This window comes from Notechis scutatus, chromosome 1 (assembly GCF_049901735.1).
Source record: "Notechis scutatus isolate UNSWTSFEM ecotype Mainland chromosome 1, rNotScu1.2, whole genome shotgun sequence".
Lineage (NCBI taxonomy): Eukaryota > Metazoa > Chordata > Lepidosauria > Squamata > Elapidae > Notechis > Notechis scutatus.
Window position 1 is genome coordinate 181,355,719 of NC_142009.1, and position 144,179 is coordinate 181,499,897.

At 37.3% G+C, this 144,179-nt stretch overlaps 1 protein-coding gene across 2 annotated transcripts; it reads left to right on the forward strand.

Moving 5' to 3' along the window:
* The first annotated feature begins 9,621 nt into the window (after nucleotides 1–9,621).
* CALCRL (calcitonin receptor like receptor) lies at nucleotides 9,622–98,980 on the forward strand. Of its 2 annotated transcripts, none has more exons than XM_026668026.2 (13): nucleotides 9,622–10,179; nucleotides 58,228–58,317; nucleotides 61,258–61,426; nucleotides 63,220–63,330; nucleotides 67,511–67,623; nucleotides 72,094–72,185; nucleotides 74,116–74,242; nucleotides 75,255–75,408; nucleotides 89,702–89,762; nucleotides 89,878–89,944; nucleotides 93,601–93,819; nucleotides 94,432–94,473; nucleotides 96,598–98,980. In XM_026668026.2, exons 2-13 carry the CDS (start codon nucleotides 58,267–58,269, stop codon nucleotides 96,820–96,822), a joined length of 1,431 nt encoding a protein of 476 aa, XP_026523811.2. In that variant the 5' UTR covers nucleotides 9,622–10,179; nucleotides 58,228–58,266; the 3' UTR covers nucleotides 96,823–98,980. The 2 variants fall into 2 exon arrangements, with proteins under 2 accessions (XP_026523811.2, XP_026523810.2); XM_026668025.2 differs by having other exon boundaries at nucleotides 9,863–10,179; nucleotides 58,228–58,350.
* The last annotated feature ends 45,199 nt before the right edge of the window (nucleotides 98,981–144,179 follow it).

The window sequence follows — 144,179 nt, forward strand, 5'->3', positions numbered from 1 at the left end:
AGGGACCTAATTTTATGTTCCTTGGTTTACGCAATGACAATAGCACTGACTCAGGTCTGCTGCTTCATGTAGCTGTTTTCACTGAGCATTTTTTTACTCCTTTTATAGGACTATAGATCTGATGATTGGATCTCCATGGAGTAACTGAGACTGGCTCATGCAGACAATGGCTGCATGTGAAATCCTTCGTACAGGATTATAGCCTCTTTCCCCTTTCATTTCATTGGAGTAGATGTTATCCCATTAAAAAGAAGAAGCATCGAACATTATACTCCTCCTGTGTTGAGTTTATTATTCACAACATTTTCAAAGAAAGGAATTGCAAAATCCACCCACCCACCCATTTCTAAAATGTAGAATGATCATTAGGCCTGGGGAAAACAGGTCTATCTCCACAAGATGTTCTGTGTTGCCTTCCCTGCAGGCATGGGTTCAAAAGGCTTCAATGCAGGCAAGAGTGAAAACATAGTCCAGCCTGTTGTCATAACAGGCTCAAAAGAAAGGTGAACAGAAGCAGCAAAACCCCTTCACTTTGAAAAGCAAGGGGTCACATCACTTTGCAATGAACATTTTAAGGGATGCTTCGTTCAAGTGCTCCTTTGAACATCTTAACAGCCCTAATTATAATTGAATTAGACACTCTTCTCTTGTGATTTTGTTTTAAAAAAACCTGATCACTAGTTATGTAAACATCAGGATTATTTATTCAGTTGAGGCAGGGGTGTCAAATTAAAGGCCTGTGGGCCATATCCAGCCCACAGGGTGCTTAGATCTGGCCCACAGGGCCACTCTGGAAACAGTGAAGGACCGGCCTGTGGTACTTCTGCCAGTGAAAACAGGCTCCCAATCTCTGTTTTTGGCTGGGACGGCCTCCTGCAACCCTCTGCCAATGATAATGGAGTTTGGGAGGGCTGCTCCTCCCATGCTCTGTTTTCGCTGGCAGGAGGTTGCAGGAGGTCGTCCCTGCCAAAAACAGAGATCGGGAGCCCTTTTTCGTTGGCAGAGCGCTCAGGCCATTACAGGTGCCCCTGACACAAGTGATGTCAAGCTGGCCACACCCACCCTGCCATGGCCACCCCAGCCCCCGAGGTCAAACACAACCCTGATGTATCCTTCAATGAAATCGAGTTCGACACCCTTGATTTAAGGAGTCATATGTCCATCCAACTTGCAAAAAAGTTATTCTGAGTTGCAACAATAAAAATGCCCCTAAATCAACAATGAGAACAAAACACGCAGTCAGGCTATATTAACATATACTCTACCCTTTGTGACAAGCTCATCTAATGTACTATGCCCACAATGCTGGTAGAAGGGAGAGGAATGGCCTTCAGGAACAGGAAGAAAAGCTGTACCAAGACCATGATCAGATTAAAAAGGACTGGCCCAAGGATGTAACGTGAGTAAATGTCCCACGCACGACCATCCCTAATTCACACAAATATAAGGGGCAGGGAGAGGGCAAGTGGCTCATGTCCTCACACAGTGTCCAAGATGTGCTCTGATGTCACAGTCATTTCCAAATACAAAGGCCACACTGATCAATTTTATGTTTATTATTTTTAAGGGATGCTAACCCCATATCAAGGGATGCTAACTTACATATCAAGTGGCCAAATATCTTCACCAAGTTATACAACTGCACAAAACTTTTAATTAGATATGTTGTTTTATTGTCCTACTGTTTGGTTCTTCCCGCCTTTCCTGATAACAAATTGTTGTGTCAAACTATCTCTATTTTTACTGTTAAAGCTGGTCAAGGACTGTGATAAAAGGTATTATTTATGTACACCCTGTTATTTGTTGCAAATATTGCTTTTCTTCTGATAAAAAAATTCCATGTAATTATTTATGTCTTAATTTCATTAATCTAGTATCCTGATACTAAACTATATTGCTGTATATGTTCCATTACTTAATCTAAAAAAACTTTTTGATGAATAACATTGGTTCAAAATGTAGCAGCCCCCATGGTTTTGTGGAAGTCTAGATTTCTACATGTGATACCTCTCCTGCAAGAGCTGCATCTACTGCCAATTTGCTTTTAGGTCCAATTCAAGGTGTTGGTTCTCACCTTCAACACCTTATATGGCTTGTGACCAGATTATTTGAAGAACCATCTTTTCCCAACCAGATCTACCCAACCTACCTGAGGGAATCCCCCTCACCTTGGTCCACCTGGAGGGACCAAGAAGGGCCTTCTCTGTGATGGCTCCCTACCTGTGGAACATCATCCCCACAGAGACAATATTGGCCTTAGCATTCACACTCTACTGCAAGGTCTGAAGACATGGTTCTGCCAATGGGCCTGGGGACCCCACAATGATATGGAGCGCCTCAAGAGGCTTGTTTGATCATAGTCACCAAGGGGGTGGGGGTTGTTGCTTTTTGTATTGTTTTTGTCTTGGGATTTTATTCTTCTCAGCTGCTCAGAGTCACTGAGAATGAGTTGGGCAGCCATATACATTTTCTTAAATAAATTAAATAAATACATGTTATCAGCATATAATTTTAATACATGTGCTTGATTTGCCAATTCAATTCTGAAATGCTTTGTTGTATCATGGCAATGATTCTAACTCCAATAAAGTTAAAGGAGAAGAGAGGGGACAATCTTGATTTGTCCTTTTGATTCACATTTGTGATAAAAAAAATTAATTTACCATTACTTTAGCAAATTATGGCTTATCGGGTTATTCTGATACTAAAGACAGAAGATTGTAGAGAGGTCTCATCTCCCGCCCGGTATGAAAAATGCCATCATAATAATACATTAAATAGCTAACAATTTGTTGCTTTTTTATGACACTCAAAATAAGTCTCCTTAGGCAGCCAATTCATTACAGAAGTCGAAAGCCTATAATAAATCTTGTTTATATTGGAGCGTAAAGCAATAGCACTATTAATTATATATCAAGCACGATAGTTTCCATTGATCATAGTCACTCTCTTTGTGTCTATATATGTCGAAGTGCTTGATTATTTGCTTACTTCTAAGAGTCATAGCATAAGAACAGTACTGACGCCTTTGAACATTGGTATTGCGGAGGACTCCAGAGGATACTATTTAATTTATTATTAGATTATTATGAGACATCTCTACAATCTTCTGCCTTTAGTATCAGGATACGGTGGACTGCCAAGAAAACAAACCAATGGATCATCAAACAAATCAACCCAGACTTCTAACTCAAGGCACAAATTCCCATGCTCTAATTCCCATCTTCTGGGGACACATACAGGTAGTTCTCGACTTACCACCACAACTGAGCCCAAAATTTCTGTTGCTAAGTGAAACAGGTGTTAGGTTAATTTTGCCCCATTTTACAACCTTTCTGGCAACAGTTGTTAAATGAATCTCTGCAGTTGTTAAATTAGGAACACAATTAAAAGTCTGTAGAGATTCTCTGTCATCCAGGGCATGGTTGTTCCAAAGGTGCTTTTTAAGGAGGCAACTGGACTTTCTTGTTTTGTCATAAATAATATAACATTATAATATTATGTTGCTTTGTCTTTTTCTTCATCCAAGAAGCTTCTTAGCTCCACTATCCTGTCAGAGATGAAGAAGCTTGTTGGATGACAAGCAAAATGTCTTCAAAACAAAAAAACAAAAACAAGAAAGTCCTGTTGCCTCCTGAAAAAAAAACTCTGGGATAGGAGGACAGTTATTAAGTGAATTGGGCTTCTCCATGGATTTTGCTTGTCAGAAACTCACAAAAGGTAACCACATGACCCAGGGACACTGCAATGGTCATAAATATGAGTCTGTTTTTAAATGTCTGAATTTTGATCACATGACCAGGGGGATGCTGCAATGGTTGTAAGTGTGAAAAATGGTCATAAGTCACTTTTTTCAATTCTGTTGTAGCTTCAAATGGTCACTAAGTCAACTGTTGTAAGTTGAGGACTACCTGTAAAGTTCCCAAAGTAGGAATGTGTCCTATTTTGGACACATTATGTGAAGATCTAATTCTCTGGAAAAGGCTTTAATGCTGGGAAAGGTGGAAGGAAAGAGAAGAAGAGGAAGACCAGCAGCAGGGTGGAATGGACTCAGTTACATTGGCAATGAGTGCATTGTTGGGAGACTTAAAAAAACAGGTTAGGGATATGTCTCACCATGCAGAAAATCTATGTGGTTGTTAGGAAATGACTTGATGGCACATCATCAAATCAGAGTCGATTCCAAGAATCTTAGAAAAGCACTAGGCAGGATAAAACTCTTCAGTAGTGTAGAAGACTAGAAACTTTTAAAGTATATAACATTCCTGTCAACTCATAAAACATTTTGTATACACATGTTATAATTGTCAACAGAAAGAAAGGGGGGGGAGTTTCAAAGAGCAGGCAACAGTGTGAAATTGAAAGTACATTCCATTCATATTTTCTTCAAAGAGTGATTAAATGCCTTTAAAAAAATCTAATTGGAGAGCATGATTGATGACTCTTGGCTATGGACGTTTTTTCATTGGATGATACACCCAGAGGGGTGGGGGGGAAAGCAGGATCAAGGGTGACAGTGAATTACGTATCTCAGAGTTGGCTATGCCCAGGTTAGTGCCGGACGTAGAATGTTACCTTCAAATAAATCCTCTTTAGTTTTTGGAGTGTTAAGGTTAAGGTGTTAAGTTAAGGGGCCTGCATAAATGCAAGGGGTGTGCATAAGTGCACCATCGTGCCTACCGTCCCTGTCCTATTGTCCCCATTTAATTGTACCTATTTTCTGTATTCTTACTCATGTTTATACTTATACCTATTATTTTGTAAGCGATTGACAAATCAAATCAAATCAATCAATAAATAAAGTGTGGCTCGAGGCTCATGATTTAATTGGAGTAACTGCCGGAACCCTGACAATTCCAATGAAGAAACAAATGGGGGGAGGACAGCCTAAAATATCATTGAAAATAGATAGAGAGCTATCCACTAAATGTGGGTTCAAAAGAGCATGAATGGGAAATCACCAAAATTTACTTGAAAAAAACTATAAATACTACAAACACAAATGCACAGGAAGGAATGTTTTTATTATGATCAGAATACCAGAATTGCAAACAGAAACACATTAAAAATAAAAAACAAAACAAGATAAAATATTACACTGGGTGGGCTCATTGGTGAACAATCAATCATCTGCCTAATTTTTCAGGTAATATAACATTTTACTAACTACATTCAAGGAGACTGACTCATACTGATTTATAAATGTACAGATTTAAATGTAAGTTTAAAAGATCAACATTTCCCTAGTATTTTACTATGTAAGGAGTTACAGAAGTAGGCCCTTGAGTCCTTATAGAGGGCATGAACTGTTGTTTCAACAGCTCTTTGTCCACAGGGGCACAGCTAACTTATTGCATTGGCCCTTCAAAATTGCTGTGGGGAGAGTTAATGCTCTTCAGAATTTGGAAACAGTTATGTGGTGTAAGTATCTCACTTGCTTGTAAAAAACAAATCAGGATAATGTTCAGACTGGTCCTTTGATAAGTTGTTAGATGTGCTGAGTACACGCTCATAACTCATCATTGCATAGGAGGTACATAGGCTCACAAAGTAAACTAAAAGCATTTCCCACTTATGTTTAGAAATGTGGGCGGCTGTTGTACTATTGAGTTCCTTTATTTCAATCTTTAATGAAGTGAAACACCTCTTCAAATGTGCTTTTTCAAAAGGCAACTGGACTTTGTTTTTCTTTGAAGACGTTTCACTTCTCATCCAAAAAGCTTCAGAACTTCACAATTGAAGAAGCTTTTTGGATGAGAAACAAAACATCTTCAAGGAAAACTAAGTCCAGTTGCCTTTTGAAAAAGCACTTTTGGGACAACCACGGCCTGGATGACTGAGAATCCCCATACACCTCCTCAAAGCTTTGCACAGCCCTACATTCATACAAACACATTCTCAACCCCATTTTGGATATCCACAGTATGGCAAGAAAGATTTCTAACAGCCAACTCATACCCCTTTCCTATTTTAGCCCTCACATTCTGCAGGGAAAGGGTTGCTTTATGTATTTCTAGTTAAGCTCTACTTCTATATATTGATATCCAACCAATATTGCTCAGAATAAACACCCTGCCATGGCAATAGAAATACTGATAAATTAATGTTGCAGACAGGCCAATGTTTAGACATTAGATGGCAGCATTACATAGCATATCAAGTCTTGTGAACTGTAAACTACAGTGATCATTTTACCGTAATTCAAGCTACTATATTTCCAGTTTTGGGGGCTGTGTGGGTGTGTTGAGCTGATTATGAAATTTCTCTCTGTGCAACATTCACAGCTCTTGGTTCTCTGCACTATAGTAGAGTTTATGTAGGCATATATAAATTGTGGACTCTAGATAGCCATCTGGAAACTAGAAACCAAATATAATATAGTGTATTCCATAAAATAAAAGAAATTGAGGGTTAAGTAATGTTTGCTATATTTTAATATGGAAAAAAGCTAAATTGCCAGTGTTTTTCCTCCTCTTATTTCATCTTGTGATATAGATAGGGTTTCAAATATCTTGAGGTCAAGTAACTACTTAGCTTGGTGTCTGAGCATCAGGATTGCCAAAGATCAAAATCAAATTTCAGATCAACTTTAGGTGCGGCCCTTCTTAGGAAAGAAAATTAGATGAAAGAGAGTTGGAGAACAGGTTTTTTTCATTTATTTTATTTATTTGTCATATTGTAAAACCTCCCATCTCCACCACAGAGGGACAAATATTGACACATATTCGCATTTTTTTTCTTGTCTGTCCAACTCCTTAATTTTGTAAAACACAAAACCACAGATTGTGTAATTAAAAAACACCTGAAAAGTTCAAGTGAGTCACCAATTTCTGTCTTTCAGATGTTCTGGGATTATATCTTCAAGAAATTCTACCCTGCATAGCTTATATTTAAGCCAGTTTATTTCATTTAAAAAAATAATCAAAAACATATAATTCTGAAGTAAGTAACCTGATGTCGTTGATATGTCGATAAAAGATAAGAGTCAGCCAGCAGATAAATGCATATTATAACTCAACAATACATAGAGGGTCAATAACCAACCAACCTTCCTTCCTTCCTTTTCTTTCCTTCCTGTGAGATTTCTTAACAACCACAACTGGAAGTGCCAAGATTGTAGTCATTGAGTGAATCAATCATATGATATCTCACTTAATGACTGCTTTGGTCAACAACTGAGATTCTGGCCCCAATTGTGATTTAAGGACAGGACCACCTTATTGTTACCTAATAAAGCTTATTTCTCTTTCATGGAAGTTCCAGTTTTAAGAATGCTGTCTTTAAAAGAAAAAGTATAGTCCTAATTATATGGTTTTTCTCTGTCCACACACTCCACTTTGTGAAGATACGTGTTATTTTGGTGTTTGGGGAGATGGTGCCTTCAGTCAGTATTGACTCCTGGAAACAGTCTCTGCAGTTTTCTCAAGCAAGAATTTTTCCTGGGGGGAGGGAGGGAGGGAGATTTAATTGTAGATTTTTATTCTGGCAGGTAATGAATGTGTAATGTTTAGTAGGCTTGTTAATGTATATATACTTTGTACATATATACATTAGCTCCACCACCTATGTCATGCAAGAACCTATTAGTACTGAACAATAAAATACCTGAAATTCATTTCCATTTACATTTGGTAATATATGTTCCCACTACACGATCACTTTGAAGGATGAAAGAATGATCCAAAACCCAGATTCTGATTTCAGTTGAAGTTATGAAAAAATGTGAGATTTGAAAGATCAGTTATAAAAGAGGTAATTATAAAAACCTTCTGCACAGAAGAAATAGTCTATTCTAATATATTCATTGCAATGTATGCAAACTCAGTCCTGGGGTCAAAGGTTTAAATATACCCTTCCTTTCTTTCTTTACTTCTTATCGTCAGTTATATGACATTATAAAACAATCCTGTTTTACTGCATGAATTCAACTGACTTAACACTTTTAGCTGTAACTAAGGAAGCTGTTCAGGTGAGTAGGCGGAACTGACGCCTCTCATATCCACTTGTCAAGATGACAAGATGACACCCAAATTCTATTTTTCAACTGCTATAGGGGTGGTGGGGTGAATCCTTGTTATCTCATTTACTCTTCCTCCCAGTTCCTCAGTAGGTAATATCCCAGCGGAGAACTGTTGAAGGTCAAGCCTCATCTGAAGAACCAGAGATATCAGTGGATTAGCTAGCGATAATGAGGAGGGAAGGCAGTCTCACACAATCATAGGCAAGTGTGGTTAAACTGGATGTTGGGCCGGGGGATAGTCCTTGACGTACAACCACAATTGAGGCCAAAATTTATGTTATTTTAAGTGAGACAAGTACGGCCTTTCTTCCCACAGTTGTTAAGAGAATCACTGCAGTTATTAAGTTAGTAACATGGTTGTTAAGTGAATCTGGCTTCCCCATTGACTTTGCTTGTCAGGAGGTTGCAAAAGCTGATCACAATATCCTGGGACATTGCAACCATCATGAATATGAGTCAGTTGCCAAAGCATCCAAATTTTGACCATGGGGATACAGCACCAGTCATAAGTGTGAAAAACGGTCATCACTCTTTTTAATGCCGTTATAACTTTGAATGGTCACTAAACAAACTGTTGTAAGTTGAGGACTACCTATACTGCAGCTGAGTTACAAGAAACCTGCCTATATCTATTTTTCCTCATTTATCAAGTTACATTTGGAGGAATAGGCAAGGAAATCTTTCCAACCTTCCTCTGAGGAGCTACAAATTATTTCTTTTATGTCCCCCATCTCTACCATCTCATATTTACTCACAACAATCCTGTGAAGTAGGATTGTTAAGGCTGAAGAAGCAAAAGGACCTTTACTTAGGTCAACCAGGTGTGTTTTTACTTTTGTATTTATTGATGGGATTTATGAATTGCAAGTTCCATCTTACAGGCATCAAGTCAACATGCAACACAGAACTTAGGCAGTTGAGTTTCAGGGTTCCTGTAGTTTCTCTTTCTTTCTCTACAGGAAAGTTTGGGGCAGAATATAGAATTATCAGGATTCCAGCAATCGCCCTAATTAAATTCTTTATTGGCCAAGTGTGATTGGATGCCCAAGGAATTTGTCTCTGGTGCATAAGCTCTCAGTATATACACACAAGCAAACAAAGTGATAAGTTGTAGTTTTCAAAATTTTACTTCTATAATTGGAATCTCCAACACCGTAGAATAGAGGTGGGGATAGTTTGGACTCAAATTTGGGTCGATCATTGGGGCCATTTTCAAGCTTGGTTAGTTTGGACTAACTAAACTTCGAACAAGCTGTTGTAACTTTAGATAGTCCAAACCAACCAAGCTCTGATGTAATCCTTTACCTTAACAATTCAAGCCATCAAGGGGACAGATAGGCTCAAGATCCAACACCACGCTTTCCACCCCTCCGAGGAAATCTGTAACTTCCCTGAGGCGCTTCTACCCACTTCCCCTTTACCCTGAGGCGCTTCTACCCACTTCCCCTTTACCAAGGGGAAAGCCTCGACCTTCAAGCTTTTGGGGGGTCGTCCCAAGCGCCCTGCAACCAATCAGCTGCTTGCTACTTGGACTCCCATCGACCTCTACTGACAGGGTCACACAGCAAGGGTTAATGGGAGTCGATGCCTAGCTCCAAGGTGAACAAAAAAGGAGGAAAGCAGGCAGGCTCCAAGCGCAGGCAGAAAAAAGCGCGTGGTTGTTTTTTGTTTTTTTTTTGCCTTTGGAAATAAGAGCGAAAGCTCGCCCGGCCCGAGCGCGCGCGTTATGTGAGAAAGAAAGAAATGTAATACTCGACACGGGCGGGGTCTCCTCCTGATGTAACAGGAAGCGGGGATGTTTCCCCTTTGGCTGCCGATAAGTTACAACCTCACAAAGCTTCTGAGCGCTCCTGGCGGCAGAGCCGGCCGTCGTTCGCTTCGGATTCCCTCGAAGCCCTCCGCTGATTGGATTGTAACCTAGACCTGTAGCAGCAACTAGCCGAATCGCGGCTGTTCTTTTTTAACCGTTTCAACTCCTCTCTCGGTGTTTTTTTTTTTAATCCCTTTTTTTTAAAAAACACCTCTTTTATTAAAAAAAAAAAAATCCTCATTTTTGAGGGGAGGGTTGGTTGTGGTGGGAACTTTTTCTTCCCAAACCGGGAAAAGCCAAACTCATTTGATTCCTGATATTAAGCCCGGGAAGGAAAGCACAGCTTTCGGTGAGTAAAATAAAAGAGGGAGTGGGGGAGAGAGGTGGTGTGAAACATTATAAGGGAGGCGGAAAGAGAGAAATGCAACCCTTCTCCGGTTGCTTGCGGGGGAATAAGATTCATAAAAGGCGGGGGGAATCTCTCGGACCATCCAATTCATTGGCTTTGGAAAAAAGAGGTGGAATGGGCGGGGGGGGGAGGCGGGGGAGCGCCCCTTTTCCCAGCGCTGCTCAATAAATGAGTTGCCCTGCCAAATATAAACGGGCGCTCGGGTTAGAAACCCGAGCCAAAACTAAACTAAGCCGTGGGTTGCGTTTCTTTGACCCGCGCGTGCCTGTGTTTCGGCTGTTTGAGAAATCGTGAGAAAGGGACGAATCGAGTTTTACTCCGGGCATCTGGAAACCTAGCGAATTTGGAAGCGTGTGTGTGTGAGAGAAACGGTCTTCTGCATCGAATTTTGGACCAAGTTCTGTAAGCATCTCTTTCTTTAAAAAAAAAAAAACCAAGACCACAAAACAACAACAACAACAACAACAAATCCCGAGATAAGCGGACGGGAGAAGGGAGCGAGAACCAGCAAGCTGTGCGGTCTCTTTGTAGCGACCTCCTTCCCCTCCGGCCTTTCAGTGGGTTCATTTCGGCGTGAGAGTTTCAGCAGCGCGGCTGAACCCCTCCGGTCCCAAAAGGAGAGGGGAAGTTTTGGTTTGTGTGGTTGAGTGTGTGGTGTGTGTGTGTGAGAACCAAAGAGAGAACCAAATGTAAAACTAACGCTAACAGCTTCATCTGAAGTCGGACAAATCAGAAGTCAATGCCTTGGTGTTTGGGGGCCGCTCCTTCCTCAAAACGGCGCGATTGTATACTCGTGTGAGCAACACCTCTTTAACTATAGTTGTTGCAGGGAGGTTTATTTCTGGGAGTTAACCAGCATAGGATGTATAGTGAGAGTCAAATAGGAGCTCATGATGAACCACAAAAATCTAACATTGGGTATAGTCAGTGGCTTTATTTGGTCCACTCAGAATGACACAAAAATTGTTCCCATTTTTTAAAGCTGTTCCTCAAAGAGCAGGACTTAATTAATTCTCTGGCTTCTCAATTAACAAATTAAAGTATCAGACCTAAGTTTTAGCCTTGAGGCATGTTGCTTATCCCTGACTGTTCTTAATATCTTCCCTGAGGATGAACTGTGGGATATGTAAAAGCTTGCAAACTTTTGGGTAGTCACAGTGAAGATAATACCATCCTATGGCTGTTGTATCTTATTCTTGCACAGAATGAGGCAGTACTGGATGTTTTAAACAGGAACCTGCGGATTGGTTTGGTTTTGCCAGATAATGCATTTGTAATGCTTTGAAGTAAAACTGTCCATTGATTTCAGAGGAATATGGTGAAGACGGCAATTCTAGATGTATATCTATGGCGATTTTCAATCATCCAGGTCATGGTCATCCCAAAGATGCTTTTCAAAAGGCAACTGGACTTCTGGTTTTCTTTTCTTCTTGAAAACTTTTTCATTTCTCATTCAAGAAACTTCTTCACTTCTGGTTGAATGGTGTGGAATGGAAGGATTTATATTCCTTAGTGGTCATCTGGTCATTGGTTCTCTGATGGTTGAGGCCACTTGGTGGTTTAGATGTGTATAAAACATTAAGTTTTTAAGCTATGTAGTTTAATCCTAAATTCTTTAAATCTGCTGCAAATTTCACACTGAATCTGCTTTTTATTAAGTATGATTAATATGATGAGGGTTGGTGGAAGGTGATGATATTTTTCCTTCTCTGACCTGGAGGTTGATAAATGGTATTGCTTTTTTTCTTGTATCTTTTGTTTTAAAACTTGGCAGTTATGAAAATATGAATGGATATGACATAATAGATTGACCCAGAACAACCTTTTCTTATCTATCTATCTATCTATCTATCTATCTATCTATCTATCTATCTATCTATCTATCTATCTATCTATCTATTCCTTCCCCACTCCTAGCACCATGACATTCAGCTTTCTGGTGTTTGATTTTCAGTGTACAAAAAAGAAAGTGTAAAAGTGATGAACTGTCCACAGTGAACATGCCAAGATATGAATAGTGGTTGCTGAAAGAAAATGCCAACATTGCAATAAATCTGAATGTAGCTCCTGATTTCTGTGGTTGTAGGATGTGACCCAAGAAAACACTTACCTTCTATTTTTTCCTTTTGAAAGCATTCTTAAGTGATTGGAGCACAGCTCTGCTTTATTTTGGAAATCTGGAAATCAATGGAAGATACAGTATATCAAGGAATCCTAGACACATAAGTGGTGTCTGAAAAACAGAATTTTGTGCTTTAAAGAGACTGGCTTTTGAATATAGGATATAAAGACTCTTAAGACAAAACTGACTATATACAGCAGTGAAATTAAACAAATATGATTTAAGATTTAATCGTGGTCCTTTCCAGGTATGTCAGGTGTAGAATTCTGAATATTGTGGTACTTGTATTTCCAGTTGGAATGGAGGGCATCAGGTTAAAAATGGTTTAAGATTTGCACCTTTTCAGTAAATGTAAGTTTATCTGGAAAAACAAGAATTGTTTGACACAAGATTAATTTTCAAGCAAGCACCTTTTAGGTCCTTTGGGAGTTTGGGGTATATTCTCGCATAACGACAGTACTCTTGAGAGGGAAATCAATGTTATTTTACCTCAAAATGAGGATTAAATGATAAAGGCTGACAAGATGAGGTAATTAACTAGACTTAAATCATGTCACCTTTTACTTACATTTCTTGATGATGTGGATATATAGTTCTAGTAACAATAGAACAATTGTAATAGTTTGTAAGAAGGTATTGCAGAAAAAATAGATGTCTTTCTCTGAAATTCTGCCCAGGCATTTGAAGGGCTAGGGGCCGTATTCTGTTTTTAATTCCATTCCATTCCATCCCATCCTTCCTTAACAGAAGAAGACAAACTTTTTGATGTTGGATCACATCAAAAGCTCATCTTACACAACATCCTGTTTCCCACAATGAACAGCCTTTCATAAGAGCAATTCTTGCATGCCACAGGAAGGTCTCAAAGATGCTTCTTAGCAACTCATGGAAAAGACAGCAAGTAGGAAAGGTAAAGAACAGAAAGTAAAAAAGAGTTCAAAGGAGAGCTGTAGTCACTTGTGCAAAAGCATCCGAGATGAGTGGAGGACATCTTCAGCAGATGATTAAAAAACAAAAAGTTCCATCTACCAGAATAAGAAAACTCAACAAGATTATTTGAAACTGCTCAGTTTAGTCAGTTTCTTTCATTCGGAAGAATTTTCAGTAAGAGCACTTTAGAAGATAGGCTAAAAAAAATAAGTTTCTTTGATAATTCTATAAAAATAAACTAGCAGATCTATTGCTGATCATATTTAATAGAACTGGAACATGTGAATGGACTTTTTGGCCTGAATTGGAAGAGACTTGTTAAATCTAATCTAGAATTTTAAAACTATTCTTTGGAAGGAAATAAAATACTTAATTTGTAGCTGTTTCTTTCAATTCCTCAGCCATTTGGGGAAAATTACTTCTCCTTTCTTTTGAATAGAGAAGGATTGGAGAATTTTTTTGGTTGTTGTTTTTCTGTAGCTCTTAAATTTATGTCATAATTTGCAGTTGATGCATAATTATTGTTATTCACCATTCCATGTGGATTTCAGCAATTGTCAGTTTTGTATGCAATATGCACAATATAATTTACTGACATCTTAAATGCAAATCATCCCTATTCATCTAGACATAGTCATAAATATGGGCATGAAATGGGGGAGAAAGATAAGTACAATTACCTTGTCTGTTATAAACAACGCTTAACCATCCAGATATCCGAACCTATCCGATCATCTCAAAAATATCATTCTATGAAAACTTATAAGCCTTTTGCATTTAACAACATAAATTTATAATGTGCACTTTATAAATGTATGGTCTTAATTTAATTAGTTAAATTTTCAACCTGGACTGTTAGAAGAAAACGTTTAAAGACTTAAAACAAACAACAGTTTGGAGCTGACAGCACTTGACTTATAAATTAAACAATGGTTGACATTTATACCATATTGCAAGTCTCTAGATTTTTTGACATGTATTGTCTAGTTGCAGTCTTTGCAGCTAGCTGGTAAATTTAATCAATATTGTACCATGGATGGATAAGACTTAGAGTTAGTAGTGAAGTTCTGATAGAAGTTGAATTGGTCTCAGGCATGGTAGCATCAGGCTTGTCAGATGCTACATCTTTTCTATCCTGCTCTACGGAGTGGAGAGTTGGACAGAAAGCCACTTGAAGAGACTAGAAGCATTTGAAATGTGGATTTACAGGTGACTGTTACATATAAGTTGGGTTGACAAAATCAGAAATGAGGTGATAATCCACCTGGGAAAGCCCAGGGAAATTATCAAAATCATAAAAAAGCGAAAGTTACAATATTTTGGACATGTGATGCAAAACCCAGAAAAATGCAGCATAGTTCACTTAATCCTCCAAGGAAAGATTGAAGGAAAACGAGGTCCAGGCAGAAGAAGATCATCATGGCTTCAAAATCTAGGGGACTGGTTGGGACAAAACTCAGCAGCATTTTTTTGTGCAGCTGTTGATAAAAATAGGATCACCAATATGATTGCCAATGTCCGATGAAGGATATGGCACAACAACAAAAAGATGGTACCATACCACTTATACTACTCTTATTTTTGATGTTCTCACTTGGTTCTCAACCATTTATTGAAGTTCATTTTAGACGTGGAACCACTGTAATATGCAGTTGTATACATTACATACATTGGAGGGGAAAAATCTGGATTCCTCCATATGTTATCCTAGTTTGTGGGGGAGGGGGGGAAACCCTCCTTTATGGCACAGCAGTATATGTGGGTGGTTTTTTCCCCCCCTATTGATTCTGAACTGCTGAAGGTTCTTCCTTCATATAATTGATTTTACAAATAATATTTTTTTCTTCCTGGTATGAGACATGCACTGGAAACTACAGAAATGATTTGCTTTTTAAATAAAATGATTTACAATTCGAAATGATCTCTACCCATAGAATGCTGCTGCTACTTTGTAATATAAATTTCTGACTACACACTACTCTTTTTTGACTATGGAGGCTGAAGCATACATTTTATGCGATTTTGTCTCTTCGAATAAGGATTCAGATATACATGCCTGTCTTTTATGCATTCAGTAAATCATTTTTCTTGTTTGGATGTGCTGAAATGGAAATCAGAAAAGCTTGGGATGTTGTTTCTGTATGTTTCTCTTTAAAAAAAATGGCAGTTTAATTATATGGTTTTTATGTGGGCATATAGGGTGCAAAAGATTCCACAGGATACTGCATTTACTACATTAACTTATTGCTTTCATTTAAATATACTATGATATATACATACATATCTAAAGATAAATATTTTTCTCTGTAATATAAAACTCACAGATCCAGCTCAAACTATTACATTTTAAGAATAAAAATGAAATTATCATGATTTTGTAAAATTCAGAACCCAACAAATTTCATTTTAAAGATTAAATGCTTGCAAACACTGTGAACACTGCTACTACTAGCATTGCGAGTTTTGAAAATAAAGCAATTTTTGATCTGCAAATTAGTTACTGGAATCGTTTACTTTGGAACCATCAGATTATTATTAATAGTATATTGGATTAAATCATTTGTTTATTAAAGCTTTGGGAGAGGAAGAAGTTAAGCAAATAGTTAACACTATGTTTAATCTGTTGTATAATAAGGAGCTAGACAATAGAGAAGGACAGACTCAGATAAAGTCCTCATTATTTGGTTAAGATGAAGTATACAAATTATGCCTGCTAAATTCCTCTGCTGTCTGTAACAAAATGTTATAGGGATCCTTCCTTGGGGACCTCTTATAGACATACAGTATGTTACACAAGCATGCATGTACACGTGCACACATCAATTCGTTCTCAACAGCAAACTAATTTTCTCTTCATATTTAAGCTTTTATTTCCATCTATTTTTCACAGAATGATAAATGAGTATAAATAAATGAGAAAAATGACATTTTTCTTATATTGTATCCCCTGAAAATTTATTGAAGTTAATATGAGAAAATGTTTGGGATTTCCATCTCTTTGATTTCAATTCAACTATTGGAATCTATATTCAGTTAACTAAAGATAACTAAAGATAAAACTTCTCTAATGAGTAGAGAATATTGCTGAGCTAACAGTTTCTTGCTTACTTTGAGATCCTAGGAATGAAAATTCACATATATTCTTTTTTATCCATAAACTCCAGCAGGTGTCACTCTGGGGACTGCATTTTAGCAACTTAAATGGTTTTGAAGACAAAATTTATTGAAAAAAAATACACCTACTATATAACCTTCTCTTTTAGAAACATTTTCATCGCCAGCTTTTCCCTCTTTCTCTGTTCCCTTTTGGCTTTATCAACTTTGTGGTTTCTGGGGTAGTTTGTGTAGACAGCAGTTATATTGGCTACATCTTACATTAAAATAAATTAGGCACAATTACAGTTTGTATTCATCTACTTAAATTGGTTGGCATCCAAATTGGTTACATGGACTAAAGTTACCTTCAGTGCATGCAGACTGGATTGGGGATAGACTGAGCAATGAAGTAAGGGTGATTTAAATGTTTGTTTACCTTATAAAACAATGCTGCAATAAAATGCCCCTTTATAAAAATGATATTGCTGACATGCATCAGCTACAGAGGAGTGTTCAGATAGTCACAATAATATCAATTGTCAGTAGGAAGCAAAGGCCTTGCCAATAAATAGTTGTGCATTATGAATATTATAAAAAGGTTTGCAGGAAGTCCTATGATGTACGATGTAAGTTTTTTAAAAAAATATATTTTATTTATTTCCAAAGTTAAAATAAAAAAATGGGAGGGGGGGAGAAAAAACAAACAACAAACACTACCAATAAAAACAAAAAAAATGTGTACAAAAATGAACAAATGATAAATCTAATTGTTAATACTGATACTAAATATAAAATGTCCACTCTGGTTGAAAAATATATCGGAAATATCTGGTACATTTTCTTTTTCTTACTTAATAGGTCTACAAGTAATTATAAAAATATTTAATAAAAATACCATTATGTGTAGAAAGGTGTTATTGATGTGGAAATCTATGTATCGTCAAAATTGACCCACTATCACTGTTTAAAAAAAGCAGTCAACAGGTAATCTCAAAAATAAGACGAAAACAGGTAACCCCAAAACTAATCTTCAAAAACCTCTGTTAACCATCCGTTACTGTATTTAACACTCAGAAAGTCCACAATCAGCATCCAAACTCTTATAAACGTATCTAATCCATTGCCTCTAATCAATGAGGTTAATTTTGCCATTACTGCCAGTTCAGTCAATTTTAAAGTCCATTTAAACTCAGTGTTCCTTTTTCTTTTCAATACTTAACATAAATAGTCCTTGCGACAGTCATTATGTAAAGAAATAACATCCCAAACTGGTTTTCTATCCACAATACTTAGAAGCAAGACTTCAGGTTCCATTGGTATTTGCATTTTAAAATTTTTCTGCATTGTTATTATTATATTTATCCAATATGATTTAGCACACTTACTGTACAGGACCATCACATATGGTAAAATGTGTACCTGAAGTAATCAAGTTTTTTAAAAGGGCATATCTATTTGCTTTTCCACTTTGGTGGTGCAGTGGTTAGAGTGCTGTACTGCAGGCAACTTCTGCTGACTGCCGGCTGCCAGCAGTTTGGCAGTTCAAATCTCACCAGGCTCAAGGTTGACTAAACCTCCCATCCTTCTGAAGTGGGTAAAATGAGGACCCAGATTCTTGGGGGCAATATGCTGATGCTGTAAACCGCTTAGAGAGGGCTGTAAAAGCACTGTGAAGCGGTATATAAGTCTAAGTGCTATTGCTATTGCTGTTGCTTTCAATAAATGGGTGTGAGTCTATGTTTCTATATGCATGTGTGTTGAAACTATCTTAGGGGCTCAGTGATGAACTAATCTATAAAGTTAAGCAATAGAAGGAAGTTTTCTATCTAGAATTTTAATTGTTATGAGAAGTGGCAAAGGAAATTCACTGTATAGACACAATAGCTGAATTGTGCCTAAAGTGAAAGGGATGATAAATCCTACTGTTTATTGGGGGAGGAAGGTAAGCATATTCTTATAAACAACATACACACATACAACTTGTATGGATGTAATCATTACAAATTGAAGTTATCATATCTAGTCCAAATAAATTGGAGAGTTTGGTCCATTAAGGCGAATATACATTTATTTGGGAAAATCTTTAATTTGTAGGAAACAAATTCAGGCATAGGCTATATCCCTTACTATGCATGAATTCTGAAAATATAATTCACATTTCTTCATTTCCTAGGAATAAAATCTGCCAAGCAATCAGACAAAACCCATGCATTATATCTTTTGATTTGTGGCTTTGGTGATTAGGAAAAAAACTGGATAATAGAAAGACAGATAATAGAAAGACAAGCATCTTCTGTAATCATAGAATAACTGAATTCTACTTATATTTGCTGCAAAGGAAATTGGATACTTCTCCTTGCTATTTCTTTTTTTATGCAAGTTTGTCTTTTTTCTTTGTTTTTCTTTTCTCTCTTTTCTGCTTTTTATTAGTTTGTATTAGTTTGTATGTTTTTGTAAAACTTTCAAGACATTTTTTAAAAAAAAGAATATATATAGTATGTGACTAAATTTTGAATACAACCAAGTGCTGCTGTAGCCTAGAAGTTGTGAAATGGCTTGGCAATTTATGGTATGCTGATATTATATTATTATTAGAATTTCTAACCAACCAGTCCCTGAACTGGAAGGATGCAATGAATATAATTAATCAGTGGAACATCCAGAAGTTGTAACCTCGGGCTACATAAAACATTCCTGTTTCCTTTCTTTCCTCTGTACGTCCATCCTGTTCCTCTTTTATTTTGTTCCATTTCCTCTGCACCAAAGGTACAGAATTAGTCATTCTGGCAGGCATTTAAAAACATTTTAAACTATTTTCTGTTAGTGTTCAGGTATATTTCAAAATCACTAACAACTGTATGGTTATTAATATTGCTGATATACTGTTGCTTAAATGCTGCTAAAGAAAAATATTAAGTAATTATGCAATCCAAAAATAGCCTTATCCACACATACACATTTCTGTTTGGTAAGACAAGAAATGTGCAAAGATGAGCATCTTTCTTCAGCTCAGGATGTCATAGATTAGATCCAAAGATTGCCCTTAATTATACCATGGTAGAATTGGTTTAGGCTTCAACCTGTAGTATAAACTCAGCTACTGTGATTAATAAATATGATTAACTAATAAATAAATTAATAAATTAATAAATATGATTAATAAATATGACTGGCTCCCATGTTCACCTGTATCTTCAATAGATCACTAGAGATGTGCTATGTTCCTTCTTGCTTCAAATGCTCTACTATCATCCCAGTGTCAAAGAAGCCCTCCGTCAGGGAACTGAATGACTACAGATCAGTTGCTCTAACATCTGTAGTTATGAAAACCTTTGAAAGGCTAGTGCTGTCCCACCTGAAAACCATCACGGATCTGCTGTTAGATCCCATGCAGTTTGCATATCGAGCAAATAGATCGACAGATGCTGCTGCTAATATGGCTCTGCATTACATCCTACAATACCTTGAATCTCCAAATACCTACGCAAAGGTCCTCTTTGTAGACTTCAATTCAGCATTCAATACCATCATTCCAGACATTCTTCTAACTAAACCAAACCAATTAGCAGTACCTGAACACACTTGTAAGTGGATCATAAGCTTCCTAACAGACAGGAAGCAGCAGGTGAAGGTAGGCAGAATCACATCTGATACCTGTACAATTAGCACAGGGCCTCCCAAGGCTGTGTGCTTTCTCCACTTCTCTTCTCCCTATATACCAATGACTGCATCTCAAACGATCCATCTGTTAAAATACTGAAGCTTGCAGATGACACAACCGTGATTGGTCTCATTCAAGACAACAACGAATCCGCATACAGACAGGAGATTGCACAACTTGCCTAGTGGTGTCCTGGAACTGAACACACTCAAAACCGTAGAAATGGTGGTAGACTTTAGAAGAAACCCTCCTGTGCTACCACCTCTTACATACTAGACAACACAGTATCAACACTAGAGACCTTCAAATTTCTAGGTTCTATTATATCACATGACCTAAAATGGACACCTAACATCAAAAACATCATCAAAAAAGCACAACAAAGAATGTTCTTTCTGCGCCAACTCAGAAAGCTCAAACTGCCCAAGGAGCTGATAACAGTTCTATAGAGGAATTATTGAGTATATCAGCTGCACCTCTACAACTGTCTGGTTTGGTTCTGCAACCCAACAGGACAGACACAGACTTTGGAGGATAATTAGGACTGCAGAAAAAAAAATACTACCAACCTCCCTTCCATCGAGGACCTGTATACTGCACAAGTCAAAAAGAGGGCTGTGAAAATATTTACAGACCCCTCACATCCCGGACATAAACTGTTTCAACTCCGTCCCTCAAAATGATGCTATAGAGCACTGCACACCAGAACTAGACACAATAACAATTTTTCCCCTAAAGCCATCACTCTGCTAAACAAATAATTCCCTCAACACTGTTCAACTATTTACAAAGTCTGCACTACTATTACTGTTAATCTTCTCATCACTCCTTATCACCCCTCCCCTCTCACTTGTGACTGTATGACGGTAACTTTGTCACTTGTATCCTTATGATTTATATTGACTGTTTCCTAGTATGATTTGATTGCTTATTGTACCCTATGACTATCATTAAGTGTTGTAACTTATGATTTTTGACTCTTGATGTGTGTATCTTTTCTTTTATGTATACTGAGAGCATTTGTCCCAAGACAAATTCCTTGTGTGTCCAATCACACTTGGCTAATAAATAATTCTATCTATCTATGATTAGTAGGATATATGAAGGGGCTTCCTAGGCTCACTTTATTAACACAATTATGGTTTACACTGTGTGAATACAATTTGCTAATTTTATGAAAGGTTAGAAATAATCGTTGTTGGATTTGGAACATGCCATGCTCTTAAGATAAGACTTCAACCACAATGTACTGTTGCTTTAAATATTCTTTTTCTTTCTTGCCCAATACTGTGGTACCATGGTGGCGCAGTGGTTAGAATGCAGTACTATAGGGCTAACTCACTGCTCACTCCAGGAGTTCGATCCTGACCCTCTCCAGTTGATTCAGCCCTCCATCCTTCCAAGGTTGGTAAAATGAGGATCCAGATTGTTGGAGGCAATATGCTGACTTTGTAAACTTCTTGGAGAGGGCTATAAAGCAGTGTAGAGTAATATACAAGTCTAAGTGCTATTGCTACATAAAAAAAATAAAGACAAAAAATATGAGACAGGTATGGTTTATTAAATCATGTCTCCTTCATAGCCCCAAAACTAGGAAGACTCCATAATCCTATTACAGGCTAAGCTATTTCTTTGGTTGGGTCTCATTGTTCTGTCTCCGGAGTTCATTGTCGCATACCATTATACAAACGCTTCTGTAAAGATTATACCATTTTTTTCTAACTTCTCCAATTATGTGAATTTTACAGTCTTCACAAATCCTTTGATGTATTCTGGTATAATACTGTCAATTTGACTTAACTGTTGCAGAAATCTGCAAGTTTATATGAGTCATATGCCTTTTAAAAGTCATACTTACTTCCCTCGGCCCAAAGCCAAAGGGAAGAATGATGGGTCCTTGTCTTTTGATGTACCATTGGCAGCTATCAATTTTAGAACAAGCTTGGTAAAGTAGAGATGGGGAAAGAATTTATTAAAATTCTTAATGTTTTTTTTCCTTTCTGAAGTCTGTGTTTTTTTAAATTTGATATCCTACTCTTTTTCTGTGAGATAACATATACTGCCATATCTTATAAAACAAAGCTCTTCCAACACTGTTATTCTATTAAGTGCTTTAGAAAATTCAGTTTCCTTTCATTTACTTATCAAATATATTGCATATGCCACTCACTTTGCAGTGCCTTTTCATTCTCCAATGAATATTATTATAAATGTGTGTACAGATTCATAAACACAGGGAAGGTGAAATAAAATACACCATAAGGAGATACACCACTTTGCTTTTATTGCAATATTTTCCTTTGGTTATATGCAAATAAACATCTGTACACAATACAAAACAAAAATGAAAAAATATACTTGACCTGTTTTCATGTTTTCTGGAAAGATAGAACTTGATCCATACCTGCAGAACAGTTTTCTTCAATGACATAGATATGGACATGAATTTGCTGACAAATTCACTTCTTGGAGTCCTGTTACTACACATGGAAAACTACATCTCAAAACAACTATATGGGTAGCAGCATAGCGGCATTCTCAATGTTTGGCAAGCTTCTGCTATGGGTGGATGGAGAGGTCAGAAGGGAGGGGGGAAGATACCTGACCCTTGTGAAAGCATAGCTGATGTTTTAAACTGATTTTGGCATTTCATCAGTTTGAAGCTCTCCATTTGAGCCTTCTTTTTCAATTAAAGTCCTTGATGTGAAACTTCTCCCAACTCAAAAACATATTTTAACCAACCATGAAATGGGTTCTTCTTTGGGCATGGGAAAATAACCCAAGGAACTAGTGAAGTTTCTCAGATAATGTGTTGAAGATAAGAGCAGCTGATTAAGCTGTGCAGACATGATATTCTTCCGATTAAAATCGGAATTCTGATTTTTTTGGGAATCGCCGCGAGCGGAGCCCGGGCGGGCGGGCGGGCGGTGTGAGCGGCGGGCGGTGCGAGCGGAGGCCGCTGAGCGGCAGGAAAAGGGAGCTGGGCAGCGATTTCTTGGCGCGTGGTGGGGGGTCTCTTTTGGCCGGCCCCGATTTTTTTTCAGAGGGGAATATCATGCCTGGCTGTGTCAACAAAAAAATAGACAATGTGGAAAGAAACAACCTGATTTTCAAACGGAATATGCCTCAGAACCACATGCAACATTGGGTCTTTGCTGAAGTTGAGAAGGCTAGTATTGGCACTGCCATTCAGGGCTGTGAAAGCCTGCGTGGAGTAGACTGTGAAGGAAAGAGTGTTGAAGAAGACAACTATCAGCTACAAAAGAACAGTGTGGAGGGGACAGCTCATGGGATGTTGAAAATTTATGAAATCCTCTTTAGTCAATCGAATCCCTCATCTGAAATTCTATTTGAGCTTCAGAAATCCCATAAGGAACAGGGGAAGCAAGGAAAGTGATTCTCTTCAAAATGTCAAGCAGAGAAAGAAAAAAGGCAAAGAAAGCGTTAAAGGATCAATATATAGTTAAGCTATTTTAATTTTTTATACATATATTATTTTAGTCTCTGCTTCTTAGAAAAGGCTAGTCATTGTTGCTAGGTTCCTAACTGAGGCTGCTTCACAAAGCTGTAGCCAAGTGTGTTTGCTATTCACTCTAATATTTAAAGTTACACACTGTGCCGCTAAATTTTAAATGGCTTCAGTGCTGGTCAATGATTGTATAGCACATACTGCTTCTTTTGGATTTGGGGAACTATTACAGACCTTCCAGTTAAGAAGGTATCACATCCTGTAATTCAAGATACTGGTATGAGTCATTGCCCCTCGGAGATCTTTCCTTGATAACTTAAAGACAGTGATTGGGATGAAAAAGAGGAGAAAGCTGTAGCCCTAAAAATCTTAGATTCAGAGACTACTCAAAAAAGTGTTGTTGGGTGCACATTTCCCAATATTCCATTCTATTCCATTCCATTTTTATGCTTTTATTTATTTACTTTTATACTTATTTATTCATTAATTACCTTTTTATGCCACCGATCTCACTATCACATGACTCTGTGTTACATTATGCTCAGATTAATAATCAGGATTAATTAAGGTATCAATGGATATGTAGGATGCGTGTGTACATTTGTGTCTGTATGTCAACCAAAATGCTGGCAGTGGCTGAGAAATTGAAGCCCTGTCCCTTTCGACATGTAGAGAATGTGTGTGATGCACGTTAAAAGGGTTATGTTTTCAATTGCCAAGGTGCACCTGCCCTTTTGATATAGTTGACATTTTCCAGCACATCTCTGAAATACATATTGTATCATGTATTTTTTTCATGCGAGGAACTGAGAGATAAAATATATTTTAAAACATTTATATGATTACACTGAATATTTAATGTTGCTTGACATGTTTCTGACATGATGCATACCTTGTCTGGCAATGATACACATTGATCAATTCCCAAACTGTGACTTTTGAACCACCGCTGGTCTGCTAGGGTGTATTAAGTCATCATTATACACTTATGTATTTGTTATAAATAGCTCAAATGCTACAAGATTATGGTAGACATTTGGGCATTCTTATCTTTATACATAATATTTTTTTTAAAAAAAATCAATCACAATGAAGAAAATACAAACTAAAAAAATAATAGAATGAAAAAATAGAAGGTGCATGAAAGAAAAATAGAATAAAATAGAAAAGAAAAATGGAATAAAATAGAAAAGAGAGAAAAATAATACAGTAAAGAAAAAAGAAAAATATATATATAAATAAATTATTTTCCCTTCTTCATAAGCATCTTTAGTAATTTATCACCTCCTGAAATACAACAATATTCTTCCCATATTGCATCTCTTATCTATAAACAGATCTTTAACACCTCATCATTTCAGTCCTGATATTAGCAAATGTCAATTTAGATGACAACATATTTATGTTAACCTTGAAGAAATATATGAACTTTATATTCCTTTTTTTCCTTTTAACAATCTTAATTTTTAGTCCCTTCAAATAATGTCCTACAACTTAATTTCTTGTCATTGTTTTTCTACGTCACAAAATTCTACCAATCTTGACAAGCCTTTTTTGTAAATCCAATATTGGAAAATTATCCAGGTCACTCTCTTGGCATTTGCATACGTCTTTAAATTATCAAGACATCAGCTGCTTTCTTTTTTTAAATGTCCTGAGCAGCACACTTTTCTCTATCATTCATATAACCTGTCATTTTTAAATCCACTTTCAAATCTGTCTCAGTCTCGTCTGGAAAAAAATTGCCCATGATATATTTTAAACACAGTCTGTCTATAGAGACAGACACTCTTAAAATTACCTTTTGGGTTCATTGTTCAAAAACATCCTTCAATATGTCCAATGTTAAAGTATTTTTCTCCATTCTGCATTCGTAAGTCAAATTTAAGTATTCTTCTTTAATTGTAATCTTTAGTTCCTGCTAGTTCCTTCTAGTATCCAGCCTTCAATGTCCCAACCTATCATTAAAAAAAAAAAAAGAATTAGAAGAAAAACATTGTCCCACAGGGAAAACTCTTATAATTAATTCCAAAATCTTACTTCATATCCATCTAGACTCTTTATCTATTTGTAACTTTCCAAAATCATATTTTGCTGCTTAATCGAAAAAGTTCTTACACTTATGTTTAAAACATCTTTCACTAAGGATTGAAGGAAATTCACCAGATGCTGTAAAACTTGTTAATCCAATAGTTCCTAATAGCTAAAAAGTAATGGATAAGCAAGTTCAAAAATGATTGCAGGTAGTTCTCGACTTACAACAGTTTGCTTAGTGACCATTCAAAGTTACAATGGCACTGAAAAAAGTGACTCATAACCATTGCAGCAGCCCCATATATTTACATTCAGATGGTTGACAACTGACTCACATTTATGATGGTTGTAGCCAGAGGTGGGCTGCTACTGTTTCTCACCGGTTCTAGCGAACCAGTAGTTAAGATTAGGCACAGTTTGGCGAACCGGCAAATCCTACCACTGGCTGGCCCCATCCCCGCCCATTTTCCAGCCTGTTTTTGGGGCCTTTTTCAGGGTGTTTTTGGGGCATTTTCTGGCTGTTATTTGGGCTGTTTTCAGGGCCATTTTCTGGGCTAAAACGGCTTGAAAACGGCCTGAAAAATGGCCTGCAAACAGCCCCAAAACAGCTTATTTTGGGGGCATTTTCAGGCTGGTGTTTGGGCTATTTTGAGGCCATTTTAGGCTGGTTTTTTAGTCCAAAACCAACCTGAAAATGGCCCAAAAATGGCCTGAAAATGGCCGAATGCCAGCTTATTTTGGGGCCATTTTCAGGCTGGTTTTCTGGTCCAAAAAACAGCCTGAAAATGCCTCAAAAAGGCCTGAAAATGGCCCAAAACAGGCCAAAAAATGGGTGGGAGCAGAGCCAGCCTGTGGTGGGATTCGCCCCAACCAGCTGAATCCATCTCTACCTTTGAGGCGAGTGGCTGGGAGACAGAGCTGTGTGTAATGAGTGACATCACCCACTCAGTCACATGACCAACTGGCCACGCCTACCCAACCAGAGAACTGGTTGTTAAAAAAAATTACAGACCACCATTGGTTGTAGCATCCCAGGGTCATGTGATCCCCTTTTGTGACCTTGTGACAAGCAAAGTCAATGGGAAAACCAGATTCACTTTAACAACCGTGTTACGAATTTAACAACTGCAGTGATTCACTTACCAAATGTGGCAAGACAAGTCATAAAATGGGGCAAAACTCAGTGAACAAATTTTTCACTTAGCAACATAAATTTTGGGCTCAGTTGTGGTTGTAAGTTGAGGACTACCTATATTCAGGTTTTTTTGGCTAAATGAAATCTTGTTATCTTAAAATCAAACTGGTGTTTGAGTGTGGCACTCAATGTTTTGAACATAGAATATTTTATTTAAAGGCTTTTTTTTTTCCTGGAAGTAATTGAGTCAGTAGATGGGGTTCTTTTTCAAATCATTTTGGCTGCATCATGCTTTGTTTTCAATTGTTTGATGGTTGTTACAAGAGTAACAGTGGCATAAAAACCTTTGTATTCTTATTTTAACAAAAAAAATCATGGTATTGGGAGTGGGTTTCAACACAGTGAAACATCCCCTTATGATATGTAGAATAATCATAGACAACTAGCAAGTTGGGAAAAACCACTAAAATAGATCTATGGAGATTATCAGTCATCCGGGTCATGGTTATCCCAAAGGTGCTTTTTCAAGAGGCAACTGCACTTTTGGTTTTGTTTTTTTTGAAGACATTTTGCTTCTCATCTAAGAAGCTTGTAAGCTTCTAAGATGAGAAGCAAAACGTATTCAAAGAAAAAAATCCAGAAAGTCCAGTTGCCTCTTGAAAAAGCATCTTTGGAACAACTAGAATAGATCCTACATTCTAATGTATGTCTACGGGCAACTGAAATGAGACGTTGATTTTGATCCACTCCTGCCTTCCAATTGATGCAAATTGATGTAATCAGGAAGGAGCATAGTGGTTATATTCTATTCCCAACATATCCAGTTTGGAGCAGAAAAGTTCACTATCTGAAACCTTGAAGAGCTACTTTAACAGCTTATCTACTTTATTGAACTAGCTAGATCACTGATCTGTTTCAAAACATCACACAGCATAATGTATTCTTAATCCAGATCATAGTTTATTATCTTAGTAAAAAATATGCTTCAGTACTTCAGAAATTTCATATGTTCTGGTATTATTCATAAACCCTCACAAGTGGCTGCATATATGAGGTCATAAATTATAGTTTGGGAATTGTAAATGCCGAGGACATACAATATTACAACTTTTCCCAATCCTGGTGCCATCCAGATGTGTAAACTTCTGTTCCCAGAATTCTTAACAATAAATTATGCTGGCTGAGAACCTGTGGGAGGGGAAATCCCAGGCTGCAGTATTGTATAATTGCTGCTTGTTTCTGTAGTCTATGGCATTTTGGCAAACCATGTTGTCAGCTGCAAAACTCTCTCCCTTCTCTCTCTGTGTGCGCACGCATGTGTATGTGTGTATGTGATATGGGAGAAAGTACAAGAGTGGACATAGTCTAAAAAAGATCTTAAAATAATCAATCTTGTCTATTTTTGTTGCTTGAAAAGGCAAGAAATAATCCGGGGAATGCCTATCATAACATGTGCTCATGCTTTTGTTAGAAGTGGGCAAGATTTTGCATTCCAAATGTTGTTGGACAGCAGCTCCCATCATTCCTAGACTACTAAAAAAATTTGTGTTAGGACTCCACTGAATTATGATTAACACATGGTAAGTAAACAGCAATCTAGGCTACATTTAGGAGGAAACATGAGTAGCTAAAACCTATATTTTTATCTTAGATGCTACTGCTCGTTGTTCTTGCCCATCACAATTGAACATTTTCCCAATCAATCAGTAGCCCATGTAATAGTCTCACAGATTTCCTTGACAAGTCAAATTGTTTGTTAACCATTTGTAGAAAACTTTTAGAATTTTCTAGTTTCTTATATGTTCGGTATTGATAAAAGACATTAATAAAATGTCATTTATATGGCGAATACTGTTGGGCTTTGTACCAGGGTTTAGCAGTTTACAGAACTCTATACATTTAACTCTGAAGACAGATTTAACTCCCTCAGCTAGTTTTGGCAGCATAAAATGGCTTGATTAGAAACCTCACCGCAGACAAAAGATGCAGCTGCAATGCCTCACATCACATCCACATTGAGTGCCCAGTCCATTGCAAAGAAATGAGGCATGTTATGTACCTATAAATTAAATAAATAAAAATATTACAGAATAATAAAATATTATTAGATGTACCTATAAATTTAATAAAATAAAAAAATAATATAGATATATATTATATATCCAGGTTATTTCCTTCAGCCTTTCTGAATTAATAGATACTGGGCATCTCCCTTGATGGCCTTGAGAACTACCAAAACTTAAAAAACATTTTCTGTGGTCTGGAAAACAGCCTCAGCTCTTACAAAAACCTAGCTGCTCCTTACCTTCTGTGTCCCTAAGCAGAGAAGTGGAAATAGGTTGTGTGTTACTCTTAATTTTATTATATTTTTCCATATTTCCTTTCTTTAGACCAGATATGGAAACCACTACAAAAATGTCCTGGAAAAAGGCAGAAGCTGTACTCTTACTCTTTGTCTTGGATTATTTATAGCTTGCTGATTTTTATTGTGCAAAAAAAAAAAAAATCTTACAGAAAGGCCATTCTAATGAGATTCCCATCCCAATCACCAATAGGAAGTTGGAACAGCTTCTTAACATAGCAGCTAATTTACCTGAAGGGAGCACGTTCACTGTATCATTTTGAATGCCTGTCCTTTGCTTCTTTCCAGCCTGCATCACCCTGACCTCCAGTTTTATTTTCCACATAATCTGCACATTTGCAAGGAAACATCTTTGCATTTTCTTCACTCCTGGGCTTTCCCCCCATCAACAGAGCAGCCAGTTTCCCTTTCCTTTCTCAGACCAATTTGATAAGATGACTAATCTTTTCCATACAGTGAAGTCCACATCAACAAACACAGAGAAGGACAATTAAGTGTATAGTTGTCATTTGTTTAGAGAGAACCAATACTTTAGGATAAATTTGTTTAAGGAAGAACCAATATTTTATAATAAAGACTGCACAAATAAACCTGTTAAGAGTTTTCTGGTCTCCAAAATGTACATCTTCTTATAGACATAATGTTGCTAGAGAACTGACAGTAGTGTGTATATTTTACAATCATTGCAGCTTCAGCAACCTGGTAGAATAATCAGGCTAGACATTCAGAAAGATACTGTTTCACTCTTCTCCTTTGGCACACCAAAAATTGCATTTGATTTAACCACATATATTTTTGTTTTCCAAACTCAGCATGCTGTGATTAATCGAAACTGTGGTTGTTTTAAACATATTTACTTTGAAGGGTTTATCCCATAGCTACTCTGTTTAAAGTAGCAATTGTTAATATATAATTCTGGAGGAAAAAAGAGTGCATAACTGAGGGAAAGACTTAACTAATTCACATGTAGTTGGGCAGATGTTTGAAATCTATAATTAGCTAATCTATGATTAGCTAGTTCACCAAGTTTGGAATAACATTCTCTGATATAACCTGCATCTAACTAAACATTTTATTCTATTGTTTTTTATTTTCTATCTCTCTTTTTCAGGCAAGTGATCAAATGCAAATGTGTACAATATGCAGGACATGTTCAATATCCATATCTACAGTTAGCTATGCTGTTGAGCTTTTGGGTTGATTGATGCAGAAATTATGTTGCTTTGTTTACTGGTTAGTCTTTTTAGATAGAGAAGTCTGTTTTTGCTATTATGTCAAGCACTGAAGTGAATCCATCACTGTTGTGGTCTCTGCTTCTATGAGAGGTTGATAGGCCAATACCTCAGCCTGTCAAAAGTGTGCTTAACTGTTTGCTTTCATTATTTGCTCTAGGAAATTTGATTTCAAAAGAAAACTATCCTTTGTTCCCCCACCACCCCACCCAATCTATTGATGAAGTATTCAACATGGATTGCCATCCCATCTCTTTTTGTAGCGTTAGGAGGAAAGATAATGGAAGAGAGAGCTTACAACAACATCCCATTTGTTCCTATGTCTCTTGGACTGTTTTGAATTTGTTCCATGGTTTTTAATTAAGGTCTTCCCCAAAAAATGTCTCCTTACTTTTGGTTACTTCCTTCCTTCCCAACCCCAAATCTTATGTTTGGTTATTTCACTTTTCCAAGTATACTACAATCTTATCTCCTAACAAGGCAAGTTTTAGAGTTGAACCCAATACTGTATTGTTGTATTAAAACAGCAACTGATTTCATATTAGTTTTCTTCCAGGTTGATCTTAGAGGGAGGTGAGGAGAGCAGTGTTTAAGCCAGAGCAAAAACTGAACTGGAGAATCAGTATTCTTTTGTGGGGTCCTTGGCTCTATTGTCTTCTATTGGTACCAGTATTCTCCTTCTCCGACATTCTTATTTTCTCTTTTAAACATGGTCTTCTCTTTTTTCCTAGGGAGAGATAACTTGTCACAAAAATTCACAATAAGTACATTGCTCAGGGCTTTTAAAATTATGCTAAGGGTTAGAAAGGTCATAAGTTACCCACCTCTGTTCTAAAAGATCAGGCATGAGGCTTCCTTATTTACCTTTCATTTTTCTTCCTTGGTCTGATAAGCTTTTTTTTATGGCTTCTAATTGTGTTAACCAGGTTGTTGAGCAGACCATAGATAGTATTCATTCCTAAGAAAAACAAATTCCTATATCATAATTTTGGATTCATAGCAACCCAATTTGAGAAACATAACAAGCTGTTTTCAAATCCATGTGAAAATCAAGAAAGAACTAGCCTTTATGCTTATTTTTTTTTAAAAAAAAAATTCATGATTTTTTATCATAAGCTCCATTAAACAGTCTTGGAAGGGAAAGGCAAAATGTAGTTTGCATATAATATGAATAAATAAACATAAACTAAAATTAAATTTACAAATTCTACTTTTGTGTAAAAAAGAAGTTGGAAGTAAGGATAAAAAGCCTGAGGCAAGTTTTTCATTATTTGATTTAAACTATTTATTATTAATTCAATCTTGGCATATTTGTTGTTGAGAAGTTGAACTAGTGTAGCTTTCTCAAAGATAAATATGAACTTTACATTACCAAATACAATTTCTATGTTTCTACTTTTTCAAAAGTTTAAAGTAGATGGAAGATATAAATTGATATTTTTTTTATGTGAGAAACTTTGAAAACTTGTTCTTCCATTAAAGATAGTCCTCAACTTACAACCACAATTGAGCTCAACATTTCCGTTTCTAAGTGAGACATTTGTTAAGTGAGTTTTACCCCATTTTATGACCTTTCTTGCCACATGTGTTAAGTGAATCACTGCAATTATTAAGTTAGTAACATGGTTAAGTGAATCTGACCTCCCCATTGACTTTTCTTGTCAGAAGGTCACAAATGGTGATCACAATACCCCGGGACACTGCAACCGTCATAAATATGAACCAGTTGCCAAGTGTCCGAAATTTGATCATGTGACCATGGGGATGTTGCAATGGTCGTAACTGTGAAAAACAGTCATAAGTCACTTTTTTTTAGTGCTGTTATAACTTTGAATGATCACTAAACAAACTGTTGTAAGTCAAGGACTACCTGCTGTTGATATTTCTGCTTTTTAGATTTTCCTTTAGATGGTCTTTAGGTTTTTAATTTAGCCTAGTTCCCTGGAGGTGATTAGCTCTTTTTAATATCTACTGTCCGGACATTGCTGTCTCTTTACAATATTCCTTACACAACAAAAATTTAGGGGATAAATTTAATGCAAATAATTATGTCAGGACCAATGCCTTCAGTTTTTTCCCAATTATCCCACCTCTTTAGCAGTAATTCAAATTAGAACAGAAAATAGGCGACTGTCAACACCCAAATCAACACCCCAAAATAAAAGGCCACGCACAGTCAGGCACCATATAAATACTACACATAGAATAGCCCAAAGCACATACTCACATAGAGAAAAGTTCCCAGAGGATGGGCTCCAACATGTATCCAAAAGTTCGGAAGACTAAATGTCTGGTCCTGATGACCGATCCAGTTTGGATCCTAGAACAGAAAAGAAAAATGGCCATGACTTGCTCTTGATCTGCAGAAAAAAACAACAAATAAATAATAAATAATAAATAAACTTGGTTACGGTTGTTATTATATTGAGTCTTTCTCTTTTAAAACTTTTATAATGTTTATAACATAAACACATTGCATATATTTCCTGTCTTTCCTCATGGAATTAAATAGAAGAGAAGAGAAGAGAAGAGAAGAGAAGAGAAGAGAAGAGAAGAGAAGAGAAGAGAAGAGAAGACTTTATTCTAAGCCAAGTGTGTTTGGACACATAAGCAATTTTTCTTGTTTAATTTGTTCATCGTGAAATCCACATTCAAAAGAGACCAGAATACTGTGCTTAAAACAGTTGGTCAAGGCAAAGGATTTTCTGTATCTGTTCCATCTCTTTCCCATAATCTGTTGATTATGCATCATCAAGTTTATATCAGTCTTAGCAACCATATACATATATTTTCTCCAAGAGGATCTGTCCCTAACCTGATCTCTCAGATCTTCTTATGATGCACTAATTACCATTTCATCTTCCTTGATGCTAGTCGTCCTCTTGCCTTTTCTCCTACTTTTCCAAGCTTTAGAATATTCTCCAGAAAGCTAAATATTCTCATAATGTGCCCAAAGCAAGATAATTTGAGTCTGGTCACTCAGGCCTTGAGTGAGAACTCTGGGTTGATTTTTATTAATTGTACAGAAGGCCTCTTCCTACTTGGATCTAGTCATCCTGTTTAATTCTTGTCTGAAAATTATACAAGCCTGATCTGAGCGAGAATATCAGAAGATAGGATTGATATACAAGTAATCCTTGACTTACAACTACAATAACGACTGGAAAATTCATCCTTCAGCAGTGCGATCAATAAGAAAGACATCAAAAAGTTGACTTGCAACTTTCCCTGCCAGTTTCCTTGACTTTGCTTGCCAAAAATCAGCTGGGAAGTCACAAAAGGCAATCACATGAGCACAGGATGTTGCAACCATCATAAATGCATAACAGTTGGCAAGCACCCAAAGTCATGATCACGTGACTATGAGGATGCAGCAATGACCATCAGTGCTAGTCATAAGTCATTTTTTAAAGTGTCATTACAACTTCAAATGTTTGGTAAACAAATGGTTTAATTGAGGACTGCCTGAAACTGAATGGTTCAGCTTTAAGCCTGACAACTCTGATTTTAGAAACCAGTTTAATATGTGGACCATACTGATGATTTATTATCAAATGTCAGTTTTAAAAATCCATATGAAACTACTCATTTAAATAACTAGGCATATTAGTTTCTTCCTATCTTGTTAATATGAGAAGTGCTGAATGTCAACTCATAAAACATTCCTATGCATGAATACATGTTCTAGATTATTTATTTTAGAAGAGCTGAACAGAGGGTTGGAAGTGAGATTTGGACAAGAAAATCAAGTGAAACAGGAGGGAAAACTAAGATTCAGTTAAATCAAATCTACTAAACTTAGCTGGACAATTTTCTTCTAAATATTACTTTTGGAAGATCTATCTTTGTCTAGGAACAGAAAAATCCAGCATAAATTTATTTTATACCAACATGCTATGATCCATCAAAGCATATAACCACCATACTTCAAGCTGTAGCAGTGAACAGAATTCACCTTGTAGGAATTAGCATCCATTCAGGAAAGACTTGTAAAAAAAATGGCCAGAAATGGCATAAACAGCTTTTGCTTATGCAGTGATTTCCATTCATTGGTCCTGGAAAGTTCTGTGCTAATTTCCTGTATCTTCGTCCATATTATTTCTTTAATGAGAATCCAAACAGAGAGAACAGTCCATTTCCGGACTTTGTTTTGTAGGTATTCATTCATAAATCCATTTTGTTCCAGTTTCACATTCTGATGGAATAAGAAATATCAAATTCCATTTTATAATTCAAAACTATTTTATCACAAATTGTGAATTTACGTGTGGTTTTTTTAAAAGTTACTGCAAAATTTGGTAAAAGCTTTCTAATATTCAAGCCTACTTTTTGTGTCAGAATATGATAGAGAGGAATTTGCCAAACATTACTATTTTTAAATTTATGCTGGATTTTTCTGTTCCTAGACAAAGATAGATCTTCCAAAAGTAATATTTAGAAGAAAACTACACAAAGAGGGAAAGTTATAATACTCTTTCCAAGTTCATGTGGAGCTGCTTATTTAATTCAGTTGCATTGCAATGTGCCACTGGAGTACAACATTTGATGAGAAAGTCCACTAAGATAGAAGACTACAAGCCCAATACTATCTTTCAGCCTAACCTACTACACTGTCATGCCCCTGTCGGAGTCTGAATCCAAGGAAGAAGGTGAACAGATGACAGGGAGTAGGAGTGTGGCACCATTGGCTGTGGAGGAAACTGGGGAAGGGCAAAGTCCAGCTGGACAGAGGAGAGGTAGAAAAAGGGAGAGGGAATTCAGAGGAAGACCCAGGCCCACCCACTCTTCAACCTAGGGCATGCAGGAAAGAATGGAGAAGAGAGCAATGTGGGTTGCATGGCTTATGGGGGAGGAAAAGGCCCTGATTCTTTTCATGAGCTGCAGCCGGAAACACAGTTTATAAAAAAGGCAAGCTGTGTGTGGCAGGCTGTTGGGAGCAAATGTGACTTTATCTTGTGTTGTCGTGGCTTATCTGTGTTCCTGGTATCTTCCCAACTGTGTGAGTTTTGCCATGCTTTCAAGTCTGAAATTTTTGCTCCTGCCCTGCTACACTAATTACTTCAGTTTGGCTTGTTTGGACTTTAAGTTACAGTTTGTGTTTACCCTGTTTTGGACTTAATTTTCTCTAGTCAAAGGCTGTTCCTGGGAGAGTTTTTCTCCAGCAAGAATGTAACCTGGACATTGGGGGCAAAGTTGGAGATAATAAAAGGACTCTTATTGATTATCTGACTGTGTTGCCTTTGTGCCATGCCCCAGGTCATCACATACACTGAGTTATTGTGAAACTAAAATGAGAATTCTATTTATTCTGCATCCTTAAATTCCTAGAGTAAATATAGGACTATGGTTCTCAACATTTTCTTCACCACATACCCCCTTTAAATACCTTTGGGGCCAGGGCCAGGGCCATGGACCCCCAAGACTTTAACTCCAGATTTAAATCATAACATTTCTTCAAGCCTTCGTGGACCCTCTGTGATGACATTGTGGTGCTCCAGGATCCGCGAACCACAAGTTGAGAATCTTTGATATAGGATATAAATGAATGAGTGAACAATGATAAAATGGGGAAATTCATAGAACATTTCAATGTTTGTAGTCCTTGAAATAGGGACTAGTTGAGGCTTTCCTTATGTAATGAGATGTAGAATGTTGGGTTTACAATTCCCCAAATTCTCAGCCAGCACAAGGAAGAATGTTTGAACTTACTTACTCCAATACCACAATCCCAGATTTTTTTACACAATAGTGTCTTCTGTTTGACAGATGGAAGGGAACGTGTACCTGGTATCATCTCTTTCCTTTAAACAGGTGATGGTGAATCTCCAGATAAAATTATACTAATAATTCAGATTATCTAGTCAGGACTTCACCCAAACTTGTTGCCATCCTCCTGAGGATTGTTCTAGGACATTTGCTGCTTAAGGTAGAGAAGATATGACCCCTTTCTGTTGATAGATGAGCTAATAGCAGTGTTGACTCACTTTTGTCAACACTGTGGATCCTTGGTGCTCTCTGAGCTTGGTTGTTTGTTTGAATATGTTTCATCATCCAACTAGGTAACATCATCAAATCTAGAGGGAGTAGGAGTTGCTTTCTGTTTATATACAACAGCTTGCCCTATCAGTGTTAGTGGGAGGGTTGTTTTCTTCTTGGTAGATCCTTGACTAAGCTGTTATTTACTGTTTAATTGTTTTCCTAATTTGTAGTTCCTTGATTGGGGTATTGTTTACTGCTTGATTGTTGATCTGGTATTAATGCGATTTTTTTCAACACTGTAAATCTGATGATTTTCTCCAAAACACCTGTGGCTAGTTTAGCAAGTGTCAAGATTATGTATAATGAACATAGTTGTTTGCCCTTGAGAGAATTGGGGTGGGAAGAAGGCTAAGAAAGATTCATCATTTAAGGTTATGACTTCATTTCCCAAATGGCAGAACCTAATCTTGATCTTGCTCAATTTTCATTTGAGAAGATTGATTTGTTACTTTATTTATCTATTTACAAGATTTATGGCTATTACAATCTACCAACTCCGAACAACAGTAACTGCAAAAATGTTCCATTGACATCATTGTTACAGGACCCAAAATTGTTGGGGGTAATATGCTGACTCTGTAAACTGCTTAGAGTGGGCTGTAAAGCACTATGAAGCGGTATATAAGCCTAAGTGCTATTGCTATATAGCATAATGTTCTTGCCAACACTCAACTTTAATTAAATTCAAGAGGTTTGTGATTCTCAAGTACTTAATAAAGCCTAACTTGGTTCTAAATATTTCTAATGTTTTCATACTAGAAATTAACTCACCCGTCTTCATTTTAGCCATCCCATTCATGAATTATCTTTTCAGATTTTAATTGGTTCATATCACAAGAGGCTTATACATAGTAGAGAAGATGTGAAAGAGAGCAGGAGACTATGAGTTCTAGTCCCACCTTTGACTACTTACCTCAAAGGGTTGTTGTAGGGAAAATTGGAAGAAGAAATATTATATATGTCCACTGACTTGAGTTACTTAAAAAATAATAAAGACAGGATAAAAATCAAGTCAAATAAATAAATAATGAAGTCACTCAAAGATGCATATTTTTAACTCAAATTTAACCACTTAGATTTGCAATTCAGCAAATTGATTATAAATAGGGTGAAAAGCTCACTCACGTTTTTCACCCAGTAGCAAACCATTTTCCTCCTGTCCCCATTGGAGAGGCTCTGAATCTAACAATAGTCTTACTGATGTAAGTAGCATTAGCAGAAAAAGAAACTGCTATGATTGTAGCAGTTGCTGAATAAAAATAATAGGCAGAAGGGAGACTTGAACTCTTCCTTCAGAATTCAATACTGTATCACAGTTAATCCTTATATATTGTTGTCATGGAGGGAGGCAGTAATAGCTTTTAGTGTGACTACATAGCCTCGCTTTCTGCAGTAAAATGTATTGTTGAAGAATGTCAGTGCTTTTACCATCATTTTTAATCCAAAAGTAAATACTATTCAACAAAATCTTGTGCAATTGTCTTTCTTCTTCAATCATCTCTCCCTTTTACTGCCTCACCTTTTAACAAGGAAACTCGTTAGCTTTTCTCAGTTGTCTTTCTTAGGCAACAGAAATATCAACTCAAGTCAAGTAAGACTATTACAAAAACCAGAGACCAGAACAAGTTAAGAATACTCAAGAAATATCCAGTTAAAAACTCTAGAATAAAGTAAAAGATAACAGATAAAATATTATTTATTATTTTATTCTAGAATTTTAACTGGATATTCCTCGAGTGTTCTTGACTTGTTCTGGTTTCTGCTCTTTGACTGTAATAAATGTATTTGACTTGAAACAGAAATGTCATTTCCTGTACTTCTCCCATTTAAAAATTTACAGAACAGTTCTATTTCTCAATTAGAGGAGTAAAAGGAGGGTAGGCTGTAAAGACCTGTTCTGGAACGGGTTTTTTTTTCTTCAACTCCAGCAAAATAATTATTCCTATGGTCTTTGTCAATTCCATGCCCTCATATAGCATCAGCCAGAAGAAAGTGTTGTTTCTTTTTCTTTTTTTAACAAATTTTGTTCAGTTTTTCACATAAAAACAAAATTCTCTTTTTAGTGGACAACATATTTTCGGGTCATCACCTTTACATACAAATATGACAGCAGTTATACATTCAAAATGCATACTTAATTCTATTATTACCTTTTCCATTCCAAATTTTCAGTAAGGAGAGAAACAAACACATTAATTCTGGCCTCTTTCATTAATCTCAATCGAAACATCTTTTTGTTTCATTTCAATTATTTCAAATATAATCCTTTAATATTTATTTTAAAAATAAAGATAAACAATATGTGTTTGCCTAATAATACCGTGTTTCTCATATAATAAGGCCGGGTCTTATTTTTTTTTGAGCCCCGAAAAAATGGCTAGGCCGTCTTTTCGGGGGTGACTTAATTCCCCCCCCTTGCATCTTCGGGCAGGCGGGCGGCGACGGCTTGGATGTTGATCTCGGCGTTGGTGGGGCATTTTGTATCAGGGTCAACGCAGGCAGCACCATATCCGGGTGTGCAACAAAAGTACTTCCTGACGGCAAGCCCCCCTGCCATTTCCCCCCCACTTCGCATGTTTTAATATAGGCCTTAATTTGGGGAGAGGGGCTTAATTTCATTTCATGCCTATAAAACATGCTGGGACTTCCTATTGGGGGAGGCCGTATTGTTGGAAAAACAGGGTAATAATAATAATAATAATAATAATAATAATAATAATAATAATAATAATAATAATAATAATAATAATAATAATAATAGGTTGCCAATGTCTCTCCTTGCTTTTAATAGTCTGTATGATTTATTAATTTAGTTGGTTCTTTAGTCTGTCATATTCCCTTTCCATTATACATTCTTTTTATAGATTCTAAATTAATACAAATTTTAACACTAAAGAAAAAAAACAAGTATAGGTTTCCCCCCTTTTACTGCTTTGAGTGTGACATGTCAATGGTTAAAATATACCTTTATTCCCTCATCTTGATTCCCAATAAACCATTATTTTTAAGAAGTTACAATAATAATCATTACATCGTTTCATTTGGATTCCGCAGCATATTTCCCCCCCTTAATTTTTAATAAAAGTTATCAATATCTATATTACCCTATTTTCTAAATATTTTTAATTGCAGAAATATTCTTATTACCCTTTATCACCCTGCAGAACCCCCTTTTTAATTCATCAACCATTATCTCTGAAAAAACAATTTCTTTTCAACATTTTACTATTTCTGTATTTCTTTATTTCATGCACCTGTTTCTTACTGCTTCTCCTCCCCCTCTTTTCCTCATATCTTTTCTCATTCCAGTTTATATCCCTCTCTTTCTTAATATCTTCCTTTCCCCTTTTCTGCTGGGTCTTTCTGTCTTTCCCAACTTCACAGGTATTCCCCCTTTTGATTGCCTTCTTAAGTCTCAACTTTTTAGCCTTCTTTCCCCACTTCTTTGTAGCGTTCTTTGTGTTAATTGTCTATTTAAGATGTCTTCTCCTTGAGTCGACTCCTCCTCCTCTGAAGCTCTTTCTTCTTGTTCTTCAATCGCCATTTCCATTTTTTCTAACACAGAACAAAGTGATTCACCTCTTTCCTGTAGTAATTCTCTCATATTTTTAAGTTCCATTTTTAATTCCCGAAGAGATATCATTACACACTCTTGTATTTTATGATCGTTAAAGTCCACAAAAAAGCCACTTTTACTTTCCTTCTTTCTTCTTTCAATTTTCTAAAGTTCTCAATTGTTTCAGCCCAGGGTCTATACCAAAAACATCAATCAATCCCACAGTCAGTCTTTCTTTGCTTTTTTCTTTATTCCAGTTCTGCTTTCACTTTCTAAGTTTCTTACTTTGTTTCAATATTTCTTTAATATTATATCCACACAAGTTCATTCAGAAACAGGATGCTTTCCCTTGTTTGAGCTCAAGTTTTTGTCAAAAGGTGGCACTCTCCATTATACAAAGTCTTCACCTTTTTCCCCTATTTTTTAATTAGGGTTTTTCGAACCTCATTATTCCAACACAGTCCAGTCTCCAATTTGTAAACTTTATTATTATTATTTTTTGACAATCTTAAATCCAGCTTTATTTTATGCCTGTTTATTGCCAAAATATCTTAGTCCAATTTAGTTAAATCTTTAGTTCCGGCTTCTTCCTTTCCCGGTTCGAAGCCCCGCTTAGCTGTCAGAAATATTTTCTTATTTTTTTTCCTGTCCCTTTGTAATTTCGCTGCTCACTTTTCTTTTCTTAAAAATTCCATGTTACCTTAATCCCAGGGTACTTTTGTTTAGTTGCATCGCCCAATTGTCCCAGTTCAGATGTTATCCACCTCTTCCTTCCCTCCTGCACAAATCTTAATCCAGCTGAGTCCTCCTCTTTGGGGTGGCCATTTTAAACCACTGCTGCAGTCATCTTCGGGGGGGGGGAAGACCAAGCCCAGGAGGGGAGATGCGGCTCCCCTCACTCTGGCTTGCGGCTTCCCCTTACTCCGCCGCCCCTCCAAGGCAGCTTCAGCCCCTAATCATAATGATTGGGGCTCTCCAACGAAAGAGCACAGACCATAGCCACAGAGAGATGCGATCTACGGTCTGTCAGCGAGGAGGCTTCGCCTTCTTCCCAAGAAAGTATTGTTTCTGATTGTCATAAACTGATGGAATATTAGATAGGATTATCTCCTCCTGATAACAGTCCTGTGAATTAAATCTAGAGAAATGGCTTGCATAAACCAAATCTAGACTGAGCAAGAACCTAATTCTATTTTTTCTAATTAAAACCCAGCCCTATAATTACATTTTAGAAGGGATGTAATTTAAATCACAAGGGGGGAGGAGGTGTAAAATGAAATAATTAATCTAACTTGCTTCCCAATGTTAGAAAACTAACATTCTCTCTCACACACACCCATATATATAGCATAGGCACTCACAGGTCAATCTAATTCCTCAAGCCATGTCAGTTTATTGCTAAATGAAACATTTTTTGCTGTCTGTGAGGATATTAATTTGCATATGTGTTTATTTAATTGGTTTATTTATATGCTAGCCAACTTTAAAATTGTGACATCAAATCAAAAACATAAGCCAACAAGGTAAAAACAAACGAAAGGAAAATGTGACATAGCCAAGGCCAACCAACAGTAATTCATTTTCTAACCAATACAGATGTGCTCGTCCAGCAACTTGACCTGATGCCTAGGCCTTTTGGAAAACCAACAGGGTTAGGGCAATCCAAAAATTGGGAGTATGTTGCTCCACACAGCAAGCACTGCAACCAAGAAGGCAGAACTCCTAGGTTCTACTAGATGTCAGCGTTTCGTAGAAGGGGCCTGGAGTAGGCCGCTTTGGTTGGATCTCATGACATGGGTAGAGTTAAATGAAAATAGGTTTAATAAATGAGTGTATCTATGTAGCAGGGAATATTTACAATATGGCTTTGTGGCAGTGTTAAAAAATGTCATTTCAGACACTTCTTGTTGATATCTTAGGTGTATAAACCTACAGTCCTATAATGTTTCAATGAGTTTCTGGGTCACTTTTTGGTCCGTTGTCACATTTCATTAACTGAACATTTCATTCTCATGACAGGCAGCTCCAGTATTACATTGTAGTATGTTTGGGCATCTACTAAAATCAATACATTAGTAGGAAAGGCTTACCACCAATTACCTCCATCTATGTTGGTGTTCCTCCCAAACATAGTTGTTTGACTGAAATGTGCTTTTTCAAAAGACAATTGGACTGTTTTTTTTCCTTAAGGAAAAAGAATATGTTTCACTTCTCATCCAAGAAGCTTCAGCAATTGTGACTGAATGGTGAGGGTAGGGTGTGGAAGAACAGGTTCTGACAGGATGATGGGGAAGGGAATGGAAGGATTGTATCTCTTTGCAGTCATCTGGTTTTTAGTGCTCTCTCTGAGAGCCGTTGAGGCCACTTGGGGATTTATCTGTGCCCTCAGAGTCACCTGAATCAGAGTGGAAATTAGTGGGAATTAAGGGCCACATGGATTCTGGAAAAGGCACTGCAGACTGAGAAATAGCTTCTGTTTTGACACATCCATAACTGTACATGATCTTTATAGCATAATGTTACAGGATGATACTATGTAAATTCAACAATGCTCAGTGCATTTGATTGTGTTCCTCTGCCCTAACAATTGTTTTAATACTTTACAGCTGCTGGAAACCACAGGTTTAGTGTGCCAATTCTATGCCAGATATCTTTTTAAGATTACATTACTTCAGCACTATTGTTGGTCTTCAGTTAAAAATTTTATAATAACATTTTTGGGTGTTTTCAGTTTTTTTGTTTTGCTGTATGTATGGCAATGCCTTGAGAGGACAACACCCTGTTCTTCCTTCATACACATTTCTGTTGGGTGGGGGTATGTGGCCTATGCACAGATAATATTTTTATGTTTTTAAACTTAAGGGTTACTTTTAATGAGTATTGCAAGTATTTCCATTGTAAGACTTCTCATTTAAGAAGTTACTTAAGAAGTATATAAATAATGTATTGGACCTGGGTTGCAACAATCAGTACAATAATCCTATAGCAGCAGAGATGTACAAAAAACACCTCTTTGCTACCATCAGTGTTATGGATTTTTGTTGCCCAAATGTGGTAGCCTTTGTAAAAAATCAAAGATATTGTCACAAAAAGGAACGTGTTATCTTTTGCTGGAAACCTAATAAAGTTTTTGTACAGAAATGCCTCCTTTGATCTGGTGTATTATGTGAATGAACATGATGATTTGCATTAAAGATTTTGTAATTCTTGCTTTCCTGACCACTGTGGTCTTGGTGAAGCTATAGGTAAAGGTAAAGGTTCCCCTCGCACACACATGCTAGTCGTTTCTGGCTCTAGGGGGCGGTGCTCATCTCCGTTACAAAGCCAAAGAGCCAGCACTGTCCGAAGATATCTCCGTGGTCATGCGGCAGCATGTCTAAACTCCAAAGGCGCATGGAACACTGTTACCTTCCCACCAAAGTGGTCCCTATTTTTCTACTTGCATTTTTACATGCTTTCAAACTGCTAGATTGGTAGAAGCTGGGACAAGTAACGGGAGCTCACTCCATTATACCGTGCTAGGGATTTGAACAGCTGAACTGCTGACCTTTCTGATTGACAATCTCAGCGTCTCAGCCACTGAGCTACCACATCCCCTGGTGAAGCTATATTTGTACACAATTAGAACCAATGTTTTTGGATAAAAATGTTCCAGTATTGAAATGTTACTGCCACTTTGTGCCCTTTGAGATGTATATGAGTATTGTATTGTAGCATGTCTATACAGTATTGGTTCCTTAGCAGCTATGAAACCAGTGAGGCATGGAGTAGAGGCCACAGAGACTTATTATCTGCTGTCCCCCAAGGCCAACAAAAGAGCAGCCAAATATTAGTTACAGTCAAAGTGGAAACCCTAGCATTTAAATTCTGGAACACAGATCAGTATAAAAGCTTTGACTTCTTTGTACTGTAATAGGCTAATCAGCTCTTCTGTTTAAGATTTCATTCTTGTCTGCTGTCAAATATTTTTATCTAGCCAAGTCAGGTCTGAGAGTCTCCAGCCAGATGAAATCTAGTGCTGAATCTGGGAAGCTGTGATCTACTTTGAAACTAAGTGCAAACTGGCTAACTGCAATGCCCACATCTGCCTCTCTTTTGCTGGATGAGTACAGGTAGTCCTTGACTTACAGCAGTTCATTTAGTGACCGTCCTGTTACGTCACCAAAAAAACGCGACGTATGACCATTTTTCACACCATTGCAACATCCCCATGATCATGTGATCAAAATTAAGGCGCTTGGCAACTGGCTCATTTTTATGACGGTTGCAGTGTCCCGGGGTCATGTGATCCCCTTTTGCGACCTTCCGACAAGCAAAGTCAATGGGGAAGTCACTTAACAACCATGTTACCAACTGAATAACTGCAGTGATTCACTTAACTATTGTGGCATGAAAGGTCGTAAAATTCACTTAACAAATGTTTCAGTTAGCAACAGAAATTTTGGGCGCAGTTGTGGTCATAAGTCAAGAACTACCTTTATGAGCATTTGCCAGTTGTTGTTGTTTTTAAAAAACAACAACATTGATTTAGCAAATGTGATCTTCACAATTGCAGATCTATATTCTCTATTGTCATTTTTCTCTCTCTTAGTGAGTCCATGCAAGGGAATTGTTACTACTTTTTTATTCACAATTTAGCCCACATTTTTAGTATAGTGTCATCCAAACTAACTAGGACTAACTGCTTAGTTTCAAATATCCAACAAGGTCACTTATGTTATAATATGGAGCTTGTGTGGTATATGCCTGTTTGCAGTACACACACACACACACACACACACAAACATTCATCTGCAATGCCTCAAAACGTTTTGGGAAGATTTCCTTAAGAAAATTGCCTCTCTACATGGTGAACTGTTAAAATTCCCTAGTGTGAATCGTTTAGAAACAACATTCCACCTTGTGCTCACATAACTTAATAAAACAATATAGAACTTTAATCACTTCACAACTGCCGTATTTTGAACCAGGAAGAGAATTGTAATAGAAATTATCTAGCCCAATCTTTTTTTATGTAGGATCTACAGTCTATAATTACAATTGTGTAACAGAGTGTACAATAAACTTCCCTTAACTGTTTCATTTCTGTAAATCTCCAGAGCAAGTCTACCAAAAACATTTGCTTAAATGCTTCCAGACACAGGTTTCCAGATCTGAAACTGGATCTGATCCAGATCCAGATCCCAGATATAATTGCCTGCCTTCAATCATCTTAAGTCTGATCAGAATAACAGTGTTGACAGGAACCTTAGAGATCTTCTAGTCCAACCCCTACTCAAGCAGGAGACCTTATACCATTTCAGACAACTGGTTGTTCAATCTCTTCTAAAAAAACTCCAGTGCTGGGACGCCCACAACTTCTGGAGGCAACTCATTCAGTTTAGTTTAGTTAGTTTAGTTTTACTTTTATTGTCATTGCACCTCGTACAACGAAATCAAACACCATCTTCAGTGCACGTCATGATCATGACCATGAAAATAAACACAAAGACACATCCTTCACCCTTCACACATTGAACCGGAAACCCCCGACACCACACCAACATTGCACTATACAGCAGTCATTGTCTTTATCTGTCAGGAATTTTCTCCTTAGTTCTAGGTTGTTTTTTTCCTTGGTTAGTTTCGATCCATTGCTTCTTGTCCTGCCTCCAGGTGTTTTGAAGAATAGGTTGACCTCCTCTTCTTTGTGGCAGCCCCTTAGATACTGAAACACTGTTATCATGTCACCTCTAATCCTTTTCATTAAACTAGATGTACCCAATTCCTGCAACTGTTCTTCATACGTTTTAGCCTCTAGTCCCCTAATAATCTTTGTTGTTCTTCTCTTCACTCTTTCTAGAATCTCAACACCTTTTGTATATTTTGGTGACCAAAACTGGATGAAGTATTCCAAATGTGGTCTTACCAAAGAATTATAAAATGATATTAACACTTCATGTGACCTTGATTCCATCTCTCTGATAATGAATCCTGGACTGTGTTGGCTTTTTTGGAAGCTGCAGCACACTACTCGCTCATTTTTAAATGATTGTCTATTAGGATTCCAAGATTGCAATTACTGCTGTTGAGCCAGGTACCACATATACTATACCTATACATTTGGTTTTTCTTGCCTAAATGTAGAGCCTTACTTTTTTCACCATTAAATTTTGTTGGGCCCAGTGTTCAAGTATGTCAAGATCCATCTGTATCTTCAGCCTATCTTCTGGAAAGTTGGCTATACCTGCCTACTTGGTGTTGTCTGCAGATTAGATGAGTTCCTTATCTATCCCCTCATCTAAATCTTTGATGAAGATATTGAAGACTACTGGGCCTAAGAGAAGTGCCTTGGAGTGCCCCACTGCATACTTCCATCCATGTAAATGCACTTCATTAAGGACTAAACAGTGTGGTTGGTTGGGTTGGTGGTCCCATTCTTGAACTCTTGATCTTAGTGATCTCTTCCTAATGAGTAGCCAAATTTGTTTCCCTCATTTTCCATGCATTTGTTTTAGTTCTGCTCTCTGGATCAACAGAGAACTCTCCCATGTTCTGAAGGATAGTTATCAGATATGTAAGCACAACAATTGTTTTTTCCCTTAATTTCTTTTCCTCTCAAGATTTAGCTGTCTTAACATTTTTCTGGATGTTTACATGTTGCTGGCCAGATTTGGAATTAGTATAGCTATACAATAGTCTGACTTGTACAGAATGGAATAAAAATATTAATTCTTGTAATTTGGTTGCTATCAAATTCTTTGCAGCCAATTATTTGGCACAGTTCATCTGTGAATTTCATTGCATGCACACCTTTATTCCAACTGTACTTTGCTGGAGTCAGTTTATTCAACATTTTTTAAAAGCAGCACTGCTGATAGGTATTTCATGCACACTTCTGAAGAGAGGTAGATCTGCCTAAAGTGGAAAATTAAGTTTGATTTTTAATGGTGGTGAAGCTAAACTTTTGCCCAGTAGGCTTGACACCCATAACAGTCCTTGACAAATATGAGTCAGACTGGAAGAAAGTATTATCAGATAGAATGTGGTCTTTCATCAGTTTTTACCATTAGTTAAATATAAGGAAACTAGAGAGATTCTTAAACAATGAGTTATGAGTGTAGATTTGGAAACAGGTATAAATCTTATGTCCAGAGACCTTAGGTCTTGGAGACTAAAATATTAATAAGGAGCTGTCTAACTCATAACCTCATAGTTCCTTAGATACTGCAGAGCTTTATTCTGAATTCACTTTAATGTACTACTATCTCTCTTGTTAATGGGACAGCTTAATAAGATTCTCTTTGAGGAATTCATTCACCACATAAGTTAGGTACAAGTCAAAACAGCTAGCTGCAACTTAAATTACCATGAATAGCTTTGGAAAGATTACACTTTCTGTAATTCAAACTTTGTCATCTAAATTATTATTATGTCTCTTATTATCAGATTGTACCCAGTCATTGCACATGATCCAGCCCCACATGTGCAGCAACTTTTAAAGCCCAGCATGGAATAGCTGTAAGCTCTTAGCAATATTTCTAAAACATTACAGTAGTGAGCTTGGTTGCTTATCACCTTTTGCATAAATATGTACATATCGGTTTTGCATTCAGTATTTTGACCATGATGGTTCATAACTGATTGATCAAATATTTCTTGCAATATAGGTAGTCCCCACTTACTGACTGAAATTGGGACTGGCAACTTCATCATTAAGCAACAGAGTTGCTAAGTGAAATATCTTAATGTGATCATGCCCAAATTGCAATGTCAGTTCATCAGTTCTGGTTATAGTTGTTAAGGGCAACTATATACAATCTCCTGCCAGCTTCTCCATGTTTGTTTGTTAGAAGTTGGCGGGGAGGGTAGCATATGCTGATCATGGGATGCTACGACGTTTGTAAATGCATCTGATATGCTGAAGGAACAAATAGTGATCATGTGACTTTTGGGATACTGCAATGGCTGCAACTTTGTGGACTGGTTGTAGATCTTGTTCAGTGCCATCATAACTTTGAACACTTGCTGAACAAGTGGTCAGTATTGACAGTACATTCCTGTTAATGCAGCTTAGAAATATATTACATATTTTTTTCTTATTAAATATTTCAAATTTTAAAATAGTGAAACACGTTCACTGCACTGCTATTCAATGAGACTTAAGATCTTAATTGTTCATCTGTTTTACATTTTGTCTCCTCTATAACTCAAGAGACTTGAGTCAAACTCAAAGGTAAGAACTCTGTTACATTTCGATTTTGTGTAGAAGGCACTTGGTATTTTCCAATGTAATCTTCTTTTCATTCATTTTGTTCACTTTCAGCAAATGATTTTGTCCAGTCAGATCATCCTTACTGGGATGTTTTTGCGAATTCTGAAATTTAACCAACCAGCAGCTCTTAGAATTACATCATTTAAGGATGAATTCATTGCAACTTGGTAGAATTATTGCATCTTGTGGTAATAAATAATGTAATCTTTATAAATATTATTGGCTGCTACACATACGTAAGGTTTATTGTTGTAAAAGTACAATACATCTTCTCTAAGAAAAAAGATTCTAAGTGCTATGTCCACAGTTCTTTTCATCTTATTGTACTGTTTAGTCTAAGTTCGTCTCCTTTGTGTCAAAAATAAAATTTCTAGTGTGTGTAGTGGGAATGGGTGGGAGGAAACAGGTGACAAATGGACTCCCTCATAATTCTTGGATTATAGCATAGCTACACACTGTTTTGAACTGCTTGCTCATAACCCTATGTTTTTTAATGCACAATGCTTTTTATTTTTAGTTTAATTTCCTCTCACAAATGCCTTTGCTAAATTTCAAAGATTTCCCATTCTGTTCTAATGGTTCATTTTTAGCTTACTTCAATATTATTACTTTGCACAGTCAGGTAGAATGACAGGGTGGAGTAACTTTGAAAGGATATGGGAGGAGGTAGTCTGTTTATACATTTGGGGAATGCTAATTGGACTTTAGGTGCCAAGTTTTAGATGCTTCAATCTTTCCCACAACCACACCTTAAGTATGTGAGCTTGACCCAAATTCATTACAATCTTTTGTCCACTTTTCAAAGAACAAATGAAACTGGCAGTCTTACTTGTGAAGAAAACTCATCTGTGCATGCACGCAAGTTTTTGCTACAAGTTCCTACATCTGTTCATTGCCCCGTTGTTTTTTTCATTGTTGGCTAAAGGAGATATTGCCCCTCAAATGAAAGAGGGTTGTGTGAAGCGATTATATATTGATAACTTTTGACTCTAGTCTTCTCTATTTATCCTGCTATTAAATAGGCAACTTACGGTTAAAAGTTAACCTTGCAGGTTGAAGAAGTTGGGGGGGGGGTAATTTTAATTCATAAATAAATACAGATAATTAAAATAGAGATCTGTGTTTTCAATAACTTTATAGCAGTCTGTTAAGTTATCAGAGTATTAGAATTAAGGCTATTGATGGTACCATTTTGAAGGGTAATGGAAATAGGAAAATTTATAAGTCTGCATAAGCACTTTGCAATAATTATTTATTTTTTGCTGGAATTCATTTTTCACCTCTAAGTTCTGACTCTGGTAGAAAGATAAGACACCTACAGGTAGTCATTGTTTAATTGTCACAATTTGGATCAGCAACCTGGTCATTAAGCAAAGCAATCACAATCACAAAGTATGCTGACAATGTTACTTCAATTTTCCTTTGCTTACACACCTGCAGAGGTTGTAAATGTCCTCAAAGTTACTTATGCATCACTGTTGTAACTACAAATGTTTGTTAAACTAGGCAGTAGTTAAAGAAAGACTCTCCATATGTTTAAACAGTTGTAACTGCAATAACAAATGAGTTAAAAAAAAACCTTTCTTTTCATATTATGGCTGTGTGCACAGGTTTCCATTCAATATGGATTAGAATAGCATAATTTATGCTAACATCTCTGACAACATGCATTTTAAATCATAAACAACTTAAAAACTGCACAATGTTAGATCTTATCACCAAACAGCAACAGCAGGTGGAAGAGTGCCAGTCCATCAAAAGCCTAGGTACCCTGGTCATTTTCAAATTAGCCACAAAGGTTTATGCAATTCAGCATCAATCACACCAGATTAGGGAACTTGTTCTGCAGATGCAGCCTTGGGCTTGCCAGTTAGTAAATCATTGATGAATGCAACAATCTCAAGAAGACATTGCCAGTAGACTTCAAATGATTGGCAAATAGCCATGGGAAATCAACTCACCTCAGCTATATAGACAAGCCCTTGAAGCTACCATGCCATTTGTAAACAAAAGATGAAGATATTCTTACCAACAATGACCTTTTGCAGAAAGCTGATTAAAGGTTGCATTATCCAATGCGCCTTCTCCCAGATATGGAGAGAGAGTCTGATGTGGAGCAGGGTTGTTATTTTATATTAATGACTCCAACCCATGTGGGTAATTTATGAGGACACAGCATTAATTTCATTATTACAAGCCAGTAATTGTGTTTTGAGTACAATTAAGATAAATACAACATAATAATATTTAATCATTTCTCCCCACTTAGGCTTGTATGACAAACCAAGTTGTTAATCTTGCTAGCCAAAGATAAAAGCATCAATGCTTTAGCTCAGTTTCTTCTGGATTCCTAATCACATTTGTCATTTTGCTCTCACACTTGATTTTTACAGTTGTGTTACAATATTATTTTGGTTGTACCAGATTCTTTGATTTTGCGGATCCTAGCATGTGTTTGTGTTTGTGCAAACATGCCCAACTGTGTGTTTATGTATGTTTCAGTTGATTTAGAATTGGTTGAGATTTTACTGGGTTGTTTTTTTTTTTGCATTAAAATTATTTTATTAAACAAGAAATCTAACTTAATGGGAAAGGTAATTGTAAAATTTCATTAAAATTCTGAGGTCAGTGATTGATTTCCATCTTGAATGCATGACCCTCTGCTTTGAAATCTGTACTACAGTGACTCAGCTTCTGATGGATAGACACATTAACCTCTTATAATTTGATAAAGGGTCATGTCTATCTTGTTGTTTGCAAAAATGTTTGTTGACTTCTCCAGAAATTGAATTGAATCAGATTTAAAATTGGTACATTAAATTACAAGTTTCTATAGGAACATAGATCACTTTTCTCCTTTTGTATTTTTGTGACCTCCTGAGTTCTATTCTCCATGATTGTCTGTGTAATGGTTTTGTTTTCGATTAAGTTAATCTGTCATATTATTAAAAAGATATGTGACCTGAATTAGTTGTACCCAAGTCAATGGCATCCACAATGAAAGCCACTGTCTTCAAAATGGTGGACACATTGCAGCAATTAAAGCTTCACTCCTTGGGGTGCATGCAGTATATGCTAAAAAGGGGCAAATTGTTTGCCCAATTGCACCTACCATTCTGAAGCCAGTGAATATCACAATTAATCCCTTTCAAAGGAAAGCACTTTTATTTTGTGTTGGATTTTCTGTCTCTCGAAGTTTAATAGATTCATGCAAACAAAGTCCAAGCAGAGTTTAGTTTGCAATTTTAGACCAAGATTTATTGCATGGCTCAAAACTTATAACTATATTTTTTTTAAAAGAAGTGGAACTGTAAGACCACTGCCATAAAACATGCCAAAGTATAAAATTCCCCATGATGTTTACATATAAATTTTAATTGTGTTTCTGAAAAAGAAGCTATGTTTAAACTATCTACTTTCTTTATCAGCAAAACTGGAGAGTATTTTATTCAGCAGAATTAATGTGTTAGTTATACTGGTAGGCAGTTTTAACTACTATCCTTTAAACTTCTGAACTCTTTTAATGAGATGATCCAATGACAGTAACTTTGTTTGCAAATTGACTTTTTTTTCATTCCCACAGTAATTTTGTCTAGTAATGCACATGTGTTGCTATTAGGAAAAGTGAATATTTGGGAAATGTGTTTTTGTACTGTTTGAAATCACTCAGACATGACATTGCATTTCTTTTTTAACCAGTCTTTGTTTTAAATAGGTTGGGGGGGGGGGAAATTTGGCACCAGGTTATGCAGGAAAGAAAGTTATTTTAACTGTCTATTGAGGACATGTTTTTAAAACAGGAAAAAACATAGCCATGAGTTGATAATAGTTCACTGAAAAGGTTAGCACAACTAAAATGGGTTTGCCTTCTTTTTTAAATGGAACACAACATCCTACACGAATTTACGGTTTAAGAGCTGTAATGTGTAACAGGATAGTTTTCTTTCTGTGAAGTTCTGGTTCTAATTTGAAATACATGTTAACTAATTTCTTATGTGTGAACTAAGACAAAGAAAAAAGAAAAAAGAAAACCCATGTTTAAGCTAAGATGGCCCTATTTATTTATTAAAAAAAATAAAATCTACTCAGTGACTACAAGTAGAAAAAACCAAGAACTCTTTAGAAAAGAAGACAGTGTGCAGTGATTTTTACTATGTACCATTGTATGCTTGGATATGTACACCAGAACAATATTTTTTTAATCAAATATTGTGCAAACCTTTTTTTACTTAAGGGCATGTCCTACAGTATTTCAGAAACTAAGAGTATTTATTGGATGTCTTACATTTCAGCACAAAGTTGCAGAATCTGAGAACCCAAGAATTAAATAGAATCCTTCAAAATTGCAACCAAATTGTACTTTTCAATGCAGCAGAAAAACAAAAATGACAGTAGACAAATGTTTTAAATAAACTTTCATTATATTGAAACGAAAATGGTTAGAAATAATTATTTCAATATAGTTAAGTAAATATAACGAGGGAGCCAGTTTGATGTAATGTTTGAGAAACATGGCTAGAAACTGGGAGACTCAGAATTCTGGTTCTGCCTTAGGCTTGAAGCCAAATGGGTGCCCTTAGTCTAGTCACTATCTTTCAGATCTAGGAAGCAGATAATAGCAAACCAATTCCAAAATCTTGCCAGAAAACTCAGAGACTGGTCCAGGCAGTCACCAGAAGTCAAAAATGACTCAAAGATACACACACACACACACACACACACACACACACACACACACACACACGATTTTGGTCTGGCCCTTTCTACTTTTTTGGAATTTAGTTCTTGGCCTACTATCCAAAGACCAAGCATTGCTATCTGCTCTCCAAAAGTTGGAAATTCTTGGTTGACTACTACAGAATATTACCATACTACCGTTATGGAGACCGGATATTGACCTAATCCAAAGGTGATTCTACATCACAAGGAGTCATTAAATAACTTCAAATAGATGCAAAGATAGATCTTCTTTTGAATATGCATGCATATACTGTTAGTGGGCAGAATCTTTGGTTTTATTGTACAAACTGCAGGTTTAAACACTTTGAATCACAAATTTGAATTCTATTGACTCGTCAAATTGCAAATTGAAATTGTATGATTCACTCACATTATAAGTTTTAATAAGAGGCTGCTATTACTAATTTCAAGCTAACCACAGTCTACTGTTATGCCTTATTCAGATAAATCTTAGTTAAAAAAAATTCCTCTTTGGACATAGCAATATACTCAGAATCAAAAGCATATGTTTTTGATCCTTTGATAGCCAACCAGAGAATAGAGAATTGCTGTACTGTGCTGTCCATCATCTCAGCCTGAGCCAACTGTTTCGCCATTGCCCTTCTTGTAATACTATTTCTACAGTGCTTTCCTACTTTTATTGCATTTCCTCATTTCCTAGTATTTTGGAAGTATTCTCATCAACTGGAGGCAGCTTTAACTTCAATGCATTATCACATTGAACTAAGTCCCACTGTAGGAATCAATGGCACAGAATCCAGCATACTAGTAAATGATGTCAGTATAGTATTACTTTGTGAAAGATTGGATGTATGTGTAAAATGCACACACACACACACACACACACACACACTCTACACTCAGAACTTTATACTATGCAAATAAATAGCAGATTTATTTACTGGCTACAAAGTCTAGGCAGTTGTTGGCTGAGCACTGAAGATCCCTTTTTTAAAAAAGAAAACTTCTCTTTTCCTTGTAGTTGAAGCATTTGAGATATTTATTTAGTAGACTTTTATGGCTACCAACTCACAAATTTCAATTCTGGGTGGCTAACATAGGGTTAAAACAAACAAAAAACAAACAAAAGGTAGGGCCATCACCATCTCAGGCAGTATGCTGTTCCAAAGGACAGATGCCATGACAAAGCAGGCATAGAGTGAATCCTGCCAGAGAACATATTTAACAAAAGGAACTCCATGCTCATGCTCATCCCATTGGATCTGAGACAGGCTGAAACAATCAGAAATATGCAGTCATGCAAGCAATTCAGGTTTGTGCCATGAAGGTAGTAACCAAAAGCTTGAATTGCACCCAGAAACCTACTGAGACTTGGTGCACCTTGCAAAATAAGGATTTTATTGTGGTGCTTACTGAAGTACAACTAAAATTATTATTCCTGGATGTTCTTCCCACCCACCTAACCTCTCCTAAATACTTCCTCCTCCCCAGTCAGAAGTGACATGGAACCTATAGAGCAGTTGTCAAGAGGGCCTTTGCATACCTCCACCTAAATTATATTACAGATGTAAGATATTTCCATAGGATAGGTGATACCTTACATTATCATCAGTTGGTAGCAGGGCATCATACTATTATATTCCACATTGTTTCAGAGTCACAACTGAAGAGAAAGTGGGTTTTTTTCCTGCCATTTGCATGAGTTCTGCTATTTGCATTTTAACCACAGTGAGCAAATTTAAGAATGTATTTTCAGATAGTCAGCCAACAAAGCACAGCAGGTTCTTCAGCTAAGTGGAGAAATCTCAACAGGATTGGGAATAATGCTGGGATAGGACTGTGTAGGCAGATATTTTAAAAGGAGAGCAGCTGAGCCTGTGGTGGGCATCTCAAAGAGGATAATTAAAGTGCAGGGTTTTTTGTTTTGTTGTTTCTCTGTTTTTACTATGATTGTTTTATTTATTGGTTTTATTGTTGTGAGCTGCCAAGATTTCTGAGAAGTCAACAAAGATCAGCAAAGTAAAAGAAAACCTTAGTGAACATTTATAAGTTTTCAAAGTACGTTTAAATGGAATGAAATGGAGATTATGGAGTGTTTTCTAAAGCTTTCAATAGCCATAGCAATTTGCTAACTTTGAACAAAAAACAAACCCAATTTGTATCAAATAAATACCAAATTATTTAACAATTAACATTTGCCCCTAAGCATCAGTCAAGCTTCTTGTCATGATTATATTATAGGTGTGTAATTAGTTTTAGAGTAATATAAATTCATTTATTAAAAGGTCAGAATTTTGTGATAGTTGGTTAAGGATATTAGACAGACAATAAAATTATTATTATTTCACATTTATTGGGTAGTAAATTCTATTAAGATTAAGTAATCATGCATAGGATGTTTACCAAACCATACCAAAATTACTCCATCTCTATTCTGTTATGAATTATCTTGTCTGTTTGAGGGGGAAAAAATGCCAGAAAGAGTATCCAGGGAGTCAACTGTTTGTTTATTGACATACATCTTATGAAGGTCATGACTGTTGGTGAAAAGAAAACTGAAGATTAATGGAATACATGAGAAAATGCTACATGAGTCTAAATATATGTAGGTATTTAGCTTTCCACAGTGCAGGGATATTTTTATATTACTAGTTACCAATGTGGCATATAAAAATATGAGTATTGTGCTAATACAAGCACCATATTGTTATTGGTAATATTTCTTCCTATTTTACGTGATCAAAGGAAGGAAGGAAGTGCCTTGATGAATCTTACTAAGCATTCTATCCTGACTGGTATCCTTTCAAGGATTAGTCAAATAGTTCTGGGATACAAATAAATGGAACACAGGAGAACAGCTCTATCATCACCGTTCTAATTTGTTTTATTTTTATCTTTTATCTTTGCCACCCCAAGTTTGGTACACAGGCATCTATGTAAATCTGTTTAATCTAAAAATAAATACATTGGTTTTTCCAGTACCTGAAATAAACAAGGCAAAGGTACTCTCATGCAATTTCATATTCATTTAAAATTTTAACCATACAATATAGAATGTATAATGTGTTGAATCAGGTCAAGCCATTTCAGGTCAGACGTTAGAAAACATCAAAGCCACGGGTAGTAGAGGAGAGAATTCTGTTCAAATGAATGGGGAAAATCAACATTGCTGGAGATCATATTTGTTATGAATGGTTGAATTTGGGAAATGGTAGTACTGTAGAATACTGGGGAAGAATCAGTGGTGGGATTCAAATTTTTTTACTACCAGTTCTGTGGGCATGGCTTGGTGGGCATGGCAGGGGAAGGATACTGTAAAATCTCCAGTCAGAGGTGGTTTTTGCTGGTTCTCTGAACTACTCAAAATTGCCGTTACCGGTTCTCCAAAACTGGTCAGAACCTGCTGAATACCACCTCTGGGAAGAATAAACAGGAAAGGAAGAGGGGTTTAAATGATTTTTTGAAGATGTATTGTATAGACTGTAAAGACAAACATGGGAGACTTGAATGAGAAGAAATACTGTAGGCAATATATTAAAAGTAGAAGAATGAATGAGGACATCAATATTTTTGTGGGGGAGAATAACCATTTGTTATCCAGTTAAATGGAGACTATTGTCACTATCACTTAATTGATAGAGATTGAGTCACTGTTTTTCCATTATTCATTGTTAATTATATGTAATTATTGTGTTAAATGTTTTTGAACTATAAGATTAATGAATGTTAACAGTGTTTATTTCTCTAAAGAACAATTCCTAAGTGCAAATTTCTTCATCTATAAAAGACCTGTGTGTATTATAGTTGCCTCTATGATAGATAGTTGAAAGCAGAACAAAATATTAGCTAACAAAATATGAATCAAGTTGTTATATTAGGTTGGGTTATCCTTGTTTCCTAGGCTTTAAGAGAAATTTAAAGGGAACTAGGCATCTATTGATAGAATTTCCTGAACTGCTTTCTTCTTACATATTTTTTATCATAAATAAAGGAAAAAATAAGAAATGCTTCCAGTTTCAAAAATTGTTATCTTCTGACTTTTCTTTTCACCCTTTCTATGTGTGCCTTCATCTTTTTTACTGGCTATGGAACTGACATTCAGCCACTGTATATAGAGGGAGTTCGTGTGGAACAGGTGGTTGAATGTAAGTTTCTCGGGACTATCATTACAAATAACCTGACCTGGAGTGCAAATACCGCTGCTTTAATTAAGAAGGCACAACAACGGTTGTATTTACTAAGGATTCTTAGGAAACAACAACTGGCTGAGAGTCTACTGACTACCTTCTATCGGAGTTCAATTGAGAGTATATTATCCTACTGTCTCTGTGTATGGTTCTCGAGCTGCACAGTGGCAGAGAAAAAGGCAATTCAGAGGGTGATCAAGACGGCCCAAAACATCATTGGCTGCTCACTCCCCTCTTTGGAAGAACTGTATAGGAATAGACGTAAGAGGAAGATACTTAATATACTGAATGACTCCTCATCCGGGACATCAGCTCTTTGAACTATTACCATCGAGAAGGAGATTTAGGGTATTAAGAACAAGGACGACCAGATTTAAGAACAGTTTTTATCCAAGTGCAGTTTTGAGTTTGAATGCAGGGTCATAAGATTTTTGTGGAATTAAATGGCTGAGAGTAATGGGGTATTTACATTTTTAAATTGCATAGAGATGATTGTATGGTTGGTTGTGTTTAGTTTAATTTTTTTTCTTTTTAGTGGTGTTTGTCCAGTTTTTACTTTGTGGAAGAGCACCTCATTTCGTTGCACCCGCTTGCGAGTGTAATGACAAATAAATTCTTATGTCTTATGTCTTATGAAGTAAATTTAATGTGGATACAAACTCCTGCAAATTCCCATAGTCAACAGTGCAGGAGTGTGAGAAATGAAGATCAAAACCAGATATGTTAAATATAGCTGAGTTACCATATTGGAATATTCTGACATTATATTTTTAGAGGCCATATTAGAGGAGCATTGAGACCTCCCCTTTACTGACCTATCATTCTTATTTCAATTTTTTTCCCAAGCTTCCCAAACAAAAGGAAACAACACAGACAAATTGGCCAGTCTTTTTCAGTTGATTTGTTTTCCCTCAGGGTTAAGACAAAAAAAAGTATCTTCTGCAGTTTGCTACTATTATTTTAATTCTGTTTAATAAATACTCAGAATACAACTCGGCCAGCATTGGATGCTTTAAGTTTCACTGGCTGAAGTGGGAAAGTTAAGTGCAAACTTCAGCCCTCCCACTGAAAGTTGAGTCATACCATAAGTTATATATGACTACTGAGGGGTAAACCAGATTACGTTCAGTGGGATATTTCCCTGGTGAATGAGTTTAGAATCGTAACCATAACATTTTAAGATGTTTATATTTTGTTTTGTTTTTTTCAGCTACAATTTTTTTGCTGAATTTTAAAGCTACATTTAGTGATGGAAACCAGTTGGACTGTACAGCTGCTGCCTCTCTTAGTTCTGACATTGGTGAGTCTGTTCCCTCTACATGCACATCTGCAGGTATTTATATAATAGTATGTATATATGAAAGGGAATTGCTCTTAAATTTTGCTTGCTGTTAGCTAGTTAGCTGGATGGATAGTTTATTGATTGATTAGTGGTGGCGCAGTGGTTAGAATGCAGGAGTTTGATTCTATTCGATCCTCACCGGCTAAAGGTTGACTCGGCCTTCCATTTTTCTGAGGTTGGTAAAACAAAGATTCAGATTGTTGGGGGCAATATGCTGATTCTGTAAACCACTTAGAGAAAACTGTAAAGCACTGTGAAGCGATATATAAGTCTAAGTGCTATTGCTAGTATGATGATATCAAATATAAAACAAAAATAAAATATGGGATAATTCCAGGATAAAATAGATGCAAGAAAAATACAGTAATAAAATACATATGTGTAAAATACAAAGTAGCAACACTCCGGTATATACATTATTTTTGCAGGGTACTCCAGGTTGTTCAATATAATGGATCCTTTGATCAACCTCCTTAGCTACAAACCTAGCAGGAGTAACTGGAAAGATCCAAGGTAGCAATAGCACTTAAACTTATATACAGCTTCACAGTTCTCACAGCCCTCTCTAAATGGTTTACAGAGTCAGCATATTAGCCCCAACAATCTGGGTCCTTATTTTAATGACCTCAGAAGGATGGAAGGCTGAGTCAACCTTGAGCCTGGTGGAATCAATCTCCTAGCAGTGAGCTAGCCTGTAATACTGCATTCTAACCACTGTGCCTCCATGGCATCCAGCCTTATGATCAGAATATCAAACACAGCACAAATTATGTTGTATATAGCACATATCCTTTGTGTGGATAGTCTCAGTTTGGGCTTCTTGAGGAAGGCTTCTGCTTGAAAGAAGTCAATTTTGGAGATCTACTTGTTATCAGCCTTTCTCAACCTAGTGCCTTCCAGGTGGGATATCACTCGAAGAGTTCTGGATGAGAATTTTGAGGGTTGTAGTTTAGCATATCTGTAGAATTCTAATTTAATGAGATATATTATACTGTCGATCAACAACATCTGTAACACTAACAAGCATTGCTCTTAGAGTTGTTCCTGAGAGCAAATATGAAATAATGTTATCATTCCAAGATCCCAATTATATTACATGACATTTGACACACATTATGATGATGACATGTATGTTTCCACTTGCTTGTCTTGCATTCCAACAGCCCCATTCCATAGGCATCATGCTATTTTATGTTTTAACCATGTTTTATTAAATAATACCCAGTTGATTGGGTTTCCATGACATACTGTGCCATTAATTATGGGTTACAAACCACAATGGCTGCTTTGACATTTCATGCTAAACTAAAAACAAATAAATTATACTATGGCTTTTGATTTCTGATTTTTTTTCAGTACAGTTAGTTCTCACTTAATAATGGCAATTGAGACTAGAATTTCCATCTTTAAGCAATGTGGTTATAAAGCAATGTGGTTATAAAGTTTGGTCATGTGACCAAACCATTTAGCAATAGCATTTCCAGAAATCCCCAGTTACCATTGTTAAGCAAGAATCCTGTGGATCATTAAGTGAGGACCTCACATAATCATACATTTTGACTTTCGCCAGTTTCCCCGTTGACTTGGCTTTTCAGAAGCCAGCAGAGACGATTGTAAATCACAATTATATGACCACGTGTACTGGACAATCTGTGGCATTTGAACTCCCTGGGTCTTTTCTTACAACCAATAGCAGTTTGTTTGGCAGAAGAAAAGATGGAAACAAATGCAACAGAAAACCTTTGCAGGAAATAACAGCAGTTTTTCCTTTCAATTGTCTCAACTGAAAAGAATTTAGGATTCTTAGTTGGAAACTGCAACTCCAGGTTTCAAAGCTAAGATAAGCAGACACATATAAATAATACAAATCACAATATTTTTTACTAAAGCTTTATTGATAAATAATATGATTTATGTTAAATTTGCAAAATACAAAGTGATGTCAACATTCCTTGCTAGAAGATAGTCAAACTCAAGATATTCATTGTTCATTGGAACACTTTTCTAGTCAGGATGTTAGCCAAGACAAGAACTGGAGTTTTATAGTTTATGAAAAGGTATCATAACCTCCTTTCTGAAACTTGTAAGGCTTTTGCAGGGGTAACAGAAAATCACTCTAAATGGCAAAATAACAATATCAGAATATTGGTGCAGAGGGGACCTTAAAGCAGCAGTGGTTTCTGCAGGATGATTTACAGGTCAAGTAGAACTCAGAAGTGAAAAAAACAAATTATTACTTTATTACAAAAGGTTGCAATTATTAAATATGCTACAATAAGTGGACAGAGTTCTGAGTAAAGAGTATTAGGGATCTACCGGTAGACTATGTGAGGTGTGGCCTTCTTACTGAGACCACTTCATGACAATCTCCAAGCAGCCTCCCTTTTCATGATCCTTCAGAAGGATCGTGGAATTTTGCCTTCTCAAAATTGCAGTTTGGAGAAAGAGGCTTTTGAAGCCCTGTGAAAACAGGCTCCATTCTCACAATCCTTTGGAAGCCTCCTTTAATGCTAACATAGCTGATTTGAATAATTTACAAAATTAGGCTGAGGTGTCCGAAACTCAACACATTTTAGACAGTTATACATGAGGGAAGGAGGGAGGGAGAGAGAGACAGAGACAGAGAGAGAGACAGAGACAGAGAGACTATACCTTTCAAGACATTCTTCAAAGGAATTTTTTATCAGGTAGCATCACATTAATAGATTCACAAAATAATGTGTATTAAAAATTGTGAACCTCTTTAATGCTCTTCTGCCCAATTACTTGGTGTGCACCTTTACATACTTCAAAATGGTTTCATCCAATTCAATCCATCCAATTCAATTAACACTCTGTATAATGTTTGCAATTATTTTGGTAACTGTGACAATCTAGTTTTTCTCATTATCTGTCCAGGCTTCTGTCACAGCAGTTCCAGATGAAAAAGAAGGAAATTGGTCCAGTGAAATGGGAATTAAGAACCATACAAACCATCAAGCAATACTAGGTGTAACGAATAATAAAATCATGACAGCACAGTTTGAATGTTATCAGAAAATTATGCAAACTACTGAAGAACATGAAGGTAAAACAATGTATATCAACATATTTTGATCTTGTTATTTTCCCTAAAATAAAGCATTCTGTCTGTTAATTCATGCAAATATAATTTAAAAATGGTTTTTACCTACTAAATACAACCTACTAAATACAACCTACTGTTGTATTTCTCTTGGAAATAACTTAATACTTGAAAGTATAAGAGCTTTCGATTCTGGTTTTCTTCCTGTCTAAAGGAGCAGATTTGATCTTTTAAAGTTCTTTACAAGAAAGCACTGGGAAGTCTTATATGTTCCAATAAATTTTTCAGTAAGGCATTCCAGGGTATTCTTATTTAGCGCTGTTTAATTTAACTGAATCGTGAGTTTATTTATTTTGAATGTGATAGTGCAACAACTATTGGGTTTGTTGGTTTATCTTTTGCATGTAACTGGCTTTGGGTTGTGAAAAGGAGTCAATACAATGCAGATAAATTAATGAATAGAGATGTTTGTTGAAAAATATTTTGCTGCTGAGACACTGTAGTTAAAGGCATACATTAATTTGACGGGCAGTGATGGGCAGTGGTACATAATTGTAACTTATCTGTTATGAATGAAAATCTTATTCAGCGTTGTAATAAACAGCAGCTTTATTTACACTGCAGAAGTAAAATTATTAATGTGCAAACAAACCTTGAAAACCATTCTCATTGGTTTAGCAAAAGAAAGGGCTTTTTAAAATGGGGAAGAGGACTTTTTAGTAAATCAAAATATTTACATTAAGGGTTTATTTTTTGCAAAATGGGCAAGACATGGAGGCAAGCGTAACAGAATAATGGCTCCAACGGTTTGTAACTTTCCTTCTTATACTTCCTAAATTCCAAGAGAAGCATCCTAAACAAACTCGTTTCAAGCAAGCAGAGAAGGAGGCCTTAAGCAGATGGAGAAGTGTGCAAGCGATCACAGCAACAATGGACAGCAACAACTCTTTCTATCACTTCCCCAGAATAAAGTTCATCAGTATAAATCCCAAGACACTGGAGAAACAAAAGAAAAACACTGTAAAGAATTTCTTCTGCAAAGAATTTTTTAAAAATGGAAAAATTCTGATAACACATTTATTTCAGACAAATGTTTGTTTCAGACAAAAATATTTAGAAGCTTCCCTTCCCCCTCTCAGGATTAGCCTTGAATGTGAGTTTCCAATAAAAGTGATAGGTGTCCTAGTGATACCTGCAACTAAGAAACCTGCACAAGTTCAGAAGGTGAAACACTGATTTCAGCATGCAAAGAAAGTGTTCAGAGGTTGGGAGGGTGAGATGGATTTGCTTCCCTTCCCCTGCTTCAGTTGGTTTATTTTGTTTGGGGAAATTTATTGGAAAACAGTTGTGTTTCCAGGCAAGGTTCTTGCAAAATTGTAGAGTAACAGTTACAGGGTAAGAAAGCATGATCGTGAACAACATTGTTAAAACTTTTTTTGTTTTTTTCTGCTCAAGTGCAGCATTTTTAATAGTCAAGATTTAGATGATGGCTTTAGAAGTCAAAATGGCAAACTTAGAAAGATGTAAACATCCAACAAGTTGTAAGTAAGAGCACAAAGCAAGAGCAATGGGCGGTATTTTTTCTCTTGGTAGGAAGGGGTTATACAACCAAGGCTGATATGGAAGCCTCTTTGGAAGTAAATACTGCATGTGTCAATCATAAGGAGTTTGGATTGGATCCATATGTTTGCTTCTTTACAAGGAGAGGATTTTGTGTTTGTGTGTACAGAAAAAAATGTAGCCAACCCTGGTAAATTAGGACGAAATGCTTCAAATGATGCCTCTTCACTTTGTAGGTCCACATTGCAACAGAACATGGGATGGTTGGTTATGCTGGGATACCACTGCAGCAGGACAAACTGTAGAACAAAACTGTCCAGACTACTTTCAGGACTTTGACCCTTCAGGTAAGGATTAAGACTTACTTAAGACAGTATTGTATGTCTATTAGAGAAAGCCAGTAAAAATATTTTCGGAGCGCTGAGAATTTGGGTAGAATTATGCAAATTCAACATTATGACTAATCTTTAAATAATTTGAAAGCAAGTTCTTTCTAGTATAGGTTTCTTATTACTTCAAATGCATTTGGTATCATATGTCACATGTCAGGCCCGCACAAATTATAATGTGGCCCATTAAATGTCTGTCAAGCTCTGGAGAAAATAGTTCCAGGCAGGAAGCACAGATAGGAATTGAATCAGACTCCAGGATTGTTTTCATGCTTGGCTACTAGACTGTGCCCAGTGTGATACCGTGTTTCTCATAAAATAAGGCCGGCTCTTATTTTTTTTTGAGCCCCGAAAAAACGGCTAGGAGGTCTTTTCGGGGGTGATTTAATTTCTTTCCCCATGCGCACCTCCACCTAGAGCACCCCATGCACACTCACCTCTCCATGAGGCCGGCACTGGAAGGTTCCCAAAGGTAGAGTCACCAGCTGCTTCTATCGGCCGGTAGAAGCGGCCTCGGGGCGAGCACCCACACGCACTCCCCTCGCCACGAAGCTATTTCTATCAGCCAATGGAAGCTCCCCAAAGGCAGAGTCACCAGCCGCTTCCATTGGCCAATAGAAACGGCTTTGTGGCAAGGGGAGTGCATGTGGGAGAGCAGCTGCAAACTTTTCTTAGCAGAAGGGAAGCAAGCTGAGTTTCTCTCTCTCTCTCTCTCTCTCTCTCACACACACACACACAGACACACACACACACACACACACACACACACACACAGAGAGAGACCACCCCAGCTAAGCCCTTCTGATGAGAAAAGGTCTCAGCATCTGCGGGGTTCCCACCGCCGCCCTCCCCTTCCCAGGCCAGACCTTTTCTGGGCACCCTGCCAAAGTCCCAGGGCAGTCGACCTTCCTTTACCTGCTGCCACCGCTGGTTTGGGGAGTGGGGGGGCCACCGTGGAGGGAAGAGGAAGCAGCAGAGCTCAGCTACTCTGAGAAGGGAGATCGGGCGGGCTCCCGAAAGGAGTCGTGGGAGCAGTCCTTGTGGGAATGCGGCGGGGAAGTAGGGTGAGTGTGAAAGGGTCACCGCCGTGGCACAGGAGGGCGGGAGGGAGCTGGAGCAAAGAAGGGCCGGGGAGAAGCTAAACCGTCCTTTCTATTGCTCTGGTGAGGGCCGAATATTTGCAGGGGCTGGTTGGAAAGGCCTAATTTTGGTATGAACCTTGAGTCGTGGGGGGAGTTGAACGACGAAGGCACTCTGCACGTGATCCGAGGCAATCCTGCCACAGCTCACGGGTGGCGCTGCTAACAGTTTGGGGGAGTCTGAGAACTTCAGCAATGCCTCCTTCTCTCTCTCTCTCTCTCTCTCTCTCTCTCTCTCCTCCCTCCCTCCCTCCCTCCCTCCCTCCCTCCCTCCCTCTCTCTCTCTCTCTCTCTCTCTCTTTGAATGCCTGAAAGAGCACCCGTCATTAACCAATTAACCAACACCAGCCTTGGAATCCCCTATTTCGGCATAATTCGGGATGACAGAGGAGCTGTAAAATCAGGAACTTGGTGACGAGGTGCAGGTTCTTTTTTTTTTTTTTTTTTTTGATTGAGTTCAATCACGAGACATTTCTGGATTTCATCAGACGTCCGAGGCATTCAGAAGAACTTTTGAAAAACTTGCAGGTCTAACTTTGAGAAGCAATGAGTTCAGTCCTCTCAAATGGCAGAGGTTAGGGACGGTCTTTGGAGACCTCCCTTCTCCTTTAGCTGAGGGAGACCTGGGCGATTTTAGGCCAAAAGCTGCCCCGGAGAGACTGATCAGAGAATAGGCAGGAAAGCAAAACAAGAACACATTTGGGCTAAATCTCACAATTTTTATCCAGACACAGATACACATGTGCTTTCTCTCCTGCCCTGCTGGTAGATTCAAAGACAACTAATGCGCACTCCCCTCACCACAAGGCCGTTTTTATCAGCTGATGGAAGCTCCCCAAAGGCAGAGTCACCAGCCACTTCTACCGGCCAATAGAAGCGGCTGGTGACTCTGACTTTGGGGAGCATCCATCGGCCGATAGAAATGGCCTCGTGGCGAGGGGAGTGCGCACAAGCGCTTGCCCCGAGGCCGCTTCTACCAGCCGATAGAAGCAGCTGGTGACTCTGCCTTTGGGGAGCTTCCATTGGCCAATAGAAATGGCCTTGTGGTGAAGGGAATGCGCATGGGCACTCAGCCCAAGGTCGCTTCTACCAGCCGATAGAAGCAGCTGGTGATTCTGCCTTCAAGGAGCTTCTATCAGCCAATGTTCTATCGGTAGTAGATCAGGGTATTCTAGCCTAGGCTACCTGCATGGTGCTCCTAAAAGCAGGTTTTCTCCCCCCCTTCCCTTCCCCCCCATTTCTCTTCACCTCGTGTAGTTCTAATGAACAATGTGAGAAATGGTGGGGAAACGTATTGTTTAAATAGGCCTAATTTTGGGGGGTGGGGCTTAATTTCACCTCACGCCTAGAAATCATGCTGGGCCTTCCTATTGGTGGAGGCCGTATTGTTGGAGAAACACGGTAGGTCATATGTTGTATATGCAAGAACAACATTATGGGTCTTCTTTATATTTTGAAGTATCATATTTATGTTCCAGATGGACATTTGATCAAAGACGTTTCAAATAATTAGAAAAATCAAACTGTTCCAAATCTCTTGAAATAGTTTGGAATTTGTATGTGCAGAACAAGTATCCATAGATAGATTTGCAACTAGTTGCTTGTTGTCTCTCTTCATCTAAGTTCAGAGCTAGAGCACGAAGTCAGGCATTTAAGCAGGGTATTTCAAGCAATTGAGGAAGCTTATTAAGGAGAGCTTCTATTTCAGTTCAGAAGTTGCATTGATTGTAATCCATCATTTACAGTAATTATGTACATTTAAACCTGTTTAAATGCATATTTTATTGCTACAAAGTTAAAAATAGTAATTTATGGATTTAATGGAAGGAAGAGGAATGCAGATCAAAATAGGCAAGGAAGTGTTGAGAAAACATCTGGTTACATTGAATGAATTCAAGTGCTGGGGCTCACCCCAGGGTTGGTGTGATCTCTGAACTGCTGACTCAGTGGAGTGTAGAGTGAATGTCTGAAAACTGAAGAGCTATCATTCTTACAAGTGTGGTTTTTTTTAAGTGGGGGGGACGGGACGACCCAGGAAGTGATGTCTAATCAATTTGACATCACTACCTGGAAAATCCTAGTCATCAAGTTATGGTTTAGCCAGCAAGTGTAAGATAAATTAGTGAAGAAGGGTTAATTTGTTAAGCATTCCTGAGAATGTGCTTGATAGAATTTTGATTGAAAGGGGGTACAGAAAGTGATAACAAGAAAAAACAGAAGAATTTAGTAAGGCTTTCTGCCAATTGGTGGGCTAGATTAGATTTTTGCTGTTTAGTGGATTGTTGAAACAGCTGAAAATTGACAAAATATGTAATATATATTTCTTGCAAGACATAAATTGGCAGTATATAAAGGAATTGCTATATGGAAATAATATTTATGTAATTATTATGGAAGTAATAATTCAGTGAAGAGAAATATAAAAGTAAATTGAATGCAATGGGAATGGGAATGAGGCTCTTAAGAAATATGTATGGTAAATAAACATGGATTGAATACAAAAGTGAGTGACCAATCAGTAAAAAAAAAAATACATTGAAGGTCATATATAGAAAAAAAAATGCAGATCCAATTATCATATGCTATATTTTAGAAAACGTGGAAGAATGGAAATGGTTGTGGTTTGTTGGAATTTATGGGATTAAACTCTAAAGAACAAATGGTAATGTAATGTCTGAAGCATTGTCTCAGCAAGATGGAAGCAAGGATGGTTTGCAAGCATAGAAAAGTATGGAGTAAATACAGTCGTTTAAATTAGTTTAAGCAATCTTTTCTTTTTCTTACTTTGTTCTTCAGATGTAATTGCCTTACTATTTATTACTCATTTTTTATGCTCTGCATAATGTTGCTTACACCAAAAGGGAATAATGGTGATGTGAGCGTATGTACTGTATATGTACATTTCAATGCTTTTTGCTGTTGCATTTATTGAAATGTTAACTCTTTTGGCACAAAGAAATTATAATTCCACTTTTTTCTCCTTAATTTTTCTCCAAAAGAAAAAGTTCATAAGATCTGTGAAGAAAGTGGACACTGGTTTGTGCACCCTGAGAGTAACAGAATTTGGACAAACTATAGCCTTTGCACTCATCAAATATATTATAAATTGCAGGTAATTGCATTCTCGGAAGAATAAAGGATTTTAAAAGCCTAACAATTGTGAAATGTCCACTATGTTAATTTCTTCTTGCTTGCCACTGCATTATATTTCAGTAAGGTTAATTAATTCACATTGCCATCCTAGAATAAGTTACCCTGGAAGAGGGCGCATTGAATTAAGCAGGGCCTATTTCTCTTAATGTTTATTAAGGTGTTATTTTATTAAATAAAATACAAAGAAGAGAAGGAAAAAATAGGAAATTAAGGGAAGGAAGAGGAGGCTATTGAATTACTATGCAGTTGGTTTACAAATTTTATAAGACCGATTGATACAGTCCTTGACTGACCCTAGAAACTTCATTCCAGGGGGGGGGGAAATAGCTTCGTTTGTGAAGGGCTAATAATGTGCAAGAAACCTGAGAACCTGTTCTATAAGAGCAAAAAATGGAGCAACAGTAGCAGCAGCAACAGTGGAAAAATACTGTTTCCATTTAGGACAAGCAATACACATCCTGTGTGACACCCTCCCACCCCCCAGGCACTTTGCTACCCATCCTATGGCTCTATTTTTATTCTGGCCAATTAATCCTGTAGTGTTTTCAAGTGCAGCAGAATCAAAGGCAGACAGCAGTCCGATGCAGAGGTTCACCAGTCATGCAGCCTGGTTTGAAATCTGATCCTCTATTCAAGTTCTGCTCTGCTTTTTTGATGCATGAGAATCTGGGCAGCTAATTCTATGGACTTCCAGAAGTGACACCCAACCTGGAATCATTTCAAGAGCAAGCAAGGCTAATCTATCTGTCTCTTCTCTCTATGTGTGGATTATTCAGAGCTGCAATGACCAGATTTGACTGCTAGCTCGGTGGCTTTGGATCTGTCATGGGTGCTTTTTAAATTATACTCAACTTGATTGACTCAAGGTCAAAAGATCTGAAAAGCACTGGAACTTATACAGTTAGTCCCAGTAAGAGCTGAGGAGAAGTTTTATTTTGAAAAAAATATCCAAGATACAAAAGTGAAACCTGCAAACATGTATTAGTGATTTCTTTTTATGTCTATTGTCTTGAACTACACCCTATTTCCATTACAATTTATACTATGCACTATTCTACATACTATAGCAGGGGTGGGCAAACTACGCCCGCTGGGACACATCCGGCCCGTTGGTCATTTTAATACGGCCCGCCTCTGAAAAAAAAAATATTCCTCTCTGAAAAAAAAATTGGGGCCGGCCAAAGAGACCCAGCGCGCGCCAAAAAATTGCACACACAACACGGAGCTGGGCAGCCGCTTCCTGGTAGCGGGGCCAAGGCCACCGCCGGGGAACGCCCACTGCTTTCCCTTGCCAGGGCTGAGCGGTGGCGTGTTGCCCTGCGCTGCATGGCCCCGCCTGTGGCAGCGCTTCTCAGCTGGTCTCCTCCTCCTCGGCCATACAGAACAAACAGGCAGAGAAGGAGGAGACCAGCCGGCTGGTTGGGGGAAGCTTTCTGCGCCGAAAGAGGCAGCTACTAATCTCCGGCTTTGCTCTGCTTCTCCAATGGTCCGGCACCACCCTGTTCTTCTTGTGCTGCGAAAGAGGCGGCTAATGATCTCCGGCTCCGCTCTGCTTCTCCAACATCCGGCGCCACCCTGTTCTGTGTCAGGCCCAGTAAGTCCGAGCAGCCGGCGCACAGAACAGGGCAGCACCGGATGTTGGAGAAGCAGAGTGGAGCCGAGAAGAAGCCTCCCCAACTGGCCAGGTGCTCTCCTCCTTCTCTGCCTCCTTCTCTGCCTCTCCCCTCTTGCTCCTCACAGTTGCCCTGAGCTGGTACGGTTCTTTACTTGGGCAGCCAGACGCCCGCAGCAGCAACAGGCAGTTCTGCCCGGGCTCTGCTCAGGTGTCCAGCTGGGGCTGTCAGGAGTTGCTACCACCGGCGCAGCTCCGCGTGGCTCCAGTCCCACGTTGCCTTGGGAAGGAAGGCAAAACCAGGAGCCGCTGAGCCTGAACCTCCGGTGCCCTTGCTGCCGTTGCAAAGCACCGCCGCGGCTCTTCCTTTTGCCTTTCCCTTCCCGAGGCAACGTGGGACTGGAGCCGCGTGGACCCGTGCCGGCAGTAGCAACTCCTGACTCAGGGGCCTCCGAGGGGAGGGGAAGGAGGAGAAGAAGGGGGGAAGGGGGCGATTCCCAAAAATCTTGTGCTGACCCAGCCCGTCTGTCAAATTTTAAAAGTGAATGCGGCCCCCCGAGCCAAAAAGTTTGCCCACCCCTGTACTATAGTCTACTGCTACAATTATAATATATACTTACCTGTTTTTAATATGTTATATTTTACTATTTCTACTATAACTATACTATTACTATTGCTTCAATACTATTATTACTATGAAACAAGGTTTTAACTCCTAGAGACACTGGTCTATCTTTAAATCCTCTCTTCCCCCCCACTCCATTCCTCTCTCTCACTCTCTCTTTCTCTCTCTCACCGCCCCCCCACCGCCTTTCTCTCACACACACATACCCCTCTTCTATTGTGTGGTATACACTAGCTTGTGTGGTATAGTGGTGAAGGTGACAGACCAGGTGTGGCGAAATCCTTGCTTTCATCAAAATCAACCACAGAGATTCCTTGGAGAATCTTCAGGTCAGTCCTTCTCAGCATAGCTTACCCCAGAGGAGGAGTTGTGAGAGTAAAATATGTGGAGCAATAACAGTAATGGTGTGTTAGCACATTTCTTTAGAGTTAGAATCTCCCATATCCCAAAAAACCATGTTTGCCTAAATTTAATTGTGCCCTTCCTATGAACTCCCTATAATTCCTGGCACAAAAAGATTACCAGTCCTTTTGGCTGTGGAACATTAGACTCCTAACCTTGATGGGACAGCTACAATGAAACAGAAATATTTGATAGAGATAAGAGAAGTCAAGTTTGCTGTGAATCTCTTTGTTTCAGAAATATGTTCTGTTTTCCCTGCATATCTGATTGCCTTAATTGCATTTGTGTTAGCATTTGTTTATTTCCCCTCCTCCTGAAAACACGGTGGAAAATTCGTATTTGCCATGTCATCTGTAGTGTATAGATTTCCCTTCTTATGCTGTTTACAACCATACTACAATACACATGGCTTTCATAAAAACAGTTTGGAAGTATGCTCACTTGTAGAAAATGAACTCAATATGTATGTATATACTTAGTATATACTCAGAACGTATGCTCACTTGTAAAAAGAAATAGGGATTGACATAGAACAAATTAGTGCAGTCAATAAAATGTATAGAAAAATAAGTAAAATATTGTTAAGCTACAGCATGGGAGATCATGTTAGTATCACTGTTGTGTTTAACAAAATAATGCTTGAAGTTTACGAGCATAGAAGTGCTCTTTGTTTTCAGAGAGACTGCACTACAAATAAGCAAGGCAGGATAATTATTAAAAAAATCAGTTCTCATTAATATTTTAAAGAGTTAAGATCTGATATAATTTATCCTTTGATAACATTCTTTCTGATAATTCATGGTACCTATCAGGACAAAATCTCTCAAAATATTATACAATAAAATAAAGAGAAGTTCTAAGCTTGACATAAAACACATGCTTTGTTTTTAGGATAGAACAAAATGCTTGGCGTATTCGGATTTTTTTCTGTCAGTTCACAGCCAACTTGTCAGTTCTGTCAGTTCACAGCCAAATGTTCACAGAACATTTTGAGTAGGATGGCTCCAAGCTCAGATTTTGTTTTCAGATTCTCAGTTCCTACAATAAAATACTTAAAATAAAGAACAGAATCACATTTTCTTTAAAAGAGTGGCAAAAGGAAGTAGTTTTTTAAACAGTTTTTAAAAATCCCCAGCGATCAGAAAATCAGAAGAAACAAAAGTTCCTATTTAAAACTCCACAGAAATTCTTAGCAGAGGGACTTCAGAATGAGAGACCTCCAGTGGAAATGGTCACCCTTGTCCTGCCAACTTGATCATCCTTAAAGAAAAAGGAGATAGATTTTGGAAGATAATCAAACTAGCCTCTAACTAGAATAGCAGCACAATTTCAGAAATTGTTGTCACCAACCCTAGCCTACCTTGCCATTAATGAGATATGCTGAAATGTTGCTCAGATATTAGATTTGATATTCTTGTTCTCGAAAGCAATTATCAGGCATGATATTTTTTCCAATTAAAATCGAATTCCGATTTTTTTGAATCGCCTGGCGAGCGGCGGTCGGTGCGAGCGGGCGGTCGGTGCGAGCGGGCGGTCGGTGCGAGCGCGGTCGGGTGCGAGGGGCGGGCGCGAGCGGCGGGCTACGCGGCGGTCGGGTGCGAGGGGCGGGCGGGAGGCACGTGGCGCGCGCGGGCGCTGCGACGGGGCGGGCGGGCGATTTCTTTGGCCGGCTCCCGATTTTTTTTTTTCTGAGGGGAATATCATGCCTGAATTATTTTGAAATAATGTTTGGGCTAATACTTAGTAAACTATACTTAAGTGCTCATTCTTCTTTCTGCATTTTATTATAGACAGCTCTGAATCTGTACTATATCTCTATAATTGGCCATAGCCTTTCAATTGTTTCACTTCTCATTTCCCTTGGCATATTCTTCTATTTTAAGTAAGTATAATTTTCATTTCTAAATTGCATTTACCCCTATAGCATATCCAGTAGTCATTACCTGTATGTAATTAATATGTTATCTCTGGCATACTGAGTACTAATTTACAGCAAGAGTTGTTAAATTGTGTTCATATTGTCCTAATATTAAATTTTTGAAGTTACCTCACAGAAAACTGTTGGGATCATATGACTTCAAAGTCTGTGCCTGATTTTATAGCAATTTTGATACAGGAGAAACATATGAAGCCACTGTTAACTGGGATGGGTATATAGAGACCAAACCTGCAAGTACAATATAGTTTATATAATACAATTTTTCTGGCAAGTTGTATGCCCAAATATGAATTTGTATACAGCCCATATGGATGACTGACTGTTAGTGGCAATTGATTTAAACTGCTGTGGTAAATGTCCTTCAAGATTTCAGAAATCAGGAGAAGGAATAATTAACCAACAAGAAATATACACCGTGTCACAAGTCACTCTGACCTCTGTTTTGTTCTCTATATCAGGGGTCGCCAACCTTTTGGACCTCAGGGACCACCAAACTCATAATTTTAAATCCCAGAGACCAGAGACCCTGGGAAAATAAAAAATAAAAAAACTCTGCAGGAAAATTCCCCACCCCAATTTCCTACCAATCGATCATTCTTTATTTGGGATTGCAGAATACCATCTCCAGTTCCATTCTTAGGGGGAGAGGCTTCATGCAAGGAAAGCAGCAGAAGCAGCAGAAATCTTTCTTTCTCTCCCCCAAACTCTGTCAGAAATGAGTCTTTGTGAGACTTGTCACGCCGGCACAACCTCTTGGAGCAGGATGCCTTGCAGGGTCCAAAAGACTCATTTCTGGCAGAGTTTGGGGGAGAGAAAGAACGACTTTTGCTGCTTTCCTTGAATGCAGCCAAAAGCAGAAGAAGAAAAAGCAGAAAGAAGCAACCCGGTGGCAGGCCTGGTGCGTGGGGCAAGTGGAGCAAGTTCCCTCTCTGCCTTTTCCCCTCCCTCACTACATCGTGTTGTTTGCAATGCAAGTGCTGCAAGCCTTGTGTTCCCACAGACCATGTGGGCAGCGCAGCCTTGGGTTCCCACGCAGCCTGGATTAATTGCTTTGGGAGGTGCTTTGGGGTGACATTTCTCTGTGGACCACCAAAATTTTCTCACGGACTACCAGTGGTCCCCGGCCCGCTGGTTGGCGACCACTGCTCTATATTATATAAACAATTTATTGCTATTCCAAATCTTGAAAAACTTCAGTGTAAAGCTCTTCTATCTCATCCAAGTAAATTTTTAGGAACTTTGGCTTACATCTAGAATACATCTTCTGCCTTAATTTTGTTTTTAAATGAATGCTGTTTATATACTTGCAATTGTTTCTTTAATGTACATTGATCATATTCAGAAAAATATGTAGTTATCTGTTAACATGCATCTCGTTAAATCATTCCTTCTTTGTGGGTAAAGAATCTCTGCTTTTGTTGTGTTCAAACCAGAAATCAATGGTGATCAGGTTCAAAATAAACCAGGATACTAAACCAATTTCAGAAGATAGCTTAATATTTTCTTTTGTCTTGATACTGATCACTGTAGTTTTCTAATGTGGACAACTTTCCCAAATTAATGGCTTCCTGGAATAATTAAGGTACTACGGCCAATCTTTAACTCACAATGTAGAGTGAACATTTGTAGAATATTTTATCACACAAGACTTGGAGCGATGAAAGTAAGTTAATGAAATCAGTTCAGAGAGTCATTTGGGTGACCGTGGGCTCTTTCTGGCTGGTTCAGAGGGTCAAATGCTCTTGAACTACAAAACAACTTTCCAGTTAGCAATTAAACTGCTAACAAGAAACTGTTGTGTGCAAAGGAAAAAAAAATAGCCACACATTTTCTGCCTCTCTAACCTAACTTTCTCTTGCTCATTTTCTTTCAGGAGCCTCAGTTGCCAAAGGATCACATTGCATAAGAATCTCTTTTTCTCTTTTGTTTGCAACTCTATTGTAACAATTATTATTCTGTCAGGAGCTGCCAACAGCCAAGCAGTGGCTGCAGATTACCCAGTAAGTGACTGCCACATTAATGTTTTTGCTGCTTCATAAAATACCTGGCAACATAATCTACTAAACTCAGGGGAATGTCATTCTATGTAAATATGCATAGCTTGTTAATTAAGCAATTATAATAATCAGTGAAATAATATGAAAGAGGAGCAGTGTTTATAGGAAATCTCATATGCTCCCCGAATATAATCCTGATTATTCTGTATTATATATTCATGGGTAATATATTTATGGGTACAGCGTCTCTTGATAAAAAGAGCCAAAGTAGGGTAGTGGTTAAGGCATCAAGCTAGAAACCAGAAGGTCATGAGTTCTGGTCCCACATTAGAAACAGACCAACTGGGCAACCTTGGGCAGTCACTTTCTCATAGTCCTAGGAAGGAGGCATTGGCAAACCTCCTCTGAAAAAGCTTGCCAAGGAAACTGCAGGGACCCATCCAGGCAATCTCCAAGAATCAGGCACAATTGAACAGAAGAAAAAGATATCTTGATATTAATCTATACAGTAGCCTTCTGTCTCTCTTTCTCTCTCTTTTGGGTCCTTTCAACTGGATATGTCCATGCTATTTTTTTCGGCAATATTTTTCAGAAATGGTTTGCCCTTGTTTTTGTTTTTTTTCTGGCTGAGAGACAGAAAGACCGAGACTGGCTAAAAGTTACCCAGCTACCCTAGGCAGGACTAGAACTCACACTCTTCTGTTTTGTAGCCAGGTGCCTTTAACCACCAAAATATCCTTAATCCCATTGATGAGAGTGGTAGAAATTGCTGCTAACTGTATCCATGAACACCCATACCTTATTAATTTCTGGATGGAAGTGGCTGCCTAGTGGCACCTGTAGACTCTCAACATAAGGAAGTAAGCATCTTGTTATAGTGGTTTGAATGGAGCAGTCTTAGAAATTTGTTTTCTCTTTGTGCTTCCATTGTTGCTGGTCCAATACAAATTGAGTTGGTTTTATCCTCTGCATATCACAAAAATATCTATAATTATATTGGTCTTTTCTCCCATAGGTTGGATGCAAAGTGGCACAATTCCTTCACTTTTACTTAACGGTTTGCAATTACTTCTGGATGCTCTGTGAAGGCATTTACTTGCACACTCTGATTGTGGTGGCTGTATTTGCAGAAAAGCAGCATTTATTTTGGTATTACCTCCTTGGATGGGGTAAGCTATTTTTCTTCTTCCCCTCCCCCTTCCTAAGTATGTTAATATCACTTTCTGGGCCCACTCATACTGTAATTTTAATTCAAGGGGAATTTTAATTTATCCAAAGAAAACCCAGCAGCAATTTGTAACCTCTGTTACTTTCTTTATGCAACCAAGAGATTCTAAATATCATTTTACGTTAGATACCACTCCCCACACTAGAAATATATCATTTGTGGCTTTTAAGTGTGTATTACCGACTCACAAATCTTATCTTAGCTAAATGGGGAATGTGTTGGGCAGGAAATGACTTCTTTGATTTAGAAAAAGTAGTCTTCTATTAGGAAAGGGCATGAGGTCATGATTATTCATTGTTTCCCATCTTAGGAGTGTTTATACAGGCAACATTATTTGTTGAAAAAAATATATTACCCATTCCAACACTGGGGGATAACCCCACCATTTATTTTTCCAGGAGTTCCTTTGACCTCTTTTGTTCCCAGAGTAAAAAGAAGCCACACCTCTTGAATAACCTAAGCTTTTCCCCTCTTTAATGGGTCAATAGGTGTTGATTTGCTTTATTCTCTAATTAAATTCCAAAGGGGAGGAACCCTTTCTCGCCCTAAATGTCTTGCATCATCTAAGTGCAGCTCCTGCCCCAAGGCCCACAATTGTGTTTGCGATTGTTTATTTGTTGCTAATGCATCTGTGGTCCATCACTTTGGCTGACTAAAGATGCTATTTCAAGTTCAGTTTTGCATCTTAGGCTCTGAACTTGTGTAGGACCATTTGTTCTGTAGAATTCTAGCCTATGCCGTCTCTCACAATCATGTAAAGCCTCTTTCCAACTGAAAATGCATCTTTAGAAAAGCAGATGTGAGGATTAATCAGCAAATATTATAGGCATTTAGGAATGGTTTCTAGGTTTAGCCAAAATAATATGCAAATAATAGGAAAGGAATTATTTAGGTTCATGTAAGAGGTGATCTCTGCACTTGTGGCATCGTGAGGGAATAGAATAAGCTTCAATACTTCATAGTCTATTCTCTCCTGGTCTCCTGTCAGGGAGAGAAAGACTAGAAATAATTTCTGGGGTTTGGAGAAGACTCTGGTTTTTTTTTTTTCCTGATATTGGAACCTCCTAATAGCCATCTTTGTTATGGGCAAAATTATGGTAATAAATACAGGCCTACCTTGTGCAGGATTATTATGACCATAAGCTTTTATTCTTTTATAATGAGTAATTTAGATTTGAGCCTACTGTTTAAATCAAGGGTGTTGGATGTTATGTAGCCTCTGGGATCAATTTTTATTCTTTCATAACACATGCTTATTTTAAGATTAACAATCCATTAAATGTGGATCTAGCTGAGAGCTTTAATTTATGGAGACCCATGTACAGAGACATTTTAATGTCACTTTAATTAGATGAATCAAGGCTTAAATCAAGGTGGATTTATAGCTTTAAATGCCAGTGTTATAAAAATAAATTGTTCTATATTAAAACATATTTATTGCTAAGGTTGATTCTAATTCTCTATGGGTATCAACTCATTTCATTAATTAGTGGTAACTGTGGTTCAATAAATTATAAACAAATCAACCATGAATATGTGTGTTCGATTGTTTGTGTGTTAAACTTATAGTTATTTCTTTTTTTTTTTTTAATAAATAAATTTTATTAAATTTACAATTAAAAACATATCAACATTACATACACAAAACAGAAAAAAACAAAAAAAGAACACTCGGTCTTACAAACTGGAAAGAAAAGAGAAGAAGAGATGTAAAAGAAAGAAAGAAACAAAGGAAGAGAAAGAGAAAAAGAAAAAGATGCGTTTAAAAACAGACAATATCCTTTTTGACAGTCTACAAGATCCAATTCTCCTACCTTAATTTGAATACACACATCTTATCGATATCTATGCTTAAATTACCCATTGTCCATTAAGCAATTTATCTCTGACTAACCAATTATACCAAGAGTTCCAATTATCGTAAAATGTTGAAGACTCTTTGTTTTTAAGTGCTATAGTTAATTTATCCATTTCTGCACAATCACATATTTTCTGGATGACCATTTGTTCTGTAGGTGCATGGGGTGATTTCCAAAACTGGGCAAACGCTAATCTGGCTGCAGTTAGGATATGAATTGTTACATATTTCATCTTTTTGGGTAAATGTTTATCAGAGATCCCTAGTAGGAAGAACTCTGGTTTGTATTCGATTTGTTCTTTGGTTATCTCCTCCAACCATTTTCTGATTTTTGCCAATATTTCTGGGTTTCTTTGCAAGACCACCACATATGAAAGTAGGTTCCTTCTATGCTTTTACATTTCCAGCATTTTGGACTCGTGTTTGGGTTCATTTTCGCCAACCTCGAAGGGGCAAGTGCCATCTATAAAACATTTTGTATGTATTTTCTTTATATGCTGCCGATTTTGTAATCTTAATATTTCTGTTCCAAATCTTTTCCCATTCTGATAATGTAATACTTCTTCCGACATTCCTGCTCCAGGCTATCATGTTCCCTTTGACTATCTCTTGTTCTAATTCTACTTCCAGTAAGTATTTATAGAATTTGGATATGTTCTTTTTGTTTGATCCTAGTAAAATTTTATCTAAATACTGCAGTTTGTTATAAATTCCAAAGTCTTTTATATCTTGTTTGTATCTGCTATGGATTTGTATATATAACCACTGATCGATTTTAAATCCCTGTTCCTGTAGTTCTTGTCGAGTTTTTAATTTTCCTTGGATCTAATAAATCTTTATATTTAATCATTTTTGTTATGTCCAAATTATTGGGGTGTACCATTGCCTCCATTGTTGATAGCCAGATCGAATTTTTAGATAGTGTTTTTTGCATATTTTTTTCCAATTAATTAATAATGAGTCCCTAATGAGGTGTCTATGAAAGTAAGACTGTTTGGGTTTCCCCACTTCCCATAAGAAGGCATGCCACCCTCTCTGGAGGTCATGCCCTTCTAATGCTAAAATTCTTTTGTTAAGTAAGTTCACCCAATCTTTTATCCATAATAAGATAGCTGCCGAATAATATAATTCCCAATTTGGAAGGGCTAGACCCCTCTACTTTTTGCATCTTGTAAGGCCTTTACATTGATCCTGGGTTTTTCCCCTGCCAAATAAATTTAAGTGTGATCTTATTTAATTCTTCAAAAAAAATTTTTGGCAACTTAATTGGGATTGTCTGGAATAAATAAAGAAATTTTGGTAATATATTCATTTTAATCGAGGCAATCCTGCCCAATAAGGAAAGCTGCAACTTATTCCAGGATTCTAAATCTTTCTTTGTTTGTTGAAGTAGTTTATCATAATTGTTCTCTTTGAGTGATTTACCTTGTGGTGTTAACCATATTCCTAAATATTTGACCCTTTTTGTTACCTGTATCCCCATCATTGTTTCTAATTCTTCCTTCTGGTTTTCTGTTAAATTTTTGGTCATTAATTTCATCTTTTTTCTATTAATTTTTAATCCTGCCACTGTGCCAAATTGTTCTAATTCTTTTATTAGATTATAACCTTTTCCATGGGTTCCTCCAAAAGAAAAACCATATCGTCAGCAAACGCTTGTAGTTTATATTCTTCTGATTTGACCCTCACTCCTCTAATTTCAGAATTTTGTCTAACTCGTGTTAAGAGTGATTCTAGGGCAAAAATGAAAAGAAGAGGTGAGAGAGGGCAGCCCTGTCTGACACCTTTTTCTATATTTATTGGATCTGTTTGTTCGCCATTGATTAGTATATTAGCCTGTTGTGTGTTGTAAATAGTTGTTATAATGTTTTCAAATTTGGTGCCAAGACTCATATTGTAAATTTTTTGAATTAAAAAGTGCCAATTTAAGTTATCAAATGCTTTCTCAGCATCTAAAAACATGAGTGCGGATTGTTTCTCCGGTGGGCTTCATAATATTCTAGGACATCGATAACGGTTCTTAAATTGTTCTTTATTTGTCGGGACGGAAGAAATCCATTTTGATCTTCGTGTATATGTGGATTTAAAGCTTGTTTTACTCTATTAGCTATGATAGAAGTAAACAATTTATAATCGGCATTTAAAAGTGAAATCGGTCTATAGTTGTTGATGTATCTATGATCTGCATCCTCCTTCGGGATTAGCGAAATCAGCGCCCTCCACGAGTCCGGCATCTTGGCTGCCAGAAGTACCTCATTAAACACTTCCAGCATCAGTGGTCCTACTAGTTCCAATATTGCTTTATATAGTTCTGCCGGGATCCCATCTGGTCCTGGAGATTTGTTATTACTTTGATTCTCCATTGCTGACTTCAATTCAGACCATGTAATATCTTTATTCAATAACTCTATCCATTCCTCTCCAATTACCTTGTCATTCGTCTCCTCTAAATAAGTTCTTATTTTATCTTCATTAACTTCCTCCTTTTTATATAATCTTTGAAAATAGTTGTAAATGATATCTTTTTTCTTCTCTATCTCATGTTGTAAGACATCTTTCTCATCCATTAGTTGGTGTATCAATCTCTTTTCTTTCACTTTTTAAGTTTATGGGATAGCCATCTTCCTGGTTTATTTGCATGCTCAAAATAATTTTGTTTGGACCTTTTCAAGTTAATTTCTATTTTATCTTGTTCAAGTAAGTTCAATTTATGTTTAATTGTTATTAACTGATTTTGTGTTCTCTGGTTTTTAGGGATTTTTGAAGTTGTATTTCTAATTCTTTAATTTGTTGTTGGAATTTATTTTGTTGGGCATGTATTCTTTTATTTCTCATGGCATTATAGGAGATTGTTGTTCCTCTTATAATTGCCTTCATTGTATCCCAAATATTTTGTTTCGTGGTTGCTTCATTATTATTTTCTTTTTGAAAATAATTTAATTCCTCTTTCAGCTTCTTAATGTACTCTTCTTCGCTTATTAACTGAGTATTTAGTGTCCATCTTTTCTTTGTTTTTCTCCTATCTCTCCAAATTAGTTGTATTGGGTTGTGGTCGCCCATTCATTTGGTAGGATTTTAATTTCTTTTATTTCATTGGCCAATTCCCCATCCATCCAGGCCATATCTATTCTGGTCCAGATTTTGTGTGGATTTGAATAATATGTGAACTGTTTCTCTTCTGGGTTTAGTTTCCTCCATAAGTCTATTAAGTTTAATTCTTTCATCATGTCCTTACAGGGCATAGAAAATTCTCTTTTCCCTTTCTTGTTCTTATTCACATTACTATGGTCTTTTTGATGATCAGCAATGGAGTTGAAGTCACCTATCATGCAGATATTCCTTTTTCGAAACCTATTATTCTCTGATGAAGATCTTTAAAAATTTCCCTTGTTCTTCATTTGGCGCGTAGATTGCTACCAATAAAAATGTAATATGATTAATCCAAATTTGTATAACCAGAGTTCTTCCTTCCGGATCCGACCAGGTTAGTTCTGCTTTTACATCATCTTTCACAAATATTGCAATTACTTTCTTTTTATGTTTGTCTGCTGGTGCTGTAAAAAGTTTTCCAAGTTTCGGGCAAATTAAATATCTTTCATCCTTTTTCCTAATGTGTGTTTCTTGTAGGCATATTATGTCGGCGTTTTGTCTAATTAATTTAGTTAATATCCTTTTCCTTTTAGATGTTGAATTTAAACCATTTATATTAATGGAGAGGAGTTTCTTTCCCATCTCCATTTATCTAGGTCTGTTTAGTTTTTTGTCTAGTGGTGATTCGGTTTTCTTCTTGCTGTTGTTGTGAGATTGGTTCTTCTCTCCCTGGTTGTGGTTTGTCGTTCCCTAAATTTTGAGGAAGTCCTTCTTTTTGTTTCTATGGTGATTACAATCATCCTGTGGTTTCCTTTTAGTTTCCTCCTTGGTGTATTGGTTATCCGTGCCTATTAGCTGATCATGAAAGTCTTGGGCCTGTTCTATAGAATCTATTTTGATTTTTCTCTCTTTCCAAGTTATTAACATCCCTTCCGGATTAACCATTTAAAAGGAATTCCTTTTTTATTTAAATAATTGGCCAAGAATTTATAATCCTGTCTTATGACCCTCACTTTCCTTGGGATTTGTTTTAGGATCATAATCTCTTTACCTCTATATGTTATTGTTTCTTCTCTGACCTTTAAGAATTAGGTCTCTCACACACCTCCTTGGAAACGAATATGAATTTCTCTTGGGCAGTTATGGCGTCTAGCATAACTTGTGCTGACCCTATACACCTCGTCAAATTCTTTGATTAGATCGTCTTTTTCTTTCCCTAACCATTCAGCCAATAGTTCTGCCATTAATTGTTCTAATTCTTCATTTTTCGCTTCTACCACATTTTGAAACCTTAAATATGCCGCTGCTTTATCCATTTCGAGGTGGACGAGGAGTCTTCGGTTTCTCTAGTTACATTTCTAAATTCCTCCTCTATCCTTTCAAAGCTTGTCTCCATCCGTTCTGTCCTACTCTCTATTTCTCTTATCTTAAATTCGTTTTTCTCCATAGCCTGTTGCAAGGACCCTATCTTATCCTCCACCTTAAGTAAATCTGCTTTCATTTCCACTTTAAGCTTTCCCATCTCATCTTTTAATTCGCTAATATCCGCTCTGGTTTCTTTGTGATTCTTAATCATTATTTCTTGCATCTTGGATATTGCTTCTTGCAAGGATAGTAGGGTAGCTTGTATATTAACGTTAGAGACATTGGACTGTTTTTCCCTATTAGAGATTCTTCAATGGTTTTTGGATTGTTGGTGAAGCAGAAGTTAAAGTAGTTGTTAGGGTCGGGTGGTCTTCCTTCCCGATTTCAAAGCCATAGTTGTCGTGGAGGTAATCTCTCTTAATATTTGTTTTTGTTGTTGCACTATATTGGATATATTGTCCCAGATCACCATTCAGTGTTTAACTCCTAAAATAAAAATTCTATTCTAATACTTCAATAGTTATTTCTATTGCTATTGCAAAAATATCCAAATGCAGATTTATATAATTCCAAACCAGTTCTTAAAATTTCTTGATCATTTATAGAAAACATATCTGTAAGATCAGCCATGAGGTGAAATTTCTTTAGAAAATCAGCCTTCTCTTGTTTGTTTTGCTGTTTGTATTTTACCTTTTATGATAAAATAAAATAAATATACCTAAGCAGAAAATTAGCCTTCCCCCAAATTAGGTATCCTAATTTGTGTGGACATCGTCTCCCAGAATATTCTTCAGTAACTATTTGCAGTGGAGAATTCCATACAACACATTTCTGTCGGTTGCTGCTCTAATTCAAATGAGACTTTGACAGCATTTGGAGAGCAATGGTGGCTGCCTCCAAGAAACCACACCTGCTGTTTTCACCACTTTGCAATCCTAGTCTCATGATGCTGTTGTATCACAAGGTTAGCCAAGAGACTTTTTTTTCCCAAATTTTTTTTATTTTTTTATTTTTTACACATCTCTTCATGTGAGCAACGTGATTCCAGATTACAATATTTATACATAGTCATAGTTACACTTTCAACTTTCTTAATTAATTTCACTTCAAATTATTATCCATTTGACTAATCTTTAGATAAATTTCCCTTTCATATTTCAATTCATTAATTCAGTATCAAAATCATTTCATCCTCACATATGTTTTCAATTCTTTATCCTCTATTATTTCCATTTTCAGCTTATCACCTATTTTATGTTACCTTATGTATTGTTAACATCTATAACTTTCTCAAGACCAATATATAATTAGACAGTCAATGAAAGAAAAAACGAGTAAAAGTAAAGTAAGATTAATACATTTAGGATCCACATGGTATATCCCCCCATCTACAATATGTCTTATATCTATTCCAGAGATATTCATATAATCATATCATATTTTTTCTTTGTTTCCAAAATTTACCTATATAATTTTAATAAATTTTCATTCCCCTGCTTTTGATTATAATATAATTCATTCATTATAAATATTTTACATTCCCATATAATCCCTTCTAATTCATCATATTTTCTATTTTCTCATATCCTTTGTATAATCAATTGTATTTTCTATTTCATGTATACCACAAAGAAAAATAAACTAAAATCAGAGTTAATTTCCCCTTTTACTTCCCTTTGACCAATTTCAACCTATAGCATTTATATAACCCTAATTCACAATTTTTAAACATAATTAATACCAGATTTTCACCCAAGTCATCATATTCTGTTTTCCTAATATCATTTAAATAGTCATTAGCATATTTTAGAATATATATATATTAGAATATATATAGAATATATATAGAATATATATAGAAAGGATTAATAACAATAGAACCCTCTTAATATCACTCATTCCACCTCCTTCGAGGATAGCGAAGATGCACCCCAACGTGAGTCAGCATTGCTGGAAGTGTAGGAAAAAAGAAGGAACCTTTTTTCCATATGTGGTGGTCTTGTGCAGAAACCCAAAAGTATTGGAAGAAAATCAAAACTTGGTTGGAAGAAATCACAAAAGAGCAGATCAAATACAAACCAGAGTCCTTCCTACTAGGGATTTTTGACAAGCAAATTTCCAAAAATCCTAAATACATAACAATACACATTTTAACAGCAGCCAGATTAGCCTTCGCTCAACACTGGAAACAACATCAAACTCCATCAGAAGAAATGATTATTGAAAAAATCTCCAAATGCGAAGAAATGGATAAATTGACTTTGGCGCTAAAAAACAAAGACACTTCACTATACTACGATAGCTGGAATTGTTGGTATAATTGGATTGACCAAAGATAAATTATATATCATAAAGCATAAAAGAAAAGTATCAACCCATAATAACGAGGTAGCGATATAAGTAAAAAACAGGTGTGGTTATATGACACAAGTTAAGGTTATGAAAACAACAGAAGATCTTGCAAACTGTTAAAATAAGAATACTTTTAACCTTGTAAACTCCTTCTTTCTTTCTTCCCTCTTTCTTTTTCTTTCCTTTCTCAAAATTCTTTCCCTCTTCCTCTCTTCCTCTCCTCTTTTCTTTCTTTTTCTTTCTTTTGCTTATTTGTGTATGTATTGTGACTGGTTTTAATTGTAAAAATTAATAAAATATATTTTTTAAAAAAATCACTCATTCCATATTCATTTTTCTCATCTATAATTATCTAATAATCTTAAGGTAATTCCCAGTAAGTTATAAACTTCAAATCTCCCCAGTCTACATTTCTAATAAAAAATACAAAGATACATTCCCATGTGGTGTCCCCCTTTTATGCTATATCTAACCCTTATCTCTAAATCTCTCGGCCTTGTCATTTCTCTTAGTTTTAGCCAGTTTTCCATTTACTAAGTTTTCCTGGCATTTCCGGTGGCACTTCCATCAAGGATGGACGGAAACCGTGATCGTGCGCGGCTTCGATCCGTGCTTACCCTGTTGGAGGGATCCCTTCAGGACTGAACCATCAGACACACCTCGGATCAGTGGGAGAAGAGGGGGAGACTGCCAGCTGGGTTGAGGGGAGCCGCATCTCCCTTCCCTGGCTTGGTATACTCCCCTGGAAGACAGGGAGAAGCGGCAGTTTTAATGGCTGCCCTGAAGACAGGAAGCTACTGGGACCTAAGTGTGTGCTGGAGAGGTGAAGTGGTGAGCGGCAAGAGAAGCTGAACCTTTTGTTTTAATAACCCTGAAAAGCAGAAAGAAAGATTCCTCACTTGAGAGTACAACAGTGGCAAATAGAAAACAAGAGGACAATATAAGGTAAATAAAAATCTGGACTACCAAAGAGCTATAACGAAATTAAGGACAGAATTGGGAATAATATACAGAACCTGGCATTAATTAGGCATTGGATAAAATGCTTAACTTGCTTGGAATTGATTATATGTTTAAAAAAAGCCAATGGTTGAAATGCTTGAAAATTAGCATTAATATAATTAGAAAAAAGGGGGAAAAAAGAACTTTGAAAAGTGGAAGTGATATGGAGAGCCACCTAATGGTACAAGCCATTTTTTTCTGGATAACTTTTTGGAAAATTACTGGTCTGTTAAATGTGTGAATGAGAAAAGACATGAAATAAAAGACTTTAACATAACAAGAACCCTGGAAGCTTAAAAGAAAAAATTAGAGATTGCAGCAAGACGACAAAGGAAAGCAATATCTTGGGGCTGTTGGGGGTTGACTGTGCAAAGGAAAGAGAAGGACCAATAAAGAAAAGAGATATAAATGGAGTCTCTTGGCAAGGATTACAATTAACTTTAATAAAATAAAGAATAACACAATTGATTAAAAAATGGAAGAAGCAAACAAAGAATTTAAGTTGGAACTGCAAACTATGAAAGAAATGATAAAAGAAAGAAGGGGTCTATTGGACACACTGGCAGAAAAAGTAATGCAATTTATAGCAGAACAAAGGAATTCTACAGAGGAGGAGCTAAAGAAAGAGGAAAACAGCCAAGATGGACATGAAGATTCAGAGACATTGCCAAAAGACACAAAAGGAACCAAAACTAAGACATTGATGACAGAGATTGTAAATAAAAGAGAAAAAGCTCCCAAGAGTAAGCAGAAGAAGAAGCTGTACAAGAAGAAATTTCAAAAAAGAGAAAAGGAAAGGGGGGGAGGAAAGATGGGGGACTGGCAGATGGAAATAAATGTAATATTAGAGGAAAAAATAGGGATAAAAAGGTTAGCCAAGAGACTTGAACAGTCAGGTAATAAGCTCCTGTACACACATCCTGGAATCTACTTTCACCATGAGACTAGATTGATGAAGCCAGACAGAGTTGGAAAATATCAGAAATCTGAATTTAAAACTGTGTACTCCAAAATATTCTTGTGGACATTTTAATTATTTACAGGTTGAGTTGATTGCATCCAAAAGGGCAACTAACAGATATGGAGCATAATTAAAATATGAAGGGTTAAAATATACATAATTAAAATATGAATATAAATAATGCTAAAATGAGGAGGAGCAGGCACCAAGAATGGTTTTGAATCTGCCTGACTGTAATTTTGGCTGACCTGAGTCAGAGCAAACTGGCTGACATCCAGCCTGAAGTGTGTGTGTGTGTGTGTGTGTATACATATACATATACATATACATATATACATATATATCAGCCAAAATTACAGTCATATATACATATATACATATATACATATATACATATATACATATACATACATACATACATACATACATATATATACATATACATATATATCAGCCAAAATTACAGTCATATATACATATATACATATATACATATATACATATATACATATATACATATACATACATACATACATACATACATACATACATATATATATATATATATATATATATATATATATATATATATATATATATATAAAACTACTTCTTCTATGGGAATTTCTCCACTGGCAGTATTGCATCAAAAGTTGAGATGTTTTACTGATGCAATACTCAAAATTCCCTTGCCACATCAGTTGAGTAGCAAAACTTGGTCGCAAGCCACTTGTGCTTTCTCTTCTAACGAAATTGGCTTGAAAACAAGGGAAAAGATGTTTGTGGTCAACTTTCATGGGCTGGGTTCCAACAAAGCACTTAGAATGTTTGCCTGGCTGCATGAATTTAATGGCCTCCCTCTGAAAACTTGGAGAGTTCGTGTGCTTATGAATGGATTAAAGGTGAAATGGGCTTTAACATCTGGCCAAAATTATATCTTAATGGCAAAGTAACTAAAACAAGCTTATTTAGTCAACAGAGATTTGTTAAATGTTAGAATTAGTTGCAGGAGCATTAGTTTCAGGAGCATTAACAAACAACAGCCTTTCATTCCCTAAACAGAAATAGCTTTTCTTAACAAAAGCCAAGCAAATGATTTCTAATCAGGCTCATGGAACAAAGTCAAATTATTACAATGCTGACCTGATGTTAAATTGTTGTTTTTTTAAACAAAAATGGAAATTGTCCATATATAAAGAGCTCTGGATAACCATGCTTGGATAATAGCAAAAAAAGAAGATGATGATATTGTGATAGATCTGTGTATACCCATGATACAGTTGGTTAAGGCACTTGGGGGACGAGTTGTGATAGGAGTTGAGGGGGTGTTAATTGCTCCTTGAGTGAGGGGATAGTCCCATCAGCTTTTAAAAAGATCGTGCCTCCTCAAGTGGCCATCACTTGACCCAACTATATCATTTTCATCCATTCTCCAATCTTCCCCTTTTAGAGAAGCTTCTAGAAAATATAATCGCACTGCAGCTTCAGAGGACTCTCAGAAAAAATGGATTATCTGGATCTCTTTTGGTTGGGATTTAGACCTGGGGGAGGTACTGAGATGGTTTGTATTGTGCAACATCTCCTTCCTCCAGAACTGGTCCCAATAGTTATTGAAAGGGGAGGGAGATCTAGTACACACTCTCTACAATGTGGAGTATTGCGGGGCTCAGTTCTCTCTTCTTTCCTTTTTAGCATCTAATGATAAACTTTCAATAGGTCATGCAAAGGTTGGGGATTATATCACCAGTATGCTGATGATATTCAGCATATATCTCTTCCAGGCCTTTTGAGTGTTGTCATGGACATCCTGTCCAATTACTCAGAGGCTGTGGAGGCCTGGATGGGATAGAATAGACTTTGGCTCAACTCAAGCAAAACTGAGCAGCTTTGGGTGTTTGGACCTCATAGTGCTGGGAATTTTTCATATTTGGTTCTGAATGAGGTGGCATTGCCTCAGACCTGGTGCACAATCTGGAGATCCTACTGAACTCACAGTTCCTGCTTGAAGAGGAGGCCTACTCATGGGTTTGTCATGTCACCATGGCTTCCCATCAGGACTACTGCAATGAACTCTACATGGGGCTGCCCTTGAAGAACATTCAGAAGTTTCAGTTGGTGTGTAATGCAGTTAATAACACAGATTGTTTCATGCATTTTACACATTACTTTGTGAGCTGCCAGTGTGCTGCTAAGTGTTATTACCTTTAAAACCTTGGGCCAGGTTACTGAAAGGACCATACTTTTCTATATGTCCCATCTCTCCCAGCAGGATGGCATGCAATGGGTCCTGTCAGCTAAGAAACACAGGCTTACAGGATTCAGAAAATGAGCATTTTCTGCCATTGCATTTAGCTTTTGGCATGTTCTTCCCCTGGAGATTAGGATGGCCCTGATCTTTCTGGGCTTTCCTAAAAACCAGGCTCTGTGCTCAGGCCTGAGACCCTAAGTATGTGACAGGACCTGTCTCCTGGCTACTTGGATGATTATTGGCTTTCCTGACTGCTATGTATTTTAATTTTTGCACATGTATTTGTTTTATTTTTATCATTGTCCACCACCCAGATGGCCAATTCACAGTTTAAAATAAAACTGTATACTATACAATGTTGATCTTACTTTGAAAGTGTAGAAAAGTAGTCTTATCTTCCCTTCATTTCTATTATATTTGTACAGTACAGTAGCCAGAAGATGCTACTGTAGAAATAACTGATAAGGAAATGCCCAAAATTCAGAAAAACAAAACCCACAAAAACTACTGTGTATAACTCCTTAAAGATTAGCAGATTTATTGTAATATATGTTTTGATAAAATACAGCCTGTATTGTCCCAAAGGTGCTTTTTCAAGAGGCAACTGGACTTCCTGGTTTTTCTTTATAGATGTTTTGCTTCTCATCCAAGCATCTCATCTCTTTGGCTCTGGATGAGAAGCAAAACGTCTTCAAAGAAAAATTGGAAAGTCCAGTTGGGTATGCCAAATAGCTAGATATCCAGAATGAAGGAAGCTGCATGATAGGATGCCTGAAGCAAAGCCAGCCTTGTCAATGCTGAAGATACATAATGGTTAATATATTTGCAAAGGGTGGTTGAGTGACAACAGATGGAGTACTAGATTATATATTTATTTAATTATATTTTTACATGAGTGTTTTTAGTCAAAAGCAATTAGTCCCATAAGGGAAGGAGAACTGGGGCCTAGGCAATAGGAGATAGACCAAGGCTGTGAAACTCACAGCCTGCAGGCTGGATGCATCACACGCTGGAAATGGCCACACCAAGTTTAGCGAAGGGGGGGAAGTTGTGATATGTCACATGGCAACACTGTGATGATGCAAATTTGACATCCCTGAGATAGAGGAAGAAGGTGCAACAGACTGAGGATCTGAGGGTTCTTCCGTTGCAGATTGGAAGATTCTTCCATCACACTGCCTTCTGCTGCCAGTCAGTTGAAGCCCCCCTCTCTCTTAAGTGCCTGGTCTTCCATCTACTGGGAGGGAAGGGTGATATTTCCTAGTGTCCTTGTGAGAATGGCAGACTACACCACTCTTGCTTCTGCACTCCCTAAGTTGAGATGTCTCAGTAAGAAACCCATCATTTGCTCTTCACAGGCTTCCCGTTGATACCTTCCTGCGTACATGCTGTAGCCAGAAGCTTATATTTCGATGACTAGTAAGTCATTCCTGTCCTTGAAAAAGTTTTTAATTAAAAAAAGTCTCTTAGGAGAAAGAGGACAAAATTATTCTTCTTTAACTTTTGTTTTTGCTATTGTTTTAATATTCTGCAGCTGCTGGATCAGTTCAGAGACTCATCTGCTGTACATCGTCCATGGTCCTATTTGCGTTGCTCTTTTGGTATGAACTTTTAAAGACAATCTCTCTTTAAAAAAAAAAAAAAAAAAGAACTTCCTTGGTTTTATGTTTCCTCAATCTGTAAGGACTGTTAATCTTTTATTTAAATAGAAGTAAGCTAAACAAAAAATACATTGAACATGGTCACCTACATTTGAGGGTAGAGATTTCTTGTGAAGTTGTGTGTGTCAGTGTTTGATGTCAGTCCTGTGAAGTCTGTTTCACTGGTTGGAATCGAAAGAGTTGAGTGTCTGTACTATTGGGCCCCTGGGACAGATTGACGTTAGCATGGAGCAGGATCAGTTGCTCCAGCAAGGGCTGTTTCCACCAGTCTCTCTTGCCTCCTGGCAGGTTGATTTGGTTATGCAATAGCAGCACTGTGGTGCTTAGCAGTTCTATGGTTACCATTTATATTCATGTTCAACAGACGTTCAGTTTCCCCCCCCCCAGCCTTGCTTACAAAAACAAAGTGATGGGGGGGAACGACAAAAGTCTTGTTTTTAAGATGCCTTCAACTTCAGTTACAACTTCCATTGTAAGACTATCTCTCCAGTAGCCTGCAGCCTCCCTAGCTTTTCCAATTTTCATCCCCATGAAGGGAGCCTGAGAGAAGAGTCTTTTCAAAACAGGAAGCAGGAGGGGGGAACTGCAGAATGATTGCGAACATGATAATGGAAAACAGTAGGAGCAGCACTACCTGCCTTAGCCATTGTAACACCATAACCTTCTAAATACTCACCCAAGTCATAGAAAAATGAAATATTTAAACAAAAACAAAAACCAGATCTCTGATGAAAAAGAAAACTTTGGAGAAATGGAAAAAGCGATCTTGGCACTGGACACTGCAGATACTAATAGCAAAGGTCTTGGCTGGAACTTGTTGAGGAGTGGCATTCACAAGAAATGTGCCAAAGTCCCATCAACAATTTTCTCACAAGCTTGAACAAGGAGTTCTCATCCTCCGTTCTAGCAACTACTTGTCCTCTGAAAAAGTTTGCCTGAAATCAGGACAATCATCCAAGTGCTTTTTGTGACTTCTACCCTTCACATGTTTGGGAAACAAGCACTTTCCTAATCAGATCCCAGCCTCAGCTGTTGCTTGTGTTCATTAGGAAAGAGGCTGAAACTAAAACCACTTGTTGCATAATCACTGGTTTTAATACTGAATATTGGATGTCATTTTGATTTCCCATAGTATAAAAGCATCCAACAAATTATCATAAATGAGTAGCCATAGGTTGCATATATAAATTGATACAGCTGTATTCTTGAATACTTCCTCTGATTCTGGTCACCCACTGAACAGTTATATTACAGTATTGCAAAAAGGTATGGAAAAGGGCAATGAACATCATTAAAGGATGTCAAGCATTGACAGATCTGCTTTCAAATGACTGGTAACACATGCACTGTAAGTTCCATTATATTTAATGGAATTTGTTCCAGGATTGAAGGCTAAGAATCAATGTAAACAGGTATACTAATAGACCAAGGTTTCTGTTTTGCTTGCATCATTGGGATTTTCATGTAATGAAGATTCTTACGAAATGGCTGGTTTAGGGGAAATGTACCTATTCCACTACTGACTAGTCATAAAGTCCTCATTCATCAGGAACCAAATTAGCCAACTTGTACCTTGCCATTTCCTCCCCAGGATGCTTTCTACAATCGCAGTTTTCCTCTATTTCTTTCCCCGACAGACAACTTTATTTCCAAAGAAAACATTGGATTACAGTAATGTCCCTCTTAACTGATGTTGGTGTAGAACCTGGCAAATATCAGAGGAATTGGAGTTTGAATGATTAATTGGCCACAGCTTGGTGACCAATACTCACAGAAATGAATGATAATCACATATGAGGACATTGGCTGTTGCTGTTATAGTCTTTTGATGGTCTACTTCCTGGCTCCAGGAGAGAGCTCAAATTAATAGAAAATACAAAAGGCAAAGAGACTGGGACCATGCAGTTAATCCTATCCCAGCTTCTCTTCAGCCTCCACTGAATTTGAAAGTGGGAGTGACTGTATTTGCATTGGCTTGATGCAGTTAGTTATCAGAACAAACCAGCCTCCTTATTTTATTCTTGCACAGAAAGCTGCAGTCAGATTGTCAACACAAATAAAGCTGTCCTCCTCCACTGAATGTGTGGAGGCTGGAAAAAAGAGAAGCCGGGACTGTGTGTACAGTCATATTCCCAAATGTGATTAAGCTTTTCATGGCATTTATGCAAACACCAGAATTGTCTTCTATTGTCTCCTAAGAGACAATAAGAGACAATTCTATTGTCCTATTGTCTCCTAAGACAAAAGAATTGAGATTCCATTACATCGTAGGAGCCTCCTTCAGTCTAACTTTGAGAATTGGAATCGCTTTGGAAGATATAGGTTTCTTATTCTATTTTCCTGGAGCTTGTTGTTAAAATAGTTTCATGCTCCATCAGTAAGTCAAAAGGCTCAAATTCTGATGAAATTCATGTCTTCCATATTTGGAGGGAACAGAGGGGAATTCAGTTATAAAACGTCAAGAAAGAGCATGCTTCTCAAAATAGGTCCTTGCATCACTTATATAGAAGATAAAACTTATACTGTACAGATTTTGATGTGGGACCAAAAGGAGATGAAGAACCAGCCATCTTCTCTGGGGGAAGCAACAGCATCACTGTGCTCAATAGCTGCCCTTATATAAATTTCTGATGACCGATACTTCATAGCGACCATCTTGATAGGCAAAGTCAATGGGGAGCCATCATAACTACGATACATTGCTAAGTGTCTGAATTTTGATCACATGACCATGGGGGTGCAGTAACTGAGAAAAACGATCATAAGTCACTTTTTTTCAGTGCTGTTATAACTTTGAATGGTCACTAAATGAACCATTGTAAGCTGAGGACTACTTGCATGTGTGTGGATATTTTCCTTTGATTTTCTTCTTTAAATACAAAAAAAGGAAAGAATCGGGACAATTACTAACATCATATTAATACAGAATTTAAAAGCAGGAGGGACAGGAAAAATAGAGGAAATAGACCACATATGACAAGATCCAAAACAATTCCAAAATGTTTGACCAGTTTCCTTGAAAATATTGAGTGTGAAGATTTCCATTGTGCTATAGTTATTCTATGTAAGATGTAGAAAACTTTTAATTTGTTATGTCTTACTTCAAGGTAACGTTCTTTCATGATAAACCATATAAAATGTATTAGGGCTAAGAATAATCTAATAAAGTAGCCTGTCAATCTTATCAGAAAAATTGGTTTTGACAGGTCTGGACTGGTCTGGTCTATCTAGATATGTTTCAGAGCTCTTTTCTGAATTTTCATTATTTACTGATACAAAGTGACCAAAACATTCACTAATTGCTATCTTGGAAAAATATAATAAAACAATGCAAAGAATCTGTTATCCTCTTGTGAAATAAAAGAGTCTTTAAATAATATAGTATGGTTAATGCCAAATACATTGTAACGTGCTTTTTTAAACACTTGCATTTTTTACGTTTTTTCACAATGATTTGGACCTCCTATCCCTGTCATTTCAACTACTGTCTTCCCACCACAACTCAGATATTTTCGCGGTTTCAATTTGAATGTGCAACATATAATCTGTAAAAGAAAATCATAATCATTCACAGAAGACTCCTCTTTCCCTTGCAGGTGAATCTCTTTTTCCTTTTGAACATTGTCCGTGTTCTAATCACAAAGTTAAAAGTCACCCATCAGGCGGAATCCAATCTCTACATGAAGGCAGTCAGAGCCACCCTCATACTGGTGCCCCTACTCGGCATTGAATTTATACTGGTCCCATGGGTGCCCCAAGGTCGTGTGGCTTTAGAGATTTTCAACTATGTGACGCATATCCTGATGCACTATCAGGTATCAAGGGTCTGGAAGTGTTTGGGAGTTTATAGTGCTTGGAACCTGTACAAAATGATCCCTTCAGGATCGGTTTTTCTAAAGATATGAAAGGGAATAAAAGTTGTTTTTTGTAGCCTGGTCTTTTACAATCATGCATGAGTTCCTTCTAAACTTTGTAGTTAACTGCTCTGACAGATCTCCTTCTAAGATCTGTTTTCTTAGCCAGATGAGAAAGAGAAGAACAATTTTCAGATTAAAATAAATGACATCAAAGCTGCAGCCACTAGAGAACTAGTGCATGAAAGGTATTATTTTGGGGGGAGATGTTTTAGAATCCCCTTGTTTTAGTCCTATTTAAGTTGGTATAACTAGGTTGGATCAATGAAGATTAAATCAAATGATATTTATAACCTGTAAACTGCACTGGCTTCCAGCTGCCTGTCACTCTTTCAAGAAATATTCTTGATAATTAACGTTCCTCTGGAGTGGCATGAGTTGCAGTTCAGGAAATCTGCTAAAAGCATAACCATGGAATGACTTCAGAGAGTATACCTGGTTTCAGTTATAATATTCATTTATCAAATACAAACATATGTAAGACGAGTAATAATTTCTTGTTTTACCCTGCAGGGTTTGCTGGTGGCAACAATCTTCTGTTTTTTTAATGGAGAGGTATAGTAATTCATTTATATATCTCTTTTTTGTGAATGAGTTGGATTGCTGGTTTGACACCTAGCTGTGTTTGAGGTTTTAAAAGTAACTAGAGCTAATAATACTAAAGAAAAAGCTTTTAAGATGGTTCCAGGTCAAGTTTAAATCATCCTGCATCTTTCATGGAGTTTTCAAAAGATTGTCTTCCATAATCTATTAACTATCTTTTCCTCCCACTGCTGCTTTAGTCATTTTCACACATAAAGTACTCAAAGAGAATGCACTATACCAGAGGTTTCAAACTCACCATGTCACGTTGCCGTCACATGACGTTTTGTGACATTTTTCCCATTTGCGAAGCTGGGGGTGGGTGTGGTGTATCTGGCCCGCGGCCCACGGGTTTGGCACTCCTGCACTGTACCTTTCAACAAGTCACACTGAATTTTCTGTCTGGAATAATTTCTTATCTGTAGCTGAAAAGGGAAACAACATCTTTCTAAAATATAAGCACCAAATATAATAAATAAATTTCTTGAAGTAAAAACAAAATAAATAAATAAGTTTAAGCCAGAATTATCCATGAAGCCTAAACATGGCTGATTTTGCAGTTATATTTTGATAGTTTCAAACTACAAGACCCTTACAACATTTTGATTAGTTTTCAAAGAATAAAACTATGATTCATGACAGAAAATTGTTGTTCCCCAAATAATTATCATGAATGGGAAACACTGATCAGGAGCTGATGATTTTGAGCTACAAGTTTGTTCCCTTCAACATCGCTTAATCTTTAACAGAGCAGACCTGCAGTCTTTCTCTTCTGCTATAAACTGTTCTTAGAAGCGATGAATTCCATTCACATTTCATCAAGGCCTCTAGTAAATCAAACTTCCTGTTGCACAGGTGGCTTACCACATTGTTTGAACGGAAACTATTGTAAAACAGAACATCCTTCCAAAGAAATGGGTAAACAAATCCAGACCTTATGTGGCTTCATTTGTATTAGCCAACATATTTTTAACCAAGGTGAATTCTATTCAGGAAACAGTTTTTCCACCAGCTTGATGGAAATATAAATCAGATTTATCAACTGAAAAATCCTGCAGGATTAAGCCAAAAAAAAATACACTGTCTCACATGCTGCTGAGCATCTAAAATTGATCAGTAGTGTTACAGAAAATGTATTACATACATATGTAATCTCTATCCTTACAGTTGCTTAGAGAGAGAGATGTGGATTCTCAAACAACCAGAGATTTTTCCTCGCAGGCCAACAATTTCAGGGCTAATAAATAATCTATGTTTTAAATAAATATAATAATTATATTAGATCAAGTGGTCCATATTCCATAAAAGCTTCTATAATGCATGTGTTAATCTTTTTGTGCTATCTGAAGATTCTTTGCTGTTCTTGTAACAGGTTAAAACAGCTACTATTTTGGAAAATATTTTGTAACATTTTGCTTTTATTCAAAAAGACAGTCATTGCATGCACATTTCTGTGTCTTTAAGCACCTAAATCAAAGGTGTATATTTGGGGGGCATAAAGTTCTTAAGGAAAGTAACCCGCATCACAGAATTCAGGTCTCAGTGCAGTAGAAATGGAAAGTGGAAATATAAATATAAATCAGTATTTAATAGTTATTAATGCTATTTTTAAAAACCACAATTTGTATAGCATTAAATTACTCAAATGAACCATCTAAAAAGTGTGGTTATTGTATATGTTTTTCCCCTTATACTTTGACTTTTTGAAATATCTTTTCTTGTCTTTATATACCTTAGTTGCTCAGTGCTCAGTGTTTTTCCTTCTATAGGTGAAACTCGAAAAATTAGAATATCATGCAAAAGAGATAGATTCATTGCATGCAAAGCAAGATAGTTCAAGCCGTGATGTGTCATAATTGAGATGATTATGGCTTACAGCTCACGAAAAACCCATTAGAATACCCTAATTAGAATTAGATATTCTAATTTTTCGAGTTTCACCTGTATGTCACTGGAAAGGAGCAAAAATTTCAATAGACTTGCATTTTGACCAATGATATGCAATTGTTGATTCAGAGTAGAAGAGAAAGAAAATAAGTCCCAGTTTTTTCCCTCTTTAACTTCTATTAGTTATTTTTTTCTTTTTTTCTAAAATAGGTCCAGTCTGTACTACGAAGGCACTGGAATCAGTATATGATCCAGTTTGAACATAGTTTTGCCCACTCCGATGGTCTCCGGTCAACTTCTTATACGGTGTCTTCCTCCTTCACTGATGGCCAAAGCTTCAGTGTTAACCATGACTGCCCCAGTGAACATTTAAATGGAAAAAGCTTTAACGAGATGGAAAATGTTGCTTTTAAACCTGAAAAGCTGTATGAGTGATTACAGAAGACTGTCAGTTCTCACCAATATGTTATTTCAAATAGATGGCTCCCTGAGCAGCAGTGACTTTTGGGAGGAATGGTTATTCTTGAAGAATATAATGAGTTTCAATTTGTTTATTGTGTCCACATGCATTAGCATATCTTCGCATGTGAATGCTTGTATGTTGGAGCTGGTGACACCCGAACACTGGAATGTTAAGCTTCAATCTCTTGATTTAAAACATTCAGAAAGATGCTGGTTGAGATTTTAATGGGATCAATCATGCCCTAGTTAGATCTGTACTTGTATATATGTTTTCTGCATATGAATATATCTGGAGATAGATAAACTTTGCCTCTTCAACTTCTACTGTGTAGACAAATTGGGCAATTTATTTTGTATGAAAGGAATCAAAGAAAGTTCTGTATTTTTTCAGCAGTTTGTATCATGACTGGGCTGTCATTTTGCAGCCATTATGTTGCTTCAAAACTTGTACATACGGTATTTATCACATTCTGTTGTCTTAAGTGCAACCAACAAACAGCCTAAATCTTGAAGGGAAAAAAATCACTAAATGCAAAGCATTTTTTCGATTGACTGTGCAACTTCTATGTCTGACAAAGATGGATACAAACCAATCTGCAATATTCTAAATAAAGTGGATTCAAATTTACTAGAAATATGAGGGCCAACATTTTCAAATATGCCTCTTCCCTTCAGTTCCTGTAAGCAATTGAAAAGAATATAGTCATCCCATCAATATCTGGTAGGCATACGAACTGTGATGAAAAGGTGGATTTTCTCTGCATCTCTGGGCTTCATTGTGGCAGTGTTGGTGGTTGGTTTGTATTCAGTAAAGAAATTAAGTGCCAAGTTTTTGTTGTTTGTTTTTTTTAAAGTATGCCAATTTGCAAATAGGCTTCTCTCATTAGGCAGATGCTTTAATAAGAACAAGACAAGACAGTGCAACAGCTTTTAGGGAGCAGAGAGGAATGATGAGGCTCATACCCTAATTTATTTATTTTTCCTGAATGGGAAACTTTCCTGAATGGGAAATCATTATTAGAAGACGGTGTCTAGTAACAGACGTAGGCTTTCGCAAAGGGGCTCTATGATCCCCACAGCGAGAATGTTGAACACTTATAGACAACATTGGTCCCTCTATAACCTTCACAGATGCAGAGACATTCTCACTCAACATCCTAGCTAGAAATGAGTTTTTCCTACTGGGGTGAGCAACGACCAAATGTTGATGGTCTAATCATACCAGGCACCCCAATTCAGACACTTAAGATAGGTAATCTTTTGGCTTCAAACATACAGATGTTGGCCAAGCACAAGTAGGATTGTGTAGACCTCGACCTTTTTTTTTTAAGCGCTAATGAGAAAAGTGCAGTTCTTTCTTTCCATTGATGACTGGAGGGAAGGGAAAGAAGGGCAAACTGTTTGCCCTTTTACAGTGCTCTGTATAGTCTCCAAATCTACTCTGGGTAGTTGGGGAGCCAGTTCAGGAGGAGTTGACAAAGTGAAATTAGCAAAAAAAATGTTGTGCGGGCAGATTTCCAGTGGGAGTCCTTTGATGTGTGTGTGTGTGTGTGTGTGTGTGTGTGTGTGTGTGTGCTTGCCTCACTTTGTTCATTTGTAGAAAATGGATGAAATGGCCCATGAGGCCATCCTATTGGATCTTGCAGACAATCCTTAAGAGGCTACAGTTAGCACTTTACATTAGCAAAGTGTCCTCTATTCTTATCCGCAAACATGAAAGCCACATGGAAGTCATTGGGATTTGAGGCCATCTTAGCTGTTTGCAAGATTGTAGCTGTAGCCTTCTGAAGTGAAGCCTCTTCTGGTTTGCATAGGAGAACTGGTTTAACTTTGTGTTGCTTGGGGTTACTGGGTTTTATTCTTCTGCCTTTACATACACTCAGAAGTGATTTGCCAAATGAATAAAACTGATAAACTGATAAAACTGTATTTTTAACTGATCCAGAACTGTGCAAGGTATGAATAAGATAAATGTCTTTCAAGGAAGTTTGATAAAAAACTTTATGCTGTGCCTTTGTGAAACATTCTTAAAAAAAAAAAAGAACCATAAATCTTGTATACTGAATAGCAAAATAAAGATGCAGGATCACAACAAAGTTAGGTGAAATAAACCTTTCAAAACTCATAAAAATATCTTGACTGTAATTTAATTTGAAAGCACAAGAATTGTCAAGTTGCTGCTGTTGATCAAGCATGCCCATAGTGAAATTCTTCTGTTGCCTGAAATTAATGAGTAAAATGTCCAATGCAGCTTCATCTTCAGCAGAATCTCCCTCCAAGTATTGTGAAGCATGTGGATCTCCTCTTTTCTCAGAGTTACTGTATTTTTTGCATTATAAGATGCAGCTAGCTTTAGAGGAGGAAACAAGAAAAAAAATCATGCAGAGCCTGAGGGGACCACAGATACGTGTCCTCTGATGTGCCAGCTCTGCCTATTGACTCCTGCACTGTGGAAAAGAGACAGAAGAGACAAACAATGACAAAGATAGGAAGAGGCAGGGTTCAGCACTGCAAAAGGATCCCACCGCCATGGCCCGGCTGCTATTCATCAAAGGACCAGCACTGATGCACAGACATTTCCATCCACTTTTTTGGGGGGGGGGGAGTGCATCTTGTGGAGCAAAAAATACGGTACACACTAATTGTCATTTTGCAACCAGTCAGCAGCTATTTGGTTGATATTTGAGATTTAGAACTAACTGCTTTATCTGGGTTTACCTCCAACTAAGGCTATACTCGAGGCATGTGGTGGCTCAATGGCTAAGATGCTGAGCTTGTCAATAAGAAGGTTGGCAATTCAGCGGTTTGAATCCCCAGTAACAGAGTGAGCTCCTGTTACTTGTCCCAGCTTCTGCCAACCTAGCAGTTTGAAAGCACATAAAAATACAAGTAGAAAAATAGGGACCACTTTGGTGGGAATGTAACAGCACTCTATGTTCCTTCGGCATTTAGTCATGCTGGCCACATGACCACGGTGACGTCTACGGACAGCACTGTCTTCGGCATTATGGACAGTCTTCAGCTTAGAAATGGAGATGAATACCACCTCCTAGAGCTGAACACAACTCACACGCATTTGCAAGAGAACCTTTACCTTAAGGCTATAATGTCGCTGATTTCATTTCAAGCTAGCTTCCTCTGTCAACCTAGACATCAAAGAGTTCTTCTTTAACCATACGGGTGAATCAGGCTATTGGGGCATGTTCTCAAATGGACATATAAAGCCAACCACATGGGGGGAGGGGGAACAATGACTTTATTATCAATAATCCTATGGGCAAATTTAGGTGACAGTTGGTAAACACTTATATTTTACTTTTTCATTGCATAGGCAGTGGACTATTTATTTGGGTATTATAATTGCTGATGATAGCATATATTTAAGATCCTTAAAATTTCAGGCACATCTCTTTGTTTTGAAAAACATGATTGCAATCAAGATTGGGTCCAGACTATGATTATTTTTAAAAAAAATCTACAAAAATTATTTTCTTAAGAAAGTATCTTTATGAAAAAAAAAATTGTTAAGCTTTTATCCTTGAAACCAAAGCTAAGTGGATTTCAGAAACAAAACAAAACAGAATAGAATCCAACAACAACTGCAATCAGCTTCCCCTGAAAGATTGTTAAACATCCACTTAGCCTTCAGCCCAAGGCCAAGAAGAACGTAACAGGTAATGTAAATGAGACAAATGAAGAAAACTTCCAAAACAGAATGCAGGTCAGAGAAATCATATTTTCAAAAAATGGATTTGGTCTTCTCATGTTATTTTCACAATGCAAGTTCAATGTGCTGACATCTGGAATCACATCTGGATCCAACCTGCACAACAAAATGTGTTATTTTGATTCTCATACATGTTTCTTCCATCTGCTTTAACTGTTGCATCATGGAAAGCCAAGTGCTGATGTTCCAGCTTTTCCTCTTTTTCTTTTTTCTTTTTGATTTGGTCATGGGTACGCTAACTTCATCTCTATGAAGTAGGAGAAGATGACTTCTGAGAAGTTGTAATCTTCTAGGATATCATCTTTCCTACAGATTACAATGTGTAGCATCATTTTGGTTGGCACAAATCTGAAGACAATTCAGAACAGATTTACCACAGCTTAAAATCACTTACTAAGACTCTTTATTTATTTATTTTAAATTAATGAGCAAGGCACTGCTTTGAGAGAATAATTTGGAACACCCTTAATACTTTATTGCTGTACTATCATAAGTCTGAAAACATTACATTTGAATGGAAACAAGATGGTGAAAATGTTCTCTCAGATAGCTTATTCAAGTATATGTGCCAGCAGAAGATGCTGGACAAAGAAGAAATTTGAATAAACCAACCCTTTAATTATTTGAACCCAGCATAAGTAGTTGTTGTGCACTTGATGCAAATAATAAATACTATGAATGGTGTATTATTTTATACATATTACTACAAAAGACAACTCTTGAAACAATGGCATTTCAGACTACAGTTGAAAGTTCTTTTAAGAATTTGTCATTGAAAACATGCAAGAGAATGAGGCAGAAAGGCACTCATTTTAATTTTAGTATCTAATTAAAAATAATTCTTAATATTGCATGATTTTACTTCAAATTGATGAACTTTTTTTAAAAAAAATGAGACCTGTTTATGAAATGTCAAAAAGCACTATTTCCTCAGGATTCCTAGAATAAGAATAACAGAGTTGGAAGGGAACTTGGAGATCTTCTAGGCAGCCCCCTGCTAAGGCAGGAACCCTTACACCACTTCAGACAAATGGTTGTCCAGTCTCTTCTTAAAAACTTCCAGTGTTGGAGAATTCACAATTTCTGAAGGCAAGTCATTCCATTAATCAATTATTCTGTCAGGAAATTTCTTCTTAGTTCTAGTTCTAGGTTTCCATCTATTGCTTCTTGTCCTGCCTTCAAGGGCTTTGGAGAATAGCTTGACTCCCTCTTCTTTGTGGCAGGTCCTCAGATAGTGGAACACTGCTATCATGTCACCCCTAGTCCTTCTTTTCATTAAACTAGACATACCCAATTCCAGCAACTGTACTTTTTATCATCCAGTCCCCTAATCATCTTTGTTGCTCTTCTCTGTACTCTTTCTAGAGTCTCAATATCTGGGTGATTGTTGGTCTCTCAGTTTTACTATCATCATCAGCAGTTATCATTCTGATTCATTTTCATCTTAAGAATGTTGCAATTCAAACAATATTCCATGTTGAAAAAAGTTGAAGAGCCAGGATAATATGTATGGGTTGGATCCAAAGAAATGCAGTTGAAAGGAATTGGGTGATGATTTAATGTGTCTTCTTCCTTGCATTGCAGCTGCATTGCCAAACTATTCTTAAACATTGAAGGCTGTTTATGAATACAGTAGGCTGTGGTAGAAATGACTGACAGAAATAGAGGGGATTGTTGAAATGTAGGGAGATGACATTTCTCATGAATGGGATTTCCTCTCCCCAATTTTAGGCAATATCCCTCATTTGTCTACCAATTATTTATGCTTCAAGACAGTACCATGGAGGAAAGATTTTCCAGTACACTTGTACAAAATGAGGCAAAATGTGCCCGTTGATATTAGACGATCACATTTGGATTTGAGATTTTTCAGTATTAACTCTATAAATTCATTTTTAAAACCCCTAAGATGTATATGTAGAGATGCAGGCAATCTTATTTTCATGTGTTGAACCAGATTTTCAATTGTAATATTAGGCTGGCTGCCATATTCTAAATAGGAAATGAGATTTTTTAAGGTGAGATCAAAAACCAAAATAAATTAATAAATTAAATATTAAAAGTCCCTATTATTTTACACACACAAACATACACACACGCACACACCATATTTCAAAGTAGCAGTTTTGAAAAGTACTCCAGCAACTACATTCAAAAAGTTGGTGGACAAAGGAAGCCAATAAAGATTGTGGAACCATAACATACAATAATAGTGAGGTTCACATGACATTAACTGCAGCAACACTTTGTTGGAATGAAATGAATTCTAATTAAAACCAGAGCCCAGTGGGAGCAATGATGGAGGTCTTACTTTGTTGTAATAAAAATCTATTACCTAAGATAAGAGTTTTATAGAATTGCAATCTGGATAAAAAGAGAGTGTGAGCCTCAAAGAAACATCACTCCCAAGTCAAAAATTTAACAATCTCACTATTTCAACTTTTTCATTTTTGGTGCTGATATAGTTTGAACCACACCAACACACACACATGCACACACACAATCTATTGAATTTCTATGAAAACAGAGTGAATAAAGGTAGCTAGTTTATGTAATTGAATTAGATAACTGAGCCTAAAGAATTTTGAGTAAAAGTTTAATGTGTTTCAAGCTTCTCAAAGTAAAAATAGGACAAATCTGATAAAAATGATTCAGTTTCTTTGTAGAAATCAATTTTTGACCATTGACTTTTTAAAATATAAAATACAACTGAGGGCTTGATAAGTGATCCTTTTTGGGAGTTCACAGTGATGTGCCGTTTTTGGCATGAGAATGTAATTTGTTGTTTCTTTTGCCACAGTATGATAATGCAAGATGAAAAGGAGAAAAGTACAATTCTACTGTTCTAAATTATGGAAATGAGAAAACATTAATGAATAGAAAGTATCCCTTGGTTACATTGGCTATTCAATTGGCTGTTGCAAAGCAAACATTAAACTAACTAGTAAGTGGATTCTCACAAGAGCTTGATATTTGCAGTGGATTTTCTTCTTTAATTTTCTTTCTGAGAACTGATAACATCAAATATCTACATTTAAATGTTTGTTTTAAAAATTATTTTTTTTAAAAGTGAGCTGCATCCGGATCTGTGCAGAACTTTAAATGTGATGGTCTCATAAATTAAGACCCACCCATCTATCCTTAATAATTCAGATGTGTTTGCAAGAAGTATCTTCCATTGGGTTTTTTCCCTGAATCCTAATTTCTTCCACAAACAGAAGAAATAGAGTGAAGCCAATGAACTTAATATTTAAAAAGAGAAACAAACTAGAAAATGAAAATCTTACCAGCACATGAGTATGAATAAGAAAACTGACATTTAAGAATGGATAGACATAGTTTTGATACAGGAAAGAGAACTTTTATCTGTGTGAGCAAGTAGCATTGAAAAAAATACAGTATTACTTTCCAGCCTTCAATGAGAAAATATGAGAGAGAGTTTGGTCTAGAGAGCTAGTTTGGTCTAGTGGTTAAGGCAATGAGCTAGAAACTGGGAAACTGTAAGCTCAATTCTGGCCTTAGCCATGAAAGCCAGCTGGCTGATCTTGGGCCAGTTGCTCTTTCTCAGCCCAACTCGTTTTATTTATTTATTTATTTATTTGGTTGGTTGGTTGGTTGGTTGGTTGGTTGGTTGGTTGGTTGGTTTGTCAGTTGCTGACAAGATAATAGGTATAAGTAAAAACATAGTTATGAATAAATGGATACATATAAGAAAAATAAAAAATAAATAAAAGAAATAATAGGACAGGGATGGTAGGCATGTTGGTGCGCTTATGCATGCCCCCTACAGACCTCTTAGGAAAGGGGTGAGGTCAATAGTAGACAGTCTAAGGTTAAAGTTTTTGGGGTTTGGGAAAGAAACCATAGAGTCAGGTAGAGTATTCCAGACATTGACCACTCTGTTGCTGAAGTCGTATTTCCTGCAATCAAGTTTGGTGCGATTAACCTTGAGTTTGTATCTATTGTTTGCTCTTGTATTGTTTTTTTTTTAAATAAAGTTTTATTTGGGTTTTCACACATACAAAATACAAGTAAAACATCTTTTTTGAAAATAGCATGATCCCGGGTTGAACTTCTTTATACAGACAGAAAACTCAATTTCATGCTCCTTTTTGTATTCTATTCCATATCTTATACTATTTTACATTTTCTATACAGTTTTTCCCCTCTTTTAATTTTCTCAATTTTATTTTGATTATCTCATCTCAATTCAAATCATTATATTTATACTTTTGTCTGTTCTGTTTCAATTTCATATTATCTTTTATCATTAAACAAAATTTTCTCCTGTAGTTACTAATTGGAGTATGACACCTTTATATCTTTTAATTACATCCATTCAACTCTTATTTAAACTTCAATATATACCTTAAGGTTATGACCTTCAATATAATATATAATACATAACTTCCAATCGAATTCTGCTTGGTACATTCTTATAATACACACTATATCCTTTTTTTAAAAAAGATTGTAAATATATGTAATTATAAACCCTCATTCCATTCCAGTTCACTTCTATCATTAATAATCATTAAAATCTTAATGTCTTTAACACTATTTTTCAATTAAATATCATATTTCCTTAAAAACACATATAATCTCCATAATTATTTTTTCCCTTATTTCTCTTCACATATGTTTTATAAATCACTAAATATACCTTTTGTTACATTTATTTATTGACAAGCATTCCACTGAATTACGATAGCTATTTTATCAGACATTTTAATCATACATTGTTGCATATTTTCTAAAATTATTTCTGCTTCTAATATAACCATACTATCTTATGTACCTTTGCAGAATCCCTTTTTCCATTAAGTTTTCACCCATTATCTCTAAATAGGCCCTGTTTCTCTATATTTTGTTTCTGTCCTTTATAACTTTTTTTCCTTTCTTTCTTCCCTCTCATCTTCTCCCTCCCCTTTTTACCCCCTTGTCTCTCTACTTCTAATTCTCTCTTCTGCATTTCCCTCTTCTGTTGCTTTCTGATTTTATACTTATTTTTCACTCTATTTTTTTTTTTTTTTGGAGTTGTTTTTCCCAATCTTAAACTTTCCATTCTCTTTACCCCCTTTCCTTTTTCCCCCCATCTAAGATTACTTGTTCATTAAAGATGGCTTCTTCTTTGTCGCAGTCTTCTTGTTCTGCAGGCATTTCTTGTTGTTTCTCATAATTCCAAATGTCCATTTCTAAAAACTGAGATATGAAGCCAAAATAACCTCTCCCTTCTTGTGCATCTTCTTTGTACTTTTTAAGTTCCATTTTCAGTTCTTCTAAAAGTGGAGCCATTTTAAACAGTTTTAAACAACCACCCGATTGATTTTAGTCATTCAAAACAATAACCAAGAATCCAGAAATCATCAAGTAATCCAAATAGTCCCTAGTTATATCTTCTTATTTCTTTTTTGACTTTCTCTTCCTGGGGTTTTTGTTGTGATATTTCAGTTAGAATGTATCTTTTGGAACTCTTGTTGAGATTTTACTGTAAGTTCTTTTTTAATACCAGGCAGTCTCCTCCCTTCCAGATCCTGCCCTTTTATTCTTTTTCTCTCCTTTCCTGTTTTCAAAAGCTTTTAATTATCCAGAAATCTTTATTATCCCTTTGATTTTTTATTTTCAGCATTTAATGCCTATTGATGTCAAAATGGATTTTTTTCCAATTTCTTGCTTAAGTCTCTTAGCTGTCAGTATAGGAAAAGGAGAAAAAAAACCAAATCTTTTCCCTTTTCTCTCCTTCGCAGCTTAAAAATCTTCTTAGGGAGCAATGTTATTGTTTTTTGATAGTTTCAATTCCAGGGTACCTTATTTATTGCTTTTGCTGTTTAACCCAGTCAACCAAAACTTTCTCTTCTTATCTTCCTCCTGCACATTCTTTTCCAGTCGAGTTCTTCTTTGTGGTGGCCATTTCTGACCACCACTGCAACCACCTTCAGGAAAGGGAGTAATGGCCAGCTGGGGAGGAGAGATGCGGCTCTCCTCAACCCTGCAGGCAGCCTCCCCCCTCTTCACCACCTCTATGGGTTGGCTTAGCCCTGAAACCAGCCAGCTCGGGGCGCTCCAGCGGCGAGCACAGATTGAAGCCTTGGAGAGATGAGGTTTCGGTCTGTCGCTGAAGAAGCTCAAACCGGAAGTCCGCTCTTGTATTGTTATGGTTGAAGCTGAAGTATTCATTGACAGGTAGGACATTGCAATGTATGCTTTTATATACTATACTTAGATCGGACCAAAAGCAGCGTAGTTCTAGGTTTTCTAGGTCTAGAATTTCAAGTCTGGTGACATAAGGTATTCTGCAATGAGTAGAAGAATGGAGAACTCTTTTTGTGAAATATTTCTGGACTTTCTCAACTGTGTTAATATCAGATACGTAATGTGGGTTCCAGACTGATGAGCTGTATTCAAGTATTGGTCTAGCAAATGTTTTGTATGCTCTAGTTATTAGTGTAATATTACCAGAGAAAAAGCTACATAAAATTAGGTTAACAACTCTTAACGCCTTTTTGGCTATGTAGTTACAGTGGGCTCTAGCACTTAGATCATTAAAGATGAGTACTCCAAGATCCTTGACAGAGTTTGGATCATCAACTATTGATGATAGTTGATCTTGATAGTTGAACTTGACTATTCAGCCTGTATTTTATTTTCTGATTTTTTTTGCAAATATATAAGACAGAGCATTTATTTGTTTGAAGTTGCCATTTGTTTGACCATTCTGATACATAGTCAAGGTCTTTTTGAAGGATAGCAGTATTGTCTGTGGTGTTGAATAGCTTTACATCATCAGTGAAGAGAATGCAGTTGCTCTTAATATGATCACAGAGGTCATTTATGTAGAGTATGAAAAGAGTTGGTCCTAGAACACTGCCTTGGGGGACACCACTGTTGACAGGTACAGAATTTGATAAGACGCTCCCAATTTTGACCATTTGTTGTCTGTTTGACAGGAATGCTTCTATCCAGTTATGCAGGTGTCCAGAGATACCGTAAGGTTTTAGTTTTGAGTAGCTTGTCATGCACCACTGAATCAAAGGCTTTACAGAAGTCTATGTAGATTGCATCTATTGCTTTGCCCTGATTGAGTTGTGTAGTCCATATGTTTTTGCAGTGTAAGAATTATAGATTACAGGGATAGTTTTTTTCTAAAACCAAATTGTTTATTAGAGTTGTGGGGAAAATAGAGGAAGAAGGAGTATTGGATATGTTTGCCACTTTGAATTCTTTATAAAAATAACAAAGGTGGGATATAAATAAAACAAATAAACAAATACAAATATATTGAATAGCAAAAATACAGATTTAAGATTTTCTTGATAAAGAAATATTGATATAATTGAAATTTTACTTGGTCATACTTCAGAAGTTAGTTGTTGGGACATGAAACATGCATACAAACCAGATCTGAAAATACATCAAGTCAGATAGTCCAACTGCTGTTCTAGGTGGAATTGTAACAATGAAGAAAAAATTAAGATTTCCTATGTTTTTGCCTATTGTTTTTCCAATCAGAATTTATATTGAGAAGATATGGCTGACCAAGTGGCCAATTTCTCTGAATTACATCAGAGAAAACCAAGATGCAAGTAGAATACAAAGTAGCCAAAGGAATGAAACAGTAATAACTAGCTTATGATTGATTCTCAAATGCATGATTTTTCTGTACTAAAAACTAGGTTCAGAACTGGAATTATGATTTTGGCTGCAAAGAATTTAACCCTCCATGCCCATCCAGAAACTCAGAAAGTCTCAATTTCCAAAGAGAGAAAAACATATGATTGATTCAAGGCAAGCAGTGATATTAATAGCAGCATCTCTTCTGGAAGCAAATGTACACTTGTGGAAATTTGAAGTGAAGAAAGACTTGTCCTTAATCCATCTGCATGCTTTGCCTTTAATTTTTATACTTGAATGTTTAACTTCATGCTTGGAAACAAGTGTGTGTAGCCAAGCAAAAGCAGATGGTATATTTTTATAAGATTTATACTAGAATGCTGCTATGTCAATTGGATTGTGAATCATCTACTCTCAAAACATGAAAGAAATGTTCTGGAAACATTAAACAAATACTTTGCTTTTTCTTAAATAGTGTTGCTTCCAAGTAGAGCTTCTTAAATAGCATGTATATGTGTGTATAAATGTGTGTGTTGAAGATGACAGGGTATATATTTTAGCACAATCTTCCATGATATAAAACAGCTACATGTATGATGTTGAATGGAAGTTATTTTATTACTTATCAGTTCTTCTCAAGAATGAAACTCTGCTGGTATAGAAGTTCTTGGTCCTACCAGTTTGTTTGTTTCTTTTTTTTAAGAATAGTTACAGAAACTAAACTGATGGTATGTTATCTGAGAAAAAAGAATTACAGATATGTTTGTGGTCTGGTGGACTTTGGAGTACCATTTTAGAAGTGGAGTGATGTCCAAACCTTTGAATTAAAACTAAATTTATTTATTTATTTGATTTATTTGATTTGTCAATCACTTACAAAATAATAGGTATATAAAACATGAGTAAGAATACAGAAAATAGGTACGATTAAATGGGGACAATAGGACAGAGACGGGAGGCATGATGGTGCACTTATGCACTCCCCTTACAGACCTCTTAGGAATGGGGTGGATAGTTTGAGGTTAAAGGAGTGGGGGTTTGAAGATGTAACTACAGAGTCAGGTAGTGCATTCCAGGCATTGATCACTCTGTTGCTGAAGTTGTACTTTCTGCAATCAAGTTTGGAGCAGTTAACATTGAGTTTGTATCTGTTGTGTGCTCCTGTATTGTTGAGTTGAAGCTGAAGTAGTCATTGACTGGTAGGACATTGTAGCAGATAATTTTGTGCGCTATGCTTAAGTCTAATGGCGTAGTTCAAGATTGTCCAAGCCCAAAATTTCAAGTTTGGTGATATAAGGTATTCTGTTGCAAGCAGAGGAGTGTAATACTCTTCTCGTGAAATACTTCTTGACTCGCCCAATTGTATTAATGTCTGATATACAGTGTGGATACCAGACAGATGAGCTGTATTTGAGTATTGGTGCAGCAAAGGTTTTGTATGTCCTAGATAGCAATTCAATATTTCCAGAGGAGAAGCTTCGTAAGATTAGATTTACAACTCTTAATGCCTTTTTGGCAATGCTGTTACAGTGAGCTTAGGTCATTAGCTTAGGTCATTAGATATGAGTACTCCTAGGTCCTTGACAGAGTGAGGGTCATCAATGTGGTCATATCCACCTAGTTTGTATTTGGTGTACTGATTTTTTTTTTTACCATTGTGTAGGACAGAGTATTTGTTGGTCGAGATTTGGAGTTGCCAATTGTTTGACCATTCAGACACATAATCAAGGTCACTTTGAAGAGCAGTAGCATTGTCGGTGGTGTTGAATAGTTTTATATCATCCGCGAAGAGGACACTGTTGCTTATAAGGTGATCACAAAGGTCATTTATATAGAGTATAAAGAGTGTGGGTCCGAGAATGCTGCCTTGGGGGACACTGCTGTTAACTGCTGTTAACAGGGTTTGATATAGTGCTCCCTATTTTTACTATTTGTTGCCTGTTTGACAGGAATGCAGTAATCCACTTATGAAGAGATCCGGAAATGCCATAAGAGTTTAGTTTTAACAGTAGTTTGTCATGTACCACTGAATCAAAGGCTTTGCAGAAGTCTATGTAAATTGCATCTATTGCTTTACCCTGATCAAGTAGAGTAGTCCATATGTTTTTGCAATGTAGGAGTCATAGGTTGCAGGATAATTTTTTCCTGAAACCAAATTGTTTTTTGGAGAGTAGGTTGTTTGACTCTAAGCGGAGGGTGATGAATTGGTTAATGATTGATTCCATGACTTTGCACATGACACAACACAGTGAGATTGGTTTGTAGTTTTCAGCCAGGCTGGGGTCACCTTTTTTGAAGATAGGGATGACCGTAGCTAAGGACCATAGGTTCGGTAAGGAGCTGGTTCTGAACGATATATCATATATAATGCTTAGGGGTTCTGCTATGGCAGAGGAAAGCTTTTTTAAGAAGTATGCACATAATCCATTGGGGCCAATAGATAGGGATGGTTTTAGATTACATAATGCCTTTTCTACATTATCTTCTGTAAAGTCAATATGTAGTAGATCATTGCAGTTAGTTGTGGTACGACTAGGAAATGTGGGGCATGAGCTGTTGCTGTTAACAAAGACTGAGCTGAAGAATGTGTTGAAGAGGTTGGACTTAACAGCTTCATCACTGCAGTCTTTCCCATTTGGTCCCTTTAGAGGTGGGATGGTTCTTTAGTCTTTAAGTTTGGTGTTTACAAAATTGTAAAAGGTGTGGGTAGATTTTGTACGTAGGAGGTTTTCCTCCTGTTTGCAGTAATAATTTGTGCATTCTGCCTTTATCTGTCAGCATAAGGTGTTGTATGGGTTTTTAAAGTTTGCTACATAGCTAATTTTGCTTTTATGCCATAGTGATTTTTTTATTGGAGTTTTCTTATTGTTTTGGGTATTTTTTTTTTTTTAGGGGTTACTAATGGTACATATAGTTTAATGACTCTTTCAAGTTCAAGTAAGAATGCATTATAATGGTTTTCTGTAGTATTACAGTTAGAGAACAGAATGTGCCAATCAAGAGATGATAGGTTGGCATCTACCGTGTTTCTCATATAATAAGGCCAGGTCTTATTTTTTTTTGAGCCCTGAAAAAATGGCTAGGCCGTCTTTTTTTGGGGGGGTGACTTAATTTCCCCCCCTTGCATCTTTGGGCGGGCGGCGATGGCTTGGATGTTGACCTCGGCGTTGGTGGGGCACTTCGTATCGGGGTCAACGCAGGCAGCACCATATCTGGGTGTGTAACAAAAGTACTTCCTAATGGCAAGCCCCCCCCACCATTCCCCCCATTTTGCATGTTGTAATATAGGCCTTAATTTGGGGGGAGGGGCTTAATTTCATTTCATGCCTATAAAACATGCTGGGACTTCCTATTGGGGGAGGCCATATTGTTGGAGAAACAGGGTATGAGATCATAGTTGGCTTTTTTGAAATTGTATATTGGAGATCCATCATTATGATCTTCTTTGTGAGGGTGTAAATTACAGTTACATATCTATACCTAATATCTATAATGCTCAGATTTTCTGAACCAGTGAAAAGTGTTGTTTTAATATTTAAAATTCCAAAAAAAAGGGTAGGTTCCTGAAGATCACCATCTCTAATACCCATCTAGCTAACTTTTAAGATCTTTTACAAGGTTCTGTGCTAAGAAATCCCTTGAGATGTGGGAAGGACAATGATCCACAGGGTGTCTTGTTGGTGGTGGCATCACAGTTATAGAACATTCTTTAAGAGGTTCCCCTTGAATTCCTTGTAGTGTCTTGATGATTGCTTTGTTCATCAAGGCATCTTTTTTTAATTTTTTAATTTTTAGACAAACATACACAAACAAAACATAAAACATAAAACCATCTTCCAATTATGTACATACAGTGTGTCAGTTGGTTACAAATTTTTTGTGCATCCTCTCCATAGTCCTCACTTACAATTGTTTGTATAGATTCTCATATTATCAATCTAATATATATATGTATACATTATTATCATTGTTAATCATTTATTTGACTAAACTATTATTCCTTCATTTTGTACGAGATATTCAAAATTTTAAATTATTTTATAACATGACAATTCATATTATCATCCTAAATCCATCCAATGGTAATACATATTTATATTGTATTCTGTATAATTCTATTCTCCTTATATTGTAAAATTCTACATATTTCATTACCATATTTTATTTTCTAACCATTGATAAAATAAATCCCATATCTTATAAAATTGTTTATCTTCTTGATCTCTAATTTCAAATGTCAATTTACTCATTTCAGCACATTCCATTATTTTCTTGATAACTTCCTCCTGTGTAAGTATTTTCTCATTTTTCCAATTTTTAGCAAATACAAACCTAGACACTGTTAATACATTTACAATCAAATATTTCAATTCCCTACTGTATATTTCCGGTAAAATCCCCAATAAAAATATATCTGGTTTAAAGTCTATGTGTTTCTTTGTCATTTTTTCCAACCATGTGTGGATTTTAGTCCAATATCTTTTAGCTTCTGCACATGTCCACCACATATAGTAATATGAACCTGTTATCTGATGACATTTCCAACATTTTTTGGATTTATTCTTAAACATTCTTGCTATTCTCGTCTGGGGTAAGTACCACCTGTAAAACATCTTATACAAATTTTCTTTATATGCTGTTTACATTGTCATTTTATAATTTTGAGACCACTGTTTTTGCCATTTCTCTAAATCAATCCTATGTCCAAAATTTTCCCAAGCAATCATTGTTTCTTTAACTTGTTCTTCTTCTAGCTTAACTTCTAATAAATGTCCATATAGTCTTTTAATCACCTTTTCATCAGTACCTATCAAAATTTTATCTAAATCACTCAGTTTATCATAAAAACCTTCTGTTTTAAGATCTTTGTTATATCTAGAGTGTATTTGCACATATGAAAACTAATTAATCCTTATACCTTGTTCTTCTAGTTCTTGGATAGATTTAAGTTCACCCTTTCCATTCAATATTTCACCATATCTAAGTGTTTGTTCCTTTTTATATATTATTGGGTATGAAAATGTTTCCATAGTTGATAACCAGACTGGAATTTTTAAATAATATTGCTTTTTAGTCTTCTCCCAGTTTAATAACAAAGCCTCTCGTATATAATGTCTTCTGAAATACCCTTGTGTTTTAGTTTCCTTGTACCATAAGAAGGTGTGCCATCCCAACAATAAATCATGTCCTTCTAATGTCAATAATTTCTTAAAGTTATCCATTCCTTAACCCACATCAAATTTGTTGCCTGATAATATAACTCCCAATTAGGCAGGCCAAATCCTCCTCTTGTTCTAGCATCTTGCAACAATTTTAATTTTATTTTCGCTTTCTTTCCCTGCCAAATATACTTCAACACTATTTTATTTAAAGCTTCAAAATAATCTTTCCCTAATCTAATTGGAATTGTCTGGAACAAATATAGATAATATGTTCATCTTAATTGTTGACATTCTCCCTATTAGTGATAATTGTAAATTTTCCCATTTTGCCAAATCTGTTACAATCTGTTGTTTGAGTTTAAGATAGTTATTCTCTTTAAGTGTACTGCATCTTGCTGTCAAGTGTATCCCCAAGTACTTAACCTTACTTGTGACCTGGATCTTCAAAACATCCGCCAATTCTTCCTTTTGTTTTACTAACATATACTTTGTCAAAATCTTTGTTTTATCTTTATTTATTTTCAAACCAGCTACTTTTCCATATTCCTCTATCTTTTCTATCAATTTAAGTGCAGTTTCTAATGGATCCTCTAAAATAAAAACCAGATCATCTGCAAATGCTTGCAATTTAAATTCTTCCTTTTTAATTTTCATTCCTTTTATATCTTTTTCTTCTCTGATATTTCTGTTTAACACTTCTAAAGTTAACACAAACAACAGAGGTGACAGTGGGCAACCTTGTCTTGTCCCTTTCCTTATGTCATTGAATCTGTCAATTCTCCATCTATCATAACCTTTTATGATATATAGCTTCTATGGCTTGAATGAATTTCTTACCAAAACCCACCTGCTCCAGCTGTAATAACATAAATCACCAATTCACATTGTCAAAGGCTTTCTATCTAAAAATATCAAAGCCATTTGTTTTTTAGGATGTGCCTCATAGTATCCCAAAGTGTCCAGAATTATTCTCATGTTATCTTTAATTTGTCTCTTTGGCAGAAACCCATTTTGATCAGGATGAATAAAGTTATTCAAATATATTTTAAGTCTTTCTGCCAATACTGAAGCGAAGATTTTATAGTCTGAGTTTAGCAGGGAAATAGATCTATAGTTCTTAATTTGCTGTGGGTCGGCGTCCTCCTATGGGACAAGTGTAATATATGCTTCTGATCATGATTTGGGTATCCTCTTCTTCAACATGACTTCATTCATAACTTCTAACAATGGAAGATTCAATGATTCTTGTAATGTCTTATAAAATTCTGCTGGGAGTCCATCTGGACCTGGTGCCTTTCCGTTGTTTTGTTTTTTAAGTGCTTCAGTTAACTCTATCATCGTTATATTGCTTTCTGACATCATTTCAGTCTCTTTGGGTATCTGGGGTAAATTTGCTTCCTGCAGGCATTGTTTAACTCTTTCGTCGTCTATATTCTCTTGTTCATACATTTTTTCATAATAATCTTGTATAATTTTTTTCTTCTCTTTATTTCCATAGCAAACTTGCCCTTGATCATCTATTAATTGCATTATTTTTCTTGATTCTCTCTCTTTTTTCAATTTGTATGCTAACCATCTACCTGGTTTTATTTGCATCTTCGAAATAGTTCTGTTTAGCACCTCTGATTTTTTGTGCTAGTTCCTCCTTTTCCATTAGCCCCATTTTGTGTTGGATTGTGTCCATTTTTAATTTAGTGTCCTTTTTTTGTGGAAATTTCTGTAACTCTTTTTCAAGTCTCTTGTAATCATCCTCTAATGTTTTAAAAGCTTGTCTTTTAATAATATTTCTTTTCCTTGTGTAGCTTCTGGCATAAGCCTTCATTGTGTCCCAAAGATTCTGCATTGATGTATCCTCTTTTTTGTTTTCTTTAAAGAAAAAAGGCAATTCTTTCTCCATTTTCTGTACAAAGTCTTTTTCTTTTAATATAGTATTGTTTAGGGTCCATCTAGATCTTCTTCTTTGTCCTTTCCATTTAATTGTCATTGGATTGTGGTCTGCCCAAGTACTTGTTTCTATATCAATTTCCTGTATATTAGAAATCAATTCCGTTGACATCCATATCATATCTATTCTAGACTATGATGAGTGTTTATTTGAATAATAAGTGTATTGTCCAGTTTTAGCATTTCTTTCTCTCCAGACGTCTTTTAAGTTTATTTCATCTGTCATTTTAAAAAAAGATTTTGGAAGAGTCTTTCTACTTTGCTTTATTGTTTTCTGTGTTTTATAGTCCAATTTATCATCTACTATTCCATTGAAATCTCCCATCATGCAAATATTAACATAGTCCAATTCAATTATTTTCATATGTAATTTTCTATAAAATTCTTCTTGATTATCATTTGGAGCATAAATTGCTATTAAAAGTATTTTCATATTATTGTCCATTATTTCCACCATCGATTCTTCCATCATCATCTGTATAGAGCTGTTCCACTGGAATTGTATCTCTAATATATAAAACCACTCCTCTTTTCTTACATTGTGTCAACGCAGTATTCTCCCTAATTTTGGCTGTACCAATAGTTGTTCGTGTTTTGTTTTTTAATATGTACTTCTTGTAGGCTGATTATATCAAATTTTAATTTCCCTAATTTATGAAATGTTTTATTTCTTTTAATAGCTGAATTAAGTCCATTTATATTAATTGTAATCAATTTTTCCCTTCCATGTTTATACTTTATAAGAAGGATTTGCTGCTCTAGTAGATCTCAGTTCTTGTTCTTTAGATTCCACATTATCACCTACCGCACCTTCTTCCTTTTCAGTCACTACTAAACATTCCTCTTGAAATTCAATTAATGACTCTTCTTTTCCTGTCTCATCCTCTTTCCCTCTAAAATATTCTGCATAAAATAATTCTGCTTTCTCAGTTGAATCTATTCTGTGTCTTTGTCCTTGCCATGTAAACATGAGACCTTCTGGTATCAGCCATCTATAATTAACACCTTTTAAAAGTAACATTTAGGTCAAGAATTGATATTCTCTTCTCATCTCTCTCACTCTTCTTGGTACTTGTTTCAGGACCACAATCTCCTTGTCTTTATATTTCAGTGTTTTCTCTCTTGCCATCTGTAATATTTGCATTTTAATTGCTTTCTTGGTAAATCTTATATGAACCTCTCTTGGTAGCTTGTTTCTCCCTGCATATCTTGTAAAAACTCGAAACACCTCATCTATTCCATCCATCATCTTCTCTTTGGTTATCTCCAATGCTTTTGCTAGGATTTCTATCATTATTTCTGCCAAATTTTCTCCCTTTTCTTCTTCTATATTTTGAAATCTAAGATAAAATTTAGATCTGTCGATCTTCCATCCTAATATTCTGCTCGTCTTGTTCGACCGCACACAATCTGCTGTCAATATCTCCAATTTTCTTATCTCTTTGTTCATCTTTTTCTTCAATTTTTTGAAATCTGTCCTCATATTTCATCATCATTTGGTGGATGTTCTCAATTTTCTCATCTGTTTTTTCTTACTTTTGCCACTTTAATCTCTTCTGTCTTCAATTTTAACTTTTCTTTTAATCTTTTAGGGTGTTCTCTAAATTAATAATGAATAAAAAATTATCTCACCAAACCGACACACTTTCTCTCCAACTTTCTTCCATCTCGGAGCTGTCCCAGCTTCAGCACCTTTGATGGCTGCCTCTCTGCTGCTGGAAAAAAGGGCTTCTCCTGGATCTACCATCCCTGGGATCAGCAGGATGTATCCTTCTCTATCACTATCTCTATGGGATGGTTTAGGTCCAAAAGGACCATCCAGCGGCAGAGATATCAACAGCGATCTTGGAGCTCCAAGATCACATGTCGTACCACCATGACGCCAGCCCCAGTTCTCTCATTCATCAAGGCATACTAAATTGTAGGGAGGCGGCAGCAAGTATCTTAGTTTTAACCTGTGTTTAGTTGTAGTAGCTGATCATTTAACACTTCTTTTTAACATTGTATTGGTTTGTGACCCTCATTGTTATGCACTAAGTAAAAATATACAGCCAAATTTGATTTGATTCGAATTCAATATCTGGTGACTAGTTGGATATGGATACAGTCAGTGGTGGTATGCTACTGGTTTGGCCTGGTTCAGCCGAACCAGTAGCAAAAATTGCTCCCTGTTCTGACCAAGGCTTCCAAACTGTAATTACACACACACGTCTTTTAAAAATAAGACTTATTTTATTGCAACCCTGGGAATTGTTTTTATTCCCAGCTGGAATTAATCTGAAACAGTCCCCCAAAATAAGCATACACCTTTCAGTTCTGTGAAGTCCTGCCAAAAACAGAAGTATCAAATGAACTGGAAAAGAAACCAACTGAAGTACAAAAAAACCCAACCAAAGTACAAAGAGCTTCCAGAATGACTCTGAACTGATCAAACTACTTTGCTTCCTGCAAAGGTATTGTCATCTTGGCCTGATCTTTATATCTTATGGGAGGGGCAAACACCTCCCAGCGTTACTCCCGAGTTGCCCCTTTTGTTTCAGCTGCTCTTGCCTTCTAGCAGCTCTGCGCACATGTGGACTGGAACAGGCTCCACTGGGTCCTCTGCCTTGCTGCTGCCAGACTCCGAAAGCTCCAAAGGCAGCACCCCACTCCCAGATGGTCCTGGCCCCATCTCTACATCAGACACAGGATGCTCATCTGAGTCCTCTCCAGACTTCCTGACTGGTCCCCGTTCTTCCCCACTGTCTGATTCCACTGCCGTGTGCACCTGCTGCCGGCAAACCACAACACTCCTCATTTGGCCCAACCGGTAGTTTAAAAAGCCTCTGATAATCAGCTGAGAGGAGAAAGAAGAGAAAGCACAGGATCAGCCCTTCCACCTGCCCCTGCACTTTTCTCTTCTTTATCCTCTCAGCTGATTGGTGCTGCAGGCCTCAGCTGGTGTGTGGAAAATTGTGTGCGTGATCACCGAACCAGTAGTGGATCAAGTAGGATCCCACTGCTGGATACAATCATATAGATTTGTGGCAAAAGTGCCTTCTTCCAGACTTTATTCCATTTCCCATTGTCTCCTACAGCCCTAGTGGTCTGTCCAATTACAGCCCTAGTGGTCTGTCCAATTACTAACTAATTATCCATGGTTAGTCAAGATCAGCCAGGTAGTGCTTCTTCCTGAGACATAGGATAGCTGTATCAATCTTTCAAAAATGTTTATTATATATTGATGGTATTTTGGAAGCCATGATGGAAATAATTGCATTTCCCTCTGAGTGATGAGAAGCAAACTTCTAAACTCTCCATTAAGCCACACTGTGTATATGCACACAATTTTGCCAGAAATGCCCCAAAAGAAGCCATTGTTCTTCCCTCACTTCTATTCTGCCAAGAAGGCCCCTCTAAGCTATCATGATACTTGATAACTTAAAGTAACATTGTGGTTCTTCAGCTTCACTGCTATTTCCAGCACTCCTCACCATTGACCACAGTGGTAAGCAATAGCAATAGCACTTAGTTTTATATGCCACTTTGCAATGCTTTACAGCCCTCTCTAAGCAGTTTAAAGAGTCAGCATGTTGCCCCCAACAACTTGGGTCCTCATTTTACCCACTTTGGAATGATGGAAGGCTGAGTCAACCTTGAGCCTGGTGAAATTTGAACTGCCAAATTCCAGGTAGCTGGCAGTCAGCAGAAGTAGCCTGCAGTACTGCAGTCTAACTACTGTGCCACTGTGGTTCATAGAATTGTTAGAACTGTTATCCACTGAAATTCAGCCATTTGTAGAAGGTCACAATTGAGCTTTAAACACACAGAAGAGGGATAACACAATTTGTAGAAGGTCACAATTGAGCTTTAAACACACAGAAGAGGGATAACACAGAATTAATTTAAAGAGCAAATGGCACGCTTTCTAGAAATTTAAAGCTGATGGAACTGAAGAACATCACCAAAATAAATGTTCTAGATCTTTTGAACAGTGGAGTCCTTAGTGCTCTCTGTGGCTTGGTTGCTCCCCTGTTTAACCCTGAGATAGATAGATAGATAGATAGATAGATAGATAGATAGATAGATAGATAGATAGATAGATAGATGATAGATAGATAAATAGATATAGAGATATAGAGATACACACACACACACACATACACACATACACACACACACACACACACACACACTATTGAATTCCTTGAACTTGGCTTCTGGCAAAGGATCCATGGAAATAAAACTGTGTAACTTCTCTGTTGGAAATTCTGTTCAGTTTTCCCAGTATAATTACCTCTCCTAAGCTTCCTAGCAGAGAGGAAATTGCTAAGTTAGTTTTACTCAAAGCTTTAGGTACACGCTTTACATTTCCTAGGCATTGTTCTTTCTGGTAGTCAGGCTACTTTATTCTAAGCCTCATAGGAAGCCAAATCTGTAGCATCTTTCCTTATTGCTACTATTGTTCTTTGAATATGTTGGAAACAATTGTATGATTTTTTGTTCCAGGTACTGGCAAAAGTTCTGGTGGGAAATGTGGGAAAAATTTGACAGAGCAGAAATGTCTTCTATTCTCTGAGGCACCTAAAACTATTAACTAGACAAAGCTGCTCTGGCCGCTCCATAAAATTATAATGCTGATACTTCTTTATGGCAAGATCAATAAACGTTTGTGTTCATGTTTTGGTGCCAACAAAATGTCAAAATATCAAATACCTACTCCTTTGTGATTAATCTGATAGCATCTGTATATGCCAAAGTCCTTAGATTTGATTTATTTGTTGTTCACGGGATAATGTGATTCAGTGATAATTTTAAAAATCTGCTTATTCTTGTATTTGCAACAAAAAGAAAAAGAAATGTTTTTAAATGTGTTGGAGGGCAAGATCATCCTCATAAAACTGGAAAGAAACATAATAATTAGAGACTATGGGAATAATATGAATCAAATCATTGTCTGAAATAGCTAATACATTCATGGTGGATGAAGATCATATTTCTACAGTGGAAGAAGAAACCAGATTGAAATAAATCAGATTATAATTACTGCTTTAGCTGAAATCTGAAAGAGCACCAGCTGCAGTCATGTCAACTTCACAGAAAACCTAGGAGGTCCAGCAGAAATGAAACTTTCAGATATCGTCAAGTGAGCGTGCCATTTTCTCCTGGGCTAAATCAGACAATTCACACAATAATCTTATTCAGTTTCCTTAAGAAATACTTTACCTCCGAGCTTTTCTCTTGTGTTACATATTGTGCCAAAATCTTCAGGTTTGTATATTTATGGGTGTACGTATGATTTATGTTTGTTTCAGTTTTCTTCTCCTACAAAATGTATTTAGTTTTACAGATTTTTCAGTTTTTCAATTTATTTTGAATTTCTTTTCCTATTCTTCAGAAATGATAGTTTGTGAACTTACTTTGGTATCATGAGCTGGCCTAGGCTGCTGCTGTAGTTTGTCTGTATACCCTCCCTCAGTTTTCCAATTTTTATTTTTATTTTAAATGTTGCATGGAAGAGTTATTTCAGGGCACCTTCCTTTGACAGATAATTGAGATACCTGCAGCAGAAAGCTTATTCTAAAATGAAAGGGAGAACACACAGAGAGAAGTAAGTAAGGCAGCTGCATAAGCTTGTAGTCCTTTGAGAAATTCATCATATTTAACAACAGCCAAACCCTCCTCATGCCCCCAAAATACTAGCTTGTAGTATTGGACCTAACATTGAAATAAAAAAAAGAAAGAAAACTACTTAAACAAGTTTATTAAATAACAATAAATATACATTTTAAGTGCATACTTATCTGAGTTACATACAAAATCTTTTTAAAAAAACAGTTTATTTTTAAATGATTGTGACATTTGTTTTCTTGCTAGAGAGCTACTTTAACCTTTTGTTATTGAAGTGTATTTTCAAAGAAACTCCACTCTTTGACTTGTCATATCCCCAGGACAGTGTTTGACAATGCCAGAAAAAATAAAATTGTGAACTTCAACTGAGATTCTAGTTTTCCTCTCTCTATTTAAAAAGAAAAAACCAAACAAGAAGCTGTTAGTAGTTTTGGCATTTGCACATAGCCTGACTAATGTGTCTTTGCTCATTCTGAGTCACACTATTCTGAAAAATTGTATGAGCTAGTAAGACATTAAGATATATGTTGTACGATTACTTTTTGGAAGAATTAGTAGTTTTTAAAAAATAAGTGGAACAAGGCAATTTGGAATGTATTTGATGCTAATAAATTAATTTCCTTTTTATGAAATCAAATTGGTATATAATCTCAGTGGCCCCTTTTATAGGAGAAAGCAAATACTGCAAATCAGTAAAGTAATTATTTTTATTTAGCACTTCTACAGGGCCCATGTGCACACTATTTCTCAGAAAACTTCACAACAATCTTGTGAGTTGTACTGTTATTATTGTGCAGAATAGAACAGGCACTTGTTTGCCAAAGATCTCAGATTCAGTTTTGGCATTGGGAAACTAGGGAGGACTAGGAAAATCTTTTATCTGAAACCTTGTAGTGAAGTTACTAGCCAGTACAGTTAATACTGAATTAGACAGAAAAGAGGTATAAACTAGATTACTGGCCTAACAATAAAGCAACTGTTTATATTCCTAGCAGTATTCATGTTATAGATGTGAAACAGAGACTGTCATGGAAAACTCATCCATGAGGGGTACTTGGCAGTGTCTGAGCTTGGTTGTTTTCTTGCACATGTTTCATTACCCAAAGTAGGTAACATCAACAGTACTGTTGACAGGACCTGTCATTTCAACCCTGAAGTAAAAATTTCCTTTAAAACTCACCGAGTTAAGCATCAATAGCTGGAGAGATCAACAGTCTTATTTTCTAAAGCTTGTAGGTACATACAGTGCTTGTTTTTTTGCACCCAGATAAGCCAAAACAACAGACTTTAACTCATTTAGGTCTTATATAGAATGTTGGTCAAAGACGGTTATACATTAGCAAAAGATGTTAAATACAGAAATAATTGCTTTACAACTGATAAGGCTACAAGATCTGTTATTATTCAAATTAGGAACATACTGCAGATACATTCCTTGAAATATAATATAGCAGCTCTGATGTAGGGCATATGTCAAGGCTATAACTATTATTCTAATAAGCTGCAGAAGAAGGTGGGGAAGAATTACACATCTTTAAATCTGCATCCTCTGCTAAAGGCATAAATATTCTAGACATTTAAATTGTTGACTGCATATTAGCACAGTTATAAAATGTCATACATAAGCATAAGAGACATAAGATAAAAAAATTATTATACCATATAAAATATAACCACAGGCGAATAAGTAATAGTATGGCATGTACCAAAGCAATTACAGATCAATTAAAATCCTTATTTCAATTCTCAACAAGGCTGAGAAGGGAGATTTGTCTGAGGCTAGCACGTTGGATTGTACCATAAGCTAAATTTAAAGCTGAGAATTCTCTGCTTGCTAATTTAGTCCCATATGTGTGGAATGGTTAATCCCAAATCTGGCAAGGCTTCCTTAATACATGTTTCAACTTGGAAAAGCTTAAATTCCCATTGCCACAAATGACATAAAGGGCTATTGCACTTCTATAGTATTATTCAAAAAGGAGTATGTCTTACTTCTATAAACCCTAACTATCCACATCATTCCCATGTTGCCTGACTCTTTGGGGTGTCTATCATGTAAGTTTATCGTGATACGTATAAATTCTTTCTTTGTGTTAACATCTGCAACACAAATGTGGATATCCTAAAGAGCAGGATGCATCTCAATGACATCAGTGGAGCCTAATGAGGATGTTTCCATGATGGGTAGTTTTTGTTGCTTAATGATTAGAAGATGTTGCTGAACCACAGACACCGCTTTCCTGGTCCTCAGAATTGTTTATGATATTTTGGTGATTTTAAAAAGCAGTCACAATGGGCCTTTATTGAATTATAGGTTATTTTTTCCATTAAAAAATGAATTACCATATAATTGTAGCACATTATCTTTTGAAAAAAAGATAATTTCTGATAACATTCTCTGACCTCCAGAATCATTTAGGAATTATGGATACTCCCTGTACTACATGGGTGGAGTGTTTTGACTTTGTCTTGGCTTCCTCCAAGATTGTGTGTCAAGTTGACTGCAGTACATTGAAGCCTGACTAAAGGCCAGCTCAGTCATTAAGTAGGATGGAGCAGCTGCTTCAAAAAGTAGTTTTTCAGTAGCTTGTACAAAAAGCAAATAAACAGTTGTCTTAAATATTCTGTACAGGGTACAGGAAATGATCTGTTGAGTGCTTCAAAGTACATCAGTCTTTGTCTGGATTTACTTTAATGGATTTGAATTGGGACGAGGGAAAGCACATCTGTTTTCTTCATTTCAGTCAGCAAAACATATTGGTCTAATTCCAATTCTCAATTCAAGTTGCTTCTTTGCAATACAATAATATTTATCCCTAATATCTAACCCTAACCCTAATATTATAATAGCCCAGAAACTGAAGTATTCAAATCTGCAGTGATTTGTCACAGCCAGGTTGTTGCAAGTCATCTGTCTCCAATGTCTGTTCTGCTCTATATTCTAAGAAATTTTCTCAGTGCTAAGTAGATATATTCTTTACATTTAAATTTTAGCGACCTGGGACACTCCATAAAAATGTGTTACAGTTTCTTACAACTCCTTAACTAGTTTCTCTTTCAGTCTTATATCATTGGCAAAGCATATACATGTTCCTTGCCTCTTTCCCCACACTCCCAAATTGTAATGTATAAATGTATATTTTTATTTCTTAGCTATGGCCAGTAAATTAATAATACTTAAATATTTACCTACACATTCATGCACGCATGCAAAGCAATATTTAAAAAAAAACCTTTATGAACTAATACATTCCAATTATTTTATTTATTTTTAACAATCACAGTTCACAAACAGCAGCGGTATCCCACCTGCTGGCATGACGCCTACAATCCCTTCCTTTCTGTTTACATATTTTTAACAGCAAATAAATTCCTTTGGAAAAGTAGTAGTTCAGTTTTGCAGATAACGGAGTCCCCCTAACTCTAGTACATCACTACATCGCAACAAGAGAGATTAGCAGGATTTAAAAAGTGTCAATAAAACACTGCAATGTTGTTAATGCAATATAAGCTCCAGAGGAAAGTCTTGTAAACAGTACCACAGTCTGCAAGGTGCTAGATGAAGCACCAGCAAATAGTGGTAAACCTAATACACATTTAGTTGAAACAAAGAAATGCAGAATGGGTGCAAAGTGGAGATGTGGCTGGGAGCTTAATCCAGCCAGATCTTCTTTACAAAAGTCTTCTCCAGCTGGTCTCCTCTTGAGATGTTAGGGCTACAGCTTCCAGAAATGTCAGCTACATTCCACAATTATTCCTGCTGCATTCTTCAATATAATGACTAAGAATAAGAGCAACTGAAGAACAAGAAGGCCTACGTCTGATTAAGCATTTATAGGCTTTAGTCATATAGCTCTCTGCACCAGCTTCTCTGCCCTAGCAATTTAAAATATCATCTTTATGGTGATGTAAAATTGGTCCATACTAGTGACACATTGCTATCGTGAGGGGCTTTAAATTGCTGTGAAGGAAAGTCTCTTGTTTTCTTTATCATTATATGAGTACATTAAGATTTCTGCTGCCCACACTGATTTTCTGAATCATCAAAAGGAAGTACAATGCAGCTGAACTAGGTTTGTGCAAGTCTTTGAATTTTCACCAAAGGGAAAGTCCTCTTTAGATACTCCAGTCCTCATACCCAATGAAATCTTCAGGTTGATGTTGACTATATTGTGATTACCAGAGTTCCAGGTTTCTGTACTTCTCAGCAGCTAATAGGCCTATCCCGCTCACATGTCAACTTAAGGCAATGCTATATGAGGATTCTGCAGTAATTTGAAAGCATTGCCAGACATCCAAACATGGGCTCAAACATGGCTAATTTATTTCTGGATTAGCTGAGGTGTATTGCAAACCTAGCTCTTCCTTTCTATCTCACAGCCTATGGAGCTTGTGCACAGTCTGTCTCTACTCTACCACTTCACTGAATCAGAGAATTGTATTCTTTCTCACTGTGGGAAACAAAAATATAGGCTATTGATCTATCAGATTCAACAAGGCCTTTGGATGATCCCTTGATTGGCAATTTCTATTCACTGGATGCAATACTGCAGAAGACCATTACAATGTATTTTTACTTGAAGTCAAAAGAGTCATCAAACTATATGTACCAATAACAACTCCCAAAACCAGAAAAAACAAATTACCCATAACAATAAGGAAGCTTCAATCCAAAAAGAAATCACTTTGGCGGAAAAACAAATCTGGTCACGTTGCCAACTTCAAAAGCCGATACAAAAATTTATGCCACCAGATAAAGACTGAATGCACCAATTATCACATTAAACAAGAAGAAAACCTTCTATGCACCAATTCCACCCACGCTTTCTACAATTTTCTAAACAACAAACTAAAAGACTCAGGGTCCATCCCACCCCTGAAAGGAGCTAATGGTAAAGACTGCAATGACGACACTATTAAAGCCAACCTAACACATTCTTTGGCTCAGTATTTGTAAACAGCAATGGATCATGCCCAGTATTTCCTAGTCGAACCACAGACAACTACAATGATCTAATACATATCGATTTTACAGAAGACAATGTTGAAAAAGCACTACGCAATTTAAAACCATCTCTATCTATTGGACCAGACGGAATATGTGCCTACTTCTTAAAAAAGCTATCCACTGCCATAGCAGAACTTCTAAGCATAATCTTTGAAAAATCTTTCAGGACCAGCTCCTTGCCAAAACTATGGTCACAAGCCATGGTCATCCCCATCTTCAAAAAGGGAGAGCCCAGCCTAATTGAAAATTACAGACCAATCTCTTTATGCTGCGTCACCTGTAAAATCAAGGAATCAGTTATTAACCAATCCATCATCCTCCACTTAGAAACATACAACCTACTCTCTAATAAACAATTTGGTTTCAGGAAAAAACTATCATGTAATTTGCAACTCTTACATTGCAAAAACATATGGACTACACAACTCGATCAGGGCAAAGCAATAGACGCAATCTACATAGACTTCTGTAAAGCCTTTGATTCAGTGGTACAAGACAAGCTACTCTTAAAACTAAAATCTTACGGTATCTCTGGACACCTGCATAACTGGATAGAAGCATTCCTGTAAAACAGACAACAAATGGTCAAAATTGGGAGTGTCCTATCAAATTCTGTACCTGTCAACAGTGGTGTTCCCCAAGACAGTGTTCTAGGACCAACTCTCTTCATAGTCTACATAAATGACCTCTGTGATCATATCAAGAGCAACTGCGTTCTCTTCGCTGATGATGTAAAGCTATTCAATACCACAGACAATACTGCTACCCTTCAAAAAGACCTTGACTATGTATCAGAATGGTCAAACAAATGGCAACTTCAAATCTCAACAAATAAATGCTCTGTCCTACATATTGGCAAAAAAAAATCAAAAAATAAAATACAGGCTGAATAGTCAAGACCTTGTTGATGATCCAAACTCTGTAAAGGACCTTGGAATACCCATCTCTAAGTGCTAGAGCCCACTGTAACTACATAGCCAAAAAGGCATTAAGAGTTGTTAACCTAATCTTATGTAGCTTTTTCTCTGGTAATATTACACTAATAACTAGAGCATACAAAACATTTGCTAGACCAATACTTGAATACAGCTCATCAGTCTGGAACCCACATTACGTATCTGATATTAACACAGTTGAGAAAGTCCAGAAATATTTCACAAGAAGAGTTCTCCACTCCTCTACTCGTTGCAGAATACCTTATGCCACCAGACTTGAAATTCTAGACCTAGAAAACCTAGAACTATGCTGCTTTTGGTCCAATCTAAGTATAGGAAAAATAATACATTGCAATGTCCTACCTGTCAATGAATACTTCAGCTTCAACCATAACAACACAAGAGGAAACAATAGATACAAACTCAAGGTTAATTGCACCAAACTTGATTTCAGGAAATACGACTTCAGCAACAGAGTGGTCAATGTCTGGAATACTCTACCTGACTCTGTGGTTTCTTCCACAAACTCCAAAAACGTTAACCTTATACTGTCTACTATTGACCTCACCCCTTTCCTAAGAGATCTGTGGGGGCGTGCATAAGCACACCAACGTGCCTACCGTCCCTGTCCTATTGTTTCTTTTATTTTTTTATTTTTTCTATATGTATCCATGTATTCATAACTATGTTTTTACTTATACCTATTATCTTGTAAGCAATTGACAAACCAAATAAATAAATAAAATAAAATAAAAATAAATAAATGATAGCAGGCCCCAGAATAAAGAGACATGAACCAAAGTTTTAGATAGGATGATTTCAAAATGTACCAGAACTATTTATAATCCTGGTGACTGAGCCACTGCTAATTGGGAGACATGATTTTGCAAAGTACATAGTTTTATAAATATACGTGGACATAGAAGGACGAAACTATGTGAAATAAGAAACTGAAAGTAGCTGGTAGATAGAGGTTTGAGATGTACATGGATATATGTGGAGACTGTCTGTCTGTAAAGAAAGAATAGGTGTGAAAGAGAATATAAAATATGAATGAGATGAAATGGATTGGTATGTTTAGTAATTTTCATCAACATGCAGAACATGCAGAACATGTTTGAACTTTTGGTATTAATATTCTTTGATTGCATTTATGAATATGTGCACATTAGATAGATACAATTAATTCTATTTACTGCACAATCGCAATGAGTGTTAATTATTCCCTGGTTGAATATGCGTATACTTGAAAAGAAGCACTATTCAAGATATAAACCCCACTAGACTTATTAGGAAACAGAGGAGGGAAATTCCTCCTCAGAGCAGTAGAAAAAGTAGAAGTTTTTTTTTTTTTTTAAAGTTACACTGAACTTATTGGTAAAAAACAGAAAAAAAATGTATTCATTTATTTTTTTATATATTTCATAAACTCAGCTAAAGACAAAACTACTAGGAGTAGTAATACCATGTTTCTTACAAAATAAGGCCGGGCCTTATTTTTGTTTGACCCCTGAAAAAACAGCTGGGCCATCTTTTTGGGGGGTGACTTAATTTCCTCCCCCACCTAGAGTGCCCCATGCACACTCACCTCGCTACAAGGCTATTTCTATCGGCCAATGAAAGCTCCCCGAAGGCAGAGTCACCAGCCTCTTCGGGGCAAGCCGTGGCTGCCTGTGTCTCCTCGCCATGAGGCAGTGTCTTTTGGGCGATGGAAGCTCCCCAAGGACAGTCACCATCCACTTCGATTGGCCAGTAGAAGTGGCCTCGGGGCGACCACCCACGCACACTCCCCTCACCGCAAGGCCGCTTCTATCGGCCAATGAAAGCTCCCCAACGGCAGAGTCACCAGCCACTTCAGGCAAGGTGTGGCTGCCCATGGGGCGCTCCTGACAGGAGCGCCCACACACACTCCCCTCACCATGAGGCTGTGTCTTTCGGGCGATGGAAGCTCCCCAAGGGCAGTCACCAGCCACTTCGATCGGCCGGTAGAAGCGGCCTCAGGGCAAGCGCCCACGCACACTCCCCTAGCCGCAAGGCCATTTCTATTGGCTGATGATAGCTCCCCGAAGGCAGAGTCACCAGCCACTTCGGGGCGAAGTATGGCTATGCATCAGATTCCCAACTGCAAACTCAATGCAACTGCAAACTCAATGCAATGTACATATGCTGTTGTCAGAATAAATATCAGACGACCCCAAGATTCCCACTGCATTTCTGCTTCCTGAGCCAGATGCTCTTCTTCGTCCCCTCAGATAGCCCTATTTCCCCCCCTCCACCCTGATTTCCCACTGCAACCATTTGGATCGCAGGAGGGTCGCTAAAGAAGCTTTTGTCTTCTCCTGTCCCACTCTTTTAAACTTCTCTCTGCAGCCTTAGAAATCCTCTCCTGGGGACTCCATCCCAGCTCCAACCCTGCTTAGTTTCCATCCTAGACAAGCCCCCTCCCAGGTGTGGGAATCAATGGCATCAACAAATGATTTAAAAGCAAGTGCCCGTTTGACAATTTCAACATCTTCTAGCTTGAAGAGCGAGGTGGATCTCCTCAGAGACAATTCATATCGCTGAAGGAAGCCATCTAGCCAGCGATGAGAGGCTTTGAATTCTCCTTGGGTAATTTCAAACTGTGGTGCCATTGAAAGGACAAATGCTTGAATACCAGCCCTGCATACAACCAAAGCCTTTGCTCTCCTGTCAGCAATCCACTGAGAGATGGTGTTTTCAAGTTCAGGATATAATGGATGCCGACCTGATCCACACCTGTGCTTCTTGGCATTTCCCTTCTGCACCTGTTGACTGAAATTATCATACTCAGCTCTCCATTTTCGGACCATATGGAGATGCAACATATTCTCTTTGCAGAAAGCGGTCAGATTCTTACCACGAAAATCCTCCACAATTGCTTTCTTGAATTCCAGAGTAGCTCTTTCCTTTTAAACTCATCTTCTCTCTTGACCAAAATAAAAATCACTTTAGATCATTAACTCAATTAATCAATTAACCCATACACATTAAGCTACAAAAGGGTTGTTTATCATTAAGATCTGCTTTGTGATCAAAGGCAACGTGAAATGAGGGCAGGGAGGGAAGAAGTAGCAGCTTGTGCTTAACCGAGTTTCTGAACCCAAAGGTCCCTGCTCTTCTGCCACCTCTCTTTTGTTGGTGCAATTTACCTGGGGGGGGTGGTGTCCCAAGACCCTTTGAGTTTATTCATTCATTTACATTTCCCCAAGGGACTTTTGGGGGGGTGTTTCTTCCCTGCAACGCAGCCATCATCTCTCCCGGGCCCAGCAAGACGCCATTCCTCCCCACTGGAGGGAGTTGGGGGTTCAGGGAAGTGTCCTGTTAATCATTAAAGCAATCTGAAAGACCACCCTTTGGGGCCACCAGGATGATCTTCACCCAGCTCAGGCAAAAAACCCAGGAGCCCCTCCACTCTGCCCCCTCCCTGCCCCCCCTCAGTGCCTGCTCTGCTCGTCAGAGATGGGGGGGGGAGGAAACAAGCCTTGGATTCCCAGAGTGCACCTGGGAGGGGGCTTGTCTAGGATGGAAACTAAACAGGGTTGGACCTGGGATGGAGTCGCTAGGAAAGGATTTCCAAGGCTGCAGAGAGAAGTTTAAAAGAGTGGGACAGGAGAAGACAAAAGTTTCTTTAGCGACCCTCCTGCAATCCAAATGGTTGCAGTGGGAAATCAGGGTGGGGGGGAATAGGGCTATCTGAGGGGATGAAGAAGAGCGGCTGGCTCAGGAAACAGAAATACAGAGGGAATCTTGGGGTTGTTTGATATTTCTTCTGACAACAGCATATGTATATTGCATTGAATTTGCAGTTGCATTGAGTTTGCAGTTGGGAACCTGATGCATAGCCACGCCTCGCCCCGAAGTGGCTAGTGACTCTGCCTTCAGGGAGCTTTCATCAGCTGATAGAAATGGCCTCGTGGCGAGGGGAGTGTGCGTGGGTGCTCACCCTGAGGCTGCTTCTACCAGCCGATTGAAGCGGGTGACTCTGCCTTCGGGGAGCTTCTATTGGCTGATGTTCTATCGGTAGGAGATCAGGGTATTCTAGCCTAGGCTACCTGCAGGGCACTCCTAAAGGCAAGTTTTCTCCCCACCCCACCCCGCCCTTCCCCCCCATTTCTCTTCCCCTCATGTAGTTCTAACGAACGATGTGAGAAATGGTGGGGAAATGCATGGTTTAAGTAGGCCTAAATTTTGGGGGCAGGGCTTAATTTCACCTCATGCCTAGAAATCATGCTGGGCCTTCCTATTGGTGGAGGCCGTATTGTTGGAGAAACAAAGTAGTTGTTGTAGATGTTGTAGTTGTGTTATTGTTATTATTGTTATTGTTGTTGCTGTTGTTGTTATTGTTATTGCTGTTATTGTTGTTATTATCATTATCACCATCATTATCACCATCATTATCACCATTCTTCTTCTTCTTCTTCTTCTTCTTCTTCTTCTTCTTCTTCTTCTTCTTCTTCTTCTTCTTCTTCTTCTTCTTATTATTATTATTATTATTATTATTATTATTATTATTATTATTATTATTATTATTATTATTATTATTCCTGAGGGGATGTGAACCAAACCTGGATAAGATCACTTCTTTTGCTTACAAAAGGTCTTTGTTTTATCTCCAATTAAAAAAGAATATGGCAGCTGTTTGTAAGCTGTTTGTTTTACTACCCACAATAATACTGAGCTAGATGATCAATAAAATAGCTAGCTTTCTATTCTTTTCTATTAAATGTAGATCTATGGTAGGGTACATAAAGAACCTCCTGTTATCAAATGTTTTCTCCCACTCTCACTCCCTTACTCTGATTCAGTAGGCCTCCTTTGGATGATGATGTCATCTGGAAGGGCTGCTAAAAAGAGGCCCTTCTTACTGGTGACACCTCATTTGTAGAATGTTTTTATATCCACAAGCTTGATGGTTAACTATTTTTCAATTGCTATTGTAGATGGTGTTCTTCTGCTATAATAATGCCATGCTTCGTTGTTTTATTTCATATCTATGCTGCCTTGGAAGATTGGTTTTATGAAAGCACCCCTAGAAATGTTAATAAATAAAAATTTCACAGTATGCTTCCTTGGCCCATCCTCCATTTCTTTGGTTGCTGTTTCAGAAGCTTGGGATATATTATGATGACATAATATTACATGTTTTGTATTACTAAAAGTTGTCACATTGGTTCTGGGGGGGAGATCAGCAGGAGGATGAGAAGGTAGCAGCTCTATATGCAGTGTAGTGAGTACTTTCCGGTTTCAGGATTTAAATAACCTTTTTTTTTTAAAAAAATCTTGATTGAAATAAATCATCATCCACAAAAACAGAGATTCAGAACTGATATTACTGCATATTTAGACAATGGAGATGCCTGCTTAGACTAGGTTTCAGAAGAATCCTTACATAAGGAAACAGAAACAGGAAAATGCTTAGTGAGCGTGATGAGTTAACAAAAGATGCCCCTGAAAGGAGGAGGAAATGAGATATGGTGGACCCTTTGAATGATGCTGATCTTCATCCAATTCATTGTCCTTTGTTATTCTTATGAATACACAAATATCAAAGAGCTGGAAGAATGGATAAATGGATATGGAAACACTCTAAAGAGAACAAATTCAGGCTTCTCAATTACAACTGAAGAAGGCATGGAAAGCTTTGCAGAGTAGGGAATGAGATGAACAATCAGCAAAACACAATAGGAAAACCAGGAGGCAGTGAAAACAAAGAAATTGTCAGGCACAAGTTAAGGCATGATGAACTCTACTTGAGGATCTGCACTAAAGCTCTTTTAGAAACATTTTGGTGCATGCTGTTCTCAATATGTCCACTTAATTTCAGAGAACTCACTAAACACTATTTTATGAAGTCATGTCTTCTAATTAGCAAAGTGATTAACATGATCTACAAATTCTGTAATGGGTCTTTAGAGTTTGCAATGGTAAAGTTTAGAGAAAGATATATTTTTCAAGGACCTTGGAGTACTTATCTCTAATGACCTAAGTGCTAGGGCCCACTGTAACTACATAGCCCAAAAGGCATTAAGAGTTGTTAACCTAATCCTGTGTAGCTTTTTCTCTAGTAATATTGCACTACTAACTAGAGCGTACAAAACATTTGCTAGACCAATACTCAAATACAGCTCTTCAGTCTGGAACCTGCATTACATATTGGATATTAACACAGTTGAAAAAGTCCAGAAATATTTCACAAGAAGAGTTCTCCACTCCTCTACTTGTAGCAGAATACCTTATGCCACCAGACTTAAAATTTTAGACCTGAACAACCTAGAACTACACTGCCTTTGGTCCAATCTAAGTGTAGTACATAAAATTATCTACTGCAATGTCCTACCTGTCAATGAATACTTCAGCTTCAACCACAACAATACAAGACCACACAATAGATACAAACTCAAGGTAAACCACACCAAATTTGATAGCAGGAAATACGACTTCAGCAACAGAGTGGTAAATATCTGGAATACCTGACTCTGTGGTTTCTTCCCCAAACTCCCCAAACTTTAACCTTATACTATCTGCTATTGACCTCACCCCTTTCCTAAGAGGTCTGTAGGGGGTGTGCTTAAGCGCAACAATGTGCCTATCGTCCCTGTCCTAATGTTCCTTTTTATTTGTATCCATTTCATCTATTCATAACCATGTTTATACTTATACTTGTTGTCTAATACTTGCTGGACAAAATAAATAAACAAAATAAAAATAAATAAAAGTATCATTGATGAGATCTTTCTTCTAAGCCATGCAATGAAATGCTTATAGGGGAAGAAAAAAAAAGACCACTGGCGGAGTTCACATTCTCTGATTTAGCAACACAAACAAACTGAGGAAAAGCCACATCAAGTTAAGAATGATTCATGGATAGCTCCTGGCCTAAATGAATTCAAGACCTCCAAGGAGAAGAGAATTTCAAAGGTTTGGTTTTAAGAATGTACTCTGTCTCTGACTCTTGTCAGATTTTTGCTGATTGGTGTGTTCTTTCCCCAATCCAAAGAAATGTTCACCATCCCAAAGGGAAGATTATCACATTAAAGTGTTTTGGAGATGTATGCATTGTAGCCCCTAGTCTATTTCATTCCCTACAGGAATTTATCATTTACAAGAAAGTAACTGACCCAATATCACTCAGTTTCTTTTATGCCTGAGGTAGGACCAAAATTCAGGGCAAAGACCCGAACACACTTAGAGCTACATACCTGTACCTGTGAAAATCTATGAAAAAAAATATCGTACCTCTACGGGGAGGAAACCTTCTGACTAACCAGGACCTATGAGAAACTCGAAGTCCGAAGAGCCACCATCTTGTGTGATCTCACATTCCCACGCAATTGCCGAGACAAAATGTGATCCCCACATGCTTCCAACTCAAATTCCATTCCAAAACTTCAGCCACTGAAAAGATCCAGAAAAGAATGGAATTAGCCCTAATCAGAAACGAACTCCACAAGAAAAGATTCCAACTAGACCAAACCAACAGAGACCTACTCACACTCCATCTCAAACTCAGCAACAAAATCCACCCAGCACTCTGGGACAAATCCGAACAACTAGCCTTCTGGAGAGCCGAAACAGAAACCTCCCACAAGACAGACACACACACCAGGAAACTCCACAGACTAGAGAAATGCCAGAAACCCAACCCTTCCCCACAACAACACATGAAACAAACAGTACACAACATATCAGACAGACCTCTCACCATAGCAGAAACCAATGTCCTTTCCAAAGAATTCAACTTTGCAGTCGCCCCCAAACGCATCCCCACTGAAAACATTATATGAGGAGTTGAAGCTAGCCTAACCAAAATCAACCCAGATGCAACCAACAAAATCAGACTTGAAGGCACCAAAGTCCTCTGCTCCAGCAACCCACCCAGAAGCAACCTACACAGAGAAGAACAAAAAGCAGTCACCAACCTGAGGAAAGACAGCAACATAGTCATTCTCCCAGCAGACAAAGGCAACACCACAGTCGTAATGAACACATCGGACTACCACTCCAAACTATCCAACCTACTCCAAGACCTCGCTTACAAACCTCTGAATACTGACCCCACCACCTACCTAGAAAAAAACACCAAATCCAAAATAAAAGCATCTCCCATCAGTGAAGAGATCCAGCAGAGAATCATCCCCAGAAAAAAATCATCCAGATGCCCTAAGCTCTATGGCCTCCCTAAGATCCACAAAGAAGGAATACCACTCAGACCCATAGTCAGCTCCATAGGCTCACCTCTACAGAATCTTGCCAAATTTCTCGCCAAACAACTCCAGCCCTAGACAGAATCCATCACCTCACACGTACAAAACTCCTTCCACTTAATAGAAACAATAAAGAAACAAAACCTACAACCCAGCGACCTACTCGTGAGCTTCGATGTCATATCACTCTTCACCCAAGTACCCATCAAAGAAGCCTTGACAGCCATCCAAAACAAATACACCCCCTCAAACACATCCTAGATCTGACCAACCACTGCCTAACCAACACATACTTCAACCACAATGGACAAAGATACAAACAGATAGAAGGAGCACTCATGAGATCACCCCTTTCACCCATCATCGCTAACCTATACATGGAACACTTTGAAATCAACGCTCTAGACAAATCCGAACACAAACCCAAACTCTGGCTCAGATATGTAGATGACACTTTTGTAATTTGGCCACATGGGAAAGAAAAACTGGACAACTTCCTCACACATCTTAACAACTTACACCCCAAAATACAATTCACCATGGAAACAGAAACCAACAACCAACTTCCCTTCCTGGACGTCCTAATTTACAAAAAACCCAATGGATCCCTAGGACACACCATCTACCAGAAAAAAACCACACCAACCGCTACCTAAATGCACAATCCCATCACCACCCTGCACAGATCAACTCCGTAGCCAAGACCCTCATCTCCAGAACCAAACGCCTAGCTGACAAAGACCACCTGAGAACAGAACTACACGCCCTCACTAACGTATTAATTTCCAACGGATTCCAAAGAAACACTATCACCAATCTAAACTGAAAAGAGATACCCCAAAAAAACCAAGACACAGAACAAGACAACGGTATTGCACTCCTCCCCTACATCAAAGGCACCACAGACAAAATCAGCAAAATTCTCCACAAACACAATATCAGGACAGCCTTCGGCACTGACCAAAAAATAGCCAACATCCTAAGAAACCCCAAAGACAAGATCCAGCTAGAAAACCAAGGAGTTTATGAAATACCATGCAACAATTGCCCAGCCACATACATTGGACAAACCAACAGGAGAATAAATGCACGCATCGCAGAACACAAAAACGCAGTCAGAAGAGAAGAAAATACTTCCTCCCTCTTCCAGCACCTTAAAGCCACAGGACATGAAATTAATTTCGAAGGAACCAAATTAATATCCAACACTGAACACTCCAGCAAGAGAATAATCAGGGAAGCCATCAAGATAGAGAAACACCCCCATAACATGAATAGATGGGACGATACCTCCCACCTACCAGACATCTGGAAGCTAGCCCTCACCAACAAACAAGTCCCAGCACGAAAACCAACACCAGACCTGAAACAACACAGGACACCACCGCCCATCCCCCTCATCAGACCCAGGCCCAAGCCCATCCTATAAACGAAGGACAACCACCATCCAGAAAACAGACCATGGCTGCCTCGCTAGCTGTCGCACCCCCTGACCCCAAAACCAAACAAGCTGACACACGCTAAGAACACAGACCCAGACCCCAAACTCGAAGCCAGACTAAAACCCAGCATGCTACATCACAGCCACCCGCTCAGGATATCACATCAGAAAACTCAGGAAATTACACCACAAGAACTCAAGAAGTTGCAACACAGCAAATGACCCAAGATATCACAGCACAAGACCAAGGATACCACAGCAATAAGTCTCACAAGGTCATCACACAACTTTGATTACTCAAGCCGTTACTACACAGGAGGCTAATGGAAAAGAGATCAAAACACAAACGACCCAGGAGACTACAGTGCAGGACCCAGGACAACAAAAGAACTCGCAAGCCCATCACACAACCCATTACCCAAGCCGTTAAAACATGAGAGGCTAATGGAAAAAAGATCACTACAAAACAAACGACCCAGGAGATTACAGCACAAGATCCAGGATATCTCCACAACAAAACTCACAAGGCCATCACACAGTCCATTATACCAACATCAACTCCATCAACCAATCAAGAGGCAGCAGCGCAGCCAACCAGCCCAGCACAACAGCCCCCACCACCAGTATTTATAGAGAGATGGCAACTCCGATCACACACTGCTTGCACTGGCACAAAGCTGAAAGCACCAGCCTGAGGATGGCGAGTGGAACCTCGCCGAAACGTCACCAAGATACTCTTAATCTTACACGGAAAAAGACCCAAACACACCTAGACCTACATACCTGTACCCGTGAAAATCTACAAATATGTGTGTGTGTGTGTGTGTGTGTGTGTGTGTGTGTGTGTGTGTGTGTATGCACACATATGAACAAGACAATAATTAATATTTGTGTTCCTCCTTATTGACCTTTAGTATTGATCAAATGGAGAAAAAGACGACGCTGGGGCTATGTCTCTCCTAATATATTGAGTATACAGTATATGAATTGGTCATTTTTCATGCTTATTGTAATTAATTCAACTGAAGAAGCTAAGCAATGAATTATAATTCTTGAGGACTAAATAAAATATGTCAACATTCAACATTTAAACAACTTTTTATCACTGGACCAACAAGTTTGAATTATATGATTCTGGAAGAACTTGGTTTAATTTATTGTTGAATAATTTATTTTAATTAATGTTTTTCTTGACTAGATAGTAGAGGGTGAGGGCTTATGATACACTATTACCATACTGCATTCTGCTAGGTTTTTCTTCTCTTTCTGTTCAGGTTTTACACCAGTTGCTTTTAACATGTAGTTTGATAGTTTAGATTGAAATGTGTAAATCTTGTATTCAGCAATTATGAATTGGATTTGTTCTCAATGGGCATTATTGCACAGAAAGTCCCTTAATCCCACTCACTGTCCCACAAGCAATGCAAAGAGAAGCTTTCAGGAAAGGCTATTGGACAAAAGGCTGCCGGGAACCAAAAGAAAGAAACAGGAGGGAGATGTTTCATTCTCCACAGAGGAATGGGTACCACAATGTCTACCAAAGGGCAGGATAGTCAATGCAGGAGAAACATGTTTCCAAGTTCTCAACGTAGGAAGAAACAAAGACTTATTTCATTTCTGAGGATCTTGTTGGACATAGTTGAGTTTATAGGGAAGTCCTGAATCCATTACCCAGCATATATGAGCAAGATGGCAATTAACTTGAGACTCTGGTTTAAGGAATTCCTCATCAAGCATATTGTCCGGGTTAATTTTAGTTACTGGCAGATGTGAAAGAAATACTGACTTGAGCTTGCAGTTTCTCCTTGTTTTACTAGACCAAGGTTGGCAGGATTTTTTCTCTCTCTCCTTCATCTCCTTCATCTCTTTCTGTGGGAGAATGGCTCCCAAGCTTGGAGCAAATGTTTAGAAATCAGCATAAATAATATTCTTTTTTGTCTTGATACCATGCAATAGGCACATTTACACATGCCAGATATTTACTAAACAACTTGGTTATTCTGGGAGAAACATTAAGGTGTGAGACTCCCAAGCAGTTATATGACCTCATCTTTCTCCAAGCCTTCTACACAGGGGAACAGATGTGTCCTTGAATAACTGAGGATATAATGAGGCATCCAGTCACATATTGTGCCTCCTCTTCTCAAACCTCACTACAGAATCGTGTCTCGGATTAACCACAAAATAGCAGCTTTTGCAAGCATTGCTTTCCTATTCACAGGGAGATGATCCTTCAAGGTAAACCCCACGCTTAAGCTCCAGCCATGAAGATCACTGGCTTCTTTTCAGGGAGAAGCAATATACTGCATACATTGGATGGATAATTATCTAGTGAAATTAAGAGATGACGGAAGAACTAGAATCCTGAAAAAAGCCAGGGAACAGAGCACACACCATCACCTGATCATTTCTATTTAAAAAAAATATCTTTATAGAAATGACTGGAGGTATGAAATGACAGAAAGTTTTATAGCAGCTTTGAGGGTGTGAAAAACCACACTGAAGTTGTCAGAAATAAAAAGAAATTAAAGAACTCTAAGCCATAAGGAAACAGATGCGAAAGATAAGAATTCCATCAAGAATCTGAATGTGAAGCAATATGAAAAGCACAACCAATCACACTGTGCAATCTATACAACTTCCACTTCCTACAAGATGTTTTTCTTAGATGGGGAGAAAAATACACAAGTATATATTTTTCTGCCATTAAAACAGATGCAAATGAGCTACTCCTTTCCTGATTATATAATATTACAATAAAAACTTGAAAAGGTCCCAAATAATTTAAAAATAAAGTAGAGGGCATGAACAGAAGTCTCCTTACCCCCTTCTCCTGTGCATAGACATTTCCCAACTTGTGGAAGCAGATACAGTTATAGCAGAACTTGCATTAATTGATAGCTTCTGGATGCTATCGATACCATGCCTTCATTCGTGTCAAATCCTGAGGCAAGGAAAGTCAGTGAGAACAATTAACCATTGAATGGTTCACCTTCAGAAGTTGTTGGTGTTGGAAGCTTTCAAGAAGAAACTGGACAGCCACTTGTCTGAAATGGTATAGGGTCTCCTGCTTGAACAGGTGCTTGGACTAGAAGACCTCCTAGTTCCCTTCCAACTCTGTCATCCTGTCTTTTATATAGAGCATGAATATGATGCAATTTCACTGCCTGTTTTTTCACGACATTATCTGTTGACTTTCCTTCTAATTCACAGAAGATGGCCATCGGAAATGGACTGATTTGTTCCTACTGAAATCCCCATATTATAGGAGGGACACAGAAACTTGAGCACTAGAATCACATAGAGCTCTGAGTCAGAAAAAACCTGGACAGGCATGCACTTTGATGCCCACGCTGCTGATCAATGTCCTGCTTTTGTTTCCAGTCAATGTTAGTGACAACGTCAACAGATGTTATGGAATCCAAGCCTAACAGATTTAACATCATGTTGGAATTACGGAGGGAAACTTATCAAAGCTAAAAATATACAAGAAAGAAGATTCTGCTTTGGTATCTGTGCCATACAGTAGTTAGAAAGAAACTGGAATAGTACAATAGGGAGAAATCTCCTAGGCCACTCCAATGGACCCCTAGTTCAATATGCTTATTATGTTATACTAGCTAATTTGGCTTGTGTCCTTTTGACATACACACACAGAACAGAACAAAATAATAGAAAGGAGGCACCTTGGAGGACTTCTAGTCCACCCCCCACTCCTCCTTTAGCATTTCAGACAAATGGTTGTCCAATCTCTTCTTTAAAACTTCTAGAGATGGAGCACCCACAACTTCTGAAGGCAAGTTGTTCCACTGATTAATTGTTCTAACTGTCAGGAAATCTCTCCTTATGTTGATTCTCTCCTTGATTAGTTTCCACCCCATGCTTCTTGTCCTGCCTTCAGGTGCTTTGGAGAATAGCTTGACTCCCTCTTCTTTGTGGCAGCCCCTGAGACACATATATACATATGTTATATTCTAGCTATATCAGAGGTGGTATTCAGCAGGTTCTGACCAGTTCTGGAGAACTGGTAGCGGAAATTTTGAGTAGTTCGGAGAACCAGCAAATACCACCTGTGACCCTCCCGAGTCCGAGTTGATCGGCCGGGTCTTCTTTTGTTGCCCTGCACAGGAAAAGGAAGCTGGAAATCAGGTTAGTGGGATGGGGAGGGAATGGGATTTTGCAGCAACCTTCCCCATGCCCAAGCCATGCCCATCAAGCCATGCCACACCCACAGAACTGGTAGCCAAAAAAATTGTATCCCACCACTGAGCTCTATATATATAGTCTAACTTATCTTTCATTCATTGTTTATTTATTTATTTATCAATATAGAATGCTAGATTATTTGGGCTATTTTATTGTGTCTGTGTGCAGTTAAGTGTGTGGTAGTAGACAGATCGGCTCTATCTTTTCAGAGTTCTTATTAACTTCTTGAAACAATATCTTCTATTGTCTGCTAAGATTGTTGTTGTTGTTTTTTTTTAAAAAAAAGCCTGAGTAAGTCAATTCTCTTTGCTGATAAAGAATTAAACCTTTCTTACAGATCAACAATACTTTTTTTTTTTTTTAAAAAAAAGAAGCAGCTTATTTTCAGGAGATAACAACAAAGACAACAACAACAATATGGGCAGATGGTACAAGATTGCACAATGGAAATCAAATATAGGGCTAGTACAGAGCACAGGCTAAGCTGGCTGAGGAACTCTGGGGGTTGGAGTCCACAAGTCTTAAAGTGGCCCAGGTTGGAGACCCCTGGTACAGAGAGTTAAATCTCCCTTTCATTCAGAAATTTATTTCCTAAATGTACCAACTAAATAAAAAATAATTTATAGTTCATAAAATGAAAACTATACAAGAAAAAAGTATAATTGAATATTTATATATTATTAATTTCAATTCTGCCCTTCAGAGCTGAGGGAATAGCAGATACTTATTTTAATAAGGAAGGTTGAAGGACTTCTGTTAAAAAAAATGGTAGATGGATTTCTTGGAATCAGTAACCACAGCAGAATGAAATGCTGGCTAATGGACTTGCTCTTCAATAATTCCTCTCCAGGCAAGGAGAGGACAAGTGTTTCAGACAGCTGCTCCTCTGCAGGAGACAGCAAGACAGTGGTCTTCAGAAGGTTTAGAGCTCTGGGAGAAGTCTCTAACATTGTGCAAGTGAAAGAGGATGAGAACCAGCAGCAAAGTTCATTTACTGCAGTAATAGGATCACAGTGGGAAGCCCAGAAGGACAAGGTTGGGGGCAGATCATCTTGGGAGAATATCTGCCTATGTGGTTTCTAAGAATCATGACCAACTAGATGGTAGATAATCAATCAACACGTACATGATTTATTTATTTATGCCTATATTAGGGATGCATGCTCAAAAGCATTTTGCTGGAAAAGGCACATGATCCAAAAAGTTGACCTAGAGGATTTGAACATCCACTCAGGGGCTTCTGCAGGATGATCAAAAGGCCAAGGTGGCAGGCTGGACTATAGAATCAAAACCCACTTCTTCACATGTGTCCATTTATTGGAGGTGTCTGAGATTTTTTGAATCTGATGTTCTGAGTCAGGAGCCAGGTAATGTTGCTGCACCTGCTAGTAGCTTTAGTAATTCTGTCCAGTTCAGCCACTCTCATCAAGTGACTGACATGAATGTTTGGCAGCTGGATAAGAAAAGGGCGTGTATCATATTCAAAATGGTCTCTATAAAAATGCCAACCCTTCCCTGTTATAAATACCTGATATCCTGTTCCATTATGAAAAAGGGTGTAGGGCTGTAATTATTCAACAAAAGAAATCTGATTGTTTATTTGATCTTTTGCCCTAGCTTGGACTGCATTGTTTCAGATCAGTCAGTTTGGTTGCTCATGGAAACTGTCTTGTTATTCAAAAATACCATTGCAGTGGTGACCTTAGTATTCTTTGATGCTGCTACATATGTCTAATAGATGGGGCTTATATCATGTGGTAAAAGTGATGCTCTGGGCATAAAGACAAGTCCAGTTGTGTACAGCACAGCAAGACATCTGCGTCATCTTTGAAATTTCAGAAATCACCAATTTCAGAGACAGTTTCAAAAGGCACGACTGTTGAACAGTTGTCAGAGCATTAGGCCCTCAAGCTGGACCAATGCAACCTTAAAATGTCCCAGACAGACACACTTACTTGTTTTCTCTGTGGCCAGGAATCAGACAAATACACCAGAATTAAGTATTAAGTATCTAGAGGTACAGATAACTAACAATCTGAATTGGTCTCTCCACATGTCATCCTTATTGAAGTGTGCAAACCAGTGTCTGTTTTTCCTGTGTTGGATGAGGAGAGCACATCTTTCTCCTTCTGTCCTGACCGCTTTTAAGAGGCACAATTTAAAGCATTTTAACAAACTGCATCACTGTTTGGTTTGGTGGCTGCAGCACCTCAGACAGAAAGTCTATTCAGAGAGTGGTAAGGACAGCTGAGAAGATTATTGGAAGCTTGCTTCCTGTCATTCAGGATACTGCTTATAAGTGCTATGTGCTTAGAGCTCAAAGCATTGTTATAGACCCTACACACCCATTTCATGGTGTGTTTCTGTTGCTCCCCTCTGGGAGGAGGTTTCGAAGTATTTCTAACAGAACTACCAGATTCTGTAACAGCTTTGTTCCCATGCCATCCATCTGATAAACTCACAAGGTTCATTTTTCTTGCCATGTGCATGTATACATCCGAATTAGTCTATGCTGTTTCTCTGTGTCATATAATATATGTGTGTATATGCATAATATTTTACTTATTTGTTTGTTTGTCATGTTTATGTAGTGTGTATTGGAGGAGGTGGCCCTTTGACAGCTGTATACAACAAAAGTTCATTTTAATGTATGACGATTAGTGTATCTTTAAGGTGATAATAAGTTAGTCTAAGTCTAAGTCTAAAAATTGAGAAAACCAACTGGTGGGGATAGAGGAAAGAAAGGCGGAAAGGTTCAGTTAGTTTCCTTCAGGGGTGGGATTCTACTGGTGTGGCCCAGTTCGAGAAAACTGGTATCTCCAAAGATCAGCTGGAAGTGAACCGGTTTGCTCCAACGATCATCTGTTGGGCCCACCTGCTCACCCTGGCTCTAGTCTGTGCTTTATTTCCAGGTTTTCTGACTCAGCTGCTTCATGCGGCACAGTAGATTGCCACGTGTCAGCTGTTTTACACACAGGGTGTGGTGTTTGGAAAAGACTGAGCTGAAGTCTTCACTCCGGTCCGTGTTTCCAGCGGGAACACGGACCGTTCCTATTGGCTGATGCCATTTGACAGCCGGCTATAAAAGGGAGCTGTCAAACGGCATCAGCTGTTGTCCGCCAGCTGGCTGCCTTGTTAGCGTGGCAGCCGTGGCAACCCTTTATTGTTACAATAAAGTAAAAGCTGAAGTTCGCTCCGTGTTCACCTCAGGTTATTCCGTCGCTCTACAACACTGGTGACGAGGGCAGGATACATATAAGAGGCAACTGGGCAAAGAATCGCTAAGCGAAGTAACTACAAAAAAGAACCGAAGTCACTACTGAGCTGAATGTCACTTTAAGAACTTACTGTCACTATTCGCGAGCGCAAATTTCAACTTTCCTCGGAAGATCCGGCACCGCTGAGTCGAAATGACTTCGAACCCTGCATTCTCGCCTTTCAGACTGACAGCAGAAACATGG

Coding starts and splice junctions, on each gene's coding strand:
- CALCRL (XM_026668025.2), top strand. CDS start 58,267: ATGGAAACCAGTTGGACTGTACAGCTGCTGCCTCTCTTAGTTCTGACA. Junction 74,243..75,254: donor CAGTGGCTGCAGATTACCCA/GTAAGTGACTGC, acceptor TTTCTCCCATAG/GTTGGATGCAAAGTGGCACA. Junction 89,945..93,600: donor CTATTTGCGTTGCTCTTTTG/GTATGAACTTTT, acceptor TTTCCCTTGCAG/GTGAATCTCTTTTTCCTTTT.